This window comes from Myotis daubentonii, chromosome 12 (genome assembly GCF_963259705.1).
Source record: "Myotis daubentonii chromosome 12, mMyoDau2.1, whole genome shotgun sequence".
Taxonomy (NCBI): Eukaryota; Metazoa; Chordata; class Mammalia; order Chiroptera; family Vespertilionidae; genus Myotis; species Myotis daubentonii.
Window position 1 is genome coordinate 12025810 of NC_081851.1, and position 144179 is coordinate 12169988.

Here is a 144179-nt window from a genome sequence, read left to right on the forward strand (position 1 = left end):
CTCTCTCTCTCAATTCCTGTAGTTCCATTATAGACCAGCATATGGCAGGGAGGTGGTGTTTCCTCTAGGACAATTCCCATACTCTCCCGTCATTTCAATGGTCCATTCCACTATGTTCAGTTGCTACCAATTCCTAGGTTTTTGAGAGTTGTTTTAAGGGATGTTTTATTTTAGAATTAATCCAGATTTACAGAAAAATTGTGCAGATAATAACCACATACACCACACCGAATTTCCCTTATTAATAATATCTTACTTATGTAAGGGGCAAATGTAACATGAACTGAATCATCAGTGAAACAGAGTGAAACCTCACTTCTCTAGTATCTCACATATCCAACAATGCGGTTCTAGACCATGATGTTAAAGGAAAAACTATACCAGTTGTGGGATAAAACTTCACATCTACAGCTGACCATCCTTTCAATAGTATAACAATATTCAATAATCTGCCATGTAAAAAGGAAATCAATTTCTTTATTATACACTGCCAGCCTTAACACAACACTCTGTTCCTCATGACTGCGACCACCACAATCCATCCGAACCACCCCCACATAAAACATAAATTCACTTTTGTACTTGCAGTTTCTTCATCCATCCCTGTGTGTGGAGTCTTATTCCTTATCTCTACTAGTCTTCAATATCGTCTTATTAATTTTATCTATCTTAAGGCAACAGACACTACTGAAAGGGTCCTGACCTCTATATACACTCTTTAGGTTAATGAGGAGCCACTCACTTCAGCTCTGTTTGCCCAAAATCAGTGGTTGCCATGGTGTGGCTTGACATCACAAAGCTTCAGCTTGACCATCCAGGAGGGGCGGGGGTTGCAGAGGATGCAGAAATCTCGGACACTCTGGTTATACAACACAGTTCTTCCTCTAAACTCCTACATTTTTTTCCTAAACTGACCTCCCTCTCTCTCTCCATTCCTGTAGTTCCATTATACACCAGCATATGGCAGGGAGGTGGTGTTTCCTCTAGGACAATTCCCAAACTCCCCCGTCATTTCAATGGTCCATTCCACTAGGTTCAGTTGCTACCAATTCCTAGGTTTTTGAGTGTTGTTTTAATGGATGTTTTATTTTAGAATTATTCCAGATTTACAGAAAAATTGTGAAGGTAATAACCATGTACACCACACCGAGTTTCCCATATTACTAATATCTTACTTATGTATGGGGCAAATGTAACATGGACTGAATCATCAGTGAAACTGTGTGAAACCTCACTTCTCTCATATCTCAAATATCCAGCAATGATGTTCTAGACCAAGTTGTTAAAGGAAAAACTGGACCTGATGTGGCATAAAACTTCAGATCTTGAGCTTACCATCCTTTCAATAGTTTAACAATATTCAATAGTCTACCATGTAAAAAGGAAACCAAATTCATTTTTATACAATGCCAGCACTAAGACAACAGCCTGCTCCTCATGACTGCGACCACCATCAATACCACCCCCCCAATACAAAGCTAAATTAAACATCAGCTTCTTTTTTCCTTGGCAGTATTAGAAAATGTTGAGAAAAAAAATCCCCATTCAGACTTCTCCTTGTCTTTATCCAAAGTATCTGGCTCAATATACAATAGCGAGTCTGGTGCCCCAACAAAGAAATCTACATGAATCCCTACTCACATGCCTGCCCCCTCCTTCGATCCCTCCCCATCAGGGAAACAGAGTAAAACCTCACTTCTCTAGTATCTCACATATCCAACAATGCGGTTCTAGACCATGATGTTAAAGGAAAAACTATACCAGTTGTGGGATAAAACTTCACATCTACAGCTGACCATCCTTTCAATAGTTTAACAATATTCAATAATCTGTCATGTAAAAAGGAAATCAATTTCTTTATTATACACTGCCAGCTTTAACACAACACTCTGTTCCTCATGACTGCGACCACCACAATCCATCCGAACCACCCCCACATAAAACATAAATTCACTTTTGTACTTGCAGTTTCTCATCCATCCTTGTGTGTGGAGTCTTAGTCCTTATCTCTACTAGTCTTCAATATCATCTTATTAATTTTAGCTATCTTAAGGCAACAGACACTACTGAAAGGGTCCTGACCTCTATATATACTCTTTAGGTTAATGAGGAGCCACTCAGTTCAGCTCTGTTTTCCCAAAATCAGTGGTTGCCATGGTGTGGCTTGACATCACAAAGCCTCAGCTTGAGCAACAAGGAGGGGTGGGGGTTACAGAGGATGCAGAAATCTCAGACACTCTGCTTATAGAACAGAGACCTTCCTCTTAACACCTACATTTTTTCCTTAACTGAGCTCTCTCTCTCAATTCCTCTAGTTCCATTATAGTCCAACATATTGCAGGGAGGTGGTGGTGTTTCCTCTAAGACAATTCCCATACTCCCCCGTCATTTCAATGGTCCATTCCACTAGGTTCAGTTGCTACTGTTGCCTAGGATTTTGAGTGTTGTTTTAATGGATATTTTATTTTAGAATAGTTCCAGATTTACAGAAAAATTGTGAAGATAATAACCATGTACACCATCCCCTATTTACCTCATTACTAATATCTTACTTATGTATGGGGCAAATGTAACATGAAGTGAATCATCAGTGAAATAGATTGAAACCCCACTTCTCTAGCATCTCAAATACCAGGCAATGATGTTCTAGACCAAGGTGTTAAAGGAAAAACTGGACCTGATTTGGCATAATACTTCAGATCTTGAGCTGACCATCCTTTCAATAGTTTAACAATATTCAATAGTCTACCATGTAAAAAAGAATTCAAAGTTATTATTATACACTGCCAGCACTAACACAACAGCCTGTTACTCATGACTGTGACCACCATCCATACCACCCCCTCAATACAAACCTAAATTAAGTATTAACATTTTTTTTCCTTGCCAGTATTAGAAATGGTTGAGAAAAAAAAATCCTCATTTAGACTTCTCCTTGTCTTTATCCAAAGTGTCTGGCTCAATATACAATGGCTTGTCTGGTGTCCCAACTAAAGAAATCTACATGAATCCCTTCTCACATGCCTGGCCCCTCCTTAGATCCCTCCCCATCAGTGAAACAGAGTAAAACCTCACTTCTGTAGTATCTCAAATATCCAACAATGCGGTTCTAGACCATGATGTTAAAGGAAAATCTATGCCAGTTGTGGGATAAAACTTCACATCTAGAGCTGACCATCCTTTCAATAGTTTAAGAATATTCAATAGTCTGCCTTGTAAAAAGGAAATCAATTTCTTTATTATACACTGCCAGCATTAACACAACACTCTGTTCCTCATGACTGCAACCACCACCATCCTACCCACACTGCCCACCATACAAACATAAATTCACTTTTGTACTTGCAGTTTCTTCATCCATCCCTGTGTGTGGAGTCTTATTCCTTATCTCTACTAGTCTTCAATATCGTCTTATTAATTTTATCTAAAGGCAACAGACACTACTGAAAGGGTCCTGACCTCTATATTCACTCTTTAGGTTAATGAGAAGCCACTCACTTCAGGTCTGTTTGCCCAAAATCAGTGGTTGCCATGGTGTGGCTTGACATCACGAAGCCTCAGCTTGACCATCCAGGAGGGGCGGGGGTTGCAGAGGATGCAGAAATCTCGAACACTCTGGTTATAGAACAGAGTTCTTCCTCTAAACTCCAAATTTTTTTCCTAAACTGACCTCTCTCTCTCTCTCAATTCCTGTAGTTCCATTATAGACCAGCATATGGCAGGGAGGTGGTGTTTCCTCTAGGACAATTCCCATACTCTCCCGTCATTTCAATGGTCCATTCCACTATGTTCAGTTGCTACCAATTCCTAGGTTTTTGAGAGTTGTTTTAAGGGATGTTTTATTTTAGAATTAATCCAGATTTACAGAAAAATTGTGCAGATAATAACCACGTACACCACACCGAATTTCCCTTATTAATAATATCTTACTTATGTAAGGGGCAAATGTAACATGAACTGAATCATCAGTGAAACAGAGTGAAACCTCACTTCTCTAGTATCTCACATATCCAACAATGCGGTTCTAGACCATGATGTTAAAGGAAAAACTATACCAGTTGTGGGATAAAACTTCACATCTACAGCTGACCATCCTTTCAATAGTATAACAATATTCAATAATCTGCCATGTAAAAAGGAAATCAATTTCTTTATTATACACTGCCAGCCTTAACACAACACTCTGTTCCTCATGACTGCGACCACCACAATCCATCCGAACCACCCCCACATAAAACATAAATTCACTTTTGTACTTGCAGTTTCTTCATCCATCCCTGTGTGTGGAGTCTTATTCCTTATCTCTACTAGTCTTCAATATCGTCTTATTAATTTTATCTATCTTAAGGCAACAGACACTACTGAAAGGGTCCTGACCTCTATATACACTCTTTAGGTCACTTCAGCTCTGTTTGCCCAAAATCAGTGGTTGCCATGGTGTGGCTTGACATCACAAAGCTTCAGCTTGACCATCCAGGAGGGGCGGGGGTTGCAGAGGATGCAGAAATCTCGGACACTCTGGTTATACAACAGAGTTCTTCCTCTAAACTCCTACATTTTTTTCCTAAACTGACCTCCCTCTCTCTCTCCATTCCTGTAGTTCCATTATACACCAGCATATGGCAGGGAGGTGGTGTTTCCTCTAGGACAATTCCCAAACTCCCCCGTCATTTCAATGGTCCATTCCACTAGGTTCAGTTGCTACCAATTCCTAGGTTTTTGAGTGTTGTTTTAATGGATGTTTTATTTTAGAATTATTCCAGATTTACAGAAAAATTGTGAAGGTAATAACCATGTACACCACACCGAGTTTCCCATATTACTAATATCTTACTTATGTATGGGGCAAATGTAACATGAACTGAATCATCAGTGAAACTGTGTGAAACCTCACTTCTCTCATATCTCAAATATCCAGCAATGATGTTCTAGACCAAGTTGTTAAAGGAAAAACTGGACCTGATGTGGCATAAAACTTCAGATCTTGAGCTTACCATCCTTTCAATAGTTTAACAATATTCAATAGTCTACCATGTAAAAAGGAAACCAAATTCATTTTTATACAATGCCAGCACTAAGACAACAGCCTGCTCCTCATGACTGCGACCACCATCAATACCACCCCCCCAATACAAAGCTAAATTAAACATCAGCTTCTTTTTTCCTTGGCAGTATTAGAAAATGTTGAGAAAAAAAATCCCCATTCAGACTTCTCCTTGTCTTTATCCAAAGTATCTGGCTCAATATACAATAGCGAGTCTGGTGCCCCAACAAAGAAATCTACATGAATCCCTACTCACATGCCTGCCCCCTCCTTCGATCCCTCCCCATCAGGGAAACAGAGTAAAACCTCACTTCTCTAGTATCTCACATATCCAACAATGCGGTTCTAGACCATGATGTTAAAGGAAAAACTATACCAGTTGTGGGATAAAACTTCACATCTACAGCTGACCATCCTTTCAATAGTTTAACAATATTCAATAATCTGTCATGTAAAAAGGAAATCAATTTCTTTATTATACACTGCCAGCTTTAACACAACACTCTGTTCCTCATGACTGCGACCACCACAATCCATCCGAACCACCCCCACATAAAACATAAATTCACTTTTGTACTTGCAGTTTCTCATCCATCCTTGTGTGTGGAGTCTTAGTCCTTATCTCTACTAGTCTTCAATATCATCTTATTAATTTTAGCTATCTTAAGGCAACAGACACTACTGAAAGGGTCCTGACCTCTATATATACTCTTTAGGTTAATGAGGAGCCACTCAGTTCAGCTCTGTTTTCCCAAAATCAGTGGTTGCCATGGTGTGGCTTGACATCACAAAGCCTCAGCTTGACCAACAAGGAGGGGTGGGGGTTACAGAGGATGCAGAAATCTCAGACACTCTGGTTATAGAACAGAGACCTTCCTCTTAACACCTACATTTTTTTCCTTAACTGAGCTCTCTCTCTCAATTCCTCTAGTTCCATTATAGTCCAACATATTGCAGGGAGGTGGTGGTGTTTCCTCTAAGACAATTCCCATACTCCCCCGTCATTTCAATGGTCCATTCCACTAGGTTCAGTTGCTACTGTTGCCTAGGATTTTGAGTGTTGTTTTAATGGATATTTTATTTTAGAATAGTTCCAGATTTACAGAAAAATTGTGAAGATAATAACCATGTACACCATCCCCTATTTACCTCATTACTAATATCTTACTTATGTATGGGGCAAATGTAACATGAAGTGAATCATCAGTGAAATAGATTGAAACCCCACTTCTCTAGCATCTCAAATACCAGGCAATGATGTTCTAGACCAAGGTGTTAAAGGAAAAACTGGACCTGATTTGGCATAATACTTCAGATCTTGAGCTGACCATCCTTTCAATAGTTTAACAATATTCAATAGTCTACCATGTAAAAAGGAATTCAAAGTTATTATTATACACTGCCAGCACTAACACAACAGCCTGTTACTCATGACTGTGACCACCATCCATACCACCCCCTCAATACAAACCTAAATTAAGTATTAACATTTTTTTTCCTTGCCAGTATTAGAAATGGTTGAGAAAAAAAAAAATCCTCATTTAGACTTCTCCTTGTCTTTATCCAAAGTGTCTGGCTCAATATACAATGGCTTGTCTGGTGTCCCAACTAAAGAAATCTACATGAATCCCTTCTCACATGCCTGGCCCCTCCTGAGATCCCTCCCCATCAGTGAAACAGAGTAAAACCTCACTTCTGTAGTATCTCAAATATCCAACAATGCGGTTCTAGACCATGATGTTAAAGGAAAATCTATACCAGTTGTGGGATAAAACTTCACATCTAGAGCTGACCATCCTTTCAATAGTTTAAGAATATTCAATAGTCTGCCTTGTAAAAAGGAAATCAATTTCTTTATTATACACTGCCAGCATTAACACAACACTCTGTTCCTCATGACTGCAACCACCACCATCCTACCCACACTGCCCACCATACAAACATAAATTCACTTTTGTACTTGCAGTTTCTTCATCCATCCCTGTGTGTGGAGTCTTATTCCTTATCTCTACTAGTCTTCAATATCGTCTTATTAATTTTATCTATCTTAAGGCAACAGACACTACTGAAAGGGTCCTGACCTCTATATACACTCTTTAGGTTAATGAGAAGCCACTCACTTCAGGTCTGTTTGCCCAAAATCAGTGGTTGCCATGGTGTAGCCTGACATCACGAAGCCTCAGCTTGACCATCCAGGAGGGGCGGGGGTTGAAGAGGATGCAGAAATCTCGAACACTCTGGTTATAGAACAGAGTTCTTCCTCTAAACTCCAAATTTTTTTCCTAAACTGACCTCTCTCTCTCTCTCAATTCCTGTAGTTCCATTATAGACCAGCATATGGCAGGGAGGTGGTGTTTCCTCTAGGACAATTCCCATACTCTCCCGTCATTTCAATGGTCCATTCCACTATGTTCAGTTGCTACCAATTCCTAGGTTTTTGAGAGTTGTTTTAAGGGATGTTTTATTTTAGAATTAATCCAGATTTACAGAAAAATTGTGCAGATAATAACCACGTACACCACACCGAATTTCCCTTATTAATAATATCTTACTTATGTAAGGGGCAAATGTAACATGAACTGAATCATCAGTGAAACAGAGTGAAACCTCACTTCTCTAGTATCTCACATATCCAACAATGCGGTTCTAGACCATGATGTTAAAGGAAAAACTATACCAGTTGTGGGATAAAACTTCACATCTACAGCTGACCATCCTTTCAATAGTATAACAATATTCAATAATCTGCCATGTAAAAAGGAAATCAATTTCTTTATTATACACTGCCAGCCTTAACACAACACTCTGTTCCTCATGACTGCGACCACCACAATCCATCCGAACCACCCCCACATAAAACATAAATTCACTTTTGTACTTGCAGTTTCTTCATCCATCCCTGTGTGTGGAGTCTTATTCCTTATCTCTACTAGTCTTCAATATCGTCTTATTAATTTTATCTATCTTAAGGCAACAGACACTACTGAAAGGGTCCTGACCTCTATATACACTCTTTAGGTTAATGAGGAGCCACTCACTTCAGCTCTGTTTGCCCAAAATCAGTGGTTGCCATGGTGTGGCTTGACATCACAAAGCTTCAGCTTGACCATCCAGGAGGGGCGGGGGTTGCAGAGGATGCAGAAATCTCGGACACTCTGGTTATACAACACAGTTCTTCCTCTAAACTCCTACATTTTTTTCCTAAACTGACCTCCCTCTCTCTCTCCATTCCTGTAGTTCCATTATACACCAGCATATGGCAGGGAGGTGGTGTTTCCTCTAGGACAATTCCCAAACTCCCCCGTCATTTCAATGGTCCATTCCACTAGGTTCAGTTGCTACCAATTCCTAGGTTTTTGAGTGTTGTTTTAATGGATGTTTTATTTTAGAATTATTCCAGATTTACAGAAAAATTGTGAAGGTAATAACCATGTACACCACACCGAGTTTCCCATATTACTAATATCTTACTTATGTATGGGGCAAATGTAACATGAACTGAATCATCAGTGAAACTGTGTGAAACCTCACTTCTCTCATATCTCAAATATCCAGCAATGATGTTCTAGACCAAGTTGTTAAAGGAAAAACTGGACCTGATGTGGCATAAAACTTCAGATCTTGAGCTTACCATCCTTTCAATAGTTTAACAATATTCAATAGTCTACCATGTAAAAAGGAAACCAAATTCATTTTTATACAATGCCAGCACTAAGACAACAGCCTGCTCCTCATGACTGCGACCACCATCAATACCACCCCCCCAATACAAAGCTAAATTAAACATCAGCTTCTTTTTTCCTTGGCAGTATTAGAAAATGTTGAGAAAAAAAATCCCCATTCAGACTTCTCCTTGTCTTTATCCAAAGTATCTGGCTCAATATACAATAGCGAGTCTGGTGCCCCAACAAAGAAATCTACATGAATCCCTACTCACATGCCTGCCCCCTCCTTCGATCCCTCCCCATCAGGGAAACAGAGTAAAACCTCACTTCTCTAGTATCTCACATATCCAACAATGCGGTTCTAGACCATGATGTTAAAGGAAAAACTATACCAGTTGTGGGATAAAACTTCACATCTACAGCTGACCATCCTTTCAATAGTTTAACAATATTCAATAATCTGTCATGTAAAAAGGAAATCAATTTCTTTATTATACACTGCCAGCTTTAACACAACACTCTGTTCCTCATGACTGCGACCACCACAATCCATCCGAACCACCCCCACATAAAACATAAATTCACTTTTGTACTTGCAGTTTCTCATCCATCCTTGTGTGTGGAGTCTTAGTCCTTATCTCTACTAGTCTTCAATATCATCTTATTAATTTTAGCTATCTTAAGGCAACAGACACTACTGAAAGGGTCCTGACCTCTATATATACTCTTTAGGTTAATGAGGAGCCACTCAGTTCAGCTCTGTTTTCCCAAAATCAGTGGTTGCCATGGTGTGGCTTGACATCACAAAGCCTCAGCTTGACCAACAAGGAGGGGTGGGGGTTACAGAGGATGCAGAAATCTCAGACACTCTGGTTATAGAACAGAGACCTTCCTCTTAACACCTACATTTTTTTCCTTAACTGAGCTCTCTCTCTCAATTCCTCTAGTTCCATTATAGTCCAACATATTGCAGGGAGGTGGTGGTGTTTCCTCTAAGACAATTCCCATACTCCCCCGTCATTTCAATGGTCCATTCCACTAGGTTCAGTTGCTACTGTTGCCTAGGATTTTGAGTGTTGTTTTAATGGATATTTTATTTTAGAATAGTTCCAGATTTACAGAAAAATTGTGAAGATAATAACCATGTACACCATCCCCTATTTACCTCATTACTAATATCTTACTTATGTATGGGGCAAATGTAACATGAAGTGAATCATCAGTGAAATAGATTGAAACCCCACTTCTCTAGCATCTCAAATACCAGGCAATGATGTTCTAGACCAAGGTGTTAAAGGAAAAACTGGACCTGATTTGGCATAATACTTCAGATCTTGAGCTGACCATCCTTTCAATAGTTTAACAATATTCAATAGTCTACCATGTAAAAAGGAATTCAAAGTTATTATTATACACTGCCAGCACTAACACAACAGCCTGTTACTCATGACTGTGACCACCATCCATACCACCCCCTCAATACAAACCTAAATTAAGTATTAACATTTTTTTTCCTTGCCAGTATTAGAAATGGTTGAGAAAAAAAAAAATCCTCATTTAGACTTCTCCTTGTCTTTATCCAAAGTGTCTGGCTCAATATACAATGGCTTGTCTGGTGTCCCAACTAAAGAAATCTACATGAATCCCTTCTCACATGCCTGGCCCCTCCTGAGATCCCTCCCCATCAGTGAAACAGAGTAAAACCTCACTTCTGTAGTATCTCAAATATCCAACAATGCGGTTCTAGACCATGATGTTAAAGGAAAATCTATACCAGTTGTGGGATAAAACTTCACATCTAGAGCTGACCATCCTTTCAATAGTTTAAGAATATTCAATAGTCTGCCTTGTAAAAAGGAAATCAATTTCTTTATTATACACTGCCAGCATTAACACAACACTCTGTTCCTCATGACTGCAACCACCACCATCCTACCCACACTGCCCACCATACAAACATAAATTCACTTTTGTACTTGCAGTTTCTTCATCCATCCCTGTGTGTGGAGTCTTATTCCTTATCTCTACTAGTCTTCAATATCGTCTTATTAATTTTATCTATCTTAAGGCAACAGACACTACTGAAAGGGTCCTGACCTCTATATACACTCTTTAGGTTAATGAGAAGCCACTCACTTCAGGTCTGTTTGCCCAAAATCAGTGGTTGCCATGGTGTAGCCTGACATCACGAAGCCTCAGCTTGACCATCCAGGAGGGGCGGGGGTTGCAGAGGATGCAGAAATCTCGAACACTCTGGTTATAGAACAGAGTTCTTCCTCTAAACTCCAAATTTTTTTCCTAAACTGACCTCTCTCTCTCTCTCAATTCCTGTAGTTCCATTATAGACCAGCATATGGCAGGGAGGTGGTGTTTCCTCTAGGACAATTCCCATACTCTCCCGTCATTTCAATGGTCCATTCCACTATGTTCAGTTGCTACCAATTCCTAGGTTTTTGAGAGTTGTTTTAAGGGATGTTTTATTTTAGAATTAATCCAGATTTACAGAAAAATTGTGCAGATAATAACCACGTACACCACACCGAATTTCCCTTATTAATAATATCTTACTTATGTAAGGGGCAAATGTAACATGAACTGAATCATCAGTGAAACAGAGTGAAACCTCACTTCTCTAGTATCTCACATATCCAACAATGCGGTTCTAGACCATGATGTTAAAGGAAAAACTATACCAGTTGTGGGATAAAACTTCACATCTACAGCTGACCATCCTTTCAATAGTATAACAATATTCAATAATCTGCCATGTAAAAAGGAAATCAATTTCTTTATTATACACTGCCAGCCTTAACACAACACTCTGTTCCTCATGACTGCGACCACCACAATCCATCCGAACCACCCCCACATAAAACATAAATTCACTTTTGTACTTGCAGTTTCTTCATCCATCCCTGTGTGTGGAGTCTTATTCCTTATCTCTACTAGTCTTCAATATCGTCTTATTAATTTTATCTATCTTAAGGCAACAGACACTACTGAAAGGGTCCTGACCTCTATATACACTCTTTAGGTTAATGAGGAGCCACTCACTTCAGCTCTGTTTGCCCAAAATCAGTGGTTGCCATGGTGTGGCTTGACATCACAAAGCTTCAGCTTGACCATCCAGGAGGGGCGGGGGTTGCAGAGGATGCAGAAATCTCGGACACTCTGGTTATACAACACAGTTCTTCCTCTAAACTCCTACATTTTTTTCCTAAACTGACCTCCCTCTCTCTCTCCATTCCTGTAGTTCCATTATACACCAGCATATGGCAGGGAGGTGGTGTTTCCTCTAGGACAATTCCCAAACTCCCCCGTCATTTCAATGGTCCATTCCACTAGGTTCAGTTGCTACCAATTCCTAGGTTTTTGAGTGTTGTTTTAATGGATGTTTTATTTTAGAATTATTCCAGATTTACAGAAAAATTGTGAAGGTAATAACCATGTACACCACACCGAGTTTCCCATATTACTAATATCTTACTTATGTATGGGGCAAATGTAACATGAACTGAATCATCAGTGAAACTGTGTGAAACCTCACTTCTCTCATATCTCAAATATCCAGCAATGATGTTCTAGACCAAGTTGTTAAAGGAAAAACTGGACCTGATGTGGCATAAAACTTCCGATCTTGAGCTTACCATCCTTTCAATAGTTTAACAATATTCAATAGTCTACCATGTAAAAAGGAAACCAAATTCATTTTTATACAATGCCAGCACTAAGACAACAGCCTGCTCCTCATGACTGCGACCACCATCAATACCACCCCCCCAATACAAAGCTAAATTAAACATCAGCTTCTTTTTTCCTTGGCAGTATTAGAAAATGTTGAGAAAAAAAATCCCCATTCAGACTTCTCCTTGTCTTTATCCAAAGTATCTGGCTCAATATACAATAGCGAGTCTGGTGCCCCAACAAAGAAATCTACATGAATCCCTACTCACATGCCTGCCCCCTCCTTCGATCCCTCCCCATCAGGGAAACAGAGTAAAACCTCACTTCTCTAGTATCTCACATATCCAACAATGCGGTTCTAGACCATGATGTTAAAGGAAAAACTATACCAGTTGTGGGATAAAACTTCACATCTACAGCTGACCATCCTTTCAATAGTTTAACAATATTCAATAATCTGTCATGTAAAAAGGAAATCAATTTCTTTATTATACACTGCCAGCTTTAACACAACACTCTGTTCCTCATGACTGCGACCACCACAATCCATCCGAACCACCCCCACATAAAACATAAATTCACTTTTGGACTTGCAGTTTCTCATCCATCCTTGTGTGTGGAGTCTTAGTCCTTATCTCTACTAGTCTTCAATATCATCTTATTAATTTTAGCTATCTTAAGGCAACAGACACTACTGAAAGGGTCCTGACCTCTATATATACTCTTTAGGTTAATGAGGAGCCACTCAGTTCAGCTCTGTTTTCCCAAAATCAGTGGTTGCCATGGTGTGGCTTGACATCACAAAGCCTCAGCTTGAGCAACAAGGAGGGGTGGGGGTTACAGAGGATGCAGAAATCTCAGACACTCTGGTTATAGAACAGAGACCTTCCTCTTAACACCTACATTTTTTTCCTTAACTGAGCTCTCTCTCTCAATTCCTCTAGTTCCATTATAGTCCAACATATTGCAGGGAGGTGGTGGTGTTTCCTCTAAGACAATTCCCATACTCCCCCGTCATTTCAATGGTCCATTCCACTAGGTTCAGTTGCTACTGTTGCCTAGGATTTTGAGTGTTGTTTTAATGGATATTTTATTTTAGAATAGTTCCAGATTTACAGAAAAATTGTGAAGATAATAACCATGTACACCATCCCCTATTTACCTCATTACTAATATCTTACTTATGTATGGGGCAAATGTAACATGAAGTGAATCATCAGTGAAATAGATTGAAACCCCACTTCTCTAGCATCTCAAATACCAGGCAATGATGTTCTAGACCAAGGTGTTAAAGGAAAAACTGGACCTGATGTGGCATAATACTTCAGATCTTGAGCTGACCATCCTTTCAATAGTTTAACAATATTCAATAGTCTACCATGTAAAAAGGAATTCAAAGTTATTATTATACACTGCCAGCACTAACACAACAGCCTGTTACTCATGACTGTGACCACCATCCATACCACCCCCTCAATACAAACCTAAATTAAGTATTAACATTTTTTTTCCTTGCCAGTATTAGAAATGGTTGAGAAAAAAAAAAATCCTCATTTAGACTTCTCCTTGTCTTTATCCAAAGTGTCTGGCTCAATATAAAATGGCTTGTCTGGTGTCCCAACTAAAGAAATCTACATGAATCCCTTCTCACATGCCTGGCCCCTCCTTAGATCCCTCCCCATCAGTGAAACAGAGTAAAACCTCACTTCTGTAGTATCTCAAATATCCAACAATGCGGTTCTAGACCATGATGTTAAAGGAAAATCTATACCAGTTGTGGGATAAAACTTCACATCTAGAGCTGACCATCCTTTCAATAGTTTAAGAATATTCAATAGTCTGCCTTGTAAAAAGGAAATCAATTTCTTTATTATACACTGCCAGCATTAACACAACACTCTGTTCCTCATGACTGCAACCACCACCATCCTACCCACACTGCCCACCATACAAACATAAATTCACTTTTGTACTTGCAGTTTCTTCATCCATCCCTGTGTGTGGAGTCTTATTCCTTATCTCTACTAGTCTTCAATATCGTCTTATTAATTTTATCTATCTTAAGGCAACAGACACTACTGAAAGGGTCCTGACCTCTATATACACTCTTTAGGTTAATGAGAAGCCACTCACTTCAGGTCTGTTTGCCCAAAATCAGTGGTTGCCATGGTGTAGCCTGACATCACGAAGCCTCAGCTTGACCATCCAGGAGGGGCGGGGGTTGCAGAGGATGCAGAAATCTCGAACACTCTGGTTATAGAACAGAGTTCTTCCTCTAAACTCCAAATTTTTTTCCTAAACTGACCTCTCTCTCTCTCTCAATTCCTGTAGTTCCATTATAGACCAGCATATGGCAGGGAGGTGGTGTTTCCTCTAGGACAATTCCCATACTCTCCCGTCATTTCAATGGTCCATTCCACTATGTTCAGTTGCTACCAATTCCTAGGTTTTTGAGAGTTGTTTTAAGGGATGTTTTATTTTAGAATTAATCCAGATTTACAGAAAAATTGTGTAGATAATAACCACGTACACCACACCGAATTTCCCTTATTAATAATATCTTACTTATGTAAGGGGCAAATGTAACATGAACTGAATCATCAGTGAAACAGAGTGAAACCTCACTTCTCTAGTATCTCACATATCCAACAATGCGGTTCTAGACCATGATGTTAAAGGAAAAACTATACCAGTTGTGGGATAAAACTTCACATCTACAGCTGGCCATCCTTTCAATAGTTTAACAATATTCAATAATCTGCCATGTAAAAAGGAAATCAATTTCTTTATTATACACTGCCAGCCTTAACACAACACTCTGTTCCTCATGACTGCGACCACCACAATCCATCCGAACCACCCCCACATAAAACATAAATTCACTTTTGTACTTGCAGTTTCTTCATCCATCCCTGTGTGTGGAGTCTTATTCCTTATCTCTACTAGTCTTCAATATCGTCTTATTAATTTTATCTATCTTAAGGCAACAGACACTACTGAAAGGGTCCTGACCTCTATATACACTCTTTAGGTTAATGAGGAGCCACTCACTTCAGCTCTGTTTGCCCAAAATCAGTGGTTGCCATGGTGTGGCTTGACATCACAAAGCTTCAGCTTGACCATCCAGGAGGGGCGGGGGTTGCAGAGGATGCAGAAATCTCGGACACTCTGGTTATACAACACAGTTCTTCCTCTAAACTCCTACATTTTTTTCCTAAACTGACCTCCCTCTCTCTCTCCATTCCTGTAGTTCCATTATACACCAGCATATGGCAGGGAGGTGGTGTTTCCTCTAGGACAATTCCCAAACTCCCCCGTCATTTCAATGGTCCATTCCACTAGGTTCAGTTGCTACCAATTCCTAGGTTTTTGAGTGTTGTTTTAATGGATGTTTTATTTTAGAATTATTCCAGATTTACAGAAAAATTGTGAAGGTAATAACCATGTACACCACACCGAGTTTCCCATATTACTAATATCTTACTTATGTATGGGGCAAATGTAACATGAACTGAATCATCAGTGCAACTGTGTGAAACCTCACTTCTCTCATATCTCAAAAATCCAGCAATGTTGTTCTAGACCAAGTTGTTAAAGGAAAAACTGGACCTGATGTGGCATAAAACTTCAGATCTTGAGCTTACCATCCTTTCAATAGTTTAACAATATTCAATAGTCTACCATGTAAAAAGGAAACCAAATTCATTTTTATACAATGCCAGCACTAAGACAACAGCCTGCTCCTCATGACTGCGACCACCATCAATACCACCCCCCCAATACAAAGCTAAATTAAACATCAGCTTCTTTTTTCCTTGGCAGTATTAGAAAATGTTGAGAAAAAAAAATCCCCATTCAGACTTCTCCTTGTCTTTATCCAAAGTATCTGGCTCAATATACAATAGCGAGTCTGGTGCCCCATCAAAGAAATCTACATGAATCCCTACTCACATGCCTGCCCCCTCCTTCGATCCCTCCCCATCAGGGAAACAGAGTAAAACCTCACTTCTCTAGTATCTCACATATCCAACAATGCGGTTCTAGACCATGATGTTAAAGGAAAAACTATACCAGTTGTGGGATAAAACTTCACATCTACAGCTGACCATCCTTTCAATAGTTTAACAATATTCAATAATCTGTCATGTAAAAAGGAAATAAATTTCTTTATTATACACTGCCAGCTTTAACACAACACTCTGTTCCTCATGACTGCGACCACCACAATCCATCCGAACCACCCCCACATAAAACATAAATTCACTTTTGGACTTGCAGTTTCTCATCCATCCTTGTGTGTGGAGTCTTAGTCCTTATCTCTACTAGTCTTCAATATCATCTTATTAATTTTAGCTATCCTAAGGCAACAGACACTACTGAAAGGGTCCTGACCTCTATATATACTCTTTAGGTTAATGAGGAGCCACTCAGTTCAGCTCTGTTTTCCCAAAATCAGTGGTTGCCATGGTGTGGCTTGACATCACAAAGCCTCAGCTGGACCAACAAGGAGGGGTGGGGGTTACAGAGGATGCAGAAATCTCAGACACTCTGGTTATAGAACAGAGACCTTCCTCTTAACACCTACATTTTTTTCCTTAACTGAGCTCTCTCTCTCAATTCCTCTAGTTCCATTATAGTCCAACATATTGCAGGGAGGTGGTGGTGTTTCCTCTAAGACAATTCCCATACTCCCCCGTCATTTCAATGGTCCATTCCACTAGGTTCAGTTGCTACTGTTGCCTAGGATTTTGAGTGTTGTTTTAATGGATATTTTATTTTAGAATAGTTCCAGATTTACAGAAAAATTGTGAAGATAATAACCATGTACACCATCCCCTATTTACCTCATTACTAATATCTTACTTATGTATGGGGCAAATGTAACATGAAGTGAATCATCAGTGAAATAGATTGAAACCCCACTTCTCTAGCATCTCAAATACCAGGCAATGATGTTCTAGACCAAGGTGTTAAAGGAAAAACTGGACCTGATGTGGCATAATACTTCAGATCTTGAGCTGACCATCCTTTCAATAGTTTAACAATATTCAATAGTCTACCATGTAAAAAGGAATTCAAAGTTATTATTATACACTGCCAGCACTAACACAACAGCCTGTTACTCATGACTGTGACCACCATCCATACCACCCCCTCAATACAAACCTAAATTAAGTATTAACATTTTTTTTCCTTGCCAGTATTAGAAATGGTTGAGAAAAAAAAAATCCTCATTTAGACTTCTCCTTGTCTTTATCCAAAGTGTCTGGCTCAATATACAATGGCTTGTCTGGTGTCCCAACTAAAGAAATCTACATGAATCCCTTCTCACATGCCTGGCCCCTCCTTAGATCCCTCCCCATCAGTGAAACAGAGTAAAACCTCACTTCTGTAGTATCTCAAATATCCAACAATGCGGTTCTAGACCATGATGTTAAAGGAAAATCTATACCAGTTGTGGGATAAAACTTCACATCTAGAGCTGACCATCCTTTCAATAGTTTAAGAATATTCAATAGTCTGCCTTGTAAAAAGGAAATCAATTTCTTTATTATACACTGCCAGCATTAACACAACACTCTGTTCCTCATGACTGCAACCACCACCATCCTACCCACACTGCCCACCATACAAACATAAATTCACTTTTGTACTTGCAGTTTCTTCATCCATCCCTGTGTGTGGAGTCTTATTCCTTATCTCTACTAGTCTTCAATATCGTCTTATTAATTTTATCTATCTTAAGGCAACAGACATTACTGAAAGGGTCCTGACCTCTATATACACTCTTTAGGTTAATGAGAAGCCACTCACTTCAGGTCTGTTTGCCCAAAATCAGTGGATGCCATGGGGTGGCTTGACATCACGAAGCCTCAGCTTGACCATCCAGGAGGGGCGGGGGTTGCAGAGGATGCAGAAATCTCGAACACTCTGGTTATAGAACAGAGTTTTTCCTCTAAACTCCAAATTTTTTTCCTAAACTGACCTCTCTCTCTCTCTCAATTCCTGTAGTTCCATTATAGACCAGCATATGGCAGGGAGGTGGTGTTTCCTCTAGGACAATTCCCATACTCTCCCGTCATTTCAATGGTCCATTCCACTATGTTCAGTTGCTACCAATTCCTAGGTTTTTGAGAGTTGGTTTAAGGGATGTTTTATTTTAGAATTAATCCAGATTTACAGAAAAATTGTGCAGATAATAACCACGTACACCACACCGAATTTCCCTTATTAATAATATCTTACTTATGTAAGGGGCAAATGTAACATGAACTGAATCATCAGTGAAACAGAGTGAAACCTCACTTCTCTAGTATCTCACATATCCAACAATGCGGTTCTAGACCATGATGTTAAAGGAAAAACTATACCAGTTGTGGGATAAAACTTCACATCTACAGCTGACCATCCTTTCAATAGTTTAACAATATTCAATAATCTGCCATGTAAAAAGGAAATCAATTTCTTTATTATACACTGCCAGCCTTAACACAACACTCTGTTCCTCATGACTGCGACCACCACAATCCATCCGAACCACCCCCACATAAAACATAAATTCACTTTTGTACTTGCAGTTTCTTCATCCATCCCTGTGTGTGGAGTCTTATTCCTTATCTCTACTAGTCTTCAATATCGTCTTATTAATTTTATCTATCTTAAGGCAACAGACACTACTGAAAGGGTCCTGACCTCTATATACACTCTTTAGGTTAATGAGGAGCCACTCACTTCAGCTCTGTTTGCCCAAAATCAGTGGTTGCCATGGTGTGGCTTGACATCACAAAGCTTCAGCTTGACCATCCAGGAGGGGCGGGGGTTGCAGAGGATGCAGAAATCTCGGACACTCTGGTTATACAACACAGTTCTTCCTCTAAACTCCTACATTTTTTTCCTAAACTGACCTCCCTCTCTCTCTCCATTCCTGTAGTTCCATTATACACCAGCATATGGCAGGGAGGTGGTGTTTCCTCTAGGACAATTCCCAAACTCCCCCGTCATTTCAATGGTCCATTCCACTATGTTCAGTTGCTACCAATTCCTAGGTTTTTGAGTGTTGTTTTAATGGATGTTTTATTTTAGAATTATTCCAGATTTACAGAAAAATTGTGAAGGTAATAACCATGTACACCACACCGAGTTTCCCATATTACTAATATCTTACTTATGTATGGGGCAAATGTAACATGAACTGAATCATCAGTGAAACTGTGTGAAACCTCACTTCTCTCATATCTCAAATATCCAGCAATGATGTTCTAGACCAAGTTGTTAAAGGAAAAACTGGACCTGATGTGGCATAAAACTTCAGATCTTGAGCTTACCATCCTTTCAATAGTTTAACAATATTCAATAGTCTACCATGTAAAAAGGAAACCAAATTCATTTTTATACAATGCCAGCACTAAGACAACAGCCTGCTCCTCATGACTGCGACCACCATCAATACCACCCCCCCAATACAAAGCTAAATTAAACATCAGCTTCTTTTTTCCTTGGCAGTATTAGAAAATGTTGAGAAAAAAAATCCCCATTCAGACTTCTCCTTGTCTTTATCCAAAGTATCTGGCTCAATATACAATAGCGAGTCTGGTGCCCCAACAAAGAAATCTACATGAATCCCTACTCACATGCCTGCCCCCTCCTTCGATCCCTCCCCATCAGGGAAACAGAGTAAAACCTCACTTCTCTAGTATCTCACATATCCAACAATGCGGTTCTAGACCATGATGTTAAAGGAAAAACTATACCAGTTGTGGGATAAAACTTCACATCTACAGCTGACCATCCTTTCAATAGTTTAACAATATTCAATAATCTGTCATGTAAAAAGGAAATAAATTTCTTTATTATACACTGCCAGCTTTAACACAACACTCTGTTCCTCATGACTGCGACCACCACAATCCATCCGAACCACCCCCACATAAAACATAAATTCACTTTTGGACTTGCAGTTTCTCATCCATCCTTGTGTGTGGAGTCTTAGTCCTTATCTCTACTAGTCTTCAATATCATCTTATTAATTTTAGCTATCTTAAGGCAACAGACACTACTGAAAGGGTCCTGACCTCTATATATACTCTTTAGGTTAATGAGGAGCCACTCAGTTCAGCTCTGTTTTCCCAAAATCAGTGGTTGCCATGGTGTGGCTTGACATCACAAAGCCTCAGCTTGACCAACAAGGAGGGGTGGGGGTTACAGAGGATGCAGAAACCTCAGACACTCTGGTTATAGAACAGAGACCTTCCTCTTAACACCTACATTTTTTTCCTTAACTGAGCTCTCTCTCTCAATTCCTCTAGTTCCATTATAGTCCAACATATTGCAGGGAGGTGGTGGTGTTTCCTCTAAGACAATTCCCATACTCACCCGTCATTTCAATGGTCCATTCCACTAGGTTCAGTTGCTACTGTTGCCTAGGATTTTGAGTGTTGTTTTAATGGATATTTTATTTTAGAATAGTTCCAGATTTACAGAAAAATTGTGAAGATAATAACCATGTACACCATCCCCTATTTACCTCATTACTAATATCTTACTTATGTATGGGGCAAATGTAACATGAAGTGAATCATCAGTGAAATAGATTGAAACCCCACTTCTCTAGCATCTCAAATACCAGGCAATGATGTTCTAGACCAAGGTGTTAAAGGAAAAACTGGACCTGATGTGGCATAATACTTCAGATCTTGAGCTGACCATCCTTTCAATAGTTTAACAATATTCAATAGTCTACCATGTAAAAAGGAATTCAAAGTTATTATTATACACTGCCAGCACTAACACAACAGCCTGTTACTCATGACTGTGACCACCATCCATACCACCCCCTCAATACAAACCTAAATTAAGTATTAACATTTTTTTTCCTTGCCAGTATTAGAAATGGTTGAGAAAAAAAAAATCCTCATTTAGACTTCTCCTTGTCTTTATCCAAAGTGTCTGGCTCAATATACAATGGCTTGTCTGGTGTCCCAACTAAAGAAATCTACATGAATCCCTTCTCACATGCCTGGCCCCTCCTTAGATCCCTCCCCATCAGTGAAACAGAGTAAAACCTCACTTCTGTAGTATCTCAAATATCCAACAATGCGGTTCTAGACCATGATGTTAAAGGAAAATCTATACCAGTTGTGGGATAAAACTTCACATCTAGAGCTGACCATCCTTTCAATAGTTTAAGAATATTCAATAGTCTGCCTTGTAAAAAGGAAATCAATTTCTTTATTATACACTGCCAGCATTAACACAACACTCTGTTCCTCATGACTGCAACCACCACCATCCTACCCACACTGCCCACCATACAAACATAAATTCACTTTTGTACTTGCAGTTTCTTCATCCATCCCTGTGTGTGGAGTCTTATTCCTTATCTCTACTAGTCTTCAATATCGTCTTATTAATTTTATCTATCTTAAGGCAACAGACACTACTGAAAGGGTCCTGACCTCTATATACACTCTTTAGGTTAATGAGAAGCCACTCACTTCAGGTCTGTTTGCCCAAAATCAGTGGTTGCCATGGTGTGGCTTGACATCACGAAGCCTCAGCTTGACCATCCAGGAGGGGCGGGGGTTGCAGAGGATGCAGAAATCTCGAACACTCTGGTTATAGAACAGAGTTCTTCCTCTGAACTCCAAATTTTTTTCCTAAACTGACCTCTCTCTCTCTCTCAATTCCTGTAGTTCCATTATAGACCAGCATATGGCAGGGAGGTGGTGTTTCCTCTAGGACAATTCCCATACTCTCCCGTCATTTCAATGGTCCATTCCACTATGTTCAGTTGCTACCAATTCCTAGGTTTTTGAGAGTTGTTTTAAGGGATGTTTTATTTTAGAATTAATCCAGATTTACAGAAAAATTGTGCAGATAATAACCACGTACACCACACCGAATTTCCCTTATTAATAATATCTTACTTATGTAAGGGGCAAATGTAACATGAACTGAATCATCAGTGAAACAGAGTGAAACCTCACTTCTCTAGTATCTCACATATCCAACAATGCGGTTCTAGACCATGATGTTAAAGGAAAAACTATACCAGTTGTGGGATAAAACTTCACATCTACAGCTGACCATCCTTTCAATAGTATAACAATATTCAATAATCTGCCATGTAAAAAGGAAATCAATTTCTTTATTATACACTGCCAGCCTTAACACAACACTCTGTTCCTCATGACTGCGACCACCACAATCCATCCGAACCACCCCCACATAAAACATAAATTCACTTTTGTACTTGCAGTTTCTTCATCCATCCCTGTGTGTGGAGTCTTATTCCTTATCTCTACTAGTCTTCAATATCGTCTTATTAATTTTATCTATCTTAAGGCAACAGACACTACTGAAAGGGTCCTGACCTCTATATACACTCTTTAGGTTAATGAGGAGCCACTCACTTCAGCTCTGTTTGCCCAAAATCAGTGGTTGCCATGGTGTGGCTTGACATCACAAAGCTTCAGCTTGACCATCCAGGAGGGGCGGGGGTTGCAGAGGATGCAGAAATCTCGGACACTCTGGTTATACAACACAGTTCTTCCTCTAAACTCCTACATTTTTTTCCTAAACTGACCTCCCTCTCTCTCTCCATTCCTGTAGTTCCATTATACACCAGCATATGGCAGGGAGGTGGTGTTTCCTCTAGGACAATTCCCAAACTCCACCGTCATTTCAATGGTCCATTCCACTATGTTCAGTTGCTACCAATTCCTAGGTTTTTGAGTGTTGTTTTAATGGATGTTTTATTTTAGAATTATTCCAGATTTACAGAAAAATTGTGAAGGTAATAACCATGTACACCACACCGAGTTTCCCATATTACTAATATCTTACTTATGTATGGGGCAAATGTAACATGAACTGAATCATCAGTGAAACTGTGTGAAACCTCACTTCTCTCATATCTCAAATATCCAGCAATGATGTTCTAGACCAAGTTGTTAAAGGAAAAACTGGACCTGATGTGGCATAAAACTTCAGATCTTGAGCTTACCATCCTTTCAATAGTTTAACAATATTCAATAGTCTACCATGTAAAAAGGAAACCAAATTCATTTTTATACAATGCCAGCACTAAGACAACAGCCTGCTCCTCATGACTGCGACCACCATCAATACCACCCCCCCAATACAAAGCTAAATTAAACATCAGCTTCTTTTTTCCTTGGCAGTATTAGAAAATGTTGAGAAAAAAAATCCCCATTCAGACTTCTCCTTGTCTTTATCCAAAGTATCTGGCTCAATATACAATAGCGAGTCTGGTGCCCCAACAAAGAAATCTACATGAATCCCTACTCACATGCCTGCCCCCTCCTTCGATCCCTCCCCATCAGGGAAACAGAGTAAAACCTCACTTCTCTAGTATCTCACATATCCAACAATGCGGTTCTAGACCATGATGTTAAAGGAAAAACTATACCAGTTGTGGGATAAAACTTCACATCTACAGCTGACCATCCTTTCAATAGTTTAACAATATTCAATAATCTGTCATGTAAAAAGGAAATCAATTTCTTTATTATACACTGCCAGCTTTAACACAACACTCTGTTCCTCATGACTGCGACCACCACAATCCATCCGAACCACCCCCACATAAAACATAAATTCACTTTTGGACTTGCAGTTTCTCATCCATCCTTGTGTGTGGAGTCTTAGTCCTTATCTCTACTAGTCTTCAATATCATCTTATTAATTTTAGCTATCTTAAGGCAACAGACACTACTGAAAGGGTCCTGACCTCTATATATACTCTTTAGGTTAATGAGGAGCCACTCAGTTCAGCTCTGTTTTCCCATAAATCAGTGGTTGCCATGGTGTGGCTTGACATCACAAAGCCTCAGCTTGACCAACAAGGAGGGGTGGGGGTTACAGAGGATGCAGAAATCTCAGACACTCTGGTTATAGAACAGAGACCTTCCTCTTAACACCTACATTTTTTTCCTTAACTGAGCTCTCTCTCTCAATTCCTCTAGTTCCATTATAGTCCAACATATTGCAGGGAGGTGGTGGTGTTTCCTCTAAGACAATTCCCATACTCCCCCGTCATTTCAATGGTCCATTCCACTAGGTTCAGTTGCTACTGTTGCCTAGGATTTTGAGTGTTGTTTTAATGGATATTTTATTTTAGAATAGTTCCAGATTTACAGAAAAATTGTGAAGATAATAACCATGTACACCATCCCCTATTTACCTCATTACTAATATCTTACTTATGTATGGGGCAAATGTAACATGAAGTGAATCATCAGTGAAATAGATTGAAACCCCACTTCTCTAGCATCTCAAATACCAGGCAATGATGTTCTAGACCAAGGTGTTAAAGGAAAAACTGGACCTGATGTGGCATAATACTTCAGATCTTGAGCTGACCATCCTTTCAATAGTTTAACAATATTCAATAGTCTACCATGTAAAAAGGATTTCAAAGTTATTATTATACACTGCCAGCACTAACACAACAGCCTGTTACTCATGACTGTGACCACCATCCATACCACCCCCTCAATACAAACCTAAATTAAGTATTAACATTTTTTTTCCTTGCCAGTATTAGAAATGGTTGAGAAAAAAAAAAAATCCTCATTTAGACTTCTCCTTGTCTTTATCCAAAGTGTCTGGCTCAATATACAATGGCTTGTCTGGTGTCCCAACTAAAGAAATCTACATGAATCCCTTCTCACATGCCTGGCCCCTCCTTAGATCCCTCCCCATCAGTGAAACAGAGTAAAACCTCACTTCTGTAGTATCTCAAATATCCAACAATGCGGTTCTAGGCCATGATGTTAAAGGAAAATCTATACCAGTTGTGGGATAAAACTTCACATCTAGAGCTGACCATCCTTTCAATAGTTTAAGAATATTCAATAGTCTGCCTTGTAAAAAGGAAATCAATTTCTTTATTATACACTGCCAGCATTAACACAACACTCTGTTCCTCATGACTGCAACCACCACCATCCTACCCACACTGCCCACCATACAAACATAAATTCACTTTTGTACTTGCAGTTTCTTCATCCATCCCTGTGTGTGGAGTCTTATTCCTTATCTCTACTAGTCTTCAATATCGTCTTATTAATTTTATCTATCTTAAGGCAACAGACACTACTGAAAGGGTCCTGACCTCTATATACACTCTTTAGGTTAATGAGAAGCCACTCACTTCAGGTCTGTTTGCCCAAAATCAGTGGTTGCCATGGTGTGGCTTGACATCACAAAGCTTCAGCTTGACCATCCAGGAGGGGCGGGGGTTGCAGAGGATGCAGAAATCTCGGACACTCTGGTTATACAACACAGTTCTTCCTCTAAACTCCTACATTTTTTTCCTAAACTGACCTCCCTCTCTCTCTCCATTCCTGTAGTTCCATTATACACCAGCATATGGCAGGGAGGTGGTGTTTCCTCTAGGACAATTCCCAAACTCCACCGTCATTTCAATGGTCCATTCCACTATGTTCAGTTGCTACCAATTCCTAGGTTTTTGAGTGTTGTTTTAATGGATGTTTTATTTTAGAATTATTCCAGATTTACAGAAAAATTGTGAAGGTAATAACCATGTACACCACACCGAGTTTCCCATATTACTAATATCTTACTTATGTATGGGGCAAATGTAACATGAACTGAATCATCAGTGAAACTGTGTGAAACCTCACTTCTCTCATATCTCAAATATCCAGCAATGATGTTCTAGACCAAGTTGTTAAAGGAAAAACTGGACCTGATGTGGCATAAAACTTCAGATCTTGAGCTTACCATCCTTTCAATAGTTTAACAATATTCAATAGTCTACCATGTAAAAAGGAAACCAAATTCATTTTTATACAATGCCAGCACTAAGACAACAGCCTGCTCCTCATGACTGCGACCACCATCAATACCACCCCCCCAATACAAAGCTAAATTAAACATCAGCTTCTTTTTTCCTTGGCAGTATTAGAAAATGTTGAGAAAAAAAATCCCCATTCAGACATCTCCTTGTCTTTATCCAAAGTATCTGGCTCAATATACAATAGCGAGTCTGGTGCCCCAACAAAGAAATCTACATGAATCCCTACTCACATGCCTGCCCCCTCCTTCGATCCCTCCCCATCAGGGAAACAGAGTAAAACCTCACTTCTCTACTATCTCACATATCCAACAATGCGGTTCTAGACCATGATGTTAAAGGAAAAACTATACCAGTTGTGGGATAAAACTTCACATCTACAGCTGACCATCCTTTCAATAGTTTAACAATATTCAATAATCTGTCATGTAAAAAGGAAATCAATTTCTTTATTATACACTGCCAGCTTTAACACAACACTCTGTTCCTCATGACTGCGACCACCACAATCCATCCGAACCACCCCCACATAAAACATAAATTCACTTTTGTACTTGCAGTTTCTCATCCATCCTTGTGTGTGGAGTCTTAGTCCTTATCTCTACTAGTCTTCAATATCATCTTATTAATTTTAGCTATCTTAAGGCAACAGACACTACTGAAAGGGTCCTGACCTCTATATATACTCTTTAGGTTAATGAGGAGCCACTCAGTTCAGCTCTGTTTTCCCATAAATCAGTGGTTGCCATGGTGTGGCTTGACATCACAAAGCCTCAGCTTGACCAACAAGGAGGGGTGGGGGTTACAGAGGATGCAGAAATCTCAGACACTCTGGTTATAGAACAGAGACCTTCCTCTTAACACCTACATTTTTTTCCTTAACTGAGCTCTCTCTCTCAATTCCTCTAGTTCCATTATAGTCCAACATATTGCAGGGAGGTGGTGGTGTTTCCTCTAAGACAATTCCCATACTCCCCCGTCATTTCAATGGTCCATTCCACTAGGTTCAGTTGCTACTGTTGCCTAGGATTTTGAGTGTTGTTTTAATGGATATTTTATTTTAGAATAGTTCCAGATTTACAGAAAAATTGTGAAGATAATAACCATGTACACCATCCCCTATTTACCTCATTACTAATATCTTACTTATGTATGGGGCAAATGTAACATGAAGTGAATCATCAGTGAAATAGATTGAAACCCCACTTCTCTAGCATCTCAAATACCAGGCAATGATGTTCTAGACCAAGGTGTTAAAGGAAAAACTGGACCTGATGTGGCATAATACTTCAGATCTTGAGCTGACCATCCTTTCAATAGTTTAACAATATTCAATAGTCTACCATGTAAAAAGGATTTCAAAGTTATTATTATACACTGCCAGCACTAACACAACAGCCTGTTACTCATGACTGTGACCACCATCCATACCACCCCCTCAATACAAACCAAAATTAAGTATTAACATTTTTTTTCCTTGCCAGTATTAGAAATGGTTGAGAAAAAAAAAAAATCCTCATTTAGACTTCTCCTTGTCTTTATCCAAAGTGTCTGGCTCAATATACAATGGCTTGTCTGGTGTCCCAACTAAAGAAATCTACATGAATCCCTTCTCACATGCCTGGCCCCTCCTTAGATCCCTCCCCATCAGTGAAACAGAGTAAAACCTCACTTCTGTAGTATCTCAAATATCCAACAATGCGGTTCTAGGCCATGATGTTAAAGGAAAATCTATACCAGTTGTGGGATAAAACTTCACATCTAGAGCTGACCATCCTTTCAATAGTTTAAGAATATTCAATAGTCTGCCTTGTAAAAAGGAAATCAATTTCTTTATTATACACTGCCAGCATTAACACAACACTCTGTTCCTCATGACTGCAACCACCACCATCCTACCCACACTGCCCACCATACAAACATAAATTCACTTTTGTACTTGCAGTTTCTTCATCCATCCCTGTGTGTGGAGTCTTATTCCTTATCTCTACTAGTCTTCAATATCGTCTTATTAATTTTATCTATCTTAAGGCAACAGACACTACTGAAAGGGTCCTGACCTCTATATACACTCTTTAGGTTAATGAGAAGCCACTCACTTCAGCTCTGTTTGCCCAAAATCAGTGGTTGCCATGGTGTGGCTTGACATCACAAAGCTTCAGCTTGACCATCCAGGAGGGGCGGGGGTTGCAGAGGATGCAGAAATCTCGGACACTCTGGTTATACAACACAGTTCTTCCTCTAAACTCCTACATTTTTTTCCTAAACTGACCTCCCTCTCTCTCTCCATTCCTGTAGTTCCATTATACACCAGCATATGGCAGGGAGGTGGTGTTTCCTCTAGGACAATTCCCAAACTCCACCGTCATTTCAATGGTCCATTCCACTATGTTCAGTTGCTACCAATTCCTAGGTTTTTGAGTGTTGTTTTAATGGATGTTTTATTTTAGAATTATTCCAGATTTACAGAAAAATTGTGAAGGTAATAACCATGTACACCACACCGAGTTTCCCATATTACTAATATCTTACTTATGTATGGGGCAAATGTAACATGAACTGAATCATCAGTGAAACTGTGTGAAACCTCACTTCTCTCATATCTCAAATATCCAGCAATGATGTTCTAGACCAAGTTGTTAAAGGAAAAACTGGACCTGATGTGGCATAAAACTTCAGATCTTGAGCTTACCATCCTTTCAATAGTTTAACAATATTCAATAGTCTACCATGTAAAAAGGAAACCAAATTCATTTTTATACAATGCCAGCACTAAGACAACAGCCTGCTCCTCATGACTGCGACCACCATCAATACCACCCCCCCAATACAAAGCTAAATTAAACATCAGCTTCTTTTTTCCTTGGCAGTATTAGAAAATGTTGAGAAAAAAAATCCCCATTCAGACTTCTCCTTGTCTTTATCCAAAGTATCTGGCTCAATATACAATAGCGAGTCTGGTGCCCCAACAAAGAAATCTACATGAATCCCTACTCACATGCCTGCCCCCTCCTTCGATCCCTCCCCATCAGGGAAACAGAGTAAAACCTCACTTCTCTAGTATCTCACATATCCAACAATGCGGTTCTAGACCATGATGTTAAAGGAAAAACTATACCAGTTGTGGGATAAAACTTCACATCTACAGCTGACCATCCTTTCAATAGTTTAACAATATTCAATAATCTGTCATGTAAAAAGGAAATAAATTTCTTTATTATACACTGCCAGCTTTAACACAACACTCTGTTCCTCATGACTGCGACCACCACAATCCATCCGAACCACCCCCACATAAAACATAAATTCACTTTTGTACTTGCAGTTTCTCATCCATCCTTGTGTGTGGAGTCTTAGTCCTTATCTCTACTAGTCTTCAATATCATCTTATTAATTTTAGCTATCTTAAGGCAACAGACACTACTGAAAGGGTCCTGACCTCTATATATACTCTTTAGGTTAATGAGGAGCCACTCAGTTCAGCTCTGTTTTCCCAAAATCAGTGGTTGCCATGGTGTGGCTTGACATCACAAAGCCTCAGTTTGACCAACAAGGAGGGGTGGGGGTTACAGAGGATGCAGAAATCTCAGACACTCTGGTTATAGAACAGAGACCTTCCTCTTAACACCTACATTTTTTTCCTTAACTGAGCTCTCTCTCTCAATTCCTCTAGTTCCATTATAGTCCAACATATTGCAGGGAGGTGGTGGTGTTTCCTCTAAGACAATTCCCATACTCCCCCGTCATTTCAATGGTCCATTCCACTAGGTTCAGTTGCTACTGTTGCCTAGGATTTTGAGTGTTGTTTTAATGGATATTTTATTTTAGAATAGTTCCAGATTTACAGAAAAATTGTGAAGATAATAACCATGTACACCATCCCCTATTTACCTCATTACTAATATCTTACTTATGTATGGGGCAAATGTAACATGAAGTGAATCATCAGTGAAATAGATTGAAACCCCACTTCTCTAGCATCTCAAATACCAGGCAATGATGTTCTAGACCAAGGTGTTAAAGGAAAAACTGGACCTGATGTGGCATAATACTTCAGATCTTGAGCTGACCATCCTTTCAATAGTTTAACAATATTCAATAGTCTACCATGTAAAAAGGAATTCAAAGTTATTATTATACACTGCCAGCACTAACACAACAGCCTGTTACTCATGACTGTGACCACCATCCATACCACCCCCTCAATACAAACCTAAATTAAGTATTAACATTTTTTTTCCTTGCCAGTATTAGAAATGGTTGAGAAAAAAAAAATCCTCATTTAGACTTCTCCTTGTCTTTATCCAAAGTGTCTGGCTCAATATACAATGGCTTGTCTGGTGTCCCAACTAAAGAAATCTACATGAATCCCTTCTCACATGCCTGGCCCCTCCTTAGATCCCTCCCCATCAGTGAAACAGAGTAAAACCTCACTTCTGTAGTATCTCAAATATCCAACAATGCGGTTCTAGACCATGATGTTAAAGGAAAATCTATACCAGTTGTGGGATAAAACTTCACATCTAGAGCTGACCATCCTTTCAATAGTTTAAGAATATTCAATAGTCTGCCTTGTAAAAAGGAAATCAATTTCTTTATTATACACTGCCAGCATTAACACAACACTCTGTTCCTCATGACTGCAACCACCACCATCCTACCCACACTGCCCACCATACAAACATAAATTCACTTTTGTACTTGCAGTTTCTTCATCCATCCCTGTGTGTGGAGTCTTATTCCTTATCTCTACTAGTCTTCAATATCGTCTTATTAATTTTATCTATCTTAAGGCAACAGACACTACTGAAAGGGTCCTGACCTCTATATACACTCTTTAGGTTAATGAGAAGCCACTCACTTCAGCTCTGTTTGCCCAAAATCAGTGGTTGCCATGGTGTGGCTTGACATCACGAAGCCTCAGCTTGACCATCCAGGAGGGGCGGGGGTTGCAGAGGATGCAGAAATCTCAAACACTCTGGTTATAGAACAGAGTTCTTCCTCTGAACTCCAAATTTTTTTCCTAAACTGACCTCTCTCTCTCTCTCAATTCCTGTAGTTCCATTATAGACCAGCATATGGCAGGGAGGTGGTGTTTCCTCTAGGACAATTCCCATACTCTCCCGTCATTTCAATGGTCCATTCCACTATGTTCAGTTGCTACCAATTCCTAGGTTTTTGAGAGTTGTTTTAAGGGATGTTTTATTTTAGAATTAATCCAGATTTACAGAAAAATTGTGCAGATAATAACCACGTACACCACACCGAATTTCCCTTATTAATAATATCTTACTTATGTAAGGGGCAAATGTAACATGAACTGAATCATCAGTGAAACAGAGTGAAACCTCACTTCTCTAGTATCTCACATATCCAACAATGCGGTTCTAGACCATGATGTTAAAGGAAAAACTATACCAGTTGTGGGATAAAACTTCACATCTACAGCTGACCATCCTTTCAATAGTATAACAATATTCAATAATCTGCCATGTAAAAAGGAAATCAATTTCTTTATTATACACTGCCAGCCTTAACACAACACTCTGTTCCTCATGACTGCGACCACCACAATCCATCCGAACCACCCCCACATAAAACATAAATTCACTTTTGTACTTGCAGTTTCTTCATCCATCCCTGTGTGTGGAGTCTTATTCCTTATCTCTACTAGTCTTCAATATCGTCTTATTAATTTTATCTATCTTAAGGCAACAGACACTACTGAAAGGGTCCTGACCTCTATATACACTCTTTAGGTTAATGAGGAGCCACTCACTTCAGCTCTGTTTGCCCAAAATCAGTGGTTGCCATGGTGTGGCTTGACATCACAAAGCTTCAGCTTGACCATCCAGGAGGGGCGGGGGTTGCAGAGGATGCAGAAATCTCGGACACTCTGGTTATACAACACAGTTCTTCCTCTAAACTCCTACATTTTTTTCCTAAACTGACCTCCCTCTCTCTCTCCATTCCTGTAGTTCCATTATACACCAGCATATGGCAGGGAGGTGGTGTTTCCTCTAGGACAATTCCCAAACTCCCCCGTCATTTCAATGGTCCATTCCACTATGTTCAGTTGCTACCAATTCCTAGGTTTTTGAGTGTTGTTTTAATGGATGTTTTATTTTAGAATTATTCCAGATTTACAGAAAAATTGTGAAGGTAATAACCATGTACACCACACCGAGTTTCCCATATTACTAATATCTTACTTATGTATGGGGCAAATGTAACATGAACTGAATCATCAGTGAAACTGTGTGAAACCTCACTTCTCTCATATCTCAAATATCCAGCAATGATGTTCTAGACCAAGTTGTTAAAGGAAATACTGGACCTGATGTGGCATAAAACTTCAGATCTTGAGCTTACCATCCTTTCAATAGTTTAACAATATTCAATAGTCTACCATGTAAAAAGGAAACCAAATTCATTTTTATACAATGCCAGCACTAAGACAACAGCCTGCTCCTCATGACTGCGACCACCATCAATACCACCCCCCCAATACAAAGCTAAATTAAACATCAGCTTCTTTTTTCCTTGGCAGTATTAGAAAATGTTGAGAAAAAAAATCCCCATTCAGACTTCTCCTTGTCTTTATCCAAAGTATCTGGCTCAATATACAATAGCGAGTCTGGTGCCCCAACAAAGAAATCTACATGAATCCCTACTCACATGCCTGCCCCCTCCTTCGATCCCTCCCCATCAGGGAAACAGAGTAAAACCTCACGTCTCTAGTATCTCACATATCCAACAATGCGGTTCTAGACCATGATGTTAAAGGAAAAACTATACCAGTTGTGGGATAAAACTTCACATCTACAGCTGACCATCCTTTCAATAGTTTAACAATATTCAATAATCTGTCATGTAAAAAGGAAATAAATTTCTTTATTATACACTGCCAGCTTTAACACAACACTCTGTTCCTCATGACTGCGACCACCACAATCCATCCGAACCACCCCCACATAAAACATAAATTCACTTTTGTACTTGCAGTTTCTCATCCATCCTTGTGTGTGGAGTCTTAGTCCTTATCTCTACTAGTCTTCAATATCATCTTATTAATTTTAGCTATCTTAAGGCAACAGACACTACTGAAAGGGTCCTGACCTCTATATATACTCTTTAGGTTAATGAGGAGCCACTCAGTTCAGCTCTGTTTTCCCAAAATCAGTGGTTGCCATGGTGTGGCTTGACATCACAAAGCCTCAGCTTGACCAACAAGGAGGGGTGGGGGTTACAGAGGATGCAGAAATCTCAGACACTCTGGTTATAGAACAGAGACCTTCCTCTTAACACCTACATTTTTTTCCTTAACTGAGCTCTCTCTCTCAATTCCTCTAGTTCCATTATAGTCCAACATATTGCAGGGAGGTGGTGGTGTTTCCTCTAAGACAATTCCCATACTCCCCCGTCATTTCAATGGTCCATTCCACTAGGTTCAGTTGCTACTGTTGCCTAGGATTTTGAGTGTTGTTTTAATGGATATTTTATTTTAGAATAGTTCCAGATTTACAGAAAAATTGTGAAGATAATAACCATGTACACCATCCCCTATTTACCCCATTACTAATATCTTACTTATGTATGGGGCAAATGTAACATGAAGTGAATCATCAGTGAAATAGATTGAAACCCCACTTCTCTAGCATCTCAAATACCAGGCAATGATGTTATAGACCAAGGTGTTAAAGGAAAAACTGGACCTGATGTGGCATAATACTTCAGATCTTGAGCTGACCATCCTTTCAATAGTTTAACAATATTCAATAGTCTACCATGTAAAAAGGAATCCAAATTCATTTTTATACAATGCCAGCACTAACACAACAGCCTGTTACTCATGACTGTGACCACCATCCATACCACCCCCTCAATACAAACCTAAATTAAGTATTAACATTTTTTTTCCTTGCCAGTATTAGAAATGGTTGAGAAAAAAAAATCCTCATTTAGACTTCTCCTTGTCTTTATCCAAAGTGTCTGGCTCAATATACAATGGCTTGTCTGGTGTCCCAACTAAAGAAATCTACATGAATCCCTTCTCACATGCCTGGCCCCTCCTTAGATCCCTCCCCATCAGTGAAACAGAGTAAAACCTCACTTCTGTAGTATCTCAAATATCCAACAATGCGGTTCTAGACCATGATGTTAAAGGAAAATCTATACCAGTTGTGGGATAAAACTTCACATCTAGAGCTGACCATCCTTTCAATAGTTTAAGAATATTCAATAGTCTGCCTTGTAAAAAGGAAATCAATTTCTTTATTATACACTGCCAGCATTAACACAACACTCTGTTCCTCATGACTGCAACCACCACCATCCTACCCACACTGCCCACCATACAAACAAAAATTCACTTTTGTACTTGCAGTTTCTTCATCCATCCCTGTGTGTGGAGTCTTATTCCTTATCTCTACTAGTCTTCAATATCGTCTTATTAATTTTATCTATCTTAAGGCAACAGACACTACTGAAAGGGTCCTGACCTCTATATACACTCTTTAGGTTAATGAGAAGCCACTCACTTCAGGTCTGTTTGCCCTAAATCAGTGGTTGCCATGGTGTGGCTTGACATCACGAAGCCTCAGCTTGACCATCCAGGAGGGGCGGGGGTTGCAGAGGATGCAGAAATCTCGAACACTCTGGTTGTAGAACAGAGTTCTTCCTCTAAACTCCAAATTTTTTTCCTAAACTGACCTCTCTCTCTCTCTCAATTCCTGTAGTTCCATTATAGACCAGCATATGGCAGGGAGGTGGTGTTTCCTCTAGGACAATTCCCATACTCTCCCGTCATTTCAATGGTCCATTCCACTATGTTCAGTTGCTACCAATTCCTAGGTTTTTGAGAGTTGTTTTAAGGGATGTTTTATTTTAGAATTAATCCAGATTTACAGAAAAATTGTGCAGATAATAACCACGTACACCACACCGAATTTCCCTTATTAATAATATCTTACTTATGTAAGGGGCAAATGTAACATGAACTGAATCATCAGTGAAACAGAGTGAAACCTCACTTCTCTAGTATCTCACATATCCAACAATGCGGTTCTAGACCATGATGTTAAAGGAAAAACTATACCAGTTGTGGGATAAAACTTCACATCTACAGCTGACCATCCTTTCAATAGTATAACAATATTCAATAATCTGCCATGTAAAAAGGAAATCAATTTCTTTATTATACACTGCCAGCCTTAACACAACACTCTGTTCCTCATGACTGCGACCACCACAATCCATCCGAACCACCCCCACATAAAACATAAATTCACTTTTGTACTTGCAGTTTCTTCATCCATCCCTGTGTGTGGAGTCTTATTCCTTATCTCTACTAGTCTTCAATATCGTCTTATTAATTTTATCTATCTTAAGGCAACAGACACTACTGAAAGGGTCCTGACCTCTATATACACTCTTTAGGTTAATGAGGAGCCACTCACTTCAGCTCTGTTTGCCCAAAATCAGTGGTTGCCATGGTGTGGCTTGACATCACAAAGCTTCAGCTTGACCATCCAGGAGGGGCGGGGGTTGCAGAGGATGCAGAAATCTCGGACACTCTGGTTATACAACACAGTTCTTCCTCTAAACTCCTACATTTTTTTCCTAAACTGACCTCCCTCTCTCTCTCCATTCCTGTAGTTCCATTATACACCAGCATATGGCAGGGAGGTGGTGTTTCCTCTAGGACAATTCCCAAACTCCCCCGTCATTTCAATGGTCCATTCCACTATGTTCAGTTGCTACCAATTCCTAGGTTTTTGAGTGTTGTTTTAATGGATGTTTTATTTTAGAATTATTCCAGATTTACAGAAAAATTGTGAAGGTAATAACCATGTACACCACACCGAGTTTCCCATATTACTAATATCTTACTTATGTATGGGGCAAATGTAACATGAACTGAATCATCAGTGAAACTGTGTGAAACCTCACTTCTCTCATATCTCAAATATCCAGCAATGATGTTCTAGACCAAGTTGTTAAAGGAAAAACTGGACCTGATGTGGCATAAAACTTCAGATCTTGAGCTTACCATCCTTTCAATAGTTTAACAATATTCAATAGTCTACCATGTAAAAAGGAAACCAAATTCATTTTTATACAATGCCAGCACTAAGACAACAGCCTGCTCCTTATGACTGCGACCACCATCAATACCACCCCCCCAATACGAAGCTAAATTAAACATCAGCTTCTTTTTTCCTTGGCAGTATTAGAAAATGTTGAGAGAAAAAAATCCCCATTCAGACTTCTCCTTGTCTTTATCCAAAGTATCTGGCTCAATATACAATAGCGAGTCTGGTGCCCCAACAAAGAAATCTACATGAATCCCTACTCACATGCCTGCCCCCTCCTTCGATCCCTCCCCATCAGGGAAACAGAGTAAAACCTCACTTCTCTAGTATCTCACATATCCAACAATGCGGTTCTAGACCATGATGTTAAAGGAAAAACTATACCAGTTGTGGGATAAAACTTCACATCTACAGCTGACCATCCTTTCAATAGTTTAACAATATTCAATAATCTGTCATGTAAAAAGGAAATCAATTTCTTTATTATACACTGCCAGCTTTAACACAACACTCTGTTCCTCATGACTGCGACCACCACAATCCATCCGAACCACCCCCACATAAAACATAAATTCACTTTTGTACTTGCAGTTTCTCATCCATCCTTGTGTGTGGAGTCTTAGTCCTTATCTCTACTAGTCTTCAATATCATCTTATTAATTTTAGCTATCTTAAGGCAACAGACACTACTGAAAGGGTCCTGACCTCTATATATACTCTTTAGGTTAATGAGGAGCCACTCAGTTCAGCTCTGTTTTCCCAAAATCAGTGGTTGCCATGGTGTGGCTTGACATCACAAAGCCTCAGCTTGACCAACAAGGAGGGGTGGGGGTTACAGAGGATGCAGAAATCTCAGACACTCTGGTTATAGAACAGAGACCTTCCTCTTAACACCTACATTTTTTTCCTTAACTGAGCTCTCTCTCTCAATTCCTCTAGTTCCATTATAGTCCAACATATTGCAGGGAGGTGGTGGTGTTTCCTCTAAGACAATTCCCATACTCCCCCGTCATTTCAATGGTCCATTCCACTAGGTTCAGTTGCTACTGTTGCCTAGGATTTTGAGTGTTGTTTTAATGGATATTTTATTTTAGAATAGTTCCAGATTTACAGAAAAATTGTGAAGATAATAACCATGTACACCATCCCCTATTTACCCCATTACTAATATCTTACTTATGTATGGGGCAAATGTAACATGAAGTGAATCATCAGTGAAATAGATTGAAACCCCACTTCTCTAGCATCTCAAATACCAGGCAATGATGTTCTAGACCAAGGTGTTAAAGGAAAAACTGGACCTGATGTGGCATAATACTTCAGATCTTGAGCTGACCATCCTTTCAATAGTTTAACAATATTTAATAGTCTACCATGTAAAAAGGAAACCAAATTCATTTTTATACAATGCCAGCACTAACACAACAGCCTGTTACTCATGACTGTGACCACCATCCATACCACCCCCTCAATACAAACCTAAATTAAGTATTAACATTTTTTTTCCTTGCCAGTATTAGAAATGGTTGAGAAAAAAAAATCCTCATTTAGACTTCTCCTTGTCTTTATCCAAAGTGTCTGGCTCAATATACAATGGCTTGTCTGGTGTCCCAACTAAAGAAATCTACATGAATCCCTTCTCACATGCCTGGCCCCTCCTTAGATCCCTCCCCATCAGTGAAACAGAGTAAAACCTCACTTCTGTAGTATCTCAAATATCCAACAATGTGGTTATAGACCATGATGTTAAAGGAAAATCTATACCAGTTGTGGGATAAAACTTCACATCTAGAGCTGACCATCCTTTCAATAGTTTAAGAATATTCAATAGTCTGCCTTGTAAAAAGGAAATCAATTTCTTTATTATACACTGCCAGCATTAACACAACACTCTGTTCCTCATGACTGCAACCACCACCATCCTACCCACACTGCCCACCATACAAACATAAATTCACTTTTGTACTTGCAGTTTCTTCATCCATCCCTGTGTGTGGAGTCTTATTCCTTATCTCTACTAGTCTTCAATATCGTCTTATTAATTTTATCTATCTTAAGGCAACAGACACTACTGAAAGGGTCCTGACCTCTATATACACTCTTTAGGTTAATGAGAAGCCACTCACTTCAGGTCTGTTTGCCCAAAATCAGTGGTTGCCATGGTGTGGCTTGACATCACGAAGCCTCAGCTTGACCATCCAGGAGGGGCGGGGGTTGCAGAGGATGCAGAAATCTCGAACACTCTGGTTGTAGAACAGAGTTCTTCCTCTAAACTCCAAATTTTTTTCCTAAACTGACCTCTCTCTCTCTCTCAATTCCTGTAGTTCCATTATAGACCAGCATATGGCAGGGAGGTGGTGTTTCCTCTAGGACAATTCCCATACTCTCCCGTCATTTGAATGGTCCATTCCACTATGTTCAGTTGCTACCAATTCCTAGGTTTTTGAGAGTTGTTTTAAGGGATGTTTTATTTTAGAATTAATCCAGATTTACAGAAAAATTGTGCAGATAATAACCACGTACACCACACCGAATTTCCCTTATTAATAATATCTTACTTATGTAAGGGGCAAATGTAACATGAACTGAATCATCAGTGAAACAGAGTGAAACCTCACTTCTCTAGTATCTCACATATCCAACAATGCGGTTCTAGACCATGATGTTAAAGGAAAAACTATACCAGTTGTGGGATAAAACTTCACATCTACAGCTGACCATCCTTTCAATAGTATAACAATATTCAATAATCTGCCATGTAAAAAGGAAATCAATTTCTTTATTATACACTGCCAGCCTTAACACAACACTCTGTTCCTCATGACTGCGACCACCACAATCCATCCGAACCACCCCCACATAAAACATAAATTCACTTTTTTACTTGCAGTTTCTTCATCCATCCCTGTGTGTGGAGTCTTATTCCTTATCTCTACTAGTCTTCAATATCGTCTTATTAATTTTATCTATCTTAAGGCAACAGACACTACTGAAAGGGTCCTGACCTCTATATACACTCTTTAGGTTAATGAGGAGCCACTCACTTCAGCTCTGTTTGCCCAAAATCAGTGGTTGCCATGGTGTGGCTTGACATCACAAAGCTTCAGCTTGACCATCCAGGAGGGGCGGGGGTTGCAGAGGATGCAGAAATCTCGGACACTCTGGTTATACAACACAGTTCTTCCTCTAAACTCCTACATTTTTTTCCTAAACTGACCTCCCTCTCTCTCTCCATTCCTGTAGTTCCATTATACACCAGCATATGGCAGGGAGGTGGTGTTTCCTCTAGGACAATTCCCAAACTCCCCCGTCATTTCAATGGTCCATTCCACTATGTTCAGTTGCTACCAATTCCTAGGTTTTTGAGTGTTGTTTTAATGGATGTTTTATTTTAGAATTATTCCAGATTTACAGAAAAATTGTGAAGGTAATAACCATGTACACCACACCGAGTTTCCCATATTACTAATATCTTACTTATGTATGGGGCAAATGTAACATGAACTGAATCATCAGTGAAACTGTGTGAAACCTCACTTCTCTCATATCTCAAATATCCAGCAATGATGTTCTAGACCAAGTTGTTAAAGGAAATACTGGACCTGATGTGGCATAAAACTTCAGATCTTGAGCTTACCATCCTTTCAATAGTTTAACAATATTCAATAGTCTACCATGTAAAAAGGAAACCAAATTCATTTTTATACAATGCCAGCACTAAGACAACAGCCTGCTCCTCATGACTGTGACCACCATCAATACCACCCCCCCAATACAAAGCTAAATTAAACATCAGCTTCTTTTTTCCTTGGCAGTATTAGAAAATGTTGAGAAAAAAAATCCCCATTCAGACTTCTCCTTGTCTTTATCCAAAGTATCTGGCTCAATATACAATAGCGAGTCTGGTGCCCCAACAAAGAAATCTACATGAATCCCTACTCACATGCCTGCCCCCTCCTTCGATCCCTCCCCATCAGGGAAACAGAGTAAAACCTCACTTCTCTAGTATCTCACATATCCAACAATGCGGTTCTAGACCATGATGTTAAAGGAAAAACTATACCAGTTGTGGGATAAAACTTCACATCTACAGCTGACCATCCTTTCAATAGTTTAACAATATTCAATAATCTGTCATGTAAAAAGGAAATCAATTTCTTTATTATACACTGCCAGCTTTAACACAACACTCTGTTCCTCATGACTGCGACCACCACAATCCATCCGAACCACCCCCACATAAAACATAAATTCACTTTTGTACTTGCAGTTTCTCATCCATCCTTGTGTGTGGAGTCTTAGTCCTTATCTCTACTAGTCTTCAATATCATCTTATTAATTTTAGCTATCTTAAGGCAACGGACACTACTGAAAGGGTCCTGACCTCTATATATACTCTTTAGGTTAATGAGGAGCCACTCAGTTCAGCTCTGTTTTCCCAAAATCAGTGGTTGCCATGGTGTGGCTTGACATCACAAAGCCTCAGCTTGACCAACAAGGAGGGGTGGGGGTTACAGAGGATGCAGAAATCTCAGACACTCTGGTTATAGAACAGAGACCTTCCTCTTAACACCTACATTTTTTCCTTAACTGAGCTCTCTCTCTCAATTCCTCTAGTTCCATTATAGTCCAACATATTGCAGGGAGGTGGTGGTGTTTCCTCTAAGACAATTCCCATACTCCCCCGTCATTTCAATGGTCCATTCCACTAGGTTCAGTTGCTACTGTTGCCTAGGATTTTGAGTGTTGTTTTAATGGATATTTTATTTTAGAATAGTTCCAGATTTACAGAAAAATTGTGAAGATAATAACCATGTACACCATCCCCTATTTACCCCATTACTAATATCTTACTTATGTATGGGGCAAATGTAACATGAAGTGAATCATCAGTGAAATAGATTGAAACCCCACTTCTCTAGCATCTCAAATACCAGGCAATGATGTTCTAGACCAAGGTGTTAAAGGAAAAACTGGACCTGATGTGGCATAATACTTCAGATCTTGAGCTGACCATCCTTTCAATAGTTTAACAATATTCAATAGTCTACCATGTAAAAAGGAAACCAAATTCATTTTTATACAATGCCAGCACTAACACAACAGCCTGTTACTCATGACTGTGACCACCATCCATACCACCCCCTCAATACAAACCTAAATTAAGTATTAACATTTTTTTTCCTTGCCAGTATTAGAAATGGTTGAGAAAAAAAAATCCTCATTTAGACTTCTCCTTGTCTTTATCCAAAGTGTCTGGCTCAATATACAATGGCTTGTCTGGTGTCCCAACTAAAGAAATCTACATGAATCCCTTCTCACATGCCTGGCCCCTCCTTAGATCCCCCCCCCATCAGTGAAACAGAGTAAAACCTCACTTCTGTAGTATCTCAAATATCCAACAATGCGGTTCTAGACCATGATGTTAAAGGAAAATCTATACCAGTTGTGGGATAAAACTTCACATCTAGAGCTGACCATCCTTTCAATAGTTTAAGAATATTCAATAGTCTGCCTTGTAAAAAGGAAATCAATTTCTTTATTATACACTGCCAGCATTAACACAACACTCTGTTCCTCATGACTGCAACCACCACCATCCTACCCACACTGCCCACCATACAAACATAAATTCACTTTCGTACTTGCAGTTTCTTCATCCATCCCTGTGTGTGGAGTCTTATTCCTTATCTCTACTAGTCTTCAATATCGTCTTATTAATTTTATCTATCTTAAGGCAACAGACACTACTGAAAGGGTCCTGACCTCTATATACACTCTTTAGGTTAATGAGAAGCCACTCACTTCAGGTCTGTTTGCCCAAAATCAGTGGTTGCCATGGTGTGGCTTGACATCACGAAGCCTCAGCTTGACCATCCAGGAGGGGCGGGGGTTGCAGAGGATGCAGAAATCTCGAACACTCTGGTTATAGAACAGAGTTCTTCCTCTAAACTCCAAATTTTTTTCCTAAACTGACCTCTCTCTCTCTCTCAATTCCTGTAGTTCCATTATAGACCAGCATATGGCAGGGAGGTGGTGTTTCCTCTAGGACAATTCCCATACTCTCCCGTCATTTCAATGGTCCATTCCACTATGTTCAGTTGCTACCAATTCCTAGGTTTTTGAGAGTTGTTTTAAGGGATGTTTTATTTTAGAATTAATCCAGATTTACAGAAAAATTGTGCAGATAATAACCACGTACACCACACCGAATTTCCCTTATTAATAATATCTTACTTATGTAAGGGGCAAATGTAACATGAACTGAATCATCAGTGAAACAGAGTGAAACCTCACTTCTCTAGTATCTCACATATCCAACAATGCGGTTCTAGACCATGATGTTAAAGGAAAAACTATACCAGTTGTGGGATAAAACTTCACATCTACAGCTGACCATCCTTTCAATAGTATAACAATATTCAATAATCTGCTATGTAAAAAGGAAATCAATTTCTTTATTATACACTGCCAGCCTTAACACAACACTCTGTTCCTCATGACTGCGACCACCACAATCCATCCGAACCACCCCCACATAAAACATAAATTCACTTTTGTACTTGCAGTTTCTTCATCCATCCCTGTGTGTGGAGTCTTATTCCTTATCTCTACTAGTCTTCAATATCGTCTTATTAATTTTATCTATCTTAAGGCAACAGACACTACTGAAAGGGTCCTGACCTCTATATACACTCTTTAGGTTAATGAGGAGCCACTCACTTCAGCTCTGTTTGCCCAAAATCAGTGGTTGCCATGGTGTGGCTTGACATCACAAAGCTTCAGCTTGACCATCCAGGAGGGGCGGGGGTTGCAGAGGATGCAGAAATCTCGGACACTCTGGTTATACAACACAGTTCTTCCTCTAAACTCCTACATTTTTTTCCTAAACTGACCTCCCTCTCTCTCTCCATTCCTGTAGTTCCATTATACACCAGCATATGGCAGGGAGGTGGTGTTTCCTCTAGGACAATTCCCAAACTCCCCCGTCATTTCAATGGTCCATTCCACTATGTTCAGTTGCTACCAATTCCTAGGTTTTTGAGTGTTGTTTTAATGGATGTTTTATTTTAGAATTATTCCAGATTTACAGAAAAATTGTGAAGGTAATAACCATGTACACCACACCGAGTTTCCCATATTACTAATATCTTACTTATGTATGGGGCAAATGTAACATGAACTGAATCATCAGTGAAACTGTGTGAAACCTCACTTCTCTCATATCTCAAATATCCAGCAATGATGTTCTAGACCAAGTTGTTAAAGGAAAAACTGGACCTGATGTGGCATAAAACTTCAGATCTTGAGCTTACCATCCTTTCAATAGTTTAACAATATTCAATAGTCTACCATGTAAAAAGGAAACCAAATTCATTTTTATACAATGCCAGCACTAAGACAACAGCCTGCTCCTCATGACTGCGACCACCATCAATACCACCCCCCCAATACAAAGCTAAATTAAACATCAGCTTCTTTTTTCCTTGGCAGTATTAGAAAATGTTGAGAAAAAAAAACCCCATTCAGACTTCTCCTTGTCTTTACCCAAAGTATCTGGCTCAATATACAATAGCGAGTCTGGTGCCCCAACAAAGAAATCTACATGAATCCCTACTCACATGCCTGCCCCCTCCTTCGATCCCTCCCCATCAGGGAAACAGAGTAAAACCTCACTTCTCTAGTATCTCACATATCCAACAATGCGGTTCTAGACCATGATGTTAAAGGAAAAACTATACCAGTTGTGGGATAAAACTTCACATCTACAGCTGGCCATCCTTTCAATAGTTTAACAATATTCAATAATCTGTCATGTAAAAAGGAAATAAATTTCTTTATTATACACTGCCAGCTTTAACACAACACTCTGTTCCTCATGACTGCGACCACCACAATCCATCCGAACCACCCCCACATAAAACATAAATTCACTTTTGTACTTGCAGTTTCTCATCCATCCTTGTGTGTGGAGTCTTAGTCCTTATCTCTACTAGTCTTCAATAGCATCTTATTAATTTTAGCTATCTTAAGGCAACAGACACTACTGAAAGGGTCCTGACCTCTATATATACTCTTTAGGTTAATGAGGAGCCACTCAGTTCAGCTCTGTTTTCCCAAAATCAGTGGTTGCCATGGTGTGGCTTGACATCACAAAGCCTCAGCTTGACCAACAAGGAGGGGTGGGGGTTACAGAGGATGCAGAAATCTCAGACACTCTGGTTATAGAACAGAGACCTTCCTCTTAACACCTACATTTTTTTTCCTTAACTGAGCTCTCTCTCTCAATTCCTCTAGTTCCATTATAGTCCAACATATTGCAGGGAGGTGGTGGTGTTTCCTCTAAGACAATTCCCATACTCGCCCGTCATTTCAATGGTCCATTCCACTAGGTTCAGTTGCTACTGTTGCCTAGGATTTTGAGTGTTGTTTTAATGGATATTTTATTTTAGAATAGTTCCAGATTTACAGAAAAATTGTGAAGATAATAACCATGTACACCATCCCCTATTTACCCCATTACTAATATCTTACTTATGTATGGGGCAAATGTAACATGAAGTGAATCATCAGTGAAATAGATTGAAACCCCACTTCTCTAGCATCTCAAATACCAGGAAATGATGTTCTAGACCAAGGTGTTAAAGGAAAAACTGGACCTGATGTGGCATAATACTTCAGATCTTGAGCTGACCATCCTTTCAATAGTTTAACAATATTCAATAGTCTACCATGTAATAAGGAAACCAAATTCATTTTCATACAATGCCAGCACTAACACAACAGCCTGTTACTCATGACTGTGACCACCATCCATACCACCCCCTCAATACAAACCTAAATTAAGTATTAACATTTTTTTTCCTTGCCAGTATTAGAAATGGTTGAGAAAAAAAAATCCTCATTTAAACTTCTCCTTGTCTTTATCCAAAGTGTCTGGCTCAATATACAATGGCTTGTCTGGTGTCCCAACTAAAGAAATCTACATGAATCCCTTCTCACATGCCTGGCCCCTCCTTAGATCCCTCCCCATCAGTGAAACAGAGTAAAACCTCACTTCTGTAGTATCTCAAATATCCAACAATGCGGTTCTAGACCATGATGTTAAAGGAAAATCTATACCAGTTGTGGGATAAAACTTCACATCTAGAGCTGACCATCCTTTCAATAGTTTAAGAATATTCAATAGTCTGCCTTGTAAAAAGGAAATCAATTTCTTTATTATACACTCCCAGCATTAACACAACACTCTGTTCCTCATGACTGCAACCAGCACCATCCTACCCACACTGCCCACCATACAAACATAAATTCACTTTTGTACTTGCAGTTTCTTCATCCATCCCTGTGTGTGGAGTCTTATTCCTTATCTCTACTAGTCTTCAATATCGTCTTATTAATTTTATCTATCTTAAGGCAACAGACACTACTGAAAGGGTCCTGACCTCTATATACACTCTTTAGGTTAATGAGGAGCCACTCACTTCAGCTCTGTTTGCCCAAAATCAGTGGTTGCCATGGTGTGGCTTGACATCACAAAGCTTCAGCTTGACCATCCAGGAGGGGCGGGGTTTGCAGAGGATGCAGAAATCTCGGACACTCTGGTTATACAACACAGTTCTTCCTCTAAACTCCTACATTTTTTTCCTAAACTGACCTCCCTCTCTCTCTCCATTCCTGTAGTTCCATTATACACCAGCATATGGCAGGGAGGTGGTGTTTCCTCTAGGACAATTCCCAAACTCCCCCGTCATTTCAATGGTCCATTCCACTATGTTCAGTTGCTACCAATTCCTAGGTTTTTGAGTGTTGTTTTAATGGATGTTTTATTTTAGAATTATTCCAGATTTACAGAAAAATTGTGAAGGTAATAACCATGTACACCACACCGAGTTTCCCATATTACTAATATCTTACTTATGTATGGGACAAATGTAACATGAACTGAATCATCAGTGAAACTGTGTGAAACCTCACTTCTCTCATATCTCAAATATCCAGCAATGATGTTCTAGACCAAGGTGTTAAAGGAAAAACTGGACCTGATGTGGCATAATACTTCAGATCTTGAGCTGACCATCCTTTCAATAGTTTAACAATATTCAATAGTCTACCATGTAAAAAGGAATTCAAAGTTATTATTATACACTGCCAGCACTAACACAACAGCCTGTTACTCATGACTGTGACCACCATCCATACCACCCCCTCAATACAAACCTAAATTAAGTATTAACATTTTTTTTCCTTGCCAGTATTAGAAATGGTTGAGAAAAAAAAAATCCTCATTTAGACTTCTCCTTGTCTTTATCCAAAGTGTCTGGCTCAATATACAATGGCTTGTCTGGTGTCCCAACTAAAGAAATCTACATGAATCCCTTCTCACATGCCTGGCCCCTCCTTAGATCCCTCCCCATCAGTGAAACAGAGTAAAACCTCACTTCTGTAGTATCTCAAATATCCAACAATGCGGTTCTAGACCATGATGTTAAAGGAAAATCTATGCCAGTTGTGGGATAAAACTTCACATCTAGAGCTGACCATCCTTTCAATAGTTTAAGAATATTCAATAGTCTGCCTTGTAAAAAGGAAATCAATTTCTTTATTATACACTGCCAGCATTAACACAACACTCTGTTCCTCATGACTGCAACCACCACCATCCTACCCACACTGCCCACCATACAAACATAAATTCACTTTTGTACTTGCAGTTTCTTCATCCATCCCTGTGTGTGGAGTCTTATTCCTTATCTCTACTAGTCTTCAATATCGTCTTATTAATTTTATCTATCTTAAGGCAACAGACACTACTGAAAGGGTCCTGACCTCTATATACACTCTTTAGGTTAATGAGAAGCCACTCACTTCAGGTCTGTTTGCCCAAAATCAGTGGTTGCCATGGTGTGGCTTGACATCACGAAGCCTCAGCTTGACCATCCAGGAGGGGCGGGGGTTGCAGAGGATGCAGAAATCTCGAACACTCTGGTTATAGAACAGAGTTCTTCCTCTAAACTCCAAATTTTTTTCCTAAACTGACCTCTCTCTCTCTCTCAATTCCTGTAGTTCCATTATACACCAGCATATGGCAGGGAGGTGGTGTTTCCTCTAGGACAATTCCCATACTCTCCCGTCATTTCAATGGTCCATTCTACTATGTTCAGTTGCTACCAATTCCTAGGTTTTTGAGAGTTGTTTTAAGGGATGTTTTATTTTAGAATTAATCCAGATTTACAGAAAAATTGTGCAGATAATAACCACGTACACCACACCGAATTTCCCTTATTAATAATATCTTACTTATGTAAGGGGCAAATGTAACATGAACTGAATCATCAGTGAAACAGAGTGAAACCTCACTTCTCTAGTATCTCACATATCCAACAATGCGGTTCTAGACCATGATGTTAAAGGAAAAACTATACCAGTTGTGGGATAAAACTTCACATCTACAGCTGACCATCCTTTCAATAGTATAACAATATTCAATAATCTGCCATGTAAAAAGGAAATCAATTTCTTTATTATACACTGCCAGCCTTAACACAACACTCTGTTCCTCATGACTGCGACCACCACAATCCATCCGAACCACCCGCACATAAAACATAAATTCACTTTTGTACTTGCAGTTTCTTCATCCATCCCTGTGTGTGGAGTCTTATTCCTTATCTCTACTAGTCTTCAATATCGTCTTATTAATTTTATCTATCTTAAGGCAACAGACACTACTGAAAGGGTCCTGACCTCTATATACACTCTTTAGGTTAATGAGGAGCCACTCACTTCAGCTCTGTTTGCCCAAAATCAGTGGTTGCCATGGTGTGGCTTGACATCACAAAGCTTCAGCTTGACCATCCAGGAGGGGCGGGGGTTGCAGAGGATGCAGAAATCTCGGACACTCTGGTTATACAACACAGTTCTTCCTCTAAACTCCTACATTTTTTTCCTAAACTGACCTCCCTCTCTCTCTCCATTCCTGTAGTTCCATTATACACCAGCATATGGCAGGGAGGTGGTGTTTCCTCTAGGACAATTCCCAAACTCCCCCGTCATTTCAACGGTCCATTCCACTATGTTCAGTTGCTACCAATTCCTAGGTTTTTGAGTGTTGTTTTAATGGATGTTTTATTTTAGAATTATTCCAGATTTACAGAAAAATTGTGAAGGTAATAACCATGTACACCACACCGAGTTTCCCATATTACTAATATCTTACTTATGTATGGGACAAATGTAACATGAACTGAATCATCAGTGAAACTGTGTGAAACCTCACTTCTCTCATATCTCAAATATCCAGCAATGATGTTCTAGACCAAGGTGTTAAAGGAAAAACTGGACCTGATGTGGCATAATACTTCAGATCTTGAGCTGACCATCCTTTCAATAGTTTAACAATATTCAATAGTCTACCATGTAAAAAGGAATTCAAAGTTATTATTATACACTGCCAGCACTAACACAACAGCCTGTTACTCATGACTGTGACCACCATCCATACCACACCCTCAATACAAACCTAAATTAAGTATTAACATTTTTTTTCCTTGCCAGTATTAGAAATGGTTGAGAAAAAAAAAATCCTCATTTAGACTTCTCCTTGTCTTTATCCAAAGTGTCTGGCTCAATATACAATGGCTTGTCTGGTGTCCCAACTAAAGAAATCTACATGAATCCCTTCTCACATGCCTGGCCCCTCCTTAGATCCCTCCCCATCAGTGAAACAGAGTAAAACCTCACTTCTGTAGTATCTCAAATATCCAACAATGCGGTTCTAGACCATGATGTTAAAGGAAAATCTATGCCAGTTGTGGGATAAAACTTCACATCTAGAGCTGACCATCCTTTCAATAGTTTAAGAATATTCAATAGTCTGCCTTGTAAAAAGGAAATCAATTTCTTTATTATACACTGCCAGCATTAACACAACACTCTGTTCCTCATGACTGCAACCACCACCATCCTACCCACACTGCCCACCATACAAACATAAATTCACTTTTGTACTTGCAGTTTCTTCATCCATCCCTGTGTGTGGAGTCTTATTCCTTATCTCTACTAGTCTTCAATATCGTCTTATTAATTTTATCTATCTTAAGGCAACAGACACTACTGAAAGGGTCCTGACCTCTATATACACTCTTTAGGTTAATGAGAAGCCACTCACTTCAGGTCTGTTTGCCCAAAATCAGTGGTTGCCATGGTGTGGCTTGACATCACGAAGCCTCAGCTTGACCATCCAGGAGGGGCGGGGGTTGCAGAGGATGCAGAAATCTCGAACACTCTGGTTATAGAACAGAGTTCTTCCTCTAAACTCCAAATTTTTTTCCTAAACTGACCTCTCTCTCTCTCTCAATTCCTGTAGTTCCATTATACACCAGCATATGGCAGGGAGGTGGTGTTTCCTCTAGGACAATTCCCATACTCTCCCGTCATTTCAATGGTCCATTCTACTATGTTCAGTTGCTACCAATTCCTAGGTTTTTGAGAGTTGTTTTAAGGGATGTTTTATTTTAGAATTAATCCAGATTTACAGAAAAATTGTGCAGATAATAACCACGTACACCACACCGAATTTCCCTTATTAATAATATCTTACTTATGTAAGGGGCAAATGTAACATGAACTGAATCATCAGTGAAACAGAGTGAAACCTCACTTCTCTAGTATCTCACATATCCAACAATGCGGTTCTAGACCATGATGTTAAAGGAAAAACTATACCAGTTGTGGGATAAAACTTCACATCTACAGCTGACCATCCTTTCAATAGTATAACAATATTCAATAATCTGCCATGTAAAAAGGAAATCAATTTCTTTATTATACACTGCCAGCCTTAACACAACACTCTGTTCCTCATGACTGCGACCACCACAATCCATCCGAACCACCCGCACATAAAACATAAATTCACTTTTGTACTTGCAGTTTCTTCATCCATCCCTGTGTGTGGAGTCTTATTCCTTATCTCTACTAGTCTTCAATATCGTCTTATTAATTTTATCTATCTTAAGCCAACAGACACTACTGAAAGGGTCCTGACCTCTATATACACTCTTTAGGTTAATGAGGAGCCACTCACTTCAGCTCTGTTTGCCCAAAATCAGTGGTTGCCATGGTGTGGCTTGACATCACAAAGCTTCAGCTTGACCATCCAGGAGGGGCGGGGGTTGCAGAGGATGCAGAAATCTCGGACACTCTGTTTATACAACACAGTTCTTCCTCTAAACTCCTACATTTTTTTCCTAAACTGACCTCCCTCTCTCTCTCCATTCCTGTAGTTCCATTATACACCAGCATATGGCAGGGAGGTGGTGTTTCCTCTAGGACAATTCCCAAACTCCACCGTCATTTCAATGGTCCATTCCACTATGTTCAGTTGCTACCAATTCCTAGGTTTTTGAGTGTTGTTTTAATGGATGTTTTATTTTAGAATTATTCCAGATTTACAGAAAAATTGTGAAGGTAATAACCATGTACACCACACCGAGTTTCCCATATTACTAAAATCTTACTTATGTATGGGGCAAATGTAACATGAACTGAATCATCAGTGAAACTGTGTGAAACCTCACTTCTCTCATATCTCAAATATCCAGCAATGATGTTCTAGACCAAGTTGTTAAAGGAAAAACTGCACCTGATGTGGCATAAAACTTCAGATCTTGAGCTTACCATCCTTTCAATAGTTTAACAATATTCAATAGTCTACCATGTAAAAAGGAAACCAAATTCATTTTTATACAATGCCAGCACTAAGACAACAGCCTGCTCCTCATGACTGTGACCACCATCAATTCCACCCCCCCAATACAAAGCTAAATTAAACATCAGCTTCTTTTTTCCTTGGCAGTATTAGAAAATGTTGAGAAAAAAAAACCCCATTCAGACTTCTCCTTGTCTTTATCCAAAGTATCTGGCTCAATATACAATAGCGAGTCTGGTGCCCCAACAAAGAAATCTACATGAATCCCTACTCACATGCCTGCCCCCTCCTTCGATCCCTCCCCATCAGGGAAACAGAGTAAAACCTCACGTCTCTAGTATCTCACATATCCAACAATGCGGTTCTAGACCATGATGTTAAAGGAAAAACTATACCAGTTGTGGGATAAAACTTCACATCTACAGCTGACCATCCTTTCAATAGTTTAACAATATTCAATAATCTGTCATGTAAAAAGGAAATAAATTTCTTCATTATACACTGCCAGCTTTAACACAACACTCTGTTCCTCATGACTGCGACCACCACAATCCATCCGAACCACCCCCACATAAAACATAAATTCACTTTTGTACTTGCAGTTTCTCATCCATCCTTGTGTGTGGAGTCTTAGTCCTTATCTCTACTAGTCTTCAATATCATCTTATTAATTTTAGCTATCTTAAGGCAACAGACACTACTGAAAGGGTCCTGACCTCTATATATACTCTTTAGGTTAATGAGGAGCCACTCAGTTCAGCTCTGTTTTCCCAAAATCAGTGGTTGCCATGGTGTGGCTTGACATCACAAAGCCTCAGCTTGACCAACAAGGAGGGGTGGGGGTTACAGAGGATGCAGAAATCTCAGACACTCTGGTTATAGAACAGAGACCTTCCTCTTAACACCTACATTTTTTTCCTTAACTGAGCTCTCTCTCTCAATTCCTCTAGTTCCATTATAGTCCAACATATTGCAGGGAGGTGGTGGTGTTTCCTCTAAGACAATTCCCATACTCGCCCGTCATTTCAATGGTCCATTCCACTAGGTTCAGTTGCTACTGTTGCCTAGGATTTTGAGTGTTGTTTTAATGGATATTTTATTTTAGAATAGTTCCAGATTTACAGAAAAATTGTGAAGATAATAACCATGTACACCATCCCCTATTTACCCCATTACTAATATCTTACTTATGTATGGGGCAAATGTAACATGAAGTGAATCATCAGTGAAATAGATTGAAACCCCACTTCTCTAGCATCTCAAATACCAGGCAATGATGTTCTAGACCAAGGTGTTAAAGGAAAAACTGGACCTGATGTGGCATAATACTTCAGATCTTGAGCTGACCATCCTTTCAATAGTTTAACAATATTCAATAGTCTACCATTTAAAAAGATATTCAAAGTTATTATTATACACTGCCAGCACTAACACAACAGCCTGTTACTCATGACTGTGACCACCATCCATACCACCCCCTCAATACAAACCTAAATTAAGTATTAACATTTTTTTTCCTTGCCAGTATTAGAAATGGTTGAGAAAAAAAAAAATCCTCATTTAGACTTCTCCTTGTCTTTATCCAAAGTGTCTGGCTCAATATACAATGGCTTGTCTGGTGTCCCAACTAAAGAAATCTACATGAATCCCTTCTCACATGCCTGGCCCCTCCTTAGATCCCTCCCCATCAGTGAAACAGAGTAAAACCTCACTTCTGTAGTATCTCAAATATCCAACAATGCGGTTCTAGACCATGATGTTAAAGGAAAATCTATACCAGTTGTGGGATAAAACTTCACATCTAGAGCTGACCATCCTTTCAATAGTTTAAGAATATTCAATAGTCTGCCTTGTAAAAAGGAAATCAATTTCTTTATTATACACTGCCAGCATTAACACAACACTCTGTTCCTCATGACTGCAACCACCACCATCCTACCCACACTGCCCACCATACAAACATAAATTCACTTTTGTACTTGCAGTTTCTTCATCCATCCCTGTGTGTGGAGTCTTATTCCTTATCTCTACTAGTCTTCAATATCGTCTTATTAATTTTATCTATCTTAAGGCAACAGACACTACTGAAAGGGTCCTGACCTCTATATACACTCTTTATGTTAATGAGAAGCCACTCACTTCAGGTCTGTTTGCCCAAAATCAGTGGTTGCCATGGTGTGGCTTGACATCACGAAGCCTCAGCTTGACCATCCAGGAGGGGCGGGGGTTGCAGAGGATGCAGAAATCTCGAACACTCTGGTTATAGAACAGAGTTCTTCCTCTAAACTCCAAATTTTTTTCCTAAACTGACCTCTCTCTCTCTCTCAATTCCTGTAGTTCCATTATACACCAGCATATGGCAGGGAGGTGGTGTTTCCTCTAGGACAATTCCCATACTCTCCCGTCATTTGAATGGTCCATTCCACTATGTTCAGTTGCTACCAATTCCTAGGTTTTTGAGAGTTGTTTTAAGGGATGTTTTATTTTAGAATTAATCCAGATTTACAGAAAAATTGTGCAGATAATAACCACGTACACCACACCGAATTTCCCTTATTAATAATATCTTACTTATGTAAGGGGCAAATGTAACATGAACTGAATCATCAGTGAAACAGAGTGAAACCTCACTTCTCTAGTATCTCACATATCCAACAATGCGGTTCTAGACCATGATGTTAAAGGAAAAACTATACCAGTTGTGGGATAAAACTTCACATCTACAGCTGACCATCCTTTCAATAGTATAACAATATTCAATAATCTGCCATGTAAAAAGGAAATCAATTTCTTTATTATACACTGCCAGCCTTAACACAACACTCTGTTCCTCATGACTGCGACCACCACAATCCATCCGAACCACCCCCACATAAAACATAAATTCACTTTTGTACTTGCAGTTTCTTCATCCATCCCTGTGTGTGGAGTCTTATTCCTTATCTCTACTAGTCTTCAATATCGTCTTATTAATTTTATCTATCTTAAGGCAACAGACACTACTGAAAGGGTCCTGACCTCTATATACACTCTTTAGGTTAATGAGGAGCCACTCACTTCAGCTCTGTTTGCCCAAAATCAGTGGTTGCCATGGTGTGGCTTGACATCACAAAGCTTCAGCTTGACCATCCAGGAGGGGCGGGGTTTGCAGAGGATGCAGAAATCTCGGACACTCTGGTTATACAACACAGTTCTTCCTCTAAACTCCTACATTTTTTTCCTAAACTGACCTCCCTCTCTCTCTCCATTCCTGTAGTTCCATTATACACCAGCATATGGCAGGGAGGTGGTGTTTCCTCTAGGACAATTCCCAAACTCCCCCGTCATTTCAACGGTCCATTCCACTATGTTCAGTTGCTACCAATTCCTAGGTTTTTGAGTGTTGTTTTAATGGATGTTTTATTTTAGAATTATTCCAGATTTACAAAAAATTGTGAAGGTAATAACCATGTACACCACACCGAGTTTCCCATATTACTAATATCTTACTTATGTATGGGGCAAATGTAACATGAACTGAATCATCAGTGAAACTGTGTGAAACCTCACTTCTCTCATATCTCAAATATCCAGCAATGATGTTCTAGACCAAGTTGTTAAAGGAAAAACTGGACCTGATGTGGCATAAAACTTCAGATCTTGAGCTTACCATCCTTTCAATAGTTTAACAATATTCAATAGTCTACCATGTAAAAAGGAAACCAAATTCATTTTTATACAATGCCAGCACTAAGACAACAGCCTGCTCCTCATGACTGCGACCACCATCAATTCCACCCCCCCAATACAAAGCTAAATTAAACATCAGCTTCTTTTTTCCTTGGCAGTATTAGAAAATGTTGAGAAAAAAAAAACCCCATTCAGACTTCTCCTTGTCTTTATCCAAAGTATCTGGCTCAATATACAATAGCGAGTCTGGTGCCCCAACAAAGAAATCTACATGAATCCCTACTCACATGCCTGCCCCCTCCTTCGATCCCTCCCCATCAGGGAAACAGAGTAAAACCTCACTTCTCTAGTATCTCACATATCCAACAATGCGGTTCTAGACCATGATGTTAAAGGAAAAACTATACCAGTTGTGGGATAAAACTTCACATCTACAGCTGACCATCCTTTCAATAGTTTAACAATATTCAATAATCTGTCATGTAAAAAGGAAATCAATTTCTTTATTATACACTGCCAGCTTTAACACAACACTCTGTTCCTCATGACTGCGACCACCACAATCCATCCGAACCACCCCCACATAAAACATAAATTCACTTTTGTACTTGCAGTTTCTCATCCATCCTTGTGTGTGGAGTCTTAGTCCTTATCTCTACTAGTCTTCAATATCATCTTATTAATTTTAGCTATCTTAAGGCAACAGACACTACTGAAAGGGTCCTGACCTCTATATATACTCTTTAGGTTAATGAGGAGCCACTCAGTTCAGCTCTGTTTTCCCAAAATCAGTGGTTGCCATGGTGTGGCTTGACATCACAAAGCCTCAGCTTGACCAACATGGAGGGGTGGGGGTTACAGAGGATGCAGAAATCTCAGACACTCTGGTTATAGAACAGAGACCTTCCTCTTAACACCTACATTTTTTTCCTTAACTGAGCTCTCTCTCTCAATTCCTCTAGTTCCATTATAGTCCAACATATTGCAGGGAGGTGGTGGTGTTTCCTCTAAGACAATTCCCATACTCCCCCGTCATTTCAATGGTCCATTCCACTACGTTCAGTTGCTACTGTTGCCTAGGATTTTGAGTGTTGTTTTAATGGATATTTTATTTTAGAATAGTTCCAGATTTACAGAAAAATTGTGAAGATAATAACCATGTACACCATCCCCTATTTACCCCATTACTAATATCTTACTTATGTATGGGGCAAATGTAACATGAAGTGAATCATCAGTGAAATAGATTGAAACCCCACTTCTCTAGCATCTCAAATACCAGGCAATGATGTTCTAGACCAAGGTGTTAAAGGAAAAACTGGACCTGATGTGGCATAATACTTCAGATCTTGAGCTGACCATCCTTTCAATAGTTTAACAATATTCAATAGTCTACCATGTAAAAAGGAAACCAAATTCATTTTTATACAATGCCAGCACTAACACAACAGCCTGTTACTCATGACTGTGACCACCATCCATACCACCCCCTCAATACAAACCTAAATTAAGTATTAACATTTTTTTTCCTTGCCAGTATTAGAAATGGTTGAGAAAAAAAAAATCCTCATTTAGACTTCTCCTTGTCTTTATCCAAAGTGTCTGGCTCAATATACAATGGCTTGTCTGGTGTCCCAACTAAAGAAATCTACATGAATCCCTTCTCACATGCCTGGCCCCTCCTTAGATCCCTCCCCATCAGTGAAACAGAGTAAAACCTCACTTCTGTAGTATCTCAAATATCCAACAATGCGGTTCTAGACCATGATGTTAAAGGAAAATCTATACCAGTTGTGGGATAAAACTTCACATCTAGAGCTGACCATCCTTTCAATAGTTTAAGAATATTCAATAGTCTGCCTTGTAAAAAGGAAATCAATTTCTTTATTATACACTGCCAGCATTAACACAACACTCTGTTCCTCATGACTGCAACCAGCACCATCCTACCCACACTGCCCACCATACAAACATAAATTCACTTTTGTACTTGCAGTTTCTTCATCCATCCCTGTGTGTGGAGTCTTATTCCTTATCTCTACTAGTCTTCAATATCGTCTTATTAATTTTATCTATCTTAAGGCAACAGACACTACTGAAAGGGTCCTGACCTCTATATACACTCTTTAGGTTAATGAGGAGCCACTCACTTCAGCTCTGTTTGCCCAAAATCAGTGGTTGCCATGGTGTGGCTTGACATCACAAAGCTTCAGCTTGACCATCCAGGAGGGGCGGGGGTTGCAGAGGATGCAGAAATCTCGGACACTCTGGTTATACAACACAGTTCTTCCTCTAAACTCCTACATTTTTTTCCTAAACTGACCTCCCTCTCTCTCTCCATTCCTGTAGTTCCATTATACACCAGCATATGGCAGGGAGGTGGTGTTTCCTCTAGGACAATTCCCAAACTCCCCCGTCATTTCAACGGTCCATTCCACTATGTTCAGTTGCTACCAATTCCTAGGTTTTTGAGTGTTGTTTTAATGGATGTTTTATTTTAGAATTATTCCAGATTTACAAAAAATTGTGAAGGTAATAACCATGTACACCACACCGAGTTTCCCATATTACTAATATCTTACTTATGTATGGGGCAAATGTAACATGAACTGAATCATCAGTGAAACTGTGTGAAACCTCACTTCTCTCATATCTCAAATATCCAGCAATGATGTTCTAGACCAAGTTGTTAAAGGAAAAACTGGACCTGATGTGGCATAAAACTTCAGATCTTGAGCTTACCATCCTTTCAATAGTTTAACAATATTCAATAGTCTACCATGTAAAAAGGAAACCAAATTCATTTTTATACAATGCCAGCACTAAGACAACAGCCTGCTCCTCATGACTGCGACCACCATCAATTCCACCCCCCCAATACAAAGCTAAATTAAACATCAGCTTCTTTTTTCCTTGGCAGTATTAGAAAATGTTGAGAAAAAAAAAACCCCATTCAGACTTCTCCTTGTCTTTATCCAAAGTATCTGGCTCAATATACAATAGCGAGTCTGGTGCCCCAACAAAGAAATCTACATGAATCCCTACTCACATGCCTGCCCCCTCCTTCGATCCCTCCCCATCAGGGAAACAGAGTAAAACCTCACTTCTCTAGTATCTCACATATCCAACAATGCGGTTCTAGACCATGATGTTAAAGGAAAAACTATACCAGTTGTGGGATAAAACTTCACATCTACAGCTGACCATCCTTTCAATAGTTTAACAATATTCAATAATCTGTCATGTAAAAAGGAAATCAATTTCTTTATTATACACTGCCAGCTTTAACACAACACTCTGTTCCTCATGACTGCGACCACCACAATCCATCCGAACCACCCCCACATAAAACATAAATTCACTTTTGTACTTGCAGTTTCTCATCCATCCTTGTGTGTGGAGTCTTAGTCCTTATCTCTACTAGTCTTCAATATCATCTTATTAATTTTAGCTATCTTAAGGCAACAGACACTACTGAAAGGGTCCTGACCTCTATATATACTCTTTAGGTTAATGAGGAGCCACTCAGTTCAGCTCTGTTTTCCCAAAATCAGTGGTTGCCATGGTGTGGCTTGACATCACAAAGCCTCAGCTTGACCAACATGGAGGGGTGGGGGTTACAGAGGATGCAGAAATCTCAGACACTCTGGTTATAGAACAGAGACCTTCCTCTTAACACCTACATTTTTTTCCTTAACTGAGCTCTCTCTCTCAATTCCTCTAGTTCCATTATAGTCCAACATATTGCAGGGAGGTGGTGGTGTTTCCTCTAAGACAATTCCCATACTCCCCCGTCATTTCAATGGTCCATTCCACTACGTTCAGTTGCTACTGTTGCCTAGGATTTTGAGTGTTGTTTCAATGGATATTTTATTTTAGAATAGTTCCAGATTTACAGAAAAATTGTGAAGATAATAACCATGTACACCATCCCCTATTTACCCCATTACTAATATCTTACTTATGTATGGGGCAAATGTAACATGAAGTGAATCATCAGTGAAATAGATTGAAACCCCACTTCTCTAGCATCTCAAATACCAGGCAATGATGTTCTAGACCAAGGTGTTAAAGGAAAAACTGGACCTGATGTGGCATAATACTTCAGATCTTGAGCTGACCATCCTTTCAATAGTTTAACAATATTCAATAGTCTACCATGTAAAAAGGAAACCAAATTCATTTTTATACAATGCCAGCACTAACACAACAGCCTGTTACTCATGACTGTGACCACCATCCATACCACCCCCTCAATACAAACCTAAATTAAGTATTAACATTTTTTTTCCTTGCCAGTATTAGAAATGGTTGAGAAAAAAAAAATCCTCATTTAGACTTCTCCTTGTCTTTATCCAAAGTGTCTGGCTCAATATACAATGGCTTGTCTGGTGTCCCAACTAAAGAAATCTACATGAATCCCTTCTCACATGCCTGGCCCCTCCTTAGATCCCTCCCCATCAGTGAAACAGAGTAAAACCTCACTTCTGTAGTATCTCAAATATCCAACAATGCGGTTCTAGACCATGATGTTAAAGGAAAATCTATACCAGTTGTGGGATAAAACTTCACATCTAGAGCTGACCATCCTTTCAATAGTTTAAGAATATTCAATAGTCTGCCTTGTAAAAAGGAAATCAATTTCTTTATTATACACTGCCAGCATTAACACAACACTCTGTTCCTCATGACTGCAACCAGCACCATCCTACCCACACTGCCCACCATACAAACATAAATTCACTTTTGTACTTGCAGTTTCTTCATCCATCCCTGTGTGTGGAGTCTTATTCCTTATCTCTACTAGTCTTCAATATCGTCTTATTAATTTTATCTATCTTAAGGCAACAGACACTACTGAAAGGGTCCTGACCTCTATATACACTCTTTAGGTTAATGAGGAGCCACTCACTTCAGCTCTGTTTGCCCAAAATCAGTGGTTGCCATGGTGTGGCTTGACATCACAAAGCTTCAGCTTGACCATCCAGGAGGGGCGGGGGTTGCAGAGGATGCAGAAATCTCGGACACTCTGGTTATACAACACAGTTCTTCCTCTAAACTCCTACATTTTTTTCCTAAACTGACCTCCCTCTCTCTCTCCATTCCTGTAGTTCCATTATACACCAGCATATGGCAGGGAGGTGGTGTTTCCTCTAGGACAATTCCCAAACTCCCCCGTCATTTCAACGGTCCATTCCACTATGTTCAGTTGCTACCAATTCCTAGGTTTTTGAGTGTTGTTTTAATGGATGTTTTATTTTAGAATTATTCCAGATTTACAGAAAAATTGTGAAGGTAATAACCATGTACACCACACCGAGTTTCCCATATTACTAATATCTTACTTATGTATGGGACAAATGTAACATGAACTGAATCATCAGTGAAACTGTGTGAAACCTCACTTCTCTCATATCTCAAATATCCAGCAATGATGTTCTAGACCAAGGTGTTAAAGGAAAAACTGGACCTGATGTGGCATAATACTTCAGATCTTGAGCTGACCATCCTTTCAATAGTTTAACAATATTCAATAGTCTACCATGTAAAAAGGAATTCAAAGTTATTATTATACACTGCCAGCACTAACACAACAGCCTGTTACTCATGACTGTGACCACCATCCATACCACACCCTCAATACAAACCTAAATTAAGTATTAACATTTTTTTTCCTTGCCAGTATTAGAAATGGTTGAGAAAAAAAAAATCCTCATTTAGACTTCTCCTTGTCTTTATCCAAAGTGTCTGGCTCAATATACAATGGCTTGTCTGGTGTCCCAACTAAAGAAATCTACATGAATCCCTTCTCACATGCCTGGCCCCTCCTTAGATCCCTCCCCATCAGTGAAACAGAGTAAAACCTCACTTCTGTAGTATCTCAAATATCCAACAATGCGGTTCTAGACCATGATGTTAAAGGAAAATCTATGCCAGTTGTGGGATAAAACTTCACATCTAGAGCTGACCATCCTTTCAATAGTTTAAGAATATTCAATAGTCTGCCTTGTAAAAAGGAAATCAATTTCTTTATTATACACTGCCAGCATTAACACAACACTCTGTTCCTCATGACTGCAACCACCACCATCCTACCCACACTGCCCACCATACAAACATAAATTCACTTTTGTACTTGCAGTTTCTTCATCCATCCCTGTGTGTGGAGTCTTATTCCTTATCTCTACTAGTCTTCAATATCGTCTTATTAATTTTATCTATCTTAAGGCAACAGACACTACTGAAAGGGTCCTGACCTCTATATACACTCTTTAGGTTAATGAGAAGCCACTCACTTCAGGTCTGTTTGCCCAAAATCAGTGGTTGCCATGGTGTGGCTTGACATCACGAAGCCTCAGCTTGACCATCCAGGAGGGGCGGGGGTTGCAGAGGATGCAGAAATCTCGAACACTCTGGTTATAGAACAGAGTTCTTCCTCTAAACTCCAAATTTTTTTCCTAAACTGACCTCTCTCTCTCTCTCAATTCCTGTAGTTCCATTATAGACCAGCATATGGCAGGGAGGTGGTGTTTCCTCTAGGACAATTCCCATACTCTCCCGTCATTTCAATGGTCCATTCCACTATGTTCAGTTGCTACCAATTCCTAGGTTTTTGAGAGTTGTTTTAAGGGATGTTTTATTTTAGAATTAATCCAGATTTACAGAAAAATTGTGCAGATAATAACCACGTACACCACACCGAATTTCCCTTATTAATAATATCTTACTTATGTAAGGGGCAAATGTAACATGAACTGAATCATCAGTGAAACAGAGTGAAACCTCACTTCTCTACTATCTCACATATCCAACAATGCGGTTCTAGACCATGATGTTAAAGGAAAAACTATACCAGTTGTGGGATAAAACTTCACATCTACAGCTGACCATCCTTTCAATAGTATAACAATATTCAATAATCTGCCATGTAAAAAGGAAATCAATTTCTTTATTATACACTGCCAGCCTTAACACAACACTCTGTTCCTCATGACTGCGACCACCACAATCCATCCGAACCACCCCCACATAAAACATAAATTCACTTTTGTACTTGCAGTTTCTTCATCCATCCCTGTGTGTGGAGTCTTATTCCTTATCTCTACTAGTCTTCAATATCGTCTTATTAATTTTATCTATCTTAAGGCAACAGACACTACTGAAAGGGTCCTGACCTCTATATACACTCTTTAGGTTAATGAGGAGCCACTCACTTCAGCTCTGTTTGCCCAAAATCAGTGGTTGCCATGGTGTGGCTTGACATCACAAAGCTTCAGCTTGACCATCCAGGAGGGGCGGGGGTTGCAGAGGATGCAGAAATCTCGGACACTCTGGTTATACAACACAGTTCTTCCTCTAAACTCCTACATTTTTTTCCTAAACTGACCTCCCTCTCTCTCTCCATTCCTGTAGTTCCATTATACACCAGCATATGGCAGGGAGGTGGTGTTTCCTCTAGGACAATTCCCAAACTCCACCGTCATTTCAATGGTCCATTCCACTATGTTCAGTTGCTACCAATTCCTAGGTTTTTGAGTGTTGTTTTAATGGATGTTTTATTTTAGAATTATTCCAGATTTACAGAAAAATTGTGAAGGTAATAACCATGTACACCACACCGAGTTTCCCATATTACTAATATCTTACTTATGTATGGGGCAAATGTAACATGAACTGAATCATCAGTGAAACTGTGTGAAACCTCACTTCTCTCATATCTCAAATATCCAGCAATGATGTTCTAGACCAAGTTGTTAAAGGAAATACTGGACCTGATGTGGCATAAAACTTCAGATCTTGAGCTTACCATCCTTTCAATAGTTTAACAATATTCAATAGTCTACCATGTAAAAAGGAAACCAAATTCATTTTTATACAATGCCAGCACTAAGACAACAGCCTGCTCCTCATGACTGCGACCACCATCAATACCACCCCCCCAATACAAAGCTAAATTAAACATCAGCTTCTTTTTTCCTTGGCAGTATTAGAAAATGTTGAGAAAAAAAAACCCCATTCAGACTTCTCCTTGTCTTTATCCAAAGTATCTGGCTCAATATACAATAGCGAGTCTGGTGCCCCAACAAAGAAATCTACATGAATCCCTACTCACATGCCTGCCCCCTCCTTCGATCCCTCCCCATCAGGGAAACAGAGTAAAACCTCACTTCTCTAGTATCTCACATATCCAACAATGCGGTTCTAGACCATGATGTTAACGGAAAAACTATACCAGTTGTGGGATAAAACTTCACATCTACAGCTGACCATCCTTTCAATAGTTTAACAATATTCAATAATCTGTCATGTAAAAAGGAAATCAATTTCTTTATTATACACTGCCAGCTTTAACACAACACTCTGTTCCTCATGACTGCGACCACCACAATCCATCCGAACCACCCCCACATAAAACATAAATTCACTTTTGTACTTGCAGTTTCTCATCCATCCTTGTGTGTGGAGTCTTAGTCCTTATCTCTACTAGTCTTCAATATCATCTTATTAATTTTAGCTATCTTAAGGCAACAGACACTACTGAAAGGGTCCTGACCTCTATATATACTCTTTAGGTTAATGAGGAGCCACTCAGTTCAGCTCTGTTTTCCCAAAATCAGTGGTTGCCATGGTGTGGCTTGACATCACAAAGCCTCAGCTTGACCAACAAGGAGGGGTGGGGGTTACAGAGGATGCAGAAATCTCAGACACTCTGGTTATAGAACAGAGACCTTCCTCTTAACACCTACATTTTTTTCCTTAACTGAGCTCTCTCTCTCAATTCCTCTAGTTCCATTATAGTCCAACATATTGCAGGGAGGTGGTGGTGTTTCCTCTAAGACAATTCCCATACTCCCCCGTCATTTCAATGGTCCATTCCACTAGGTTCAGTTGCTACTGTTGCCTAGGATTTTGAGTGTTGTTTTAATGGATATTTTATTTTAGAATAGTTCCAGATTTACAGAAAAATTGTGAAGATAATAACCATGTACACCATCCCCTATTTACCCCATTACTAATATCTTACTTATGTATGGGGCAAATGTAACATGAAGTGAATCATCAGTGAAATAGATTGAAACCCCACTTCTCTAGCATCTCAAATACCAGGCAATGATGTTCTAGACCAAGGTGTTAAAGGAAAAACTGGACCTGATGTGGCATAATACTTCAGATCTTGAGCTGACCATCCTTTCAATAGTTTAACAATATTCAATAGTCTACCATGTAAAAAGGAAACCAAATTCATTTTTATACAATGCCAGCACTAACACAACAGCCTGTTACTCATGACTGTGACCACCATCCATACCACCCCCTCAATACAAACCTAAATTAAGTATTAACATTTTTTTTCCTTGCCAGTATTAGAAATGGTTGAGAAAAAAAAAATCCTCATTTAGACTTCTCCTTGTCTTTATCCAAAGTGTCTGGCTCAATATACAATGGCTTGTCTGGTGTCCCAACTAAAGAAATCTACATGAATCCCTTCTCACATGCCTGGCCCCTCCTTAGATCCCTCCCCATCAGTGAAACAGAGTAAAACCTCACTTCTGTAGTATCTCAAATATCCAACAATGCGGTTCTAGACCATGATGTTAAAGGAAAATCTATACCAGTTGTGGGATAAAACTTCACATCTAGAGCTGACCATCCTTTCAATAGTTTAAGAATATTCAATAGTCTGCCTTGTAAAAAGGAAATCAATTTCTTTATTATACACTGCCAGCATTAACACAACACTCTGTTCCTCATGACTGCAACCAGCACCATCCTACCCACACTGCCCACCATACAAACATAAATTCACTTTTGTACTTGCAGTTTCTTCATCCATCCCTGTGTGTGGAGTCTTATTCCTTATCTCTACTAGTCTTCAATATCGTCTTATTAATTTTATCTATCTTAAGGCAACAGACACTACTGAAAGGGTCCTGACCTCTATATACACTCTTTAGGTTAATGAGGAGCCACTCACTTCAGCTCTGTTTGCCCAAAATCAGTGGTTGCCATGGTGTGGCTTGACATCACAAAGCTTCAGCTTGACCATCCAGGAGGGGCGGGGGTTGCAGAGGATGCAGAAATCTCGGACACTCTGGTTATACAACACAGTTCTTCCTCTAAACTCCTACATTTTTTTCCTAAACTGACCTCCCTCTCTCTCTCCATTCCTGTAGTTCCATTATACACCAGCATATGGCAGGGAGGTGGTGTTTCCTCTAGGACAATTCCCAAACTCCCCCGTCATTTCAATGGTCCATTCCACTATGTTCAGTTGCTACCAATTCCTAGGTTTTTGAGTGTTGTTTTAATGGATGTTTTATTTTAGAATTATTCCAGATTTACAGAAAAATTGTGAAGGTAATAACCATGTACACCACACCGAGTTTCCCATATTACTAATATCTTACTTATGTATGGGACAAATGTAACATGAACTGAATCATCAGTGAAACTGTGTGAAACCTCACTTCTCTCATATCTCAAATATCCAGCAATGATGTTCTAGACCAAGGTGTTAAAGGAAAAACTGGACCTGATGTGGCATAATACTTCAGATCTTGAGCTGACCATCCTTTCAATAGTTTAACAATATTCAATAGTCTACCATGTAAAAAGGAATTCAAAGTTATTATTATACACTGCCAGCACTAACACAACAGCCTGTTACTCATGACTGTGACCACCATCCATACCACACCCTCAATACAAACCTAAATTAAGTATTAACATTTTTTTTCCTTGCCAGTATTAGAAATGGTTGAGAAAAAAAAAATCCTCATTTAGACTTCTCCTTGTCTTTATCCAAAGTGTCTGGCTCAATATACAATGGCTTGTCTGGTGTCCCAACTAAAGAAATCTACATGAATCCCTTCTCACATGCCTGGCCCCTCCTTAGATCCCTCCCCATCAGTGAAACAGAGTAAAACCTCACTTCTGTAGTATCTCAAATATCCAACAATGCGGTTCTAGACCATGATGTTAAAGGAAAATCTATGCCAGTTGTGGGATAAAACTTCACATCTAGAGCTGACCATCCTTTCAATAGTTTAAGAATATTCAATAGTCTGCCTTGTAAAAAGGAAATCAATTTCTTTATTATACACTGCCAGCATTAACACAACACTCTGTTCCTCATGACTGCAACCACCACCATCCTACCCACACTGCCCACCATACAAACATAAATTCACTTTTGTACTTGCAGTTTCTTCATCCATCCCTGTGTGTGGAGTCTTATTCCTTATCTCTACTAGTCTTCAATATCGTCTTATTAATTTTATCTATCTTAAGGCAACAGACACTACTGAAAGGGTCCTGACCTCTATATACACTCTTTAGGTTAATGAGAAGCCACTCACTTCAGGTCTGTTTGCCCAAAATCAGTGGTTGCCATGGTGTGGCTTGACATCACGAAGCCTCAGCTTGACCATCCAGGAGGGGCGGGGGTTGCAGAGGATGCAGAAATCTCGAACACTCTGGTTATAGAACAGAGTTCTTCCTCTAAACTCCAAATTTTTTTCCTAAACTGACCTCTCTCTCTCTCTCAATTCCTGTAGTTCCATTATAGACCAGCATATGGCAGGGAGGTGGTGTTTCCTCTAGGACAATTCCCATACTCTCCCGTCATTTCAATGGTCCATTCCACTATGTTCAGTTGCTACCAATTCCTAGGTTTTTGAGAGTTGTTTTAAGGGATGTTTTATTTTAGAATTAATCCAGATTTACAGAAAAATTGTGCAGATAATAACCACGTACACCACACCGAATTTCCCTTATTAATAATATCTTACTTATGTAAGGGGCAAATGTAACATGAACTGAATCATCAGTGAAACAGAGTGAAACCTCACTTCTCTAGTATCTCACATATCCAACAATGCGGTTCTAGACCATGATGTTAAAGGAAAAACTATACCAGTTGTGGGATAAAACTTCACATCTACAGCTGACCATCCTTTCAATAGTATAACAATATTCAATAATCTGCCATGTAAAAAGGAAATCAATTTCTTTATTATACACTGCCAGCCTTAACACAACACTCTGTTCCTCATGACTGCGACCACCACAATCCATCCGAACCACCCCCACATAAAACATAAATTCACTTTTGTACTTGCAGTTTCTTCATCCATCCCTGTGTGTGGAGTCTTATTCCTTATCTCTACTAGTCTTCAATATCGTCTTATTAATTTTATCTATCTTAAGGCAACAGACACTACTGAAAGGGTCCTGACCTCTATATACACTCTTTAGGTTAATGAGGAGCCACTCACTTCAGCTCTGTTTGCCCAAAATCAGTGGTTGCCATGGTGTGGCTTGACTTCACAAAGCTTCAGCTTGACCATCCAGGAGGGGCGGGGGTTGCAGAGGATGCAGAAATCTCGGACACTCTGGTTATACAACAGAGTTCTTCCTCTAAACTCCTACATTTTTTTCCTAAACTGACCTCCCTCTCTCTCTCCATTCCTGTAGTTCCATTATACACCAGCATATGGCAGGGAGGTGGTGTTTCCTCTAGGACAATTCCCAAACTCCACCGTCATTTCAATGGTCCATTCCACTATGTTCAGTTGCTACCAATTCCTAGGTTTTTGAGTGTTGTTTTAATGGATGTTTTATTTTAGAATTATTCCAGATTTACAGAAAAATTGTGAAGGTAATAACGATGTACACCACACCGAGTTTCCCATATTACTAATATCTTACTTATGTATGGGGCAAATGTAACATGAACTGAATCATCAGTGAAACTGTGTGAAACCTCACTTCTCTCATATCTCAAATATCCAGCAATGATGTTCTAGACCAAGTTGTTAAAGGAAATACTGGACCTGATGTGGCATAAAACTTCAGATCTTGAGCTTACCATCCTTTCAATAGTTTAACAATATTCAATAGTCTACCATGTAAAAAGGAAACCAAATTCATTTTTATACAATGCCAGCACTAAGACAACAGCCTGCTCCTCATGACTGCGACCACCATCAATACCACCCCCCCAATACAAAGCTAAATTAAACATCAGCTTCTTTTTTCCTTGGCAGTATTAGAAAATGTTGAGAAAAAAAAACCCCATTCAGACTTCTCCTTGTCTTTATCCAAAGTATCTGGCTCAATATACAATAGCGAGTCTGGTGCCCCAACAAAGAAATCTACATGAATCCCTACTCACATGCCTGCCCCCTCCTTCGATCCCTCCCCATCAGGGAAACAGAGTAAAACCTCACTTCTCTAGTATCTCACATATCCAACAATGCGGTTCTAGACCATGATGTTAACGGAAAAACTATACCAGTTGTGGGATAAAACTTCACATCTACAGCTGACCATCCTTTCAATAGTTTAACAATATTCAATAATCTGTCATGTAAAAAGGAAATCAATTTCTTTATTATACACTGCCAGCTTTAACACAACACTCTGTTCCTCATGACTGCGACCACCACAATCCATCCGAACCACCCCCACATAAAACATAAATTCACTTTTGTACTTGCAGTTTCTCATCCATCCTTGTGTGTGGAGTCTTAGTCCTTATCTCTACTAGTCTTCAATATCATCTTATTAATTTTAGCTATCTTAAGGCAACAGACACTACTGAAAGGGTCCTGACCTCTATATATACTCTTTAGGTTAATGAGGAGCCACTCAGTTCAGCTCTGTTTTCCCAAAATCAGTGGTTGCCATGGTGTGGCTTGACATCACAAAGCCTCAGCTTGACCAACAAGGAGGGGTGGGGGTTACAGAGGATGCAGAAATCTCAGACACTCTGGTTATAGAACAGAGACCTTCCTCTTAACACCTACATTTTTTTCCTTAACTGAGCTCTCTCTCTCAATTCCTCTAGTTCCATTATAGTCCAACATATTGCAGGGAGGTGGTGGTGTTTCCTCTAAGACAATTCCCATACTCGCCCGTCATTTCAATGGTCCATTCCACTAGGTTCAGTTGCTACTGTTGCCTAGGATTTTGAGTGTTGTTTTAATGGATATTTTATTTTAGAATAGTTCCAGATTTACAGAAAAATTGTGAAGATAATAACCATGTACACCATCCCCTATTTACCCCATTACTAATATCTTACTTATGTATGGGGCAAATGTAACATGAAGTGAATCATCAGTGAAATAGATTGAAACCCCACTTCTCTAGCATCTCAAATACCAGGCAATGATGTTCTAGACCAAGGTGTTAAAGGAAAAACTGGACCTGATGTGGCATAATACTTCAGATCTTGAGCTGACCATCCTTTCAATAGTTTAACAATATTCAATAGTCTACCATGTAAAAAGGAAACCAAATTCATTTTTATACAATGCCAGCACTAACACAACAGCCTGTTACTCATGACTGTGACCACCATCCATACCACCCCCTCAATACAAACCTAAATTAAGTATTAACATTTTTTTTCCTTGCCAGTATTAGAAATGGTTGAGAAAAAAAAAATCCTCATTTAGACTTCTCCTTGTCTTTATCCAAAGTGTCTGGCTCAATATACAATGGCTTGTCTGGTGTCCCAACTAAAGAAATCTACATGAATCCCTTCTCACATGCCTGGCCCCTCCTTAGATCCCTCCCCATCAGTGAAACAGAGTAAAACCTCACTTCTGTAGTATCTCAAATATCCAACAATGAGGTTCTAGACCATGATGTTAAAGGAAAATCTATACCAGTTGTGGGATAAAACTTCACATCTAGAGCTGACCATCCTTTCAATAGTTTAAGAATATTCAATAGTCTGCCTTGTAAAAAGGAAATCAATTTCTTTATTATACACTGCCAGCATTAACACAACACTCTGTTCCTCATGACTGCAACCACCACCATCCTACCCACACTGCCCACCATACAAACATAAATTCACTTTTGTACTTGCAGTTTCTTCATCCATCCCTGTGTGTGGAGTCTTATTCCTTATCTCTACTAGTCTTCAATATCGTCTTATTAATTTTATCTATCTTAAGGCAACAGACACTACTGAAAGGGTCCTGACCTCTATATACACTCTTTAGGTTAATGAGAAGCCACTCACTTCAGGTCTGTTTGCCCAAAATCAGTGGTTGCCATGGTGTGGCTTGACATCACGAAGCCTCAGCTTGACCATCCAGGAGGGGCGGGGGTTGCAGAGGATGCAGATATCTCGAACACTCTGGTTATAGAACAGAGTTCTTCCTCTAAACTCCAAATTTTTTTCCTAAACTGACCTCTCTCTCTCTCTCAATTCCTGTAGTTCCATTATACACCAGCATATGGCAGGGAGGTGGTGTTTCCTCTAGGACAATTCCCATACTCTCCCGTCATTTCAATGGTCCATTCCACTATGTTCAGTTGCTACCAATTCCTAGGTTTTTGAGAGTTGTTTTAAGGGATGTTTTATTTTAGAATTAATCCAGATTTACAGAAAAATTGTGCAGATAATAACCACGTACACCACACCGAATTTCCCTTATTAATAATATCTTACTTATGTAAGGGGCAAATGTAACATGAACTGAATCATCAGTGAAACAGAGTGAAACCTCACTTCTCTAGTATCTCACATATCCAACAATGTGGTTCTAGACCATGATGTTAAAGGAAAAACTATACCAGTTGTGGGATAAAACTTCACATCTACAGCTGACCATCCTTTCAATAGTATAACAATATTCAATAATCTGCCATGTAAAAAGGAAATCAATTTCTTTATTATACACTGCCAGCCTTAACACAACACTCTGTTCCTCATGACTGCGACCACCACAATCCATCCGAACCACCCCCACATAAAACATAAATTCACTTTTGTACTTGCAGTTTCTTAATCCATCCCTGTGTGTGGAGTCTTATTCCTTATCTCTACTAGTCTTCAATATCGTCTTATTAATTTTATCTATCTTAAGGCAACAGACACTACTGAAAGGGTCCTGACCTCTATATACACTCTTTAGGTTAATGAGGAGCCACTCACTTCAGCTCTGTTTGCCCAAAATCAGTGGTTGCCATGGTGTGGCTTGACATCACAAAGCTTCAGCTTGACCATCCAGGAGGGGCGGGGGTTGCAGAGGATGCAGAAATCTCGGACACTCTGGTTATACAACAGAGTTCTTCCTCTAAACTCCTACATTTTTTTCCTAAACTGACCTCCCTCTCTCTCTCCATTCCTGTAGTTCCATTATACACCAGCATATGGCAGGGAGGTGGTGTTTCCTCTAGGACAATTCCCAAACTCCACCGTCATTTCAATGGTCCATTCCACTATGTTCAGTTGCTACCAATTCCTAGGTTTTTGAGTGTTGTTTTAATGGATGTTTTATTTTAGAATTATTCCAGATTTACAGAAAAATTGTGAAGGTAATAACCATGTACACCACACCGAGTTTCCCATATTACTAATATCTTACTTATGTATGGGGCAAATGTAACATGAACTGAATCATCAGTGAAACTGTGTGAAACCTCACTTCTCTCATATCTCAAATATCCAGCAATGATGTTCTAGACCAAGTTGTTAAAGGAAAAACTGGACCTGATGTGGCATAAAACTTCAGATCTTGAGCTTACCATCCTTTCAATAGTTTAACAATATTCAATAGTCTACCATGTAAAAAGGAAACCAAATTCATTTTTATACAATGCCAGCACTAAGACAACAGCCTGCTCCTCATGACTGCGACCACCATCAATACCACCCCCCCAATACAAAGCTAAATTAAACATCAGCTTCTTTTTTCCTTGGCAGTATTAGAAAATGTTGAGAAAAAAAAACCCCATTCAGACATCTCCTTGTCTTTATCCAAAGTATCTGGCTCAATATACAATAGCGAGTCTGGTGCCCCAACAAAGAAATCTACATGAATCCCTACTCACATGCCTGCCCCCTCCTTCGATCCCTCCCCATCAGGGAAACAGAGTAAAACCTCACTTCTCTAGTATCTCACATATCCAACAATGCGGTTCTAGACCATGATGTTAAAGGAAAAACTATACCAGTTGTGGGATAAAACTTCACATCTACAGCTGGCCATCCTTTCAATAGTTTAACAATATTCAATAATCTGTCATGTAAAAAGGAAATAAATTTCTTTATTATACACTGCCAGCTTTAACACAACACTCTGTTCCTCATGACTGCGACCACCACAATCCATCTGAACCACCCCCACATAAAACATAAATTCACTTTTGTACTTGCAGTTTCTTAATCCATCCCTGTGTGTGGAGTCTTATTCCTTATCTCTACTAGTCTTCAATATCGTCTTATTAATTTTATCTATCTTAAGGCAACAGACACTACTGAAAGGGTCCTGACCTCTATATACACTCTTTAGGTTAATGAGGAGCCACTCACTTCAGCTCTGTTTGCCCAAAATCAGTGGTTGCCATGGTGTGGCTTGACATCACAAAGCTTCAGCTTGACCATCCAGGAGGGGCGGGGGTTGCAGAGGATGCAGAAATCTCGGACACTCTGGTTATACAACAGAGTTCTTCCTCTAAACTCCTACATTTTTTTCCTAAACTGACCTCCCTCTCTCTCTCCATTCCTGTAGTTCCATTATACACCAGCATATGGCAGGGAGGTGGTGTTTCCTCTAGGACAATTCCCAAACTCCACCGTCATTTCAATGGTCCATTCCACTATGTTCAGTTGCTACCAATTCCTAGGTTTTTGAGTGTTGTTTTAATGGATGTTTTATTTTAGAATTATTCCAGATTTACAGAAAAATTGTGAAGGTAATAACCATGTACACCACACCGAGTTTCCCATATTACTAATATCTTACTTATGTATGGGGCAAATGTAACATGAACTGAATCATCAGTGAAACTGTGTGAAACCTCACTTCTCTCATATCTCAAATATCCAGCAATGATGTTCTAGACCAAGTTGTTAAAGGAAAAACTGGACCTGATGTGGCATAAAACTTCAGATCTTGAGCTTACCATCCTTTCAATAGTTTAACAATATTCAATAGTCTACCATGTAAAAAGGAAACCAAATTCATTTTTATACAATGCCAGCACTAAGACAACAGCCTGCTCCTCATGACTGCGACCACCATCAATACCACCCCCCCAATACAAAGCTAAATTAAACATCAGCTTCTTTTTTCCTTGGCAGTATTAGAAAATGTTGAGGAAAAAAAACCCCATTCAGACATCTCCTTGTCTTTATCCAAAGTATCTGGCTCAATATACAATAGCGAGTCTGGTGCCCCAACAAAGAAATCTACATGAATCCCTACTCACATGCCTGCCCCCTCCTTCGATCCCTCCCCATCAGGGAAACAGAGTAAAACCTCACTTCTCTAGTATCTCACATATCCAACAATGCGGTTCTAGACCATGATGTTAAAGGAAAAACTATACCAGTTGTGGGATAAAACTTCACATCTACAGCTGGCCATCCTTTCAATAGTTTAACAATATTCAATAATCTGTCATGTAAAAAGGAAATAAATTTCTTTATTATACACTGCCAGCTTTAACACAACACTCTGTTCCTCATGACTGCGACCACCACAATCCATCTGAACCACCCCCACATAAAACATAAATTCACTTTTGTACTTGCAGTTTCTCATCCATCCTTGTGTGTGGAGTCTTAGTCCTTATCTCTACTAGTCTTCAATATCATCTTATTAGTTTTAGCTATCTTAAGGCAACAGACACTACTGAAAGGGTCCTGACCTCTATATATACTCTTTAGGTTAATGAGGAGCCACTCAGTTCAGCTCTGTTTTCCCAAAATCAGTGGTTGCCATGGTATGGCTTGACATCACAAAGCCTCAGCTTGACCAACAAGGAGGGGTGGGGGTTACAGAGGATGCAGAAATCTCAGACACTCTGGTTATAGAACAGAGACCTTCCTCTTAACACCTACATTTTTTTCCTTAACTGAGCTCTCTCTCTCAATTCCTCTAGTTCCATTATAGTCCAACATATTGCAGGGAGGTGGTGGTGTTTCCTCTAAGCCAATTCCCATACTCCCCCGTCATTTCAATGGTCCATTCCACTAGGTTCAGTTGCTACTGTTGCCTAGGATTTTGAGTGTTGTTTTAATGGATATTTTATTTTAGAATAGTTCCAGATTTACAGAAAAATTGTGAAGATAATAACCATGTACACCATCCCCTATTTACCTCATTACTAATATCTTACTTATGTATGGGGCAAATGTAACATGAAGTGAATCATCAGTGAAATAGATTGAAACCCCACTTCTCTAGCATCTCAAATACCAGGCAATGATGTTCTAGACCAAGGTGTTAAAGGAAAAACTGGACCTGATGTGGCATAATACTTCAGATCTTGAGCTGACCATTTTCAATAGTTTAACAATATTCAATAGTCTACCATGTAAAAAGGAATTCAAAGTTATTATTATACACTGCCAGCACTAACACAACAGCCTGTTACTCATGACTGTGACCACCATCCATACCACCCCCTCAATACAAACCTAAATTAAGTATTAACATTTTTTTTCCTTGCCAGTATTAGAAATGGTTGAGAAAAAAAAAATCCTCATTTAGACTTCTCCTTGTCTTTATCCAAAGTGTCTGGCTCAATATACAATGGCTTGTCTGGTGTCCCAACTAAAGAAATCTACATGAATCCCTTCTCACATGCCTGGCCCCTCCTTAGATCCCTCCCCATCAGTGAAACAGAGTAAAACCTCACTTCTGTAGTATCTCAAATATCCAACAATGCGGTTCTAGACCATGATGTTAAAGGAAAATCTATACCAGTTGTGGGATAAAACTTCACATCTAGAGCTGACCATCCTTTCAATAGTTTAAGAATATTCAATAGTCTGCCTTGTAAAAAGGAAATCAATTTCTTTATTATACACTGCCAGCATTAACACAACACTCTGTTCCTCATGACTGCAACCACCACCATCCTACCCACACTGCCCACCATACAAACATAAATTCACTTTTGTACTTGCAGTTTCTTCATCCATCCCTGTGTGTGGAGTCTTATTCCTTATCTCTACTAGTCTTCAATATCGTCTTATTAATTTTATCTATCTTAAGGCAACAGACACTACTGAAAGGGTCCTGACCTCTATATACACTCTTTAGGTTAATGAGAAGCCACTCACTTCAGGTCTGTTTGCCCAAAATCAGTGGTTGCCATGGTGTGGCTTGACATCACGAAGCCTCAGCTTGACCATCCAGGAGGGGCGGGGGTTGCAGAGGATGCAGAAATCTCGAACACTCTGGTTATAGAACAGAGTTCTTCCTCTAAACTCCAAATTTTTTTCCTAAACTGACCTCTCTCTCTCTCTCAATTCCTGTAGTTCCATTATACACCAGCATATGGCAGGGAGGTGGTGTTTCCTCTAGGACAATTCCCATACTCTCCCGTCATTTCAATGGTCCATTCCACTATGTTCAGTTGCTACCAATTCCTAGGTTTTTGAGAGTTGTTTTAAGGTATGTTTTATTTTAGAATTAATCCAGATTTACAGAATAATTGTGCAGATAATAACCATGTACACCACACCGAATTTCCCTTATTAATAATATCTTACTTATGTAAGGGGCAAATGTAACATGAACTGAATCATCAGTGAAACAGAGTGAAACCTCACTTCTCTAGTATCTCAAATATACAGCAATGATGTTCTATACCAAGTTGTTAAAAGAAAAAATGGACCTGATGTGGCATAAAACTTCAGACCTTGTGCTGACCATCCTTTCAATAGTTTAACAATATTCAATAGTCTACATTGTAAAAAGGAAACCAAATTCATTTATATACACTGCCAGCACTAACACCATCCATAACACCCCCCCCCAATAGAAACCTAAATTAAACTTCAGTTTCTTTTTTCCTTGCCAGTATTAGAAAATGTTGAGAAAAAATCCCTATTCAAACTGCTCCTTGTCTTTATCCTAAGTGTTTGTCTCAATATATAATGACTTGTCTGGTGCCCCAACTAAAGAAATCTACATGAATCCCTTCTCACATGCCTGTCCCCTCCTTAGATTCATCCCCATCAGTGAAACAGAGTCAAACCTCACTTCTCTAGATTCTCAAATATCCAACAATGCTGTTCTAGACCATGATGTTAAAGGAAAAACTATACCAGTTGTGGAATAAAACTTCACATGAGAGCTGACCATCCTTTCAATAGTTTAACAATATTCAATGATCTGCCATGTAAAAAGGAAATCAATTTCTTTATTATACACTGCCAGCTTTAACACAACACTCTGTTCCTCATGACTGCGACCACCACAATCCATCCGATCCACCCCCACATAAAACATAAATTCACTTTTGTACTTGCAGTTTCTCATCCATCCTTGTGTGTGGAGTCTTAGTCCTTATCTCTACTAGTCTTCAATATCATCTTATTAATTTTAGCTATCTTAAGGCAACAGACACTACTGAAAGGGTCCTGACCTCTATATATACTCTTTAGGTTAATGAGGAGCCACTCAGTTCAGCTCTGTTTTCCCAAAATCAGTGGTTGCCATGGTGTGGCTTGACATCACAAAGCCTCAGCTAGACCAACAAGGAGGGGTGGGGGTTACAGAGGATGCAGAAATCTCAGACACTCTGGTTATAGAACAGAGACCTTCCTCTAAACTCCTAAAATTTTTTCCTAAACTGACCTCTCTCTCTCTCAATTCCTCTAGTTTCATTATAGAACAGCATATGGCTCGGAGGTGGTGTGTCCTCTAGGATAATTCCCATACTCCCCGTCATTTCAATGGTCCATTCCACTATGTTCAGTTCCTACCAATTCCTAGGTTTTTGAGTGTTGTTTTAATGGATGTTTTATTTTAGAATTGTTCCAGATTTACAGAAAAATTGTGAAGATAATAACCACGTACACCACACCAAATTTCCCATATTACTAATATCTTACTTACGTATGGGGCAAATGTCACATGAATCATCAGTGAAACAGAGTGCATCCTCACTTCTCTAGCATCTCAAATATCCAGCAATGATGTTCTAGACCAAGTTGTTAAAGGAAAAACTGGACGTGATGTGGCATAAAACTTCAGATCTTGAGCTTACCATCCTTTCAATAGTTTAACAATATTCAATAGTCTACCATGTAAAAAGGAAACCAAATTCATTTTTATACAATGCCAGCACTAAGACAACAGCCTGCTCCTCATGACTGCGACCACCATCAATACCACCCTCCCCCATACAAAGCTAAATTAAACATCAGCTTCTTTTTTCCTTGGCAGTATTAGAAAATGTTGAGAAAAAAAAATCCCCATTCAGACTTCTCCTTGTCTTTATCCAAAGTATCTGGCTCAATATACAATAGCGAGTCTGGTGCCCCAACAAAGAAATCTACATGAATCCCTACTCACATGCCTGCCCCCTCCTTCGATCCCTCCCCATCAGGGAAACAGAGTAAAACCTCACTTCTCTAGTATCTCACATATCCAACAATGCGGTTCTAGACCATGATGTTAAAGGAAAAACTATACCAGTTGTGGGATAAAACTTCACATCTACAGCTGACCATCCTTTCAATAGTTTAACAATATTCAATAATCTGTCATGTAAAAAGGAAATCAATTTCTTTATTATACACTGCCAGCTTTAACACAACACTCTGTTCCTCATGACTGCGACCACCACAATCCATCCGAACCACCCCCACATAAAACATAAATTCACTTTTGTACTTGCAGTTTCTCATCCATCCTTGTGTGTGGAGTCTTAGTCCTTATCTCTACTAGTCTTCAATATCATCTTATTAATTTTAGCTATCTTAAGGCAACAGACACTACTGAAAGGGTCCTGACCTCTATATATACTCTTTAGGTTAATGAGGAGCCACTCAGTTCAGCTCTGTTTTCCCAAAATCAGTGGTTGCCATGGTGTGGCTTGACATCACAAAGCCTCAGCTTGACCAACAAGGAGGGGTGGGGGTTACAGAGGATGCAGAAATCTCAGACACTCTGGTTATAGAACAGAGACCTTCCTCTTAACACCTACATTTTTTTCCTTAACTGAGCTCTCTCTCTCAATTCCTCTAGTTCCATTATAGTCCAACATATTGCAGGGAGGTGGTGGTGTTTCCTCTAAGACAATTCCCATACTCCCCCGTCATTTCAATGGTCCATTCCACTATGTTCAGTTGCTACCAGTTCCTAGGGTTTTGAGTGTTGTATTAATGGATTTCTTATTTTAGAATAGTTCCAGACTTACAGAAAAATTGTGAAGATTATAACCATGTACACCATACCCAATTTCCCTTATTACTAATATCTTACTTATGTAAGGGGCAAATGTAAAAAGAAGTGAATCATCAAAGAAACAGAGTGAAACCTCACTTCTTTAGCATCTCAAATATACAGCAATGATGTTCTAGACCAAGTTGTTAGAGGAAAAACTGGACTTGATGTGGTATAAAATTTCAGATCTTGAGCTGACCATCCTTTCAATAGTTTAACAATATTCAACAGTCTACCATGTAAAAAGGAAATCAAATTCATTATTATACACTCCCAGCACTAACACAACACCATGTTCCTCATGACTGCGACCACCCTGTTGCTCATGACTGCTACCACCATCCATAACACCCCCAAATCCAAACTTAAATTTAACATCAGCTTCTTTTTTCCTTGCCAGTATTAGAAAGTTTTGAGAGAAAATCCCCATTCAGACTTCTCCTTGTCCTTATTCAAAGTGTTGGCTCAGTATACAATGGCTTGTCTGGTGCCCCAACTAAAGAAATCTACACTATTCCCTTCTCACATGCCTGCCCCCTCCTTACATCCCTCCCCATCAGTGAAACAGCGTCAAACCTCACTTCTCTAGTATCTCAAATATCCAAAAATGCTGTTCTAGACCGTGATGTTAAAGGAAAAACCATACCAGTTGTGGGATAAAACTTCACATCTTGAGCTGACCATCCTTTCAATAGTTTAACAATATTTAATAGCCTGCCATGTTAAAAGGAAATCAAACAATTTATTATACACTGCCGGCATTAACACAACACTCTGTTCCTCATGGCTGCGACCACCACCATCCTTCCCCCCCTGCCCCCCAATACAAACATAAATTCACTTTTGTACTTGCAGTTTCTTCATCCATCCTTGTGTGTAGAGTCTTTTTCCTTATCTCTACTAGTCTTCAATATCATCTTACTAATTTTAGCTAATTTAAGGCAAGAGACACTACTTAAAGGATCCTGGCCTCTATATATTCTCTTTAGGTTAAGGAGGAGCCAATCACTTCAGCTCTGTTTGCCCAAAATCTGGGGTTGCCATGGTGTGGCTTGACATCACAAAGCCTCAGCTTGACCATCCAGGAGGGGCGGGGGTGGCAGAGGATGCAGAAATCTCAGACAAACTGGTTATAGAACAGAGAACTTCCTCTTCACTCCAAAAATTATTTCCTAAACTGACCTCTCTCTCTCTCAATTCCTCTAGTTCCATTATAGTCCAGCATATGGCAGGGAGGTGGTGTTACCTCTAAGACAATTCCCATACTCCCCCGTCATTCCAGTGGTCGATTCCACTAGGTTCAGTTGCTACCATTTCCTAGGGTTTTGAGTGTTGTATTAATGGATGTCTTGTTTTAGAATAGTTCCAGATTTACAGAAAAATTGTGAAGATAGTAACCATGTACACCATACCCAATTTCCCTTATTACTAATATCTTACTTATGTAAGGGGCAAATGTAAAAAGAAGTGAATCATCAAAGAAACAGAGTGAAACTTCACTTCTTTAGCATCTCAAATATACAGCAATGATGTTCTAGACGAAGTTGTTAGAGGAAATACTGGACCTGATGTGGCATAAACCTTCAGATATTGAGCTGACCAACCTTTCAATAGTTTAACTACATTCAATAGTCTACCATGTAAAAAGGAAATCAGTCATATTTATACACTGCCACCACTAACACAACATCCTGATCCTCATGACTGTGACCACCCTGTTCCTCATGTCTGCGACCACCATTCACACCACCCCCGCAATCCAAACTTAAATTTAACATCAGCTTCTTTTTTCCTTGCCAGTATTAGAAAGTTATGAGAAAAAAATCCCCATTCAGACTTCTCCTTGTCCTTATTCAAAGTGTTGGCTCAGTATACAATGGCTTGTCTGGTGCCCCAACTATGGAAATCTACACTATTCCCTTCTCACATGCCTGCCCCCTCCTTACATCCCTCCCCATCAGTGAAACAGCGTCAAACCTCACTTCTCTAGTATCTCAAATATCCAACAATGCTGTTCTACACCATGTTGTTAAAGGAAAAACTATACCAGTTGTGGGATAAAACTGCACATGTTGAGCTGACCATCCTTTCAATAGTTTAACAATATTCAATAGCCTGCCATGTAAAAAGGAAATCAAACAATTTATTATACACTGCCAGCATTAACACAACACTCTGTTCCTCATGGCTGCGACCACCACCATTCACCCCCCTTCCCCCCAATACAAACATAAATTCACGTTTTTACTTCCAGTTTCTTCATCCATCCTTGTGTGTAGAGTCTTTTTCCTTATCTCTACTAGTCTTCAATATCATCTTACTAATTTTAGCTAATTTAAGGCAAGAGACACTACTTAAAGGATCCTGGCCTCTATATATTCTCTTTAGGTTAAGGAGGAGCCAATCACTTCAGCTCTGTTTACCCAAAATCTGGGGTTGCCATGGTGTGGCTTGACAACACAAAGCCTCAGCTTGACCATCCAGGAGGGGCGGGGGTGGCAGAGGATGCAGAAATCTCAAACTGGTTATAGAACAGAGACCTTCCTCTTCACTCCTAAAATTTTTTCCTAAACTGACCTCTCTCTCTCTCAATTCCTCTAGTTCCATTACAGTCCAGCATATGGCAGGGAGGTGGTGTTTCCTCTAAGACAATTCCCATACTCCCCCGTCATTTCAGTGGTCCATTCCACTATGTTCAGTTGCTACCAGTTCCTAGGGTTTTGAGTGTTGAATTAACGGATTTCTTATTTTAGAATAGTTCCAGATTTACAGAAAAATTGTGAAGATTGTAACCATGTACACCATACCCAATTTCCCTTATTACTAATATCTTACTTATGTAAGGGGCAAATGTAAAAAGAAGTGAATCATCAAAGAAACAGAGTGAAACCTCACTTCTTTAGCATCTCAAATATACAGCAATGATGTTCTAGACCAAGTTGTTAGAGGAAAAACTGGACTTGATGTGGTATAAAATTTCAGATCTTGAGCTGACCATCCTTTCAATAGTTTAACAATATTCAACAGTCTACCATGTAAAAAGGAAATCAAATTCATTATTATACACTCCCAGCACTAACACAACACCATGTTCCTCATGACTGCGACCACCCTGTTGCTCATGACTGCTACCACCATCCATAACACCCCCAAATCCAAACTTAAATTTAACATCAGCTTCTTTTTTCCTTGCCAGTATTAGAAAGTTTTGAGAGAAAATCCCCATTCAGACTTCTCCTTGTCCTTATTCAAAGTGTTGGCTCAGTATACAATGGCTTGTCTGGTGCCCCAACTAAAGAAATCTACACTATTCCCTTCTCACATGCCTGCCCCCTCCTTACATCCCTCCCCATCAGTGAAACAGCGTCAAACCTCACTTCTCTAGTATCTCAAATATCCAAAAATGCTGTTCTAGACCGTGATGTTAAAGGAAAAACCATACCAGTTGTGGGATAAACCTGCACATCTTGAGCTGACCATCCTTTCAATAGTTTAAGAATATTCAATAGTCTGCCATGTAAAAAGGAAATCAAACAATTTATTATACACTGCCGGCATTAACACAACACTCTGTTCCTCATGGCTGCGACCACCACCATCCTTCCCCCCCCTGCCCCCCAATACAAACATAAATTCACTTTTGTACTTGCAGTTTCTTCATCCATCCTTGTGTGTAGAGTCTTTTTCCTTATCTCTACTAGTCTTCAATATCATCTTACTAATTTTAGCTAATTTAAGGCAAGAGACACTACTTAAAGGATCCTGGCCTCTATATATTCTCTTTAGGTTAAGGAAGAGCCAATCACTTCAGCTCTGTTTGCCCAAAATCTGGGGTTGCCATGGTGTGGCTTGACATCACAAAGCCTCAGCTTGACCATCCAGGAGGGGCGGGGGTGGCAGAGGATGCAGAAATCTCAGACAAACTGGTTATAGAACAGAGACCTTCCTCTTCACTCCTAATTTTTTTTCCTAAACTGACCTCTCTCTCTCTCAATTCCTCTAGTTCCATTACAGTCCGGCATATGGCAGGGAGGTGGTGTTTCCTCTAAGACAATTCCCATACTCCCCCGTCATTTCAGTGGTCCATTCCACTATGTTCAGTTGCTACCAGTCCCTAGGATTTTGAGTGTTGTATTAATGGATTTCTTATTTTAGAATAGTTCCAGATTTACAGAAAAATTGTGAAGATTATAACCATGTACACCATACCCAATTTCCCTTATTACTAATATCTTACTTATGTAAGGGGCAAATGTAAAAAGAAGTGAATCATCAAAGAAACAGAGTGAAACCTCACTTCTTTAGCATCTCAAATATACAGCAATGATGTTCTAGACCAAGTTGTTAGAGGAAAAACTGGACTTGATGTGGTATAAAATTTCAGATCTTGAGCTGACCGTCCTTTCAATAGTTTAACAATATTCAACAGTCTACCATGTAAAAAGGAAATCAAATTCATTATTATACACTCCCAGCACTAACACAACACCATGTTCCTCATGACTGCGACCACCCTGTTGCTCATGACTGCTACCACCATCCATAACACCCCCAAATCCAAACTTAAATTTAACATCAGCTTCTTTTTTCCTTGCCAGTATTAGAAAGTTTTGAGAGAAAATCCCCATTCAGACTTCTCCTTGTCCTTATTCAAAGTGTTGGCTCAGTATACAATGGCTTGTCTGGTGCCCCAACTAAAGAAATCTACACTATTCCCTTCTCACATGCCTGCCCCCTCCTTACATCCCTCCCCATCAGTGAAACAGCGTCAAACCTCACTTCTCTAGTATCTCAAATATCCAAAAATGCTGTTCTAGACCATGATGTTAAAGGAAAAACCATACCAGTTGTGGGATAAACCTGCACATCTTGAGCTGACCATCCTTTCAATAGTTTAAGAATATTCAATAGTCTGCCATGTAAAAAGGAAATCAAACAATTTATTATACACTGCCGGCATTAACACAACACTCTGTTCCTCATGGCTGCGACCACCACCATCCTTCCCCCCCTGCCCCCCAATACAAACATAAATTCACTTTTGTACTTGCAGTTTCTTCATCCATCCTTGTGTGTAGTGTCTTTTTCCTTATCTCTACAAGTCTTCAATATCATCTTACTAATTTTAGCTAATTTAAGGCAAGAGACACTACTTAAAGGATCCTGGCCTCTATATATTCTCTTTAGGTTAAGGAGGAGCCAATCACTTCAGCTCTGTTTGCCCAAAATCTGGGGTTGCCATGGTGTGGCTTGACAAAACAAAGCCTCAGCTTGACCATCCAGGAGGGGCGGGGGTGGCAGAGGATGCAGAAATCTCAGACAAACTAGTTATAGAACAGAGAACTTCCTCTTCACTCCAAAAATTATTTCCTAAACTGACCTCTCTCTCTCTCAATTCCTCTAGTTCCATTACAGTCCAGCATATGGCAGGGAGGTGGTGTTACCTCTAAGACAATTCCCATACTCCCCCGTCATTCCAGTGGTCGATTCCACTAGGTTCAGTTGCTACCATTTCCTAGGGTTTTGAGTGTTGTATTAATGGATGTCTTGTTTTAGAATAGTTCCAGATTTACAGAAAAATTGTGAAGATAGTAACCATGTACACCATACCCAATTTCCCTTATTACTAATATCTTACTTATGTAAGGGGCAAATGTAAAAATAAGTGAATCATCAAAGAAACAGAGTGAAACCTCACTTCTTTAGCATCTCAAATATACAGCAATGATGTTCTAGACCAAGTTGTTAGAGGAAATACTGGACTTGATGTGGCATAAAACTTCAGATATTGAGCTGACCATCCTTTCAATAGTTTAACTACATTCAATAGTCTACCATGTAAAAAGGAAATCAGTCATATTTATACACTGCCAGCACTAACACAACATCCTGATCCTCATGACTGTGACCACCCTGTTCCTCATGTCTGCGACCACCATTCACACCACCCCCGCAATCCAAACTTAAATTTAACATCAGCTTCTTTTTTCCTTGCCAGTATTAGAAAGTTATGAGAAAAAAATCCCCATTCAGACTTCTCCTTGTCCTTATTCAAAGTGTTGGCTCAGTATACAATGGCTTGTCTGGTGCCCCAACTATGGAAATCTACACTATTCCCTTCTCACATGCCTGCCCCCTCCTTACATCCCTCCCCATCAGTGAAACAGCGTCAAACCTCACTTCTCTAGTATCTCAAATATCCAACAATGCTGTTCTACACCATGTTGTTAAAGGAAAAACTATACCAGTTGTGGGATAAAACTGCACATGTTGAGCTGACCATCCTTTCAATAGTTTAACAATATTCAATAGCCTGCCATGTAAAAAGGAAATCAAACAATTTATTATACACTGCCAGCATTAACACAACACTCTGTTCCTCATGGCTGCGACCACCACCATTCACCCCCCTTCCCCCCAATACAAACATAAATTCACGTTTTTACTTCCAGTTTCTTCATCCATCCTTGTGTGTAGAGTCTTTTTCCTTATCTCTACTAGTCTTCAATATCATCTTACTAATTTTAGCTAATTTAAGGCAAGAGACACTACTTAAAGGATCCTGGCCTCTATATATTCTCTTTAGGTTAAGGAGGAGCCAATCACTTCAGCTCTGTTTACCCAAAATCTGGGGTTGCCATGGTGTGGCTTGACAACACAAAGCCTCAGCTTGACCATCCAGGAGGGGCGGGGGTGGCAGAGGATGCAGAAATCTCAAACTGGTTATAGAACAGAGACCTTCCTCTTCACTCCTAAAATTTTTTCCTAAACTGACCTCTCTCTCTCTCAATTCCTCTAGTTCCATTACAGTCCAGCATATGGCAGGGAGGTGGTGTTTCCTCTAAGACAATTCCCATACTCCCCCGTCATTTCAGTGGTCCATTCCACTATGTTCAGTTGCTACCAGTTCCTAGGGTTTTGAGTGTTGAATTAACGGATTTCTTATTTTAGAATAGTTCCAGATTTACAGAAAAATTGTGAAGATTGTAACCATGTACACCATACCCAATTTCCCTTATTACTAATATCTTACTTATGTAAGGGGCAAATGTAAAAAGAAGTGAATCATCAAAGAAACAGAGTGAAACCTCACTTCTTTAGCATCTCAAATATACAGCAATGATGTTCTAGACCAAGTTGTTAGAGGAAAAACTGGACTTGATGTGGTATAAAATTTCAGATCTTGAGCTGACCATCCTTTCAATAGTTTAACAATATTCAACAGTCTACCATGTAAAAAGGAAATCAAATTCATTATTATACACTCCCAGCACTAACACAACACCATGTTCCTCATGACTGCGACCACCCTGTTGCTCATGACTGCTACCACCATCCATAACACCCCCAAATCCAAACTTAAATTTAACATCAGCTTCTTTTTTCCTTGCCAGTATTAGAAAGTTTTGAGAGAAAATCCCCATTCAGACTTCTCCTTGTCCTTATTCAAAGTGTTGGCTCAGTATACAATGGCTTGTCTGGTGCCCCAACTAAAGAAATCTACACTATTCCCTTCTCACATGCCTGCCCCCTCCTTACATCCCTCCCCATCAGTGAAACAGCGTCAAACCTCACTTCTCTAGTATCTCAAATATCCAAAAATGCTGTTCTAGACCGTGATGTTAAAGGAAAAACCATACCAGTTGTGGGATAAACCTGCACATCTTGAGCTGACCATCCTTTCAATAGTTTAAGAATATTCAATAGTCTGCCATGTAAAAAGGAAATCAAACAATTTATTATACACTGCCGGCATTAACACAACACTCTGTTCCTCATGGCTGCGACCACCACCATCCTTCCCCCCCTGCCCCCCAATACAAACATAAATTCACTTTTGTACTTGCAGTTTCTTCATCCATCCTTGTGTGTAGTGTCTTTTTCCTTATCTCTACAAGTCTTCAATATCATCTTACTAATTTTAGCTAATTTAAGGCAAGAGACACTACTTAAAGGATCCTGGCCTCTATATATTCTCTTTAGGTTAAGGAGGAGCCAATCACTTCAGCTCTGTTTGCCCAAAATCTGGGGTTGCCATGGTGTGGCTTGACAAAACAAAGCCTCAGCTTGACCATCCAGGAGGGGCGGGGGTGGCAGAGGATGCAGAAATCTCAGACAAACTGGTTATAGAACAGAGAACTTCCTCTTCACTCCAAAAATTATTTCCTAAACTGACCTCTCTCTCTCTCAATTCCTCTAGTTCCATTACAGTCCAGCATATGGCAGGGAGGTGGTGTTACCTCTAAGACAATTCCCATACTCCCCCGTCATTCCAGTGGTCGATTCCACTAGGTTCAGTTGCTACCATTTCCTAGGGTTTTGAGTGTTGTATTAATGGATGTCTTGTTTTAGAATAGTTCCAGATTTACAGAAAAATTGTGAAGATAGTAACCATGTACACCATACCCAATTTCCCTTATTACTAATATCTTACTTATGTAAGGGGCAAATGTAAAAAGAAGTGAATCATCAAAGAAACAGAGTGAAACCTCACTTCTTTAGCATCTCAAATATACAGCAATGATGTTCTAGACCAAGTTGTTAGAGGAAATACTGGACTTGATGTGGCATAAAACTTCAGATATTGAGCTGACCATCCTTTCAATAGTTTAACTACATTCAATAGTCTACCATGTAAAAAGGAAATCAGTCATATTTATACACTGCCAGCACTAACACAACATCCTGATCCTCATGACTGTGACCACCCTGTTCCTCATGTCTGCGACCACCATTCACACCACCCCCGCAATCCAAACTTAAATTTAACATCAGCTTCTTTTTTCCTTGCCAGTATTAGAAAGTTATGAGAAAAAAATCCCCATTCAGACTTCTCCTTGTCCTTATTCAAAGTGTTGGCTCAGTATACAATGGCTTGTCTGGTGCCCCAACTAAGGAAATCTACACTATTCCCTTCTCACATGCCTGCCCCCTCCTTACATCCCTACCCATCAGTGAAACAGCGTCAAACCTCACTTCTCTATTCTCTAGTATCTCAAATATCCAACAATGCTGTTCTATACCATGATGTTAAAGGAAAAACTATACCAGTTGTGGGATAAAACTGCACATCTTGAGCTGGCCATCCTTTCAATAGTTTAACAATATTCAATAGCCTGCCATGTAAAAAGGAAATCAAACAATTTATTATACACTGCCAGCATTAACACAACACTCTGTTCCTCATGGCTGCGACCACCACCATTCACCCCCCTTCCCCCCAATACAAATATAAATTCACGTTTTTACTTCCAGTTTCTTCATCCATCCTTGTGTGTAGAGTCTTTTTCCTTATCTCTACTAGTCTTCAATATCATCTTACTAATTTTAGCTAATTTAAGGCAAGAGACACTACTTAAAGGATCCTGGCCTCTATATATTCTCTTTAGGTTAAGGAGGAGCCAATCACTTCAGCTCTGTTTACCCAAAATCTGGGGTTGCCATGGTGTGGCTTGACAACACAAAGCCTCAGCTTGACCATCCAGGAGGGGCGGGGGTGGCAGAGGATGCAGAAATCTCAAACTGGTTATAGAACAGAGACCTTCCTCTTCACTCCTAAAATTTTTTCCTAAACTGACCTCTCTCTCTCTCAATTCCTCTAGTTCCATTACAGTCCAGCATATGGCAGGGAGGTGGTGTTTCCTCTAAGACAATTCCCATACTCCCCCGTCATTTCAGTGGTCCATTCCACTATGTTCAGTTGCTACCAGTTCCTAGGGTTTTGAGTGTTGAATTAACGGATTTCTTATTTTAGAATAGTTCCAGATTTACAGAAAAATTGTGAAGATTGTAACCATGTACACCATACCCAATTTCCCTTATTACTAATATCTTACTTATGTAAGGGGCAAATGTAAAAAGAAGTGAATCATCAAAGAAACAGAGTGAAACCTCACTTCTTTAGCATCTCAAATATACAGCAATGATGTTCTAGACCAAGTTGTTAGAGGAAAAACTGGACTTGATGTGGTATAAAATTTCAGATCTTGAGCTGACCATCCTTTCAATAGTTTAACAATATTCAACAGTCTACCATGTAAAAAGGAAATCAAATTCATTATTATACACTCCCAGCACTAACACAACACCATGTTCCTCATGACTGCGACCACCCTGTTGCTCATGACTGCTACCACCATCCATAACACCCCCAAATCCAAACTTAAATTTAACATCAGCTTCTTTTTTCCTTGCCAGTATTAGAAAGTTTTGAGAGAAAATCCCCATTCAGACTTCTCCTTGTCCTTATTCAAAGTGTTGGCTCAGTATACAATGGCTTGTCTGGTGCCCCAACTAAAGAAATCTACACTATTCCCTTCTCACATGCCTGCCCCCTCCTTACATCCCTCCCCATCAGTGAAACAGCGTCAAACCTCACTTCTCTAGTATCTCAAATATCCAAAAATGCTGTTCTAGACCGTGATGTTAAAGGAAAAACCATACCAGTTGTGGGATAAACCTGCACATCTTGAGCTGACCATCCTTTCAATAGTTTAAGAATATTCAATAGTCTGCCATGTAAAAAGGAAATCAAACAATTTATTATACACTGCCGGCATTAACACAACACTCTGTTCCTCATGGCTGCGACCACCACCATCCTTCCCCCCCTGCCCCCCAATACAAACATAAATTCACTTTTGTACTTGCAGTTTCTTCATCCATCCTTGTGTGTAGTGTCTTTTTCCTTATCTCTACAAGTCTTCAATATCATCTTACTAATTTTAGCTAATTTAAGGCAAGAGACACTACTTAAAGGATCCTGGCCTCTATATATTCTCTTTAGGTTAAGGAGGAGCCAATCACTTCAGCTCTGTTTGCCCAAAATCTGGGGTTGCCATGGTGTGGCTTGACAAAACAAAGCCTCAGCTTGACCATCCAGGAGGGGCGGGGGTGGCAGAGGATGCAGAAATCTCAGACAAACTGGTTATAGAACAGAGAACTTCCTCTTCACTCCAAAAATTATTTCCTAAACTGACCTCTCTCTCTCTCAATTCCTCTAGTTCCATTACAGTCCAGCATATGGCAGGGAGGTGGTGTTACCTCTAAGACAATTCCCATACTCCCCCGTCATTCCAGTGGTCGATTCCACTAGGTTCAGTTGCTACCATTTCCTAGGGTTTTGAGTGTTGTATTAATGGATGTCTTGTTTTAGAATAGTTCCAGATTTACAGAAAAATTGTGAAGATAGTAACCATGTACACCATACCCAATTTCCCTTATTACTAATATCTTACTTATGTAAGGGGCAAATGTAAAAAGAAGTGAATCATCAAAGAAACAGAGTGAAACCTCACTTCTTTAGCATCTCAAATATACAGCAATGATGTTCTAGACCAAGTTGTTAGAGGAAATACTGGACTTGATGTGGCATAAAACTTCAGATATTGAGCTGACCATCCTTTCAATAGTTTAACTACATTCAATAGTCTACCATGTAAAAAGGAAATCAGTCATATTTATACACTGCCAGCACTAACACAACATCCTGATCCTCATGACTGTGACCACCCTGTTCCTCATGTCTGCGACCACCATTCACACCACCCCCGCAATCCAAACTTAAATTTAACATCAGCTTCTTTTTTCCTTGCCAGTATTAGAAAGTTATGAGAAAAAAATCCCCATTCAGACTTCTCCTTGTCCTTATTCAAAGTGTTGGCTCAGTATACAATGGCTTGTCTGGTGCCCCAACTAAGGAAATCTACACTATTCCCTTCTCACATGCCTGCCCCCTCCTTACATCCCTACCCATCAGTGAAACAGCGTCAAACCTCACTTCTCTATTCTCTAGTATCTCAAATATCCAACAATGCTGTTCTATACCATGATGTTAAAGGAAAAACTATACCAGTTGTGGGATAAAACTGCACATCTTGAGCTGGCCATCCTTTCAATAGTTTAACAATATTCAATAGCCTGCCATGTAAAAAGGAAATCAAACAATTTATTATACACTGCCAGCATTAACACAACACTCTGTTCCTCATGGCTGCGACCACCACCATTCACCCCCCTTCCCCCCAATACAAATATAAATTCACGTTTTTACTTCCAGTTTCTTCATCCATCCTTGTGTGTAGAGTCTTTTTCCTTATCTCTACTAGTCTTCAATATCATCTTACTAATTTTAGCTAATTTAAGGCAAGAGACACTACTTAAAGGATCCTGGCCTCTATATATTCTCTTTAGGTTAAGGAGGAGCCAATCACTTCAGCTCTGTTTACCCAAAATCTGGGGTTGCCATGGTGTGGCTTGACAACACAAAGCCTCAGCTTGACCATCCAGGAGGGGCGGGGGTGGCAGAGGATGCAGAAACCTCAAACTGGTTATAGAACAGAGACCTTCCTCTTCACTCCTAAAATTTTTTCCTAAACTGACCTCTCTCTCTCTCAATTCCTCTAGTTCCATTACAGTCCAGCATATGGCAGGGAGGTGGTGTTTCCTCTAAGACAATTCCCATACTCCCCCGTCATTTCAGTGGTCCATTCCACTATGTTCAGTTGCTACCAGTTCCTAGGGTTTTGAGTGTTGAATTAACGGATTTCTTATTTTAGAATAGTTCCAGATTTACAGAAAAATTGTGAAGATTGTAACCATGTACACCATACCCAATTTCCCTTATTACTAATATCTTACTTATGTAAGGGGCAAATGTAAAAAGAAGTGAATCATCAAAGAAACAGAGTGAAACCTCACTTCTTTAGCATCTCAAATATACAGCAATGATGTTCTAGACCAAGTTGTTAGAGGAAAAACTGGACTTGATGTGGTATAAAATTTCAGATCTTGAGCTGACCATCCTTTCAATAGTTTAACAATATTCAACAGTCTACCATGTAAAAAGGAAATCAAATTCATTATTATACACTCCCAGCACTAACACAACACCATGTTCCTCATGACTGCGACCACCCTGTTGCTCATGACTGCTACCACCATCCATAACACCCCCAAATCCAAACTTAAATTTAACATCAGCTTCTTTTTTCCTTGCCAGTATTAGAAAGTTTTGAGAGAAAATCCCCATTCAGACTTCTCCTTGTCCTTATTCAAAGTGTTGGCTCAGTATACAATGGCTTGTCTGGTGCCCCAACTAAAGAAATCTACACTATTCCCTTCTCACATGCCTGCCCCCTCCTTACATCCCTCCCCATCAGTGAAACAGCGTCAAACCTCACTTCTCTAGTATCTCAAATATCCAAAAATGCTGTTCTAGACCGTGATGTTAAAGGAAAAACCATACCAGTTGTGGGATAAACCTGCACATCTTGAGCTGACCATCCTTTCAATAGTTTAAGAATATTCAATAGTCTGCCATGTAAAAAGGAAATCAAACAATTTATTATACACTGCCGGCATTAACACAACACTCTGTTCCTCATGGCTGCGACCACCACCATCCTTCCCCCCCTGCCCCCCAATACAAACATAAATTCACTTTTGTACTTGCAGTTTCTTCATCCATCCTTGTGTGTAGTGTCTTTTTCCTTATCTCTACAAGTCTTCAATATCATCTTACTAATTTTAGCTAATTTAAGGCAAGAGACACTACTTAAAGGATCCTGGCCTCTATATATTCTCTTTAGGTTAAGGAGGAGCCAATCACTTCAGCTCTGTTTGCCCAAAATCTGGGGTTGCCATGGTGTGGCTTGACAAAACAAAGCCTCAGCTTGACCATCCAGGAGGGGCGGGGGTGGCAGAGGATGCAGAAATCTCAGACAAACTGGTTATAGAACAGAGAACTTCCTCTTCACTCCAAAAATTATTTCCTAAACTGACCTCTCTCTCTCTCAATTCCTCTAGTTCCATTACAGTCCAGCATATGGCAGGGAGGTGGTGTTACCTCTAAGACAATTCCCATACTCCCCCGTCATTCCAGTGGTCGATTCCACTAGGTTCAGTTGCTACCATTTCCTAGGGTTTTGAGTGTTGTATTAATGGATGTCTTGTTTTAGAATAGTTCCAGATTTACAGAAAAATTGTGAAGATAGTAACCATGTACACCATACCCAATTTCCCTTATTACTAATATCTTACTTATGTAAGGGGCAAATGTAAAAAGAAGTGAATCATCAAAGAAACAGAGTGAAACCTCACTTCTTTAGCATCTCAAATATACAGCAATGATGTTCTAGACCAAGTTGTTAGAGGAAATACTGGACTTGATGTGGCATAAAACTTCAGATATTGAGCTGACCATCCTTTCAATAGTTTAACTACATTCAATAGTCTACCATGTAAAAAGGAAATCAGTCATATTTATACACTGCCAGCACTAACACAACATCCTGATCCTCATGACTGTGACCACCCTGTTCCTCATGTCTGCGACCACCATTCACACCACCCCCGCAATCCAAACTTAAATTTAACATCAGCTTCTTTTTTCCTTGCCAGTATTAGAAAGTTATGAGAAAAAAATCCCCATTCAGACTTCTCCTTGTCCTTATTCAAAGTGTTGGCTCAGTATACAATGGCTTGTCTGGTGCCCCAACTAAGGAAATCTACACTATTCCCTTCTCACATGCCTGCCCCCTCCTTACATCCCTACCCATCAGTGAAACAGCGTCAAACCTCACTTCTCTATTCTCTAGTATCTCAAATATCCAACAATGCTGTTCTATACCATGATGTTAAAGGAAAAACTATACCAGTTGTGGGATAAAACTGCACATCTTGAGCTGGCCATCCTTTCAATAGTTTAACAATATTCAATAGCCTGCCATGTAAAAAGGAAATCAAACAATTTATTATACACTGCCAGCATTAACACAACACTCTGTTCCTCATGGCTGCGACCACCACCATTCACCCCCCTTCCCCCCAATACAAATATAAATTCACGTTTTTACTTCCAGTTTCTTCATCCATCCTTGTGTGTAGAGTCTTTTTCCTTATCTCTACTAGTCTTCAATATCATCTTACTAATTTTAGCTAATTTAAGGCAAGAGACACTACTTAAAGGATCCTGGCCTCTATATATTCTCTTTAGGTTAAGGAGGAGCCAATCACTTCAGCTCTGTTTACCCAAAATCTGGGGTTGCCATGGTGTGGCTTGACAACACAAAGCCTCAGCTTGACCATCCAGGAGGGGCGGGGGTGGCAGAGGATGCAGAAATCTCAAACTGGTTATAGAACAGAGACCTTCCTCTTCACTCCTAAAATTTTTTCCTAAACTGACCTCTCTCTCTCTCAATTCCTCTAGTTCCATTACAGTCCAGCATATGGCAGGGAGGTGGTGTTTCCTCTAAGACAATTCCCATACTCCCCCGTCATTTCAGTGGTCCATTCCACTATGTTCAGTTGCTACCAGTTCCTAGGGTTTTGAGTGTTGAATTAACGGATTTCTTATTTTAGAATAGTTCCAGATTTACAGAAAAATTGTGAAGATTGTAACCATGTACACCATACCCAATTTCCCTTATTACTAATATCTTACTTATGTAAGGGGCAAATGTAAAAAGAAGTGAATCATCAAAGAAACAGAGTGAAACCTCACTTCTTTAGCATCTCAAATATACAGCAATGATGTTCTAGACCAAGTTGTTAGAGGAAAAACTGGACTTGATGTGGTATAAAATTTCAGATCTTGAGCTGACCATCCTTTCAATAGTTTAACAATATTCAACAGTCTACCATGTAAAAAGGAAATCAAATTCATTATTATACACTCCCAGCACTAACACAACACCATGTTCCTCATGACTGCGACCACCCTGTTGCTCATGACTGCTACCACCATCCATAACACCCCCAAATCCAAACTTAAATTTAACATCAGCTTCTTTTTTCCTTGCCAGTATTAGAAAGTTTTGAGAGAAAATCCCCATTCAGACTTCTCCTTGTCCTTATTCAAAGTGTTGGCTCAGTATACAATGGCTTGTCTGGTGCCCCAACTAAAGAAATCTACACTATTCCCTTCTCACATGCCTGCCCCCTCCTTACATCCCTCCCCATCAGTGAAACAGCGTCAAACCTCACTTCTCTAGTATCTCAAATATCCAAAAATGCTGTTCTAGACCGTGATGTTAAAGGAAAAACCATACCAGTTGTGGGATAAACCTGCACATCTTGAGCTGACCATCCTTTCAATAGTTTAACAATATTCAATAGTCTGCCATGTAAAAAGGAAATCAAACAATTTATTATACACTGCCGGCATTAACACAACACTCTGTTCCTCATGGCTGCGACCACCACCATCCTTCCCCCCCCCTGCCGCCCAATACAAACATAAATTCACTTTTGTACTTGCAGTTTCTTCATCCATCCTTGTGTGTAGAGTCTTTTTCCTTATCTCTACTAGTCTTCAATATCATCTTACTAATTTTAGCTAATTTAAGGCAAGAGACACTACTTAAAGGATCCTGGCCTCTATATATTCTCTTTAGGTTAAGGAGGAGCCAATCACTTCAGCTCTGTTTGCCCAAAATCTGGGGTTGCCATGGTGTGGCTTGACATCACAAAGCCTCAGCTTGACCATCCAGGAGGGGCGGGGGTGGCAGAGGATGCAGAAATCTCAGACAAACTGGTTATAGAACAGAGACCTTCCTCTTCACTCCTAATTTTTTTTCCTAAACTGACCTCTCTCTCTCTCAATTCCTCTAGTTCCATTACAGTCCGGCATATGGCAGGGAGGTGGTGTTTCCTCTAAGACAATTCCCATACTCCCCCGTCATTTCAGTGGTCCATTCCACTATGTTCAGTTGCTACCAGTCCCTAGGATTTTGAGTGTTGTATTAATGGATTTCTTATTTTAGAATAGTTCCAGATTTACAGAAAAATTGTGAAGATTATAACCATGTACACCATACCCAATTTCCCTTATTACTAATATCTTACTTATGTAAGGGGCAAATGTAAAAAGAAGTGAATCATCAAAGAAACAGAGTGAAACCTCACTTCTTTAGCATCTCAAATATACAGCAATGATGTTCTAGACCAAGTTGTTAGAGGAAAAACTGGACTTGATGTGGTATAAAATTTCAGATCTTGAGCTGACCATCCTTTCAATAGTTTAACAATATTCAACAGTCTACCATGTAAAAAGGAAATCAAATTCATTATTATACACTCCCAGCACTAACACAACACCATGTTCCTCATGACTGCGACCACCCTGTTGCTCATGACTGCTACCACCATCCATAACACCCCCAAATCCAAACTTAAATTTAACATCAGCTTCTTTTTTCCTTGCCAGTATTAGAAAGTTTTGAGAGAAAATCCCCATTCAGACTTCTCCTTGTCCTTATTCAAAGTGTTGGCTCAGTATACAATGGCTTGTCTGGTGCCCCAACTAAAGAAATCTACACTATTCCCTTCTCACATGCCTGCCCCCTCCTTACATCCCTCCCCATCAGTGAAACAGCGTCAAACCTCACTTCTCTAGTATCTCAAATATCCAAAAATGCTGTTCTAGACCATGATGTTAAAGGAAAAACCATACCAGTTGTGGGATAAACCTGCACATCTTGAGCTGACCATCCTTTCAATAGTTTAAGAATATTCAATAGTCTGCCATGTAAAAAGGAAATCAAACAATTTATTATACACTGCCGGCATTAACACAACACTCTGTTCCTCATGGCTGCGACCACCACCATCCTTCCCCCCCTGCCCCCCAATACAAACATAAATTCACTTTTGTACTTGCAGTTTCTTCATCCATCCTTGTGTGTAGTGTCTTTTTCCTTATCTCTACTAGTCTTCAATATCATCTTACTAATTTTAGCTAATTTAAGGCAAGAGACACTACTTAAAGGATCCTGGCCTCTATATATTCTCTTTAGGTTAAGGAGGAGCCAATCACTTCAGCTCTGTTTGCCCAAAATCTGGGGTTGCCATGGTGTGGCTTGACAAAACAAAGCCTCAGCTTGACCATCCAGGAGGGGCGGGGGTGGCAGAGGATGCAGAAATCTCAGACAAACTGGTTATAGAACAGAGAACTTCCTCTTCACTCCAAAAATTATTTCCTAAACTGACCTCTCTCTCTCTCAATTCCTCTAGTTCCATTACAGTCCAGCATATGGCAGGGAGGTGGTGTTACCTCTAAGACAATTCCCATACTCCCCCGTCATTCCAGTGGTCGATTCCACTAGGTTCAGTTGCTACCATTTCCTAGGGTTTTGAGTGTTGTATTAATGGATGTCTTGTTTTAGAATAGTTCCAGATTTACAGAAAAATTGTGAAGATAGTAACCATGTACACCATACCCAATTTCCCTTATTACTAATATCTTACTTATGTAAGGGGCAAATGTAAAAAGAAGTGAATCATCAAAGAAACAGAGTGAAACCTCACTTCTTTAGCATCTCAAATATACAGCAATGATGTTCTAGACCAAGTTGTTAGAGGAAATACTGGACTTGATGTGGCATAAAACTTCAGATATTGAGCTGACCATCCTTTCAATAGTTTAACTACATTCAATAGTCTACCATGTAAAAAGGAAATCAGTCATATTTATACACTGCCAGCACTAACACAACATCCTGATCCTCATGACTGTGACCACCCTGTTCCTCATGTCTGCGACCACCATTCACACCACCCCCGCAATCCAAACTTAAATTTAACATCAGCTTCTTTTTTCCTTGCCAGTATTAGAAAGTTATGAGAAAAAAATCCCCATTCAGACTTCTCCTTGTCCTTATTCAAAGTGTTGGCTCAGTATACAATGGCTTGTCTGGTGCCCCAACTAAGGAAATCTACACTATTCCCTTCTCACATGCCTGCCCCCTCCTTACATCCCTACCCATCAGTGAAACAGCGTCAAACCTCACTTCTCTATTCTCTAGTATCTCAAATATCCAACAATGCTGTTCTATACCATGATGTTAAAGGAAAAACTATACCAGTTGTGGGATAAAACTGCACATCTTGAGCTGGCCATCCTTTCAATAGTTTAACAATATTCAATAGCCTGCCATGTAAAAAGGAAATCAAACAATTTATTATACACTGCCAGCATTAACACAACACTCTGTTCCTCATGGCTGCGACCACCACCATTCACCCCCCTTCCCCCCAATACAAATATAAATTCACGTTTTTACTTCCAGTTTCTTCATCCATCCTTGTGTGTAGAGTCTTTTTCCTTATCTCTACTAGTCTTCAATATCATCTTACTAATTTTAGCTAATTTAAGGCAAGAGACACTACTTAAAGGATCCTGGCCTCTATATATTCTCTTTAGGTTAAGGAGGAGCCAATCACTTCAGCTCTGTTTACCCAAAATCTGGGGTTGCCATGGTGTGGCTTGACAACACAAAGCCTCAGCTTGACCATCCAGGAGGGGCGGGGGTGGCAGAGGATGCAGAAATCTCAGACAAACTGGTTATAGAACAGAGACCTTCCTCTTCACTCCTAATTTTTTTTCCTAAACTGACCTCTCTCTCTCTCAATTCCTCTAGTTCCATTACAGTCCGGCATATGGCAGGGAGGTGGTGTTACCTCTAAGACAATTCCCATACTCCCCCGTCATTCCAGTGGTCGATTCCACTAGGTTCAGTTGCTACCATTTCCTAGGGTTTTGAGTGTTGTATTAATGGATGTCTTGTTTTAGAATAGTTCCAGATTTACAGAAAAATTGTGAAGATAGTAACCATGTACACCATACCCAATTTCCCTTATTACTAATATCTTACTTATGTAAGGGGCAAATGTAAAAAGAAGTGAATCATCAAAGAAACAGAGTGAAACCTCACTTCTTTAGCATCTCAAATATACAGCAATGATGTTCTAGACCAAGTTGTTAGAGGAAATACTGGACTTGATGTGGCATAAAACTTCAGATATTGAGCTGACCATCCTTTCAATAGTTTAACTACATTCAATAGTCTACCATGTAAAAAGGAAATCAGTCATATTTATACACTGCCAGCACTAACACAACATCCTGATCCTCATGACTGTGACCACCCTGTTCCTCATGTCTGCGACCACCATTCACACCACCCCCGCAATCCAAACTTAAATTTAACATCAGCTTCTTTTTTCCTTGCCAGTATTAGAAAGTTATGAGAAAAAAATCCCCATTCAGACTTCTCCTTGTCCTTATTCAAAGTGTTGGCTCAGTATACAATGGCTTGTCTGGTGCCCCAACTAAGGAAATCTACACTATTCCCTTCTCACATGCCTGCCCCCTCCTTACATCCCTACCCATCAGTGAAACAGCGTCAAACCTCACTTCTCTATTCTCTAGTATCTCAAATATCCAACAATGCTGTTCTATACCATGATGTTAAAGGAAAAACTATACCAGTTGTGGGATAAAACTGCACATCTTGAGCTGACCATCCTTTCAATAGTTTAACAATATTCAATAGCCTGCCATGTAAAAAGGAAATCAAACAATTTATTATACACTGCCAGCATTAACACAACACTCTGTTCCTCATGGCTGCGACCACCACCATTCACCCCCCTTCCCCCCCAATACAAACATAAATTCACTTTTGTACTTGCAGTTTCTTCATCCATCCTTGTGTGTAGAGTCTTTTTCCTTATCTCTACTAGTCTTCAATATCATTTTACTAATTTTAGCTAATTTAAGGCAAGAGACACTACTTACAGGATCCTGGCCTCTATATATTCTCTTTAGGTTAAGGAGGAGCCAATCACTTCAGCTCTGTTTGCCCAAAATCTGAGGTTGCCATGGTGTGGCTTGACATAACAAAGCCTCAGCTTGACCATCCAGGGGGGGCGGGGGTGGCAGAGGATGCAGAAATCTCAGACAAACTGGTTATAGAACAGAGACCTTCCTCTTCACTCCAAAAATTTTTTCCTAAACTGACCTCTCTCTCTCTCAATTCCTGTAGTTCCATTACAGTCCAGCATATGGCAGGGAGGTGGTGTTTCCTCTAAGACAATTCCCATACTCCCCCTTCATTTCAGTGGTCCATTTCACTATGTTCAGTTGCTACCAGTTCCTAGGGTTTTGAGTGTTGTATTAATGGATTTCTTATTTTAGAATAGTTCCAGATTTACAGAAAGATAGTGAAGATAGTAACCATGTACACCATACCCAATTTCCCTTATTACTAATATCTTACTTATGTAAGGGGCAAATGTAAAAAGAAGTGAATCATCAAAGAAACAGAGTGAAACCTCACTTCTTTATCATCTCAAATATACAGCAATGATGTTCTAGACCAAGTTGTTAGAGGAAAAACTGGACTTGATGTGGTATAAAAGTTCAGATCTTGAGCTGACCATCCTTTCAATAGTTTAACAATATTCAACAGTCTACCATGTAAAAAGGAAATCAAATTCATTATTATACACTCCCAGCACTAACACAACACCATGTTCCTCATGACTGCGACCACCCTGTTGCTCATGACTGCTACCACCATCCATAACAACCCCAAATCCAAACTTAAATTTAACATCAGCTTCTTTTTTCCTTGCCAGTATTAGAAAGTTTTGAGAGAAAATCCCCATTCAGACTTCTCCTTGTCCTTATTCAAAGTGTTGGCTCAGTATACAATGGCTTGTCTGGTGCCCCAACTAAGGAAATCTACACTATTCCCTTCTCACATGCCTGCGCCCTCCTTACATCCCTCCCCATCAGTGAAACAGCGTCAAATCTCACTTCTCTAGTATCTCAAATATCCAACAATGCTGTTCTAGACCATGATGTTAAAGGAAAAACTATACCAGTTGTGGAATAAAACCACATCTTGAGCTGGCCATCCTTTCAATAGTTTAACAATATTCAATATTCTGCCATGTAAAAAAGAAATCAAATTCTTTATTATACACTGCCAGCATTAACACAAAACTCTGTAACTCATGACTGCGACCACCAACATCAATCCCAACCCTTTCAATACAAACATAAATTCACTTCGTTCGCCCTTTAGCTGGATTTGGTATTTGGCCAGATACAACCAGTAGACTAGCTCTCAACAATACTTAAAATCACTAGGGATAGCAAGAGCATTGCTTTGGTTGCAACAGGAGTAACTCAAAACAACTCCCTCCACTAAACACGTCCTGAATCATTTCCCTTCCTCCATGAGCCCAGAATTTAACTCACCAGTCAAACTCAGCTTAGGGAGAGGTAATGGTTCCACTGGAACAGGACGGTATGGAAACAAGGTACACAGTCCTGGTTCTACAGGAGGGGCCATAGTTCACTGACACCACCACTGGAACAATCTATAATTAAAATGAAAACCACCATGTCAGAAAATTCTAAGCAGAAAAGGACAAAGGAATGCCACTGGTGAGTATTTCAAAAGGAGGCACGCTGTGCAAGAGGGATCCATTCAGTGCTGTGGCCCAATCATCCAAAGCTCATCGTTCTCATGTGAGCAGCACTCTTGCTCTGAGGGGAGACACATTTCTTTTCTTTCATTTCATATTTGCTTTCAAGGCAAACCAGCTAGCTGGTCAATACACCAAGCCAACACTCCTCAGGTATCCAAAAAGAGCAACCTAAATGTCTCAGTGAATTTTAAGTTTTACTAAATTTGAATTAAAAAAAAATTCATTTTAAATTGATATGTGGCTGCCCGGCTGGTGTGGCTCATTGCTTGAGCGTGGACCCCAGAACCAAGAGATCCCCGTTTCATTCCCAGTCAGGGCCCGTTCCGGGGTTGCGCGCTAGGGGCTATGGGACCATTGATGCTCTCTCATCATTGATGTTTCTCTCTCCCCTTCCCCAGCCTCCTCACCGCTCCCACCCCCACCCCCCGCTCTCTCTGTTCCCTTTCCCTTCCTCCCTCTGAGATCAGTAAAAACATATATGTTTAACCAGTTCTATGTGGATAATATGGACCCTATGAGACAGGGTACTTCAAAACACTAGGCAACCGTTGTGAAACAGTCATCCCTGAATCTTGGGACACCTTTCCTCCACAAGTCCACACAGAAGAAATGTACAGGAACTTCACCATCCCACATGTCCTCACTGCTCTTCCCTTAACCACCTCCTCCTGGGTTGAGGCACCTCCTTCAGGAGCAGTTTGACACTAAACTGCCCCATGTCCCTTGCAATTCGGCCTGTGCTGCCCAAGGGTTCACGAAAGACTCTCATAGTTGATTTCTGAGACACTAAGTTCCTCCCTGATATAAAGCACAATAGCCAGGAGAGGATTTTTTTTCTCTCGTTGATACTGGGAGCTTACTCTGACGTCACTGAGCAGCTGAATTCAATATTGGATCCACCTACCTGTGGACTTGTTCTTTTGTGAGAAAGACAAGTCCCTACTGTTAGCTTCATCACTATTCTGCTGCTTATAATTCTCAGCTTCCACACTGAATGAGATCCTTAAAACCCCTGAGGGTGGACTAGGTTCTAGCATTTCATGGTATTGCAAAAAAAAAAACAACAACAACAAACACGAAAACAAAGACAAAAAACGATGGGAGCAGAGAGCAGGACTGGGGAAAGATGGGAGATGCCGGAAAGAACACCAGCCTTCCACCGACTCCAGAGGGAGACATCGGGACACAGGGCATGGCACAGCTCTAAACTGGGTTGGCAGAGTGTGATGCCAATGAGGATCTCAAAGTGTGACCACAGAAAAGGGGTGAGGGAGAGACAAGACTGCAAAAGCAGCTAAGGTCGGACCATGGAGGGCCTGGACGGACACGCTAAGGATTTGGGACTCATTTCTAAAGGCCATAGGAGACCACTGTCAGTTTTCAGAAGAGACATGATCATATTGACATTTTCAAAAGATCCTTCAGGCTGCCGGTAGAGAATGCTTAGGGACCTGGCGATACTAGAGGTTGACAGGTCACAGAGAACACATGGGGTCAGGAGGCACTGAAGTCAATGTGGCTTAGTACTCTTGCTGCTCACCTTGATGGCTTCACACTAGAATCGTCGTATCAGGAATGTCAAGGTGGAAATCGATCCCACTCATGGGACTTGACAGCTTATGTCTAGAAGTTACAATACGATATGCCGTATCTTTTCTCAGACCAAGACACTCTCAGAACAAAGTGAAGAACATACCAAAACCAAGATTTGCTAAAGCGGTAAGGAAAAGGGTGTGGACTCAGCTTCCAGACAGAATAACAGGTCAGTGGCACAGACAGAGAGGCACACACACACACAGAAAGCCAGAGAGAGGCTGAGAGGAAGGAAGGGACCTCAAGAACGAGAGTACAAGACAAGTGACAGGACCTGACACCCCATCAGCTGGGCTGTCCTCTATGTTGTTCAGAAGCCACTTACTGAGCACTCAGCAGACACACAAGGATGTTCCCACCAGGAGGCTGAACTCACTGGAAGCCACTGTGAAGGCCCCTAAGGCTTGGACCCACATGAGGCACTTGTCTGAGGCTAAGTTTATAACAAGAGACCAAAGTGAGGTTTTAGGCCAGTGCGTGACCCTATCTGAATTTCCTGTCATGTCAAACCCTTAAAGGTACAGACTTGAAAATGAGGCCCACATGAGCAGTGACTTCCCTGAGATCACAGGCTGGGCCCAGGGCTCTTTTGTCTAGTGTCGCATGCTGTGTGCCACTCGTTCTTGTCATCTTCCACCTCTAGGTTTGTGTACCAGATTCATGGGACACCAGCCCACAGCTGTTAGGGGCCTTATCCCATCTGCACCTGATGACTTCCTAGGGAAATGGTGTCTAGCATCATCCTCACTGGGCAGCTTGGGAGCCTGGGGGAGGCCCAGAGAGGCACAGAGGCTTCCCCCAGGGCACAGAACACCTAAGAAAAAGGAGGTGTAAACTCGGCTTTCTCCCACAAAACCGGGGGCCTCCTTCTTCCTTGGGAGCCTGGGGGGAGGGCTGTGTTGGATGCTTGTATACAGGTATGGAGATAACATGGGCCAGGAAGGTGAGAGGTCAGCAGCCCAGAGGGGCCTTTGGGTGGCCCTGATTGGAGGAAGGGGCACAGGTCATGGAACCTTGAAGGGGTGACCTCACTTCAGTGGGCACAGATCCCCAACAGAAATGGGAACCGTGGTAACCAGATACCCACATTCTAGAGACAACTGCCTTTCCAGCTCACTTGAGAGGAGATGGTCAGGAGACCAGGATGTCTCTCTGTTGCTTCCCGTTCTTCCAATGCTCTGGGCACAAGAAGGCCCAGGGCAAGAGATGTTTCTGTTGCTGGGGAAACAGGTGCAAGCGCCACCACCAACACCCCTCGCCCTCTGGCACGAGGCACACACAGGTAACTGAGGGCAGGCCCTTTCAGCTCACACTTGGGCGTCAATTAGGGGTCACACCTGGGGAGCCCCACACCTCTTACCCCTCATCCCGGGTGTGTGTGTGTGTGTGTGTGTGTGTGTGTGTGTGTGTGTGTATATCCGGGATGGTGAGGGGAAGGAAGCCGGGAATGAGGGATGCTCATCCTGGGCTCAGGAGCAGGTTGGTAAGTGTCAGGAGTCTCAAGGGTGTTGGAGGGTGTGTCACGTTCACTGCCCAGGTCATGGCTCACAGGAAGGGAAGCTGACTGCTGGGGTCGGAGCTCTGCTACCCACTTGTTAAATCACAGGGGTGCTCAAGGGGTCATCAACTTCACTCCCTGCCTGGAGGTCTTTGCAGATGCCCCTCTCTGCCTGATCTGGGGAGCAGAATGGGTGGTGGGCATCTTCCCCACTGGTAATGCCCGGGGCCCCTGATGCCTCCTGGCACGGTAGCGGGCTCTGTCTTTGCAGAGCTCCAACAAGGGCAGTGTCGAGGAGCTGGCTGACAGGTTCACTTATGCCCTCAATGTATACAAAGGACAAGTGCGTCAGGACAGGAAAACCGTCCAGGGCCAAACTGAGGTGAGAGCTGGCCCACACCCAGGACCCTGTGGTGACTGGGGTGGGACCAGAAATCAGACCCAAATCTGGGGCCTCAAAGTTCTCACAAGCCCACTCCCAAAGTGATATGTACCTCCAATCCTCCCGACCAGCTCCCTGGTAGGGGAGAAAAGCAGTCTTTCTTCCTGTGCTTCTTGGGATCAGAGAGAAAGCATCTGTTGCTCTCTTTGCCTCATGCTCCTTTCAACTGATGAACTCCCTGCCCCAAGTTTCCTGTGGACCAGCCCCAGCCCGACTGTCCTTGTAGGCCTTCTCCAAGCCTTACACATCATCCCACTTGATAGTGCTGTGTATTTAAAAAGAAAGAAAGAAAGAAAGAAAGAAAGAAAGAAAGAAAGAAAGAAAGAAAGAAAGAAAGAAAGAAAGAAAGAAAGAAAGAAAGGAAGGAAGGAAGGAAGGAAGGAAGGAAGAAAGAAAGAAAGAAAGAAAGAAAGAAAGAAAGAAAGAAAGAAAGAAAGAAAGAAAGAAAGAAAGAAAGAAAGAAAGAAAGAAAGAAAAAGCGGTGGGGGGAAGCGGGGGTGGTGGTGGTTAGGGGCATAGGAATGGATTAAGGTCTTGAATACTTTTCTCTGCAACCTATCACCTCACAGAGGACGACAAACCATTGCAGCACGGCCAGCTCAGTAGCTGTGGCCTGACCCAAATCCATATCCTCCCAACAAGGACAGAGTTGTCCTCAGTGATTCAGGCTTTCACTGTGGCTCCACCTTGACAAAAATCAATTGTTGCTAGCTCAGCAGGGCTGCCAGGAACATCCTCACCGTGTCCTCACAGACTAGGTCTGCCATGACACAGGACCACAGATTGGGTGGAAGGATCCTGATGCCTCCTGGCTCAGTACCCACTCTTTCTTTGCAGAACTCCAAGGAGGACATCATTGAGGTGCTGGCCCATGGACCCGACTACACCACCTACGGGGTCGGGGTCCAGGTGCACCAGGTTGATGACACAGACCAGTGCCTGTCTGAGGTGAGAGCTGGCCTCGAGGGTCTCTACACCCACAACCTCAACACAACCTAGCAGTGCCCAGAACCCACACTCACATCTGGGGACTCCCCGGGCACCCTCCCAGGACTCTCCCTAGTGTCCCACAGCCCCAAGACAAAGAAATGCAGACCCACATGTCCCTCTCCAGCTACATGGGACGCTAGAGAGACACTCCTCACATATTTGTAGCAATATCAGAGAGAGAAATGCCCTGTGACTTCACAGTGGACCATGACCACTTGGGCATTTCGCTGTTTGTGTTGCTTAAACTACACTTGCCACGTATCCTCTGGAGCACTCAGCTCCACTGTCCTTGCAGACCTGGTCCAGTCGGGGAGGATGTTTGCCCAGCGATGCGGCCGTTCAGTGCTGATGGACATGGGCCTAATGCAGTTCAGCTGCCATATCAGCAGTGCTGCGCGGAACACTGATGTGTGTCAGAACGGACTGTGTTAGGTTGCTTGCTTGCGCTGCCATAACATAGGGCCACACTGGGTGGTGTTAACAGCAGACATTCATTTTCTCACAATTCCGGAGGCTAGAAGTGAGAGATGGTGCTGTCGGCGGGGCTGGTATCTCCTGAGGGGGTCACTCCTCAGCTTGTAGATGGCTGTCTTCTCTCTGTGTGTCACATGGACTCCCCTCTGCGCTGCCACGTGTCCTCCCCTCCTCTTCTAAGGACACTGGTCAGATTCGATGAAGACCCACACCACTGAATTCACGTCACCTGAATAACTTTCTTGAAGACTAAACCTCAAAAGCAGACACATAATCAAGTTCGTGGGGTTGCAAAGTCATGGGATTAGGGGTACACAATTCAGACCACAGGACATGTAATGTCCCCAGCTGGAAGTGGACGCCCACTGCTGGGGGAAGGACGAGCACGTGTAAACTTTGAACGGCTGCAGGCAGATTCCAAACCCAAAGGGTTGTGGCAGGGACGTTGCCAACAGCAGTTTCTGATTATGGCTGCTGCCTTGCTCCAGCCTGGCCCGGGAAATCTCACTCATTGAAATTTTCACCTGGCCGACATCAAGGTGTCCAACTCAAACACAGGGTTCCATCCCTGGCAATTGCCTCATGGGTCCACTGAGGCACCTGTAACTTTACACCTACCACATGGATTAGCTCCTCCCCGAGTCCTCGGGTCATACTCCTGCCCCGTGATCGCCTTTCTCCCACCTGCAGTCTCCAGGCATTTTGGAATCTGCCATCTCCCTAATGAGGGTCTTAAAATGCCCTTTAATGTAAAAGGATAAAACATAACTTTCTCTTTTGAAGTCAAAGGCTTTCACAGGCCATATCTACCGTGTACACTGTTCCCACGCTGGGGAGGGACAATGTTCCCACACCTTTTCCACCCATGTCAGTAGCAGGGAAGTCCCTGGTACCTGAGAAGGAAAGTCATGCAGGATAGTACCCAGTTCTGACCTGCATGCCCTTGAGAGGCATCTGATATTTCCTAAGCCTCTGTGTTCTCATCTCTATAACAAGGAACTTCCTTGGGACTCACAGGGCCCAGGCTCTTCATATAAACTATTATTAAAAGGAGGTTTGTTGATCCTCAGCCTAAGGAAAGTGGTTGGGTGGGGGGGGAAGATGCCGAGAAGGTGGAAATTGTATGAACATGTACGGAACTTCCGTGGCACTTTGAAGACCTAGAACCTCGTCCTGCCGGGGCATTCCTGACCCTCCTCTTGTACACGTCCCAGTGGGGCTGGGACCTCCCGACTGAGCTCCAAACCTCCATCCTTGTGGGATTCACGGTCACGCCGCTGACATGGACATCCTTCCTTCTCCCACCTAGTGTGCAGCTGAGCGAACTGGTAACCTGCATGAGTCCTGCAGGATGCAGGCCCTCCAGGAAGGCACCTCGGAGAAGGTGGCCATGGCCATGGTGCCAGCTTTCCCGGGGGGAATCGTCCCCCACGTCTCCACGCTGGCCTGCTCCAGAGCCCAACGGTTCCTGGACGAGCTTCTAACTAGGTGAGCACACACTCGTGACTCTGCCCACTGCTAGCTGTGAGGCATGAAAACGTCACCACATCTTCCCGAGTCTCAGGATGCTCCTCTGAAAAGTGGGCTGCTGGGGGGAAACCTCATAGCACTGCTGTGGGAACAAGCCATGGCAGGTCTCACCTGCTCCCTGGCTCTGCAGACAGGGTAGCTGGATGTGTGGCGGTTGTTGGTGGCAATTCTTTCACTCTGTCCCACGGAAAGAACTCTGACACACCCATCAGAGGCCTGTGGCATCGGAGGTTGGAAAAGCACATGCAAAGCAACCTGTTAAGCAGTGTGAGTTTTCACCTAGCCGGTCCTGGTCCTTGGTGGACCACACTGGGGATTTCTGGGGAGAGCAGGAGCCTAGGCCTACTTAGATGTATGGCATGCTTCTGGTTGGAGTTTCTTTACTCGAAAATGTGCACCCACTTTTGGAGACACTTAGCCTGACTCCAGGAATGAAGCAGACACAATCCCTGGGCCTCAGTTCTGGCCAATGGGTCCAGCAGTCACGCTGTCCATCATTCGCAGGTCGTTTCCACCATCCATCAGGGCTGATGCAATCAGAGTGATTTTTCCATCTGGAGGCACACCTGCTTACAATGACCGGGCTGACAAAGCGCAGGACCAAGTCCTAAAGTGAGTGGTCTCCCGGTCCAGGGGTAGGGCCCCCAGAGTCAGCATTGTGGGGACTGTGGTGGGTGGGGGGGTGGAGAGTGCCTGGCAGAACCCTAATCTTATACATCATCTGATTCCCAAGAAAGGCCTGGGCTCTGGAGTCTTCTATTCCAGGAGGATAGGAGTCAAAGATGACAGTGGGTGGGGTCCCGGGCCTTGTAGACCCAGAGGGGACGCTGTGCTGAGTTGTCCCTCACAGTCCCCTCCCCCACAGACCCACCCCGCTCTGCCTGCCCCTCTCCATATCCATCTCCCCTGACCACGGTGGCCAGGCTGAAAACAGGACTGTGGTGAGCAGGCTTCTCACAAGTCTGTCTCAGTCCTCAGCCCAGATGCCCAGGGCCTGGAGAGTGGGGGTGGGCAGTGCACTGGACCTTCAGGAGAGGTGCCAGTGGGAAGAAGAGTCTGACACAGACTCCGTGTTGAACCTGCTGGATCCCACAACTGCTACAACCAGGACAGCCACACAGGGGCCGGGGGTGGCATGGGGCTGTCCCCTGGGTGCGCAAGGGGGGCCTGCACAGAGGCTCAGATCTAAACAAGTGTGCCACGGGAGGGCAGAGTGCAAGGAAAGACCAGGACTCAGACTCTGCTGCCCACCTGCTTCTCCCCAGGGCCTTTGCTGTGATGGTGGGGACCTGGCTGGACCACGTCCAGGGTTTGGGGCAGCCCCTTCCTTTCGCCTGCTTCGAGGTAGAGCAGGCCTTGGTGCCCTTCAACTCCCCCGCTTCACACCTGGTGGGCCACGCCCAAAATCTATGGTCGGTGATGCAGCACCTTGAGCCCACCGAGGCAACTCAACAAAGTGAGGCGGAATGATCATCTGGGCAGATCATCGGGGGAGGGCAGGATCATGGGCTTGAGTTCCCTTAAAGGCGGTGGCATCTTTCCTGTCTCCACTAAGTCACAGGAAAGCCAGGAGTGTGAGTCAATCTGTCTCTTTCTCCTGCTCCATGTCCACGCCCAGAGCTCCAGAGCTCTCTGGAGGCAGAGGAAGGGCCTGCTCAGGGGCCAGAGCCTGGTCCAACGAGAGGCCCTGCCCTGGCCAGGCCTGGCCTGAGGCAGTACCTGAAGCCATTATGGAGCCAGCTACTGGCTGCAATGGAAGCCTTCTCTCCTGCTGTCAGAAGAGTTCTAGGCGATTATCTTAAATAATTCAGAGGAATACATCCCAACTGTACATTTATAATAGTAAATAAGGATAATTTCTAAAATTACCTACCTATTTATGTAGACTATGTCCCATTAAGTTAAATACTCCTTTTGATTAAATAAGGTTGTTTATTAAAAACACGTGTAGACCGTGTCTTCTCATGTACATATACATAATTCCATACACACACACACACACACACGGACAAATATATGCTGACATGAAAGGTGCTCACTGTATAATACAGTTTTAAAATAAGTTTTGAAACATTTAATTTCTTCTGATACCTACGTATACACTGATAAAATGGGGAAATAAAATCTGGAAATATATACACCAATATATACACCAATATATACACCAAAATGTTCACATTAGTGAACTGTCAGAAGTGAAACTACTAGAAGTGACAGTTTCTTCTCATTTTGCTTTATGTATAGGTTCTCGTTGACACAAGGATCATACCTCCAATATTTAGATAGACAGTGGAGAGAGGAAGGGAGAGGCAGAGAACATAGATGAGAGGTGCACCAGCCGCCTCCTGCCCACCCCCGCCATGGAACTGACCGCAAAACCCTGCCACGTGCCCTCCCTGGGAGCTGATCCGGAAACCTTTCAGTGCAAGGGCAGATGCCCATCCAGTGAGCCCCATCAGCTGTGGCTAGACTCAGTATATATTTTTAAAAATACACTTTGATTGATTTCAGGGAGGGAGAAAGGGCGAGACAGAAAAGTCAACCATGAGAGAGAAGCATTGAATGGTTTCCTCCTTCACGACCCCTATTGGTGATCCAGTCTGCAACCCGGGCCTGTGCCCTGACCCGGAATCAAACCAACTGTGCACTCCTGCCTGCTTCACAGGCAGATGCTCGACCACCGTGCAGCACTGGCCAGACTCAATCATATCTATCTAAACTTTCCCAAGTGCCAATTTGTCTCTTGAAATGTTCTCATGAAAGGAAAAATTACTTAATGGGGGGCATTCTACTTCGCTCGCTATTTAGCTGGATTTGCTATTTGGCCAGAAACAACCAGTAGACTAGCTCTCAACAATACTTAAAATCACTAGGGATAGCAAGAGCATTGCTTTGGTTGCAACAGGAGTAACTCAAAACAACTCCCTCCACTAAACACTTCCTGAATCATTTCCCTTCCTCCATGAGCCCAGAATTTAACTCACCAGTCAAACTCAGCTTAGGGAGAGGCAATGGTTCCACTGAAACAGGACGGTACGGAAACAAGGTACGCAGCCCTGGTTCTACCGGAGGGGCCATAGTTCACTGACACCACCACTGGAACAATCTATAATTAAAATGAAAACCACCATGTCAGAAAATTCTAAGCAGAAATGGACAAAGGCATGCCACTGGTATTTCAAAAGGGGGCACGCTGTGCAAGAGGGATCCATTCTGTGCTGTGGCCCAATTATCCAAAGCTCATCATTCTCATGTGAGCAGCACTCTTGCTCTGAGGGGAGACACATTTCCTTTCTTTCATTTCATATTTGCTTTCAAGGCAAACCAGCTAGCTGGTCAATACACCAAGCCAACACTCCTCAGGTATCCAAAAAGAGCAACCTAAATGTCTCAGTGAATTTTAAGTTTTACTAAATTTGAATTAAAAAAAATTTCATTTTAAATTGATATGTGGCTGCCCGGCTGGTGTGGCTCATTGCTTGAGCGTGGACCCCACAACCAAGAGATCCCCATTTCATTCCCAGTCATGGCCCGTTCCGGGGTTGCGTGCTAGGGGCTATGGGACCGTTGATGCTCTCTCATCATTGATGTTTCTCTCTCCCCTTCCCCAGCCTCCTCACCGCCCCCACACCCACCCCCTGCTCTCTCTGTTCCCTTTCCCTTCCACCCTCTGAGATCAGTAAAAACATATATGTTTAACCAGTTCTATGTGGATAATATGGACCCTATGAGACAGGGTACTTCAAAACACTAGGCAACCATTGTGAAACAGTCATCCCTGAATCTTGGGACACCTTTCCTCCACAAGTCCACACAGAAGAAATATACGGGGCCCTTAGTGATCACAGTAGAAACAGGAAGCTCACCATCCCACATGTCCCCTCTGCCCTTTCCCTCACCACCTCCTCCTGGGCTGAGGCACCTCCTTCAGGAGCAGTTTGACACTAAACTGCCCCACGTCCCTTGCAATTCGGCCTGTGCTGCCCAAGGGTTCACGAAAGACTCTCATAGTTGATTTCTGAGACACTAAGTTCCTCCCTGATATAAAGCACAATAGCCAGGAGAGGATTTTTTTCCTCTCGTTGATGCTGGGAGCTTACCCTGACGTCACTGAGCAGCTGAATTCAATATTGGATCCACCTACCTGTGGACTTGTTCTTTTGTGAGAAAGACAAGGCCCTACTGTTAGCTTCATCACTATTCTGCTGCTTATAATTCTCAGCTTCCACACTGAATGAGACCCTTAAAACCCCTGAGGGTGGACAAGGTTCTAGCATTTCATGGTATTACAAAAAAAATAACAACAAACACGAAAACAAAAACAAAGAAACAATGGGAGCAGAGAGCAGGACCGGGGAAAGATGGGAGATGCCGGAAAGAACATCAGCCTTCCACCGACTGCAGAGGGAGACGTCGGGATACAGGGCATGGCACAGCACTAAGCTGGGCTGGCAGAGTGTGATGCCAATGAGGATCTCAAAGTGTGATCACAGAAAAGGGGTGAGGGAGAGACAAGACTGCAAAAGAAGCTAAGGTCGGACCATGGAGGGCCTGGACGGACACGCTAAGGATTTGGGACTCATTTCTAAAGGCCATAGGAGACCACTGTCAGTTTTCAGAAGAGACATGATCATACTGACATTTTCAAAAGATCCTTCGGGCTGCTGGTAGAGAATGCTTAGGGACCTGGCGATACTAGAGGTTGACAGGTCACAGAGAACACATGGGATCAGGAGGCCCTGAAGTCAATGTGGCTTAGTACTCTTGCTGCTCACCTTGATGGCTTCACACTAGAATCGTCGTATCAGGAATGTCAAGGTGGAAATCGATCCCACTCATGGGACTTGACAGCTTATGTCTAGAAGTTACAATAAAGTAGCACGATATGCCATATCTTTTCTCAGACCAAGACACTCTCAGCACAAAGTGGAGAACTTACTAAAACCAAGCTTTACAAAAGTGGTAAGGAAACGGGTGTGGACTCAGCTTCCATAAAGAACAACAGGTCAGTGGCACAGACAGAGAAAGGGAGAGAGAGGCTGAGAGGAAGGAAGGGACCTCAAGAACTACAGTACCAGAGAAGTGACAGGATCTGACACCCCATCAGCTGGGGTGTACACTATGTTGTTTAGAAGCGAGTTTATGACATAGAGTCCAAACATAACAGAAATACAAGCAAATATCACCATACTGTTCACAAAACTTTTAATGAAACAGATGCTTACCTTGATGAAGTGTGCATACTTTTTCAGTTGTTCTGAAAAGCATTGTGTATTCCTTGCAGTAATGATCTAAGTGAAACTCCAATTTTAAGTCCCTACAACAACAAGAACATATAAAATACAAATAACTGGGAAGGTATTACAATATTCACCCCCAACTGTTAGCAATCATCAGTAGAACTTTCCCATTTAAAAACATACTCATGAGAAAAAAGGTAATCAAATCCAGAGCCTCTTTATTCTATTTCTGGACTTTCCTGTGCCAGTATTGTAAGTGCAACCTCAACTACTTTTGCTAGACAAATTTTATGTAGGTGAAACTACTGTAAATACACTGTGATCTCGGTTCTCTTCCATTACCTATTAGTTGTTGATTTTCAACAAACCATCTCTAGAGCCTCAATATTTTCTTCCAGAAAATGGAGAAATACTAGTTAATTCACTGTGAAGTTTTAAAATTAAATAAAATATGTGAAAAATAACAGAGCCCGTTATTAGGGCTGGAAATCATTTCATTATAAAACAGTTTTCATCATAGTAATGATTTGTCCTAAGAGAAATAAAAAAATTAAAAGTGCCATGTCTCAGAATACAACTTCTTTATTTCAAGGAAGATCACAAAAATTAGAAAATGTTCTGTAATATTAACTCAGACGTTGATATTTTTATTCCATTCAATTTTATTATCAAGGGTCACAATACCCAAGTGTGTGACTTTTAGAATTCGGTGTTTAAACAAAGTTCTGGCAAGGCTGTGAAAGTGCAGTGTTAGCACCATTTAAATGTAGATCCACTAGGAACCTGACAGACACAGAAGGCAACAGCACAAGTGCAGCAGAGAGCCCACAGCTAGCCAAGTGTCATGGTCTTGGAAACACACTCTGACAGGTTTTCTCATCACTAATGGGGATCATGATTCCCTGGCCTTGTTGACAATTTATGTAGCTAAACTGCAATTCTCTGAACTGAAAGCACTACTAGAATGTAGGTATTGTTACAGCATAGCAGGTATTGTTATAGACCTTCCAGCACAGTGCAGGTAGTCAGCCTGTCAACATGAAATGCTCTTCGGGTCACTCCCAGTGTTTACCATGTTTCCTGACTTCTTGCTGATCTTGGGACAAAGATGACTCACAAGCCCTTACATAGCCAGTATTTTCAAACAATTCTGCGTTTTGCAAAAAAATGCTCTGGGTTCTTAAGGCCAATTTCTAAGTCACCTGAGCACTCCTGGAAGTTTTCACTCTACACACAGTATTTACCTTGCCAACTGAACAACGGGGGTCAACAAGTGAATGAATTCCTTCTCCCATCAGAGTATTCCATTTAGCCTCCTCAGAGACCCAGTGAAGTAGGAAAAAGTGCAGGTATGTGAGAGATGTGTAGAAGAATCCAGACTGAGATTCTGTGACAAGTCTTCATCCTTTATCTGAGAAACTTTCCAAAGGATTCAGACATAAAGATCTGTTCGAAAGGTGAGACTCAACCTTCTGGTGGTGGTCTGAATTCAGTAAATACTCACAATCCCGAGAAGAAGAAACAGATATTGATTTTTTAAGCCATGCCTTCTTGTACTTAGGGCGGTGGGAGTGATCAAGGAGGGGTCGATGGGGGGAAAAGGAGACATATGTAATACTTTAAACCAGTGTTAAACTCAAAATTCCTAATGCTGAGACCCTTTAATATAGTTTCTTATGTTATGTTGACCCCCAATTTCACTGTTACAAATTAAACATAATTAAAGCATAGTGACTAATCACAAAAACAATATGTAATTATATATGTGTTTTCCCATGGTATTAGGCGACCCCTGTGAAAGGGTCATTCAACCACTAAAGGGCTCACAACCCACAGGTTGAGAACTGCTGCTTTAAACAATAAAAAAAATTCATTTAAAGCAATTCAAGGGAGCAAATGGAGTGAGCAGCTGCAACTAATAAAACCCACCCCGAATTGGCGAAATTTCTCAGCTGGTGAGACCATTTGCAGCCAGGAAGGGCAGAACTCCCCTGGAAAGGTAAAAAAAAAAAAACAAAAACAAAAACAAAACAGGGATTTGGGAAGGAAAGTTTGCCAGACCTCTGAGCCCAGAGAGTTAGAGGGAGACCGCATGGCAGATAGCAACGTCCCTTGGGACACGCACAGCCCCTGACTGGGGAAAGGAGATCCACGGGATTCCTGGCACAGCCAGGGGATTTGAGAACTGGGTTCTGTGATCACGGAGGACTGAGACTAAAGGTGGCAGCCTGAAGAGCTGACCAGACCATGCAGTGCCGGTAAGGAAAGAGCTTACAGAAACCAAGCCTTCCCCGTTTCTGAGGCCTGCGTTTGTTTGTTTGTTTTCACTGAATCCTGTTCATAAGATATTTCGGATACAGACACTCACCTGTGCTGAAGAGAGGGAGAGGGTGCGGAGGAGTGGAGTCTGGGGAGAGACTGAGGAGAGAAGGGGGGCCGGAACAGGTGGCAGCGAATTGAGTGCTGAGATACCCCTGAGCCCAGGACTAGGGCAGCCATTCTCTCTGGAGAGTGAGTCTCCTCCCCCCAGCCCCCAGGCAAGGAGCACAGCCACACCCAGATTCCACCCTGAAGGAGATCAAGGATTAAAATAATCTGATCAGTCCCTGGGACTTAACAGGGTCTGGCCAATAGAGGGATTTTAATCCCAGCAACAACACAGAGCGGATAACTATTAAGGAACCAGCTCTGGATAGTTGACCTTCCAAATCAGTTTTAAATGCGATAGAGAAGCCTTATAACCTCAGAGGCCAACCCCAGAACACTGCCACCCAGAGGCTGAGCCACAAACTGACACTTTGCTAAACACAAAATAAGGCAGTCTGGGAAACAAATACGACCTGATTTAAAATAAGAACTGTGGTTTACAACACAGAGGAACAGTGTATCGCAGGGAAACTCAACACTCTCCTGAATACCCGGCAGGACTAAAGGCGAGCCAGACTGAAGAATAGAAGAACCGAAGGACCTTCACTACTGCAAATTATTTTTTTCATTTTTCACCTTTTAACTAAGAAACCAATTTTTTCCATTTTTTTTCTTCTTTCTCCATCACCTGATTTTACCCTTTTAATTACTACCTTCTAATCTTTTTTTTATTGCTTAAAGTATTACAAAGGGTATTACATATGTTCCATTTTATCCCCCCGCCCTAGACAGTCCCCTAGCCTCCCCTATCACCCAGTGTCTTATGTCCATTGGTTATGCTTATATGCATGCATACAAGTCCTTTAGTTGATCTCTTACCCCCCTACCTCCTGCCCCCCAACCCTCCCCGGCCTTCCTGCTGCAGCTCGAAAATCTGTTTGAGGCAGCTCTGCCTCTGTATCTATTATTGTTCAAAAGTTTATAATGGTCTCTATTGTCCACGAATGAGTGAGATCATGTGGTATTTTTCCTTTATTGACTGGCTTATTTCACTTAGCATAATGCTCTCCAGTTCGATCCATGACGTTGCAAATGGTAAGAGTTCCTTCCTTTTTAGAGCAGCATAGTATTCCATTGTGTAGATGTACCACAGTTTTCTAATCCATTCATCTACTGATGGGCACTTAGGCTGTTTCCAGATCTTAGCTATGGTGAATTGTGCTGCTATGAACATAGGGGTGCATATATCCTTTCTGATTGGTGTTTCTGGTTTCTTGGGATATATTCCTAGAAGTGGGATCACAGGGTCAAATGGGAGTTCCATTTTCAGTTTTTTGAGGAAACTCCATACTGTCTTCCATAGTGGCTGCACCAGTCTGCATTCCCACCAGCAGTGCACAAGTGTTCCTTTTTATCCACATCCTCTCCAGCACTTGTCGTTTGTTGATTTGTTGATGATAGCCAGTCTGACAGGTGTGAGATGGTACCTCATTGCTGTTTTGATTTGCATCTCTCGGATGATTAGTGACTTTGAGCATGTTTTCATATGTCTCTTGGCTTTCTGGATGTCCTCTTTTGAAAGGTGTCTATTTAGGTCCTTTGCCCATTTTTTGATTGGATTGTTTATCTTTCTTTTGTTAAGTTGTATGAGTTCCCTATAAATTTTGGAGATTAGGCCCTTATCAGATATGTCATTGGCAAATATGTTTTCCCACACAGTGGGTTTTCTCGTTGTTTTGTTGATGGTTTCTTTTGCTGTGCAGAAGCTTTTTATTTTGATGTAGTCCCATTTGTTCATTTTTTCTTTAGTTTCAAGTGCCCTAGGAGCTGTATCAGTGAAGAAATTGCTTCGGCATATGTCTGAGATTTTCTTGCCTTTGGATTCTTCTAGAATTTTTATGGTATCCTGTCGTACATTTAAGTCCTTTATCCATTTTGAGTTTATTTTTGTGTATGGTGTAAGTTGTTGGTCTAGTTTCATTTTCTTACATATATCTGTCCAATTTTCCCAACACCATTTATTGAAGAGACTATCTTGGCTCCATTGTATGTTCTTGCCTCCTTTGTCAAATATTAATTGAGCATATTGGTTCGGGCTGATTTCTGGGCTCTCTATTCTATTCCATTGATCTATATGCCTATTCTTGTGCCAGTACCAGGCAGTTTTGAGAACAGTGGCTTTGTAATACAACTTGATATCTGGTATTGAGATCCCACCTACTTTGTTCTTTTTCAGGATTGCTGCAGCTATTCAGGGTCTTTTTTTATTCCAGATGAATTTTTGGAAAGTTCGTTCTAGATCGCTGAAGTATGCTGTTGGTACTTTAATGGGAAGTGCGTTGAATTTATAGATTGTTTTGGGTAGTATGGACATTTTGATGATGTTGATTCTACCAATCCATGAACACGGTATGTTCTTCCATCTGTTTATGTCTTCCTCTATGTCTTTTTTAAACGTCCTGTAGTTTTCTGAGTAGAGGTCTTTTACCTCTTTAGTTAAGTTTATTCCTAGGTAGCTTAGTTTTTTCGGTGCAATGGTAAACGGGATTGTTTTTATAATCTCTCTTTCTGAAAGTTCACTATTGGTGTATAGAAATGCCTCAGATTTCTTGGGGTTAATTTTGTATCCTGCTACATTGCCAAATTCATGTATTAAGTCTAGTAGCTTTTTGATGGAATCTCTAGGGTTTTGTATGTATAATATCATGTCGTCTGCAAATAAGGACAGTTTTACTTCCTCTTTTCCAATTTGGATGCCTTTTATTTCTTCTTCTTGCCGAATTGCAATGGCTAACACTTCCAGTACTATGTTGAACAGGAGTGGTGAGAGGGGGCATCCCTGTCTTGTTCCTGTTCTTAGGGGAAATGGTGTTAGTTTTTGTCCGTTGAGTATGCTGTTGGCTGTGGGCCTGTCATATATGGCTTTTATTATGTTGAGGTATGATCCTTCTACTCCCACCTTGCTGAGAGTTTTTATCAAAAATGGGTGTTGAATTTTGTCAAATGCTTTTTCTGCATCAATTGATATGACCATGTGGTTTTTTTCTTTCAATTTGTTTATGTGATGTATCACGTTTATTGATTTGCGGATATTGTACCATTCTTGCATCCCTGGGATAAATCCTACTTGGTCATGGTGTATGATCTTTCTGATGTACTGCTGGATCCGATTTGCTAAGATTTTGTTGAGGATTTTGGCATCTATGTTCATGAGGGATATTGGCCTGTAATTCTCTTTCATTGTGTTGTCTTTACCTGGTTTTGGTATTAGGGTGATGCTGGCTTCATAGAATGAGCTTGGAAGTGTTCCTTCCTCTTGAATTTTTTGTAGTAGTCTGAGGAGGATAGGTTTTAGTTCTTCCTTGAATGTTTGGTAAAACTCCCCTGTGAAGCCGTCTGGTCCTGGGCTTTTGTTTGATGGAAGCTTTTTGATGACTGCTTCAATTTCTTCCATAGTTATTGGCCTGTTGAGATTTTTAGATTCTTCCTGATTGAGTTTTGGAATGCTGTATTTTTCTAGGAATTTGTCCATTTCCTCCAGGTTGTCTAGTTTGTTGGAGTAAAGCTGTCCATAGTATTTTTTAACAATCATTTGTATTTCTGTGGGGTCTGTTGTTCTTTCGCCTCTATCGTTTCTGATTTTATTTATTTGGGTCCTCTCTCTCTGCTTCTTGGTGAGTCTGGCTAGAGGTTTATCAATCTTGTTTATCCTTTCAAAGAACCAGCTCTTGGTTTCATTGATTTTCTGTACTGTTTTTTTGGTCTCTATGTCATTTATTTCTGCTCTAATCTTTATTATCTCCTTCCTTCTGCTCACTCTGGGGTTTTCTTGTTGCTCTCTTTCTAATTCTTTGAGTTGTAGAGTTAGATGATTTACTACCATTTTTTCTTGTTTTTTGAGATAGGCCTGTAGAGCTATAAACTTCCCTCTCAGGACTGCTTTCATTGTGTCCCATAGGTTTTGGATTGTTGTGTTTTCATTGTCATTAGTTTCCAGGATGTTTTTAATTTCTTCTTTGATCTCATTGGTAACCCAATCAATATTTAATAGCATGCTATTCAGCTTCCAGGTGTTTGAGAATTTGGGTTGTTTTTATTGTAGTTTATTTGTAATATTATGCCATCGTGGTCTGCGAAGACGCTTTTTATGATTTCAATCTTCTTGAATTTGGGGATACTTTGCTTGTGACCCAATATGTGGTCTATTTTTGAATATGTCCCATGAGCACCTGAGAAGAACGTATATTCTCTGGCTTTGGGGTGAAGTGTTCTGAAGATGTCTATTAAGTCCATCTGATCTAGTGAGTCATTTAGGATTGCTGTATCTTTGCTGATTGTTTGTCTAGAGGACTTATCCAGTGCTGTCAATGGTGTATTAAAGTCCCCTACTATGATTGTATTGTTGTCGATCTCTCCTTTGATATTTTCCAGGAGTTTTTTTATGAATTTGGGTGCTCCTACATTGGGTGCATATATGTTTAGCAGGGTAATATCTTCTTGTTGTATTGATCCCTTTAGTATTATGAAGTGGCCTTCCTTATCTCTTGTTAAGGCCTTCACTTTGAGGTCTATTTTGTCCGATATAAGTATTGCTACCCCAGCTTTCTTTTCCTTTCCATTTGCCTGAAAGATATTTTTCCATCCTTTCACTTTCAGTCTGTGTGAGTCCCTTCTAATGAGGTGGGTTTCTTGTAGACAGCAGATGTATGGGTCATGTTTTTTTTATCCATTCAGCCACTCGATGTCTTTTGGTTGGAGCATTTAGTCCGTTTACGTTTAAAGTTATTATTGAAAGGTACTTGTTTGTAGCCATTTCTTTTTGTGTGTGTGTGTTGCTGTTTTCTTTCTGAGCTTTTTATTTCTTCTTTTTATACCAGTCCCTTTAGCATTCCTTGCATTGCTGGCTTGGTGGTGACAAACTCCCTTAGTCTTTTTTTGTCTGTGAAGCTTCTTATTTCCCCTTCAAGTTTGAATGATAGCCTTGCTGGATAGAGTATTCTTGGATTCAGTCCTTTGCTTTGCATCACTTTGTAAATTTCAGTCCATTCTTTTCTGGCCTGATGTGTTTCTGTTTAGAAGTCATTTGACAATCTAATGGGAGATCCCTTGTATGTAACTTTCCGTCTCTCTCTTGCAGCCTGTAAGATTCTCTCTTTGTCCTGAACATTTGCCATGGTGATTATGATGTGTCTTGGTGTGGGTCTTTTCGGGTTCACCTTGTTTGGGACTCTCTGGGCTTGTGTGACTTTTTTCTTCCCCACCTCAGGAAAGTTTTCTGATATTATTTCTTCGAGTAGGTTTTCTAATCCTTGTTCATCTTTCTGTTGTTCTGGTACTCCTATTAATCGTACGTCGTATCGTTTCATGTTGTCCCAAAGCTCCCTTAGGCTCACCTCCTGTCTTTTAATTTTTTTCTCCAATTGCAGTACAGTTTGGGTGTGCTTTGCTTCCTTGTCTTCTAATTCACTTATTCGGTCCTCCGCTTCTCCTAGTCTACTGTTGATACTTTCAATGGAGTTTTTCATTGCAGCTATATCACTCTTCATTTCTTCTTGGGTCTTACTTAGGTTGTTGATTTTTTCATCTGTTTCTTCTAGCTTCTTCCATATGTTATCGATTTTTTCATCTGTTTCTTCTAGCTTCTTCCATATGTTATCGATTTTTTCATCTGTTTCTTCTTGCTTCTTGGAGAGGTTGTCGATTTTTTCCTCCATCCGGTTTATGCACTCTAGGATCCTTATTCTGAATTCTTTTTCTGTCATGTTGCATGCCTCTGTATTACTTAGCTGCTTTTCTGGAGAGTCCCCCTTCTCTTTCCTTTGGGGGTTTCTTTGTCTACCCATGTTTGATCTCATTGACATATCTAGACGTTGAGTTGTTCAGTGGTTGCTCCCTTGGTGGCAGTGACTCCTTGGTCTGTGGTTGCTCTTCGGGCGGTTGCGGTAGCAGCTGCTCTTCAGTTGGCAGCAGCTCCTCTGGTGGGTGCTGTTCACAGCTGTGGTGGCTCTTCCGGCTGGTGGGGCGAGGTTTCACGTACAGCTGCTGTTCCTCAGCAGAGGATGAGGTGCTCAGGAGGTTGCTGTTGCTTGGATCTGCTGCGTTGATTTAAAGGCACAAAATACAACACAACAAGGCACCACGTACCAGGCACTATACACAAATATATTCACGATATTAATAACCCCAATTAAAGGTGACCACCTGAATTAAGAGAATTAGGGGATAAGGAAGAAGGAAGAGAAAAAGATAAAAGAGAAAAAGGAAAAGAAAAGTAGGGACCAAAAAAAGGGAGTGCAAAAATGAAATTGGGAAAAAGGAAGGGGGAAAATAAAAGCGAGAAAAGAAAAGAAAAAAAAAAAGAGCAAAAAGAGAGAATGAAGTGGAAGAGGGAAGAGACTTTTTATATGAGGAGAATACTCCTATAGAACAGCCATTAATCCCAACAAATTCCAGCAACAGCTCCCTGGATATGAATGCAAACTAGAAACAACCAATAATATAACTATGAAAATAGAATGGTGAACACTAATCCCAAAATAAAATAAAGAAAAAATAAAATGGCACTTTAAAAAATGGTAAAATGGTAGCAGTAATAATACTGGTTAAAAATAAGAAGGTAGTAATTAAAAGGGTAAAATCAGGTGATGGAAAAAGAAGAAAAGAAAGAAAAAAAAGAAAAAAAAGAACAGAAAAAAAAAAAGAATGAAAAAAAAATTGGTTTCTTAGTTAAAAAGTGAAAAAAGAAAAAAAATTGCAGTAGTGAAGGTCCTTCGTTTCTTCTATTCTTCAGTGTGGCTCGCCTTAGACCTTCCAGGTATTCAGGAGAGTGTTGAGTTTCCCTGCGATATACTGTTCCTCTGTGTTGTAAACCACAGTCCTTATTTTAAAGCATGCCGCATTTATTTCCCAGACTGCCTTATTTTGTGTTTAGCAAAGAGTCAGTTTGTGGGTCAGCCTCTGGGTGGCAGTGTTCTGGGGTTGGCCTCTGAGGCTATAGGGCCTCTCTGTCCAGTGGAAGTTCACTGCCCAGAGCTGACTGCGTAATAGTTAGTTACCGGCGCTATGTTGTTGCTGGGATTGAAAATCCCCCTATAGGCCAGACCCTGTTAACTCCCAGGGAATGATCAGGTTATCTTAATCCTTGATCTCGTACAGGGTGGAATCTGGGTGTGGCTGTGCTCCTTGCCTGGGGGCTGGGGGGAGGAGACTCCCTCTCAGGAGCGGGTGGCTGCCCCAGTCCTGGGCTCTGGGGTGTCTCAGCACTCAATTCACTACCACCTCTCCTGGCTCCCCCTCTTCCCCCAGTCTCTCCCCAGATTCCACTCCCCAGCACACTTTCCCTCTCTTCAGCACAGGTGAGTGTCTGTATCCGAAATGTCCCATGAACAGGATTCAGTGAAAACAAACAAACAAATGCTGGCTGCGGAAACGGGGAAGGCTTGGTTTCTGTAAGCTTCTTCTCTTACCGGGACTGCATGGTCAGGTCAGCTCTTCAGGCTGCCCCCTTTAGGCTCAGTCCTCCGTGATCACAGAACCCAGCTCTCAATTTCCCTGGCGGCGCCAGGAATCCCGCGGTTCTCCTTTCCCCCGTCAGGGGCTGTGCCTGTCCCAAGGGACGCGGCTGTCTGCCACGCGGTCTCCCTCCGACTCTCTGGGCTCAGAGGTCTGGCAAACTTTCCTGCCCAAATCCCTGGTTTTTTTTTTTTACCTTACCAGGGGAGTTCTGCTCTTCCCGGCTGTAAACCCTCTCACCAGCTGAGCAATTTCGCCAATTCGGTGTGAGTGTTACTAGCTTCAGCTGCTCCTTCCATTTGCTCCGGGACACGACCTGGGACATGTCTGCCTATATCGCTGCCATCTTGGTTCAATTCCAGGAAAGCAATTAAAGAACTATTAAAGCTACCATGGATCTGAGAAGGTCCTGCCAAATGTCTTTTCCCTCTGGAATTCAATCTTGGCACCAGAGGCCCTACCTTCTAATCTTTAACCAGTATTATTACTGCTACTATTTTACCATTTTTTAAAGTGCCATTTTATTTTTTCTTTATTTTATTTTGGGATTAGTGTCCTCCATTCTATTTTCATAGTTATATTATTAGTTGTTTCTAGTTTGCATCCATCTCCAGGGAGCTGTTGCTGGAATTTGTTGGGATTAGTGGTGGTTCTATAGGAGTATTCTCCTCATATAAAAAGTCTCTTCCCCTCTTCCACTTCATTCTCTCTTTTCGCTCTTTTTTTTTTCTTTTCTTTTCTCGCTTTTATTTCCCCCCCCCTCCTTTTTCCCAATTTCATTTTTGCACTCCTTTTTTTGTTCCCTACATTTCTTTTCTTTTTTCTCTTTTATCTTTTTCTCTTTCTTCTTCCTTATCCCCTAATTCTCTTAATTCAGGTGGTCACCTTTATTTGGGGTTATTAATATCGTGAATATATTTGTGTTTAGTGACTGGTACGTGGTGCCTTGTTGTGTTGTATTTTGTGCCTTTAAATCAACACAGCAGATTCAAGCAACAGCAGCCTCCTGAGCACCACACCCTCTGCTGAGGAACAGCAGCTGTACGTGAAGCCTACTCCCCCAAGCCAGAAGAGCAACCACAGCTGTGAACAGCACCCACCAGAGGAGCTGCTGCCAACTGAGGAGCAGCTGCTACCGCAACCACCCGAAGAGCAGGCACAGACCAAGGAGTCACTGCCACCCAGGGAGCAGCCAATGAACGAATCAACATCTAGATATGTCAGTGAGATAAAACATGGGTAGACAAAGAAACCCCCAAAGGAAAGAGAAGGGGGACTCTCCAGAAAAGCAGCTAAGTAATACAGAGGCATGCAACATGACAGAAAAAGAATTCAGAATAAGGGTCCTAGAGTGCATAAACCGAATGGAGGAAAAAATCGACAACCTCTCCAAGAAGCAAGAAGAAACAGCTGAAAAAATCTATAACATATGGAAGAAGCTAGAAGAAACAGATGAAAAAAACAAGAACTTAAGTAAGTCCCAAGAAGAAATGAAGAGTGATATCGCTGCAATAAAAAACAACATTGAAAGTATCAACAGTAGACTAGGAGAAGCGGAGGACCAACTTAGTGAATTAGAAGACAAGGAAGCAAAGCACACCCAAACTGTACTGCAACTGGAGAAAAAAATTAAAAGACAGGAGGTGAGCCTAAGGGAGCTTTGGGACAACATGAAACGATACGACGTACGATTAATAGGAGTACCAGAACAACAGAAAGATGAACAAGGATTAGAAAACCTACTCGAAGAAATAATATCAGAAAACTTCCCTGAGGTGGGGAAGAAAAAAGTCACACAAGCCCAGAGAGTCCCAAACAAGGTGAACCGAAAGAGACCCACACCAAGACACATCATAATTACCATGGGAAATGTTCAGGACAAAGAGAGAATCTTGCAGGCTGCAAGAGAGAGAGAGAAAGTCACATACAAGGGATCTCCCATTAGATTGTCAAATGATTTCTCAACAGAAACACATCAGGCCAAAATGAATGGACAGACATTTACAAAGTGATGCAAAGCAAAGGACTGAATCCAAGAATACTCTATCCAGCAAGGCTATCATTCAAACTTGAAGGGGAAATAGAAGCTTCACAGACAAAAAAAGTCTAAGGGAGTTTATCACCACCAAGCCAGCAATGCAAGGAATGCTAAAGGGACTGGTATAAAAAGAAGAACTAAAGAGCTCAGAAAGAAAACAGCCACACAAAAAAAGAAATGGCTACAAACAAGTACCTTTCAATAATAACTTTAAATGTAAACCGACTAAATGCTCCAACCAAAAGACATCAAGTGGCTGAATGGATAAAAAAACATGACCCATACATCTGCTGTCTACAAGAAACCCACCTCTTTAGAAGGGACTCACACAGACTGAAAGTGAAAGGATGGAAAAATATCTTTCAGGCAAATGGAAAGGAAAAAGAAAGCTGGGGTAGCAATACTTATATCGGAAAAAATAGACCTCAAAGTGAAGGCCATAACAAGAGATAAGGAAGGCCACTTCATAATACTAAAGGGATCAATACAACAAGAAGATATTACCCTGCTAAACATATATGCACCCAATGCAGGAGCACCCAAATTCATAAAAAATCTCCTGGAAGATATCAAAGGAGAGATCAACAACAATACAATCATAGTAGGGGACTTTAATACACCACTGACAGCACTGGATAAGTCCTCTAGACAAACAATCAGCAAAGATACAGCAATCCTAAATGACTCACTAGATCAGATGGACTTAATAGACATCTTCAGAACACTTCACCCCAAAGCCTGGGAATATACATTCTACTCATGTGCTCATAAGACATATTCTAAAATAGACCATATATTGGGTCACAAGCAAAGTCTCCCCAAATTCAAGAAGATTGAAATCATAAAAAGCATATTTGCAGACCACGAAGGCATAATATTAGAAATAAACTACAATGAAAACAACCCAAAATACTCAAACACCTGGAAGCTGAATAGCATGCTATTCAATATTGATTGGGTTACCAATGAGATCAAAGAAGAAATTAAAAACATCCTGGAAACTAATAGAAATGAAAACACAACAATCCAAAACCTATGGGACACAATGAAAGCAGTCCTGAGAGGGAACTTTATAGCTCTACAGGCCTACCTCAAAAAACAAGAAAAAATGGTAGTAAATCATCTAACTCTACAACTCAAAGAATTAGAAAGAGAGCAACAAAAAAACCCCAGAGTGAGCAGAAGGAAGGAGATAATAAAGATTAGAGCATAAATATATGACATAGAGACCAATAAAACAATACAGAAAATCAATGAAACCAAGAGCTGGTTCTTTGAAAGGATCAACAAGATTGACAAACCTCTAGCCAGACTCACCAAGAAGCAAAGAGAGAGGACCCAAATAAACAAAATCAGAAATGATAGAGGCGAAAGAACAACAGACCCCACAGAAATACAAACGATTGTTAAAAATACTATGGACAGCTCTACTCCAACAAACTAGACAACCTGGAGGAAATGGACTAATTCCCAGAAAAATACAACATTCCAAAACTCAATCAGGAGAATCTAAAAATCTCAATAGGCCAATAACTATGGAAGAAATTGAAGTAGTCATCAAAAAGCTTCCATCAAACAAAAGCCCAGGACCAGATGGCTTCACAGGGGAGTTTTACCAAACATTCAAGGAAGAACTAAAACCTATCCTCCTCAGACTACTACAAAAAAATCAAGAGGAAGGAACACTTCCAAGCTCATTCTATGAAGCCAGCATCACCCTAATACCAAAACCAGGTAAAGACAACACGATGAAAGAGAATTACAGGCCAATATCCCTCATGAACATAGATGCCAAAATCTTAGCGCATCGGACCCAGCAGTACATCAGAGAGATCATACACCAGGACCAAGGAGGATTTATCCCAGGAAAGCAAGGATGGTACAATATCCTCAAATCAATAAACACATAAACAAATTGAAAGAAAAAAAACCACATGGTCATATCAATTGATGCAGAAAAAACATTTGACAAAATTCAACACCCATTTTTGATAAAAACTCTCAGTAAGGCGGGAGTAGAAGGATCATACCTCAACATAATAAAAGCCATATATGACAGGCCCACAGCCAACAGCATACTCAATGGACTGTTCTCAAAAACTAACACCATTTCCCCTAAGAACAGGAACAAGACAGGGATGCCCCCTCTCTCCACTCCTGTTCAACATAGTACTGGAAGTGTTAGCCATTGTAATTAGGCAAGAAGGAATAAAAGGCATCCAAATTGGAAAAGAGGAAGTAAAACTGTCCTTATTTGCAGATGACATGATATTATACATACAAAACCCTAGAGACTCCATCAAAAACCTACTAGACTTAATACATGAATTTGGCAATGTAGCAAGATACAAAATTAACCCCAAGAAATCTGAGGCATTTCTATACACCAATAGTGAACTTTCAGAAAGAGAGATTATAAAAACAATCCCGTTTACAATCGCTCCAAAAAAATTAAGCTACCTAGGAATAAACTTAACTAAAGAGGTAAAAGACCTCTACTCAGAAAACTACAGGACGTTGAAAAAAGATATAGAGGAAGCCATAAACAGATGGAAGAACATACCGTGTTCATGGATTGGTAGAATCAACATCATTAAAATGTCCATACTACCCAAAGCAATCTATAAATTCAACGCACTTCCCATTAAAATACCAACGGCATACTTCATAGATCCAGAATGAACTCTCCAAAATTTCACCTGGAACAAAGAAAGACCCTGAATAGCTGCAGCAATCCTGAAAAAGAACAAAGTAGGTGGGATCTCAATACCAGACATCAAGATGTATTACAAAGCCACTGTTCTCAAAACTGCCTGGTACTGGCACAAGAATAGGCATATAGATCAATGGAATAGAATAGAGAGCCCAGAAATTGGCCCGTACCAATATGCTCAATTAATATTTGACAAAGGAGGCAAGAACATACAATGGAGCCAAGATAGTCTCTTCAATAAATGGTGTTGGGAAAATTGGACAGATATATGTAAGAAAATGAAACTAGACCAACAACTTACACCATACACAAAAATAAACTCAAAATGGATAAAGGACTTAAATGTACGACAGGAAACCATAAAAATTCTAGAAGAATCCAAAGGCAACAAAATCTCAGACATATGCCGAAGCAACTTCTTCACTGATACAGCTCCTAGGGCACTGGAAACTAAAGAGAAAATGAACAAATGGGACTACATCAAAATAAAGAGCTTCTGCACAGCAAAAGAAACCATCAACAAAACAATGAGAAAACCCACTGTGTGGGAAAACATATCTGCCAATGTCATATCTGATAAGGGCCTAATCTCCAAAATTTGTAGGGAACTCATACAACTTAACAGAAGGAAGATAAACAATCCAATCAAATAATGGGCAAAGGACCTAAATAGACACCTTTCAAAAGAGGACATTCAGAAAGCCAACAGACATATGAAAACATGCTCAAGGTCACTAATCATCCGAGAGATGCAAATCAAAACAACAATGAGGTACCATCTCACACCTGTCAGACTGGCTATCATCAACAAATCAACAAACGACAAGTGCTGGAGACAATGTGGAGAAAAAGGAACACTTGTGCACTGCTGGTGGGAATGCAGACTGGTGCAGCCACTATGGAAGACAGTATGGAGTTTCCTCAAAAAACTGAAAATGGAACTCCCATTTGACCCTGTGATCCCACTTCTAGGAATATATCCCAAGAAACCAGAAACACCAATCACAAAGGATATATGCACCGCTCTGTTCATAGCAGCACAATTCACCATAGCTAGGATCTGGAAACAGCCTAAGTGCCGATCAGTAGATGAATGGATTAGAAAACTGTGGTACATCTACACAATGGAATACTATGCTGCTCTAAAAAGGAAGGAACTCTTACCATTTGCAAGGCATGGATGGAACTGGAGAGCATTATGCTAAGTGAAATAAGCCAGTCAATGAAGGAAAAATACCACATGATCTCACTCATTCATGGATAATAGAGACCATTATAAACTTTTGAAAAATAATAGGTACAGAGGCAGAGCATCCTCAAACAGATTGTCAAACTGCAGCAGGAAGGCCGGGGGAGGGTTGGGGGGCAGGAGGGAGGGGGGTAAGAGATCAACCAAAGGACTTGTATGCATGCATATAAGCATAACCAATGGACATAAGACACTGGGGGATAGGGGAGGCTAGGGGACTGTCTAGGGCGGGGGGCAAAAAATGGACACATATGTAATACCCTTTGTATTATTTAAGCAATAAAAAAAAAGAATCAGATATTATGAATGAGAGAGGAACCTTTAAGATCCTCCAGTCCAGAGTCCTCATTTTAACCTGTTATCTTCTCTGAGTCCATGTATAGTGCCCTTTTATTAAAAATACTGCTAAATACTACAAAATAAAAATCATGTCCTACACTGTGGGCTCCTTGAAGTCAAGGGCAGTATATAAAAAAAATAAAAAAATAAAGCAATTCAAGTTCCATTTTCACATTAAGTTGATCTAAGAATATGAAAAAAAAATCCCAATGCTGGCCCAGCAGGTGTGGATCAGTGGTTGAGCATCAATCCAAGAACCAAGAGGTCATGGTTCAATTCCTGACCAGGGCACATGCCCAGGTTTCCGGTTTTATTCCCAGGAGGGAGTGTGCAGGAGGCAGCCAACTGATGATTCTCTCTCATCAAGGATATTTCTATCTCTCTCCCTCCCCCTTCCTGGCCCTAAAAGCAATTAAAACATTTTAAAAATTAAGTAATCACAATGCCTAAAAAAGAAAGGAATATCAAAAAACCTAAATGACTTTAGTGATCTTGTAAATCCCCTGTTGTCATTTCCAGCCTCCAAAGCACTTTCTCCACGAGATTTGAGGCTCTTTGTTGTCATTTCCACAGTCTCCACAGCACCTTCTCCGGAAAGAGATGTGGGACTCTTCCTTTAATAAATAATATAAAAATGCTTAGACAAAAACCACAATTATTCATTTTGTTTTGAACAAGAAAAAAAGAGGTATACATTTGGAATCAAAAAGTTCAATAAAATTCCAAAAAGAAACTTATTGTAGGCTTTTCCCCACTTACCCTGTGATATGATAAATACCTAAAATTAAAACAAAATGCTTATCTAAGAATTGCATCTAAATAATAGCCTCTTAACAAATAATATCTAAATAAAAATTGTGGTGAGCTATAAGGGGACAATAAAAAAGGGGGGACATCTATAATACTTTCAAAAGGAAAGATTTTAAAAATAAATAAATAATTATGACATATAGCTATATACTACCTTATCACCAGCTCAACCCATGCACCATGGGAACTAAAAAAGGTAAAATAAAATTAAACAAATTAATGATAAATATTATAAGAAAAGATAAACTATGTGTGTAAATAAATTTTAAAAAAAGAGTAGACAAAAATTTAAAAATCTACTAGAGAGAAGCCTTGCCACAAAAGTGACCTCAAACCGTGGCTCAACCAGTATTGACCTTATGTCCTTTATAAAACTAAAGATTACCAGAAGAGCTATTCATAACCTACAGGTTTCTTAATGATGTTATCATTCTTAGACAGTCAGAAAAAAATCTTTAGAAAAACTAAACTTTCCCTTTCATCTTGCAAAACAAAAACTAGGAAATGCCATTCAACTTTCACTAGCATGCCTAACAATCACTTGAAATTATTTAATGGTATTTTATGGGTTTTTTAATTGTGGTTAAATATACATAATGTAAAATTTACCATTTTAACCATTTTGTGGTGTACAAATTCAGTACCATTAAATACATTCATTCATAAAGTTGTGTAACCTCAATTCTATCCATTTCCAGAACTTTTCCATTATCCCAAACAGAAACTGCCAATTCAACAACTCCCCCTTTCTCCCTCCCTCAGCTTCTATTATATTTTCTGTTCTTATGAATTTACCTATTCAAAGCAAAGTACCCCATGAAGGTGGAATTATACAGTATTTATGTTATGTTGGGTATAACATCCTCAAGGTTCATCCATGTTGTAGCACATCTCAGAATTTCCTTCATTTTAAAGGCTAAATATTTCATTGTAGGCATATACCACATATTGTATATCCAGTCATCTCTCCATACACATTGGGGTTGTTTCCAATTTCAACTATTGTGAATATTGCTATGAACACTGGTGTTCGACTGAGTTCCTGCTTTCAAATCTTTTCTTTTTATTTCAACATTTTTTATTAAGCTATTACATATGTACTTATCCCCCCATTGCCCCCCACCCCACTCCCGTTCATGAACTCACTCCCCTAGGTCTGTGTCCATTGGTTATGCTTATATGCATGTATACAAGTCCTTTGGTTGACCTCTATCCCTTACCCCCACCCTCCCCTATGTTCCCTCTGAGGTTTGAGCATCTGATCGATGCTTCTGTCTTTTGTATATATATATATACTCAAAAGGGGAATTGTTGGATCATATGGTAATTCTAGGTTTAACTCCCCCCCCCCGCTAATTTATCTTGAAATTTATTGTTGCAATTATTATAGATGTCCCTTTCTATCCCCCATTGATCCCCTCCACCCTGCCTAGGTTTAATATTTTGAGAAACAGCAAATGGATTCCCACAGTGGCATTTTTTTTTACTTTTCCACCAGTAATCACAGGGTTCCAGTTTCAACATCCTCACTTATTTTTTTCATTGTTTAATATATCAGTCATCTCAGTAGGTATGACATTGTATCTCACTGTGGTTTTGATTTGCATTTGCCTAATTATTAAACATGCTGAGCACTGTTTCATGAGCTCATTGGCCATTTAGAGAAATGTCCGTTCAAGCCCTCTGTCCAGTTTTAAATTGAATTGTCTGATCTGTGGTTGTTGAATTTAGGAAAAACCGGCATTAGAGCTGCACTCCCACCTGAAATGTCCCAAATTTACGCTGTACCTATTATTGACTCAGCTTCCTTTTATGAAATCCCATCCTCCCAGTCTCTAAAAGCAGATAGTATTTTATTTTATTTTTATTTTTTTAATTTATATTGTTGAAAGTATTACATATGTTCTCCTTTCCCCGCATTAATCTCTTCCGGGCCACTTCCATCCCCACCCCAATAGTATTTTCATACTCTCCCTTACTCCTGATGTCTCAGGACTTGCACCTTCCCTCAACTCTGTCTCTCATTTCTGTCTTCTCTCTTCAGAGCCAATCTTTTTCCCCTGAACTATCATAGAACAGTATCCTTGACAACATTCTCTCTACTCTCCAGCCAATCCGACAGATCCTACACACTGCCACCAAAGTCATATCTTCTCAAAATACAGAACTGAAGATGTACTTTCCATTTTAACATCCTTGACAGGCTCCTTCTGTGTACAGTTTAAATTTCAAGTTCCCAGGTACAAACAAGGCCCTTCAGTTTGGATCCACTCAGCACCTGCAAGCATCTCTCCACACCCAAACCCTGTGTACATCCATTCTGAACTTAGAAAACATGTTTTTCCATAAATCATTTGGCTGATTCTCTCTGCCTAGAATGCCCTTCTTTTCCCAACTTCCAGTTCAAACAGCAACTTCTTTGCGAAATCCTTCCTTCAGAGCCAGTCCCCTGACTCTCACCACACTGTGGACACACAGGTATTACATGGCATTTTAATTTATCTGCATACAGCATTTTAGTTATCTGTTTTTATTCATTCAACTAAATCTGAGTCACATACACCTGGTATTGATTCCTAAACAAAATATAAAATATCTTCCCCCATATAGTAAGAAGACTAAAGAACAATATGTTTTCCAGACCAAAATGACTGAAATTAAAAATCTTATTGTTCTATTTACAAGCAATCTTATAACGGAGACAAAAGAGGCAATTCATCTAATTGCACATCCATGGAATCTAGTAAACATGCAATCATCCTTTGGAGAATTTAAGATGGAAACATAGAAGCAAAGAATTAGTTTGTGCCCGGCCAGCATGGCTCTGTGGTTAAGCATCGACCAATGAACCAGGAGGTCACAGTTTGATTCCAGGTCAGGGCATATGTTTGAGTTGCAGCCTCGATCCCCAGGAGGCAGCCAATCAATGATTCTCTCTCATCATTGATGTTTCTATCTCTCTCTCCCTCTCCCTTCCTCTCTGAAATATAGAAATAGATATTTAAAAAACAAACAAACACTTGTTGAATATTGTCATGCCACTTTCACAACTACACTGACCATATGGTGACATGGGGTGGGGTGGGGGTGGAAATATCATCAAAATGGTCACTGGCGTCCTAGCTGGTTTGGCTCAGTGGATAGAGCGTTAGCCTGTAGACTGAAGGGTCCCAGGTTCGATTCCAGTCAAGGGCACATGCCCGGGTTGCGGGCTCAATCTCCAGTAGGGGGCGTGCAGGAGGCAGCGGATCAATGATTCTCTCTCATCATTGATGTTTCTATCTTTCTATCCCTCTCCCTTCCTCTCTGAAATCAATACAAATATATTTTTAAAAAAATGGTCACTGGCTTCAACACTCCTGGACAGAAATGCTTTTACACATGCCCTCAAGTTTAGGAATAATTCAGTTTATCGTTCCCAGTATATTGTTAGAAGGGTCCAATGTTCATCAGGAAACAATTAATGGGGGAACATACAAAAAAGCAATATCTAGGTACCAAGATTGCAGTGCTTACCACTAAGGAATTTAACATTAGTCAAAAAGTCTTGAAATCTCTGGTCAATAGCCCAACAATTAATTCAACTGCTATAAATATATTCTCCCCCGCCCCAAAACTTTTTATTCTGAAAATATCCAGTAAGAAAAGTTGAAATAATACAGTGAACACCTGTTTCGTCTAAATCTAACAGTTGTTAAGGCCTAGCCGGTTTGGCTCAGTGGATAGAGCATCAGCCTGCGGACTGATCCTGGGTTTGATTCCAGTCAAGGGCACATACCCAGGTCGCAGGCTCAATCCCCAGTAGTGGGCATGCAGGAGGCAGCCGATCAATGATTCTCTTCTTACCATTGATGTTAATGATGTTTCTCTCTCTCTCTCTCTCTCTCTCTCTCTCTCTCTCTCTCTCTCTCTCTCTCTCTCCCTTCCTCACTAAAATCAATAAAAAATGTTTTAAAAATAAACAAATAAATCTAACTGTGGTTACCATTCTGCCATATCTGCTTATGTGCATGTGAGGGATTTGAGTGGGGGGTGCTTACTACCTGAAAATCCCCCACATCATGACTTCCTCATGCATTTACCCAAAATAAATATTCTCTCCTAAACACCACAAAACCATCATCTTGCCAAAGAAAAAATTTTTCTAACATCACCTAATATTCAGTCCATTTGCAACTTTTTCAAATTTTCCCCAAAATGTTTTTTAAGACAATTTTCTAGAACAAGGACTCAATCAAAGTTCATTCAAAATGGTGCAAAAAATATTGCATCTGGTGATGTCCTTTAGTCTCTTTTAACCTAGAATAGGCCCCAACTTTTTCCCCCTCTATGACTCTTTTTTTTTTTGCTGTTAACTACTGTTCTTTTTTTATTAATTAAATCATTATGTTCAGATTATTAAATTTGTTCCTTTTTCCCCACCCCCATAAATCCCCTCCACCCATTTCCCACCCCACCCTCCTCCCTCACTCCCCATCCACTGTCCTCATCCATAGGTGCACTATTTTTATAGTCTCTTCCTGCATTCCCCTCACCCCTTTGCCCCCCAAGAATAGCCACTCCACTCCCTTTACATGCCCCCTGATTCTATTATAATCACCAGTTCATTCTGTTCATCAGATTGTTTACTTGATTTTCAGATTCACTTGTTGATAGATGTGTATTTAGTGTTCATAATTCGTATCTTTACCTTTTCTTCTTCCTCCTCTTCTTAAAGGATACCTTTCAGCATTTCATATAATATTGGTTTGGTGGTGAACTCCTTTAGCTTTTTCTTATCTGTGAAGCTCTTTATCTGACCTTCAATTCTGAATGATAGCTTTGCTGCATAAAGTAATGTTGGTTGTAGGTTCTTGGCATTCATCACTTTGAATATTTCTTGCTACTCCCTTCTGGCCTGCAAAGTTTCTGTTGAGAAATCAGCTGACAGTCATATGGGTACTCCCTTGTAGGTAACTGACTTTCTGTCTCTTGATGCTTTCAAGATTCTCTCTTTGTCTTTTGCTCTTGGCATTTTAATTATGATGTGTCTTGGTGTGGTCCTCTTTGGATTCCTTTTGTTTCGGATTCTCTGCGCTTCCTGGACTGGTAAGTCTATTTATTTCACCAGGTAGAGGAAGTTTTCTGTCATTATTTATTCAAATAGGTTTTCAATATTTTGCTCTCTCTCTTCTTCTGGCACCCCTATAATTCAGATGTTGGAATGCTTAAAGCTCTTCCAGAGGCTCCTTACACTATCTTCGTATTTTTGGATTCTTTTTTCATTTTGCTTTTCTGGTTGGGTGTTTATTGCTTCTTCTATTTCAAATCGTTGACTTGATTCTTGCAATCCTCTAGTCTGCTGTTGGGAGTCTGTATACTATTCTTTATTTCACTCAGTGTATGCTTAATTTCTTGTTGGCCCTTTATCACAACCTCGAGGGTCTCATTATATGTCTTGTAGATCTCATTAAGTTTATCGGCAGTTTCTAGAAAATTCTTGAAAACCCTTAAAAGTGTGGTTTTGAACTCTATATCCAGTAGTTTGCTTTCCTCCATTTCTGTCATTTGTGTCCTTTTTCTTTGTCTCTGCATTTTTTATGCTTCCCTGTGTTGATAAAGTGGTTTTCTGTGCTGAGTGTCCACTAGGGCCCACTGGTTCAGCCTCCCCAATTACCTGAGGAGGACACTCTTGCTGCACCCCGTTGTGTTCTTTGTGCACAGTCTTGTAGTTAAGCCTTGATTGTTGTAGTTATCACTGGGAGGAGTTGACCTCCAGGCCAATTGCCTGTGAGAATCAGCTGTGTCTGCAGTGGGAGAACTTCTGTGCTGGACACACCCCTCTGGGGCAAGACTTGCTTCAATGGGGCTTCGATGCTCACTGAGTCTGCCCCGAGTGTGTCCTTTATGGTTCCATGGAGCTGCAAACTAGATGGTCCCACTCTGACCTCTGGGTTTCCTGGCTCCTGGACCTCTAGGGAGGTGCTAATCTAGCCTTTGCCTGAGGCTATCCAGCAAAAGCTTCCCTGCAGGGCTTGGGCGGGGCAGCTCCCACAGGATCAACAGGGCGGGGCTAGCAGTTATGGCTACTCGCAGTCCAGCCCTCAGAGGCTCTGCTTCTCATTGTCCCAGTAATCACTGCAAGCCCCTCAGAGAGAAAGCTGCCCTCTAGTTCTGACCTATGCCAGACAGTCCCACTTCTCCCGTTTGAGTCTGAGTCCCTAGAGACTTGCCTGAAACTGGAGCTCAGAGCCTGAGACTCCCTCCTGATTGGAAACGACAACCGCGCCCTGAGCCGCCAGCCCGTTCTGCATGCACATCCGAACCATAGTATTTTACTGCCGTACTGCGACTCCTCTGAGTCTCGGTATGCTTTTCTCTTTCCTTCTCCCTTCTAGTTGTAGAATTTCCACTCAGCCAACCTTCCTGTGGTTCTGGATGATGCCCATTCCGTCTTTTATTTGTATTTTTGAAGTGGTTGTTTGAGGCAGCAAACTCCAGTGTTTACCTATGCGGCCATCTTGGTTTCTCTCCATGACTGACCCTTTAAGGAGACCAGAATGTAGACTATCCCGTATTCTGGATTTGTCTAATTGTATCTCATAGTGTTTTTCTCTTTAAGTCTTTATTATAGAAAATTTCAAATATATACAAAGTAAACAAAGTAACATAATAAATCTCCAACAGCCAGCTTCAATAATTCTCAATTTCTGGTGGTTCTTGTTTCATCTATACCTCCACCCATTCCTCATCTCATTTTACAAACTGATCCTCTAGCCCCCATATTTCCTATAACTGGAAGTTAGGTCTACATATTCATGTCAAATATTTGGGGGTAGAAAACTGAGTAGATGACATCATGTCTCCATGCCTCATTATAGCTGTAGGTATAAAAGAGTCCTCTGTCCCCTATCAGTGATGGTAAACCCACCAGGTTGTGGAGGTGGACAACAACATGCAGCTTCAAAGTAGAGATGCATTTGTTTCTTCACTTTGGATGACACCTTGGTGCCATGCTAACACCTTTCACGCAATGGCATTACTATCCCATTTACAATCCTTGTCTGAATCAGGGGTCACACTGGAGTAAGAGGTTACACAGAATAGCGATTTTCAAATTCTACCATTCCTTCTGTATTTATTAGCTGGTATTCTTCTTTAAATAAGGGTTTTCCTTTATTAACTGGAGATGAACTGCAAGGCTTCCTAAAATGGCAGGGCAAATGCTTCATTCTCTCCCTTTAATTACTAAGTTTTATTTGTTTCTATTCTTTTTTTATAATCAGTTATAAATATATGTAGTTTACATATAAATAAATATACATATAAATTTATTAAATATGAATACATATATGAATGCATTTTCATTGACATCAGAAAGGAAGAGATAGATAGAAACATCAATGATGAGAAACTTTGATTGGCTGCCTCCTGCATGCCCCCGACTGTGGATCAAACCAGCAACCCAAGCATGTGCAATGACAGCAAATTAGATTATTTTTTCCTTTCCCTTACTCTCTGAGTATTTTTACTATGAACCTGATTTTTATTTATTCAACACTTTGCAACCAAATATAATCACGTGCTAATATATTCTTATACCCTTAAATTTAAGTCTTATGAATTTTTTTGGCAATAACTAATTGAATTACTCAAGTGTTTAAACATTACCATGAAATTGAAAAAGAACAGTGCAAAAAAATGATGATACAGAAAATAAATGAAATGTTTATTTCCCTACCATTATCTTCACTACATGTTAAAACATGTATCTAGCTACTGGGATCATTATATATTTTTTATCATTTCTGTTACATTTTAGGATAAAAGCTTTGTTTTTTAAAAAAATTACTCAATAATCAATCAAATACTAAAATTCAAATCAACTCACCTGTTGAACAGGACTATCAACTGTAAAGGCCTTGTAAAGAGCCAATGCCTGGCTTTTACTTCCTTTGCTCCAGATCACCATATTTCCAGCCACACAGAGTTTCTCATCATAATCCACTTCTCCAATTTCACTTCCACCTCTCCTTAACTGCCAGCTTTCCTTAAAAATTTACATACGTAAGACATGTTTAAGCGGTTTTTATTTCTTTTGCAACATTATGGAGCAAGATTTATTAATTAAAATTGAACATCAATCCAGTTATAAGTCTCCTACTCTGTCAGTGGAGTAAGACTCAGTCCAAGCCCAACTCTTAGGTTTGGTGCCACTGATTAACAGAGGAGGAGGTGTGGGTGCATGTATCATACTGTATCTTACAGGATTTCAAAAATGGGAATTTACCTCAAGAATTCTCTATATTAAGTATCTTATTATTACATTACCATTTTATGCTGCCAAAAACATAAATAAACAAAAATTAGACCTTACCTGTATATCCAAAAATTAAACCAACATTCTTGGGAGACTAAACACATATTAAGCATATGGGGGGTAAAGCAGAGGGGGCAGTGAAGTGCACATGGGACACTGGGGGAGCTTACCCACCATGCAGACTTCCCTGCTTCACAACTGCATATACATTCACCTTCCTGCCCTTGTGCCAACCATCAAAATGAACAGGGCAGAGAAAGGTTTGTATTCCTAACTACAGACCTCTGCTCCTGGAAATCTTGGTATCCCAAAAGGGATAGAGAAATGGAATTAAGATGAGAAAGATTGACTGTTTAACATGACCTTGCTTCTCATTCCCCTATTTGAAAACTAGTACTGTATCTACTTATGTGGCATTTCTTTTCTCCTCTAGAAACATGTAAGTTTTTGGCAGCAGGGACCATTGCTAACTCGACTATCTAACCATCACATAACATGAAATCTGGTCCCACATACTAAGTGAAGAAAAAGAGATTTAAATGGACCATAATCATAGTGACTCTCATTATAAATCCCTGAGTTATATGTCTAAACAGCCAGGACACTATAATACAATTAAGGTCATTATTTTTAGCTTGGATGAAAATGACCAAATCTTAACCTATACACTAGAAGTAGCATCATACTCATTTCTCAGTTGCATCTGGGTAGCCTTAAATTACAAGTAGATCGAATCTCTCTACATTTCAAAAGCAAACTGAGAATCTTGATAAAACCATCTGTTTTTCGTGGATTGTAACCTCCTGCAAGGATCCCACCAAGTCAGCAGCACCATCAGAGGACCACAACTCAGAGGCTGGCTGCAGCTGCCGAAGCTGAAGGTTCAAAGCATTAGGGTGGTGTCTGCAGTGGTCTCGACCAAAAGGAACAATTTCCTGAAAATCCCCAGCTGCAATCATTGTTGCCCTTTCTTCAGAGAAGTTCAACATGGCTTTCAGATATCAACATTATTTCTGTATGAATTCAAACACATTCTGGCCAGCTGTTGGAATCAAAATGAGAAGAAAATTACTAGAAGTTTACAAAAGAGCCATTAATCCTTAGATGAGTGTCATACAATCCTATCACATTGTAAGTGTACAAGTAATCATAACATCAAAGGGCATTCCAAACCTGGTTCTTTCAGGTAATTAGTTACCATTTCATAGTTACCTTACACTATCAGTACATAATTAACATTACAGCTACATGTTAGTTGCTGACAAAATCAACTGTAGGAAATCACTGGGCCTAGAGATAAGCACTTATGTCTGACAATATTGATCTTACATTTCCTAGTACTACTCACTAATTTCTCCACATTTCACATTTAAGGATTTAGACAAGTTTTACTTTATAGTAAATGGCTCTCAACATTTAAGGGCATTTCTGTTCAAATGCTGGAACAACATTTAAAAAGCACACCTAACAGATCACTGGCATATTGAAATGAAACAAACAAAAACAACATATTTCTAACTCATCAAAAGTTGAACCACTTGGTGCTTTAAGAAACTATTAAATGTCATCATTAATTTTGAGCCTCAATCCACCTAAACATATAATTGCAAGCAATTCCAATTTCTGGTGCAAACCCAAAAGACCAAGGCATGAATAAAATTACTGGCAATGGAACAGTCATGCTTGTTTGCAAACTTAACAGTTCTAGCTTTGAAAGAACATAATCTACTACAGTTCTGCTTATTACTACAAAGAAGTGGATGAGCTGTGGGTGGAAAGAGCCCTCACCCCTTACTTCCAGAACATTTGTACGAACAGTAACTGACAGCCAGTCAAATTCAGCCACTGTAGAAGGTGGATGACAGTTCTCTCTCAGACAACTCATATGAAAAACGGTTTTGTGGCATAGCGGTTAAGCTGCAATCCTCAAATACAGGAATCAAAACAAACATTCATGTCAGCACTAGACAACCTGTAAAAACAGTGTTTGAAATGGCTTTCACATCACAAACAGTTTAATTTGACTTGGTTTCTCCTCTGAGGTCTTTTTGGCACCCGCAGCTTTCTTGGCTAAAATATCTGAGCCTGTGGTTCCCATGCAGCTCCTCTAGGGTTGCAGTTATGTTTTCTGTGAATTAAGTGTTATTCCTGAGATAACGGTTATGTCACATTCATGACACTTTTTCCTCCTTCTGATGTCAGTTTTGAGAACACTTAAACTTGGGCCATGACTGAGATAGTGCCTGTGGGAGCCTCATCAGAGTATGCCGGATGTTCAAGGCCATACTGAGCAGGGGAACCCTAATCAGGATGTTCAAGGCCAATCTAAACAAGGACACAGAGATTGTACTGTACACACTGGGCAGGGGTACCTTACTATAACCCAAATACTGATGTCACTGTTGGGCAGGAAGCCTTTGTGTCTAAGTTAGTATAAACGTGTTACTAACCAGCCGGTGGGTGGCTGCTTGGTATGGCTGCTGTTTGCTGCTGTATTAGCAAGGGCTGCTTGGCGCAGCCACTGTGTGAAGCTACTTTGAAGAACTGTTTTGTCTGATGGCTCCTTGTTAGCAATGGCTCCTGCCCTAAACAGTTTGGCTCAGTGGATAGAGCCTCGGCCTGCGGACTGAAAGGTCACAGTCCAGAGCATGTACCTTGATTGCAGGAACATCCCCAGTAGGGGGTGAGCAGGAGGAGGAGGCTGATAATGTTTCTCTCTCATTGATGTTTCTACTCTCTCTCTCCCCCCCTTCCTCTCTGTAAAAAAATGAATATTTTTTAAAAAAGACTCTCCTATATGCCTCTGTCTTCTCATGTCTTCTTTGTCTACTACCCTGCGTCCACATGGGGTACAGCCCCTGGCAGAGGACTGTGCACCCCACAGTGCCTTATAAAACTTACACCAAACACCCACAAAATCCAGCTGGCCTTCCTATGTTCTAGTCAACAGGATAACCAACATATTAACTCTGAGAGGAAGCCGCAGAATCTGTAATTAAAGAATTGTCTGCACAGAACAATGACCAATTTGTGCTGATTAGCATATTTAGATCTTTGCAGCCCCAACTGTGTGTGAGCTTCCAGGGCCCTATAACAGCACCGCACTGAACTGATGCTCTCACAGGGAGACCACAGCCTTGCTTCCTGGGAACAGGGACCTGCCAAGAGCACGCTAGGCGGCTGGGGGGGGGGGGGGGGGGGGACCCGAAGGCACAGGAGGCACCGGAGCCAGGTCGGGGCGGAAGGGCCGCGTCCGGGGCCTCAGGGTCTGTGAGACCCCAGGGATGAGCCTGGGCCTCAGCAGCAATGGCTGCGGGGCGGGCCCGCCTGAAGCTGAGGCCTGGTGGACACCATGCTCAGCTCTGAAGGAGGCCGGGGCGGCGCGGGGAGGGGCGCCGCGAAGCCCAGCCCCCAGGCCATGCTGCCCAGGGCGGTCCGGTGCGGGTTAGGGACACGCGGCAATCAGAAGCGCCACCAACCAGGCCTCGCCTGAGTCACTCGGGACGCGTGAGGCGCGGGGCCCGGCTGTGCCCCCGGGGCCACAGCAGAGTCCATCACGGGGACTCCGCCGCCGCTGCAGCATTCCCTCCACCTCCATCCCCCGCTCCCGAGAACCTGCGGGCAGCAGCCAAGGATGGTGGGCATTAGCTCCCGCTGTAGAACCAAATGAGGGGACCCGCCTTAGTTTCCAGTCCTGCTTTGCGCGGGGACTGGGGGCGGGGCCTTGAAGCACCAGGTCTTGTGGGAGGCGCCCCACAGCCCACTGTCAGGCTCTGCTCGCCTGGGGGAGGATGCTGGGTCCGCCCACCTGTACCGCCTCCATCCCCAGAGCTGCCTGGAGCCCGGAAGCAGGACCTGGTCAGCTGGAGTCTGAGCTGTGACCGGACCATCCCGGCCTCTCCATCTGCTCTGGGTCCTGTCACTATGAGCCTGAGCTGCCTCCACTGGGAGCTGCCACACTTCCAGGCTGGTTCTGCTCGCTCCCCTGTGGGACTGGGGCGGTGAGGGGCGCGCTGATTTCCTCTCTGCTGGTGCTCCTTCACCCTGTAGGGCCAGACCCTGTGAAAAGTGCAGGAAAGACACGGAGATCCTCACAGAAAAGGCGTGCAATTTCTGAGCTTCACAGACACACTGCCAGGTGACCCCTAGACCTGGATGAAGCACCCCAGCTTTACCGGCCCTCCCTCTCCATGGACTTAGCTGTACAATCTCACACTGATGGAAACTAGAAAACTTTCCTGAGCTCTGCTCTCCCACTGCATAGGATGTCTAGGTTAAAAATGCCAATGGAGCCCTAGCCGGCTTGACTCAGTGGATACAGAGTCAGCCTGCGGACTGAGGGGTCCCAGGTTCGACCCAGGTCAAGGGCATATGCCTGGGTTGCAGGCTCCATCCCCAGTAGGGGGTGTGCAGGAGGCAGCTGGTTGATGATTCTCTCTCATCATTGATGTTTCTATCTCTCTCTCCTTCCTTCCTCTCTGAAATCAATAAAGAAATATATATTTTAAAAAATATCAGTGGAGCTCTGACCCCGTTGTTCAATTGGTTGAGTGTCCTCCTGTAACCAAAAAAGGTGGTGAGTTTGATTTCCAATCAGGGCACATACCTAGGTTGCAGTTTGACCCATATATATGTTCAATAGACAACTTATGGCCTAAGAAATCAAGTTCAAATCTTTATCCTGAAATATAAAATTGGCTGAAACCTATGTCTGCACTAAGATCATCTCCTGAGCGTCCCCAAACACACCTTGCACTTTGTGGTCTTGGGATCTGGGTACACCCTCATTTCTTTGTTTGGAATGGCAGCCCTCAGGGTTTAGCTCAAATGCCTCTTCTCAGAAGACTTCAATCCAAGAATGAGCGCGCTGAGAGGACTGAATACTTGTGCCCCCTGCCCCCCCCCCCGAATTCCAACGTTGAAACCATATGCTATATGTGATGGTGTGTGGAGGAGGTGCTTAGGTCATGAGAGTGGAGCATTCCTGACTGGCATTCCTTCCCCTTCCACAAAGTGAGGACCCAGTGAAGGGAAGGTTGGCAATGAGCCAGAAAGCAGGCCCTCAGCAGACACTGAAACTACCAGCACCGTGATCTTAGACTTCCCAGCCTGCAGAACTATGAGAAATAGATTGTTGCTTATAAGCCATGCGGTTGATGGTATTTTCATCATAGCAGCCCAAACACTAAGACAGAGTCACTCTTAGAATTTAGAGTGGGCTGCCGTTCTCTATGGTCATTTCCCTAAAAGCAAAATATCCACGTATTTCCCTGGCCTGAGGATAGAGGGGGCAAAGTTTGATCTGTAGGAATAAGGCAGGAAGGAGCCAGTGAAGTCTCATTTCTTCTCTCTCGGGTGCAAGGAGATTGTCCTGTGTGATTGAGTGGGCACCACTGCCATGCAGGTTCTCACCCATTGCCTTCCAAGGGCACGGGAACTTCCCTGTGGTGCCCACCAGGGCCCTGGGCTGTGCTGCATGAACCGGGGCCTGCACCTGTGCACAGGGCAGAGGGTGGAAGTCCCTGAAGGTCCTGGTCAGGGATGACTAGTTTGGGTGCTAGAGTGAGAGCTGGAGGAAATGCAAACCCGGCACCCACAGCTGCAGGTCTCCTGCCCCCAAGAATCACAGATGCAGCCCCAGCTCTCAGGAGAACACGCCTTCTCCCTGGTGGTTCCATGGACGGTGAAGCTGCGCTTCCAGCCAAGGCCTTTGGGGAAAAGCCCAGTTAATGCTTCCTGTCCTGGGACCCTGCTCCACTTGCTGACCATCAGGGCCTTGGGTCAGGGAATGGTCAGGCTGTGGGACACAGACACACACAGTCAGATCATTCAATGACAATTCAGCGGCCACTTCTCTCAAGTTTCTAAGTCCACAGGCACCTCGTGCCCACACCCTCCTCACAAACACACACTGTTACTCAACCCCAAATGGTGGCTTTGGGTAGGACACCCTGGCATCCACCCCACTGATTCTGATCCCATCCAGCCCCATCCAGGAACACATCTGAAGACAGCAGGAGAGCACATGTCCACCGTGGTGGTACCGACACATTGACGGGTTCCTCACAGACTGCAGTGCCCATTCAGCTGGAGTTGCTGGCCCTTTGCTCTGTGGGCTCGGCAGCAGCAAGTGGCCCACGGGTCAAGAATCTCCCTGTGGCCTCTCAGAGCTGAGGACGCCTGCAGCCGCAGCCACAGGAGATCCACCCTCAGTCCTACACCTGCAGGAAACCAAATTCTGCCCACAACCTGGGTGAAATTGGAAGCATCTCCTTTCCTTCTGACACTCAGGGGAGACCACAGTCTCAGCCAAAACCCTGGTCTTGTGAGCCCCAAATCAGAGGAACCGCTTATGCCATGCCCTGCTCCTGACTGCAGAAGCTGTCAGATAGCCAGGAACGTGTACTGTCACTAGGTTAGTGATAACAGCAAGGAATAACTACTCCCTGTCCTTTATCAAATTAGGTTCTCTGTACTTAGTTTACTTGTATTGAAGAACCTTCCTATTGGAGAGGGTGCTCATTCATAACACAATTTCCTGAAAGTGAAAATTACATGTTGCCTGATGGGAGACAGTTCTCTGGGGCTCCCCCATGGTTCTGCTTGTCTTACACGGGGCACTGTCTGCCCTTATTCCTTGGTGTGTAGGGAACAGTTTTGGAAGAGCACGTCAGCCTCTGGAACAAAGGGCAGGCTTGCTTTCAGCCCTAGTAGATGCAGATGAGGTCTCCCTTTGAGATGTGGCTGGTCAAGGAGAATGGGCCCTGTCCATGGTGCTGATGTAAACTTTGGTCAGGACACTGAAAGCAGACAAGCTCTGAAGGGGTTGGTGGGTTTTGCTTAGCTTATCCTTGTAGACATCTAACTCATGATTCAAGA